Source organism: Schistocerca nitens, chromosome 1, assembly GCF_023898315.1.
Source record: "Schistocerca nitens isolate TAMUIC-IGC-003100 chromosome 1, iqSchNite1.1, whole genome shotgun sequence".
Lineage (NCBI taxonomy): Eukaryota > Metazoa > Arthropoda > Insecta > Orthoptera > Acrididae > Schistocerca > Schistocerca nitens.
This window is the reverse complement of record NC_064614.1, coordinates 162,486,167-162,608,062: the sequence shown is the minus strand read 5'-3', so window position 1 is coordinate 162,608,062 and position 121,896 is coordinate 162,486,167. Positions and strand designations below refer to the sequence as shown.

The 121,896-nt window shown below is 41.4% G+C and overlaps 1 protein-coding gene across 3 annotated transcripts; it reads right to left on the bottom strand.

Moving 5' to 3' along the window:
* Nucleotides 1-304: 304 nt before the first annotated feature.
* Nucleotides 305-78,765, bottom strand: LOC126244289 (carboxypeptidase Q-like). Of its 3 annotated transcripts, none has more exons than XM_049948224.1 (7): nt 78,025-78,765; nt 75,351-75,501; nt 65,339-65,588; nt 54,946-55,186; nt 46,127-46,309; nt 5,854-6,124; nt 634-768 (listed from the first exon to the last, which is right to left on the bottom strand). In XM_049948224.1, exons 1-6 carry the CDS (start codon nt 78,459-78,461, stop codon nt 5,872-5,874), a joined length of 1,515 nt encoding a protein of 504 aa, XP_049804181.1. In that variant the 5' UTR covers nt 78,462-78,765; the 3' UTR covers nt 634-768; nt 5,854-5,871. The 3 variants fall into 3 exon arrangements, 2 of the variants coding, with proteins under 2 accessions (XP_049804182.1, XP_049804181.1); XR_007545376.1 differs by lacking the exon at nt 5,854-6,124 and adding an exon at nt 15,076-15,378 and having other exon boundaries at nt 647-768; XM_049948225.1 differs by lacking the exon at nt 5,854-6,124 and having other exon boundaries at nt 305-768.
* Between the last annotated feature and the right edge of the window lie 43,131 nt (nt 78,766-121,896).

Here is a 121,896-nt window from a genome sequence, read left to right as displayed (position 1 = left end):
GAGAGAGAGAGAGAGAGAGAGAGAGAGACTAATGTCTAAAATAATCTTATTAATTCAGTTACTAACATTTTAAATTAACAAGTCAGAAACATGAAAATAACAATCAAAGATTACACTATACATGACAACAAAAACAGATAAACTAGTTGTACTCAACCAAGCAAATGGTTGTAATGCTGACACCATTTGAAATAACTGCATCTTGATTTTCTTGAATGACAAAGATCTTTCTTCAGAAAAAGTTAAACATGGTGACAGCATAGCTACACAAATTTGAAGGGAAGTAGGAATGAAAGAGAAAAAAAAATTTATAAAATGATTTTAAGAGAAGGTCAAGCTCACAGTCATGTTTACAGGTATTCTGTTTTCTTCTTCCAACCCTACAGCAAACACTTTTAGTAGGTACAGCCAATCCCTGTCTTCACACTATAACGACAAATAATTTAAATTTTGGAAAAGATAAAAGCATTGTACATTTCTCTGATTTCCATGGAGAAATACTACTTTGTACACAATGACTACCTTGGAAGATCTGTACTTATATTTGCAATTACATAAGCAGCAGCAGTCCAAACCGCAGTGCACAAGTCGAGAGCATGTGGGTCTTCCACAGTCATCATATCTGCTGCTGAATGGTGGAACCAGTAGTAATGTTCATTTGCATTGAGAAGGCTTGAACCAGGTACGCCAGCATCTGTCCATAGTTTTATGTCTGGTCCTCCGTCTTGTGGAGTAGTATACTTGCTAGCATTCAGTGGCCTAAGAAGTCTGAAACAATGATAAAACACCAGTTAGCAAACATAAAAGTTTCTCTAATATAATGCATGTTTGTAGCAGAAGTGAATGTCACTATTTAAACGACAGAAAGAAATGATAAAACTGTGTACGACAGTATGCAGCTGGTTTGTTAACATCCATTTTTTTGCTTTTCTCAATTCATCAACCAGTCTTCTAGAATCTCTCTCTCTCTCTCTCTCTCTTTCTCTCTCTCTCTCTCTCACACACACACACCTCCTACCTCCCCTTTCTCCTCTCTTCAACTGCATCAACAGCAATTATGGGTCTTGCACCCAGAGTCTAGATATAGGACACTGAGCAAGCATTTTTCTATATATTTTTCACATTTGCTATTCAGCCGTGCAGAAAGTTATATATAAATGGTAGCATGGCGGATGGAATTTTAAAACAGTTAAATTCTTTAATACCAAATACTTTTCCTGGAAATGATACTTCAAAGATCGATCTCTTGATCCAACCATTTGCACTCATCCATTGCAACTGCAAAAATGCAGGTCCAAATACCTTCTGAGTGCCCCATTGTCAGCAGTTAGAATGAAACAGCGCCAAGACTATTACCTGCCATTCTTGTAGTACTACCCCTCATTCTACATTCTATCCTTACTTAGGATTGGTTTGCTTATATAAGGTGTGTTTCTCTATAGTCCCTATCATTCTTCTTTCTTCCATATAAACTTCCAATTCCTTGAGGAAGAACATCATCCAATGTTTGTCAATATGTGTGATATTCTCCCTGTACAAAATACAAAGAAAATAACAAAATGGTGATAAAATATCGTATGGGATTAATAATGGCTGGGAGACCCTATCCAGGATTCTTCTGCCATCTGAAGCAAGACTTCTATTTGACACAACTTGCAGATGTGTGCATCTGATGAAAACACTGAGTCTGGAGTGAAGAAAATTTTCAACTCAGCTGTGAACCCAACCCGTGAAAATAACTTCATACCATGCTTCATACTACTTCTATATACAATGGTGTATGTTGTCAAAGACAAGAAGATAATGCACGATTTCTCAAGATCTCAAGTGAGGGTAATATATTTTAAGATGAGGTCTTCCTTTATGTGTAGAATGAACTATAACCTCTTCCTTATGGGAATACTTAAAAGTTAAAAAATTAAGTTCATAGTGGTAGTGATAGAGACAAATTTTGACATCAAAGGCTGACAAACCAATTAACTTGATACAACCAGAGTGGTGAGTGTGCCCACCTAAACATTTTTGCTTGTCAACAGTTCAAAATGTCTCTCAAAGGGTCACTATTTTCATAGTTAATTACGTTACTGATGTTTCACAAATATAGTACACTCTCGATTATCCACAGTACTTGAGGACTTGAAAACTGCAGACAATCTGCAATTCAAGCACACAGTGATGAATCAGAGTTGTTTGAAACAAAAAAGTTAATTGCAATATCATAATTAAAATCATTAACTAATGTTTACAATCATCATAGTACATGTGAAAATTCAGTACTTACAATGAATACAGTGCAATCCAATTTCACATTACCTTAGACTACTTTGAAACTAAATACAGTCCAGCTCTTGCAGTGTGAGCAGCACATGGTTTACTTCACTTGTGTTCTAACATGAAATTACTAAAGTGTGAGAAATAGGCTGTGGGTAATTGGCAAAGCAGATAATTCATGCAAAGCAGATAATTGAGAGTATACTGTATTACACGTATTGCATGAAATATTTTCTGATAAGCCTCCAGTTGGGAAGAAACGACCACAATGATATATATTTCAATTACAATTTATTGCTCATAACATGTAATTTTACATGCATGTGCATTTTCAACCAAGTATAAAGTTTTTAGAATTACAATTTTTTTGTTTACATTATTCCTTTTACATTATAAGTCATGATAAATTCAACATATAAAGGCATTTTCGGATAAGCCACTGCTTGACTCGCTTTTTAAAAGTATCCACTGTCAATATCTTAACTTTGTTTGATAACAATCTTTTCGCAGTTAGAGTTAATCTTCTGTCAACCATATGAAAGTCTTTTCTACGCCTTGTTTCATAGTTGTGAATATCCATGCTTCTTTTTGTGATCTTAGTGTCTTCTTCCACTAGCATTATAGTTTCTAGTATATACATGGCATAAACTGTCAGAATATTAATTTCCTTACACACTCGAGAAATTACGTCCTCTGCAGTAGTACAGAGTTGCAGTTTTTTGCTACTGTTTCAGGAACTTTATAATTGGCCACTTGCACTTCTTCAAATATAGTTGCTCTCAGTAACAAAGCTTTTCTGGTGATGAAATCAATCAGCTAAAATAGTCCTTATCTTTCCCAGATAAATGACTATATTTACTATTCAAATGTCTTTTCAATTTACCAAGTACCATGAATTCAATGCTTCGTTTTTCTCTGCACATCGCACACTCTGGTAATGGACAGTTTTCAGGTCCACAGAACATAAATCCAAAGTTTAAATCATTCTCTTGGTACTTAGAAGCTGTTCCAGTATGCTGTAATGCTTTCACAAAATTTACATTTGGAATTAGTTCATTTTCACTTTCAATATTGTTATTTGTTTCTGTCACTCAGTCATCATCCAACCCCCCCCTCCCTTTTTTTTTATCAAAAATTAATTTTGTTGATTACAAGCAAGTGAGGGCCTGCTAGGGTGGATGGCTGTATGGTATGATACTTGCAACCCCAATCTACAGTACCATACAGATGGTTTAAAAAGGTCGACCCATGCCTGGGGACCTCTCCTGAATCCAACCAAGGTTTTGGGAAGTCTTCCATGGTAATTAGGTAAATTTCAGTACTGGAAGTCTCCTCCAAAATATTCCCAATTGAGAACCCCTCTACCCAGACACAGCCTACTGGAATATTTGAATGAAAACAAAGTTCTACAAGAGCCCCGACTCCTATTTACATGAGTAATAGGAACTGAAAAAAATCAAAGGTGCATTAGTGCTTAATTGTTTTCCAACCTTGATGTGTCCTTATGCTGAAAGAAGTTTCATCGGAATTAATAACTCAGTGCCAGTACATGAGTAATCTACTTCTGCTTGAGTGCAAAATATTGTTGAGCTTTTGTGCAGTCTCTTGTACAGATGACATGCAGATAAGTGTTGATCAGGAGAAAATGCATGCAGATTTGTAGCCTCAAATGGAACCTACTTTGAAGGCAATTACTACTAACAGAACGTATTTGGTAAGGACGAAAATTTGCAACACTGGATTCTTTTCTTTGTTAATATATCATACACAACATTTTTCAATTGAGTAAAAGAACTTGTCTGCTCCTCCACTGCTACTGAAATGATACATTTTGGTGAAACTTGCCAAAGCAAAAAAAAAAAGAAAACAAAGTTCAAGGTTTCTAATAAGACATGAAAAATTGTTCTTAGTAATGTTACAGTCTATTCCTTTTGTATCACAGTAGAATTTACGAGCTTTCAGAATTTGTCATAGCGTGTAGGCTTTCAGAATTTGTGTTTGATCTTACAGTCAAAATTGGAAAAATATTGGTATAGATAAGACATCAGAAGAATTCAGTTTCAATAAGAAACCCAAATGTGTCATTGCTCTAGGAAGACACAGCAGGACATAATAAGAAGAAAATTAACAATGAGATGCCAGCAGTTGGCAAGATTAGAAAATCTGTGAAGTTAGATGTGGCACTACAGACAAGTAGGGAGACAAGCAGTAAAAGCCCAGCTAGAACAGTGGTGAACAAAAATGTTGACAACAGTGAGGCAAAACAAACATTGTAGGGCAACAACATATCCAAAATATGCTCCATGCCACTCCCAACTTTTTGTGTTTCAAATATCTTACTTTGCTGGAATCAGACTGTTGTCTCCCCACTGATCTCATCCAGTTTCTTCCTTCATCTAGAGATTTCACATGATTTTCCCATCATATTGTTGAAAAATTTCAATTTCCCAAATGCTTTCCTCTCAATTTTGTTCAACAAAGGTATCTCATTTTAGGCATAAATGTCCTGAGCAGTTAATCCTTTAGAGACAGAAATTTATTCATATAAATAAAACTTACAACTTACTAATTTTTGTATGAACGTTGCTGATTATCATTAGAATCAAAATTGTTACACGTGAGTAAAAAGTAAATTACATACGACAGACAGCTCACTATTTGGCATTACGATAAGTATATATAAGTTTATTCAAGTAAAACTTACCCTCCTTTCCTGAAATCTATCATTTTATACAACTTTTCTGACACTAGTAATACTGAGATTGTAGATTGTATTTTTTTGGTCCTGTTGTCTACATAGCAGCTTACGCATAAGACATTGGACAAGTCAAGTTATAAATATACAGGCTGAAAGTCATTTCAAGGCATACATATTTAAGCTTACAATAACACACTTTACACGTAAGTATTTATATAACACATTTCATAAATTTAAATATTCTTCAACGGAGTAAAAGCAGTGATGCTGTAAATATGACTTTAGAGATTTTCGAAATGTATTGACCTCAGTGATAGCTATTATGAGAGGACCAATTTTAGTCAAAAGCAACAACTGCCATGCAAAAATTAGAAATTTGGACAGTATTTGAATAAAATACTTTGTAAAACAGTCTCAGACTCTGGACATTTTAGAATCTCAGCATTTTTACACATGGGCCAGTCTGCTGTCACGTGCAAGTAAACATTTTTATCTTTACTTGGGTGCAGGTTCATTTATGGCTGTTTTATTCCTTTTAAATAATACAATTTATGTTCTGCAGCAATAGTGATATCATAATAGAAAACAGTTTGTTGACTAAACTTCAGACTATAAGCTCCATAGACATTCAATACTCCTTTTACACATATGAAAAAAGGCAGACAAATGTATAGGCTTTTACACCAGTGTAATAATGAAGAAAATACCTTTGAGTATCAGACTAAATCATACTGTAAAGTTAAATAAGAACTGTGAGACATATTGTTTTCAGCTCTTATGTCATTTTACAGTACAACATATGGTTTCATTTAAATTGAATCAAATTTAAAAGACAATGTTTGTAGAGCTATCTGCTGGTCTGTAAAAATAATATCTAGTCTTGCCTGTGACAGGAAGTTTCCTCAATCCCTGGGCATGTCTGCACTCAAATCTGCAACTATATAAGCAGCTGCTGTCCAGATTGCAGTGGAAAGGTCAAGAACATGTGGATCTTCTATAGTCACCATATCTGCTGCTGTATGGTGGAACCAGAAATAATGCTCATTCGCATTAATTAGGCTCGAACTAGGCACACCGACATCTGTCCACAAGGCTATGTCTGATCCTCCTACTTGTGGAGTACTATATCGGCTTGCACCAATTGGTTTAAAAAGTCTGAAATAATGGGTAGACACATCTAATACATCCTAATATACAAGTCATTAAACCACATTAATAGACTATAACTCACAGGGGTGTTACACAAAGTAATGATTGTGTTACAGTACAGATGCAACAGGATAATGCACATTCATGACAGTCTAAAACTTAGTGCTTGTTATTTGTTGTGGTGTTGATACTGTTTGTAATTCAATAGAAAACTGCAGCAGCAAAAAAATTAGAAAGCACTATTTGGAAGTACTGCATGAATTGCATGGAAGATGCTCATTCTGCAGTTACACTGGCACTTGTCACCAGCATGTAAGCAGCAGTATGACAGAAAAGAACAAATCAGTATGAGCAATAATGCCAAGTAGTAAATAATACGAGGGCCGTTCAGAAAGTAACCTCCGGTTGATTTAAAAAAATACACCAAGTTAAATAAAAATATTTTAATATATACATCTTACAACTACATCTTTGCACTATTTTTCTACATAGTCTCCATAGCGATTGAGGCACTTATCGTATCTCTTCACAAGCTTTGAAATTCCTTCTGTATAAAAATCACCCGCTTGTGCCTGGAGCCAGCCTGTGACCGCATCTTTGAGCTCTTCGTCGTCATCAAACCGCTGTGACCCGAGCCATTTCTTCAAATGCATGAAGAGGTGATAATCACTTGGCGCCAGGTCTGGGCTGTAAGGTGGATGGTTGATAACGTCCCACTTGAAGGACTCAAGAAGGGCCGTTGTTCTGCGAGCAGAGTGAGGACGGGCGTTATCGTGCAAAAAAACGATACCGGAAGTCAGCATACCACGGCGTTTGTTCTGTATAGCCCGTCGTAACTTTTTTATTGTTTCACAGTACACGTCTTGATTAATGGTCGTACAACGTTCCATGAATTCAACCAACAACACCCCTTTGGCATCCCAAAACACCGTTGCCATCAGTTTTCTGGCAGAAAAATCTTGTGAGGCTTTTCTTGGTTTGGTAGGCGAATTTGAATGTGCCCACATCTTTGATTGTTCTTTCGTCTCAGGGTTCACATACTTAATCCAGGTTTCGTCACCGGTCACGATTCTGTTTAACAATGGTTCTCCTTCGTCCTCATAACGTGACAGAAAGTCTAATGCAGAGGCCATTCTTTGAGTTTTGTGGTGGTCGGTAAGAATTTTGGGCACCCATCGTGCACAGAACTTATGGTAACCCAATCTTGCTGTCACTATCTCGTACAAGAGAGTCTTAGAAATCTGTGGAAAACCAGTAGACAACTCCGACATTGAGAAACGTCGATTTTCACGAACTTTTGCATCAACTGTCTGAACGAGTTCGTCAGTCACCAATGATGGTCTACCACTCCTCTCTTCATCATGAACGTTTTCTCGTCCACTTTTAAATAAACGTACCCATTCACGGACAACTCCTTCACTCATAACTCTTGGTCCGTACACGGCACAAAGCTCACGATGAATAGCTGCTGCAGAATATCCTTTGGCTGTAAAAAACCTTATGACAGCACGCACTTCACATTTGGCGGGGTTTTCTATTGCAGCACACATTTCAAACTGCCACAAAAACTAAACTAGTGCAGGTACAACGTTCACTCGACCACGGCTTGATGCCGACTGACCTGCTGAGTGCGTGAACGCACAGATGGCGTCGCTACTCCCCCCACAACCCGCACTGTGACCAATCGGAGGTTACTTTCTGAACCGCCCTCGTATTATTTTTGTACATTTGACTGTTAAAACTACAAAATTGTTTGAAGTTAATGCAACCCATAAAAATGGTATGTAGAAAGACTGCAATGTAGGAGAAATACATAAGATTTTACTAATGTAAAAATTTTCTATATAAGACATTACATAAATGATAAAAATGTGACAGGGAATGTAAAGACAGTTTAGATCTCTCAAAGCAGTTCCATCAGGATCAATTTCCTCATTTACACAGGTCTCCACATTGATTCCTCCATATTCCGTGTGAAGATGGAGGGGGTACAATACTCACTGCTTGCAAGCCTGCACTCAGTGTCTGCTTGTGGAGTACTTTTGCTGTGAAGCCATGCTCTGTAGCCAATCAAGAGCACAAAGAATGACTGCACAGTCAATTGTTACAAACACCAATAAGGAAGCCAAATGGAGCACAACATGGAGTTAAATAACAACCTCTAAATCTGATTCAATAAGTTGTCTTCTAAAAGAAAGGGAGAGCAAAAGGAATCTGAGTCAAATCACTCAGAGCCCCATAACATTACCAGTAATCTCTGACAGCAACGAAAACATTGGTTTTTTTATGCATCACTACACAATAAATACTGGACAATATATAGAAAACATGTCAGCCACACTACAGTAAGTGTGTTACAGTAATGATGAGTGTGATTCATAATATGAGAAAACACATTTTAGGAGAAAGAGAAGGCACACAATAGTATCCATTCAATTAGATGCATATTGTCACTTGCTTGCCCTGGGTAACAAATAGGATGAATACTTAATACAAATTGATCAGCTCCATACAGTCACCTCCTACTCATTTTACAGAACATGGTAAAGTATTTTACAAGCAAGCAAGCGTATGCAAAGTGTGGCAAATAAAAGTGGCTGCTGAGTGGATACGATTGTATATGAATGTATGCATATAATCACACCCCATAACGTGCACACCACATGTACACCCGCCATGTGATCCACACCGGTTCAGAGCATTGTGTGGACTGTGTCAGTGAGAGTGGAGCAGTGCAAAGGGGATGATGATACTGACAGTGGAGCAGCAGGTGTTTGTTGGAGAAAGTTACGTGAAATTACATGAAACCAAAGTCATGGAAATAGTGTGGTCAGTTGTTTGCTGAGAAGTTCAATGGTGTCAAAGTGCCAGCAAAGAGTGCCATGCAACAGTGAGTCTGAAAATGTTGTCAGACAGGATCTGTTCTGAAAAAGTCAAAAAACATTCCAAAATGTGCCCACACTGGTGTCAAGAGATGAATGGTGGTCACTATCAGCATCTGCTACAGGTCATAATCAGGTTACTACTGTACGGGACCGATGACCGTCACAGTCTGGTCCCTTTAGTCCCCCAAACCAACCAACCAGGTTACTACTGTACTTCCTTTCCTCTGCGATTCTTTGTACCCTAGAACTCTGTTCTCCAGGCCACTTTTATTTGCTCCACCCTGTAAAACATATTTTCTAATTCACTCACATTTTAGTTTTCACTATGTACAAACAATAGAGAAAAAAATGAATAAACAACAAAAAGGAAGAGAAACGAAGGTCCAATGCACACCCCCTAAAGAAAATTTGCATCTACCACCGCTGTAATCATCTGTTTAGCCAAGCAAACACAGAAATTCCAGAATAAACACATGTTCCCCCAAGAAACAATATTACTTGGTGCAGACAGACAATCCAACACAATGAACATACACCCACAGAAATAATACTCTCCAAATGAAATGTAGATCATGTTTTTCCATTCACAAGCAACCAAAAATTCTATTCAGTCCACATTGTACATTATCCCTCAGATTAAAAGAAATAACATTTCCTATTTTGAATTATGGAAGGATGATCATCACTGTAAAGGAATAGCCAAAGAGAAATTTTTCAGTGGATGGGAAAGAAAAAAATAAGAACATTACATCAATTTTACAGACAAATATGTGTGTGTGTGTGTGTTTTCCATACCTCCTCCTAAACCACTAAATCAATTTCAACCAAATTTGGTATGCATACGATTTATTATCTGATATGAACCACTGTTGTGATAAAAACCACCTAGCTCCAATGGGGGAGGGGTTTGGGGGGGGGGGGGGGGGGAAGCAGAGTGAAAGGGCTGATAACCTCTGACATCAAGGCTGCCAGGGTCTATACGTGTGGATGGTCACAACTGAGCAGTGGAGGGAGGAAGAGACAGCCAGAAAGAGGGGGGAGGAGATGGACAGAGAAAGAGGGGAAGAGGAGATGGACAGAGAGGGGGGGAGGAGGTGGACAGACAGAGAGGGGGCAGGAGGAGGTGGACAGACAAAGAGCAGGGAGGAGGATGGACAAGTGGAGAGGAGGGCGGAAGGGATGGACAAGCAGAGAAGAGGGATGACGTGGAGATGGACAGAGAGGAGGGGGGACAAGGAAATTGACAGAGAGAAGGGGAAGAGGAGATGAACAGAGGGGGAGAGGAGAAGGTGATGGGCATCCCAGTGGTTATGTGCAAGTGTAATACTTTTACTAATGAGTCCGAGGCATTTAACATCAAGGGCAAAAACTTTGTTCTTATCTAAGTAACAATGTATACCATTTTCAAAGACACGCTTGAAAAGGGATTCAATGTTCCTCTGGTGTTCCACACGCACCATTCCTGTGGTGATGATTTTGTCTAAACAGTTAACACAATGAGCAATACCCTAAACCAACTGACCCAAGTATATTTTCAGAAGATGGCAACCCTAAATGGTAAATGATTATAGTGTACAAGCCAAACAGGATATTTAAGATAATCAATTGTTTTGATTCACTGGTTAATGGAAGTTTTAGATAAACATCTTTTAAATCTATTTTTGAAAAATATTGGTCCCTTCATTAACAAATCCTTTGGGTAAGGCATAAAATCAATGTCGAACAGAGCATTAAGAGAACTTGCTTTGAAATTATCACAAATGTGTAATGAATCATTACATTTTTTAATGGCAACCATAGGTGTCCCTCGTACACTCCAATCTCTGCCTGAGCAGCAAATCTGGCAGCAAATATTAGTGGGCAAATTCCACAGAATTTTGGCACCAGTGACAGTTACATAGGGATGTGAGCCGTGAAATCTTCCGCACAACTTGGCAATGTCTTCTCTTTGCCTGTATGTATCACAAAGTGAATAGAGATCATAAAATGGTACAAAATTGATGTGGTCCACTATTTTGAAACATAATGTCATGAGGGCATCAAATCTGAAAATGTTAATAGCATTAGGTGACTTCACTACTTAGAATGTTAGTAAACACTCAACATCTTTGTGCTTAGCTGTAAGCAAACATAGACCAAGGAGAGAAACTGTCTGTTGACAATAAGACATGACCCGCTGCCAAGTCCTTTACAGCAAAGGTAAGCTGAGCCACTGATACATGTCCTCATTCACGACTGACAGGAAGGCTCCTGTGTCCACCTGGAACTCCACTGACTGTCCATAAATATGAAGAGCCAGTGTCAGCTTCTGGGCACTAATGGAACTGCTGGATCAGCTGCTGTGACTGCGATGTGTTACCACCAGACCATGATGAGACGGGCTGCTGACGAACCACTTGTTGACACTCAGCTGCCAGGGTTCCCAGTTTGCCACATGCCAAACATTGGGTGGTGTGGTGTGGGCAACAGTGGTGTGAATGACAGCTACTGCGCTCTGGGTATAACTGTATCATCCTCAGGTTGTGTGGTGAATGCTTCAACATTGAGGGGAAAAGGCATTTCTGAACCATCTGTTTAGTACTTAAAAAGGGTTTACTCAATGCTAAGAAAGAGGGTGGGGTGGGGGTTCATTTAAATCAACGTGCAAGTTTCTTCATCTCCCAGTACCTACTGCAACCTACATACTTCTGAATCTGCTTAGTGTATTCATCTCTTGGTCTCCCTCTACGATTTTTACCCTCCACGCTGCCCTCCAATACTAAATTGGTGATCCTCAGAACATGTCCTACCAATCGAGCCCGTCTTCTAGTCAAGTTGTGCCACAAACTTCTCTTCTCCCCAATCCTATTCAATACTTCCTCATTAGTTATGTGATCCACCCATCTAATCTTCAGCATTCTTCTGTAGCACCACATTTCGAAAGCTTCTATTCTCTTCTTCTCCAAAATATTTATCGCCCATGTTTCACTTCCATACATGGCTACACTCCATACAAATACTTTCAGAAATGACTTCCTGGCACTTAAATCTATACTCGGTGTTAACAAATTTCTCTTCTTGAGAAATGCTTTCCTTGCCATTGCCAGTCCACATTTTATATACTCTCTGCTTCGACCATCATCAATTATTTTGCTCCCCAAATAGCAAAACTCCTTTACTACTTTAAGTGTCTCATTTCCTACTCTAATTCCCTCAGCATCACCCGACTTAATTCGACTATATTCCATTATCCTCGTTTTGCTTTTGTTGATGTTCATCTTATATCCTCCTTTCAAGACACTATCAATTCCATTCAACTGCTCTTCCAAGTCCTTTGCTGTCTCTGACAGAATTACAATGTCATCAGCAAACCTTAAAGTTTTTATTTCTTCTCCATGGATTTTAATACCTACTCCGAATTTTTCTTTTGTTTCCTTCACTGCTTGCACAATATAGAGATTGAATAACATCGGTGAAAGGCTACAACCCTGTCTCACTCCCTTCCCAACCACTGCTTCCCTTTCATATGCCTCAACTCTTCAAATTGTAAATAGCTTTTCGCTCATTGTATTTTACCCCTGCCACCTTCAGAATTTGAAAGAGAGTATTCCAGTCAACATTGTCAAAAGCTTTCTCTAAGTCTACAAATGCTAGAAACATAGGTTTGCCTTTCCTTAATCTAGCTTCTAAGATAAGTCGTAGGGTCAGTATTGCCTCACGTGTTCCGATATTTCAACGGAATCCAAACTGATCTTCCCCGAGGTCGGCTTCTACTAGTTTTTCCATTCGTCTGTAAAGAATTTGTGTTAGTATTTTGCAGCTGTGACTTATTAAACTGATAGTTCGGTAATTTTCACTTCAGTCAACACCTGCTTTCTTTGGGATTGGAATTATTATATTCTTCTTGAAGTCTGAGGGTATTTCGCCTGTCTCATACATCTTGCTCACCAGATGGTAGAGTTTTGACAGGACTGGCTCTCCCAAGGCTGTCAGTAGCTCTAATGGAATGTTGTCTACTCCCGGGGCCTTGTTTTGACTGAGGTCTTTCAGTGCTCTGCCAAACTCTTCACACAGTATCATATCTCCCATTTCATCTTCATCTACATCCTCTTCCATTTCCATAATATTGTCCTCAAGTACATCGCCCTTGTATAGACCCTCTATATACTCATTCCATCTTTCTGCTTTCCCTTCTTTGCTTAGAACTGGGTTTCCATCTGAGCTCTTGATATTCATTCATACAAGTGGTTCTCTTTTCTCCAAAGGTCTCTTTAATTTTCCTGTACGCAGTATCTATCTTCCCCCTAGTGAGATAAGCCTCTACATCCTTACATTTGTCCTCTAGCCATCTCTGCTTAGCCATTTTGCACTTCCTGTCGATCTCATTTTTGAGACATTTGTATTCCTTTTTTCCTGCTTCATTTACTGCATTTTTATATTTTCTCCTTTCATCAATTAAATTCAATACTTCTTCTGTTACCCAAGGATTTCTACTAGCCCTTGTCTTTTTACCTACTTGATCCTCTGCTGCCTTCACTACTTCATCCCTCAAAGCTACCCATTCTTCTTCTACTCTATTTTTTCCCCCTTTCTTGTCAATTGTTCCCTTATGCTCTCTCTGAAACTCTGTACAACCTCTGGTTTAGTCAGTTTATCCAGGTCCCATCTCCTTATTTTCCCACCTTTTTGCAGTTTCTTCAGTTTTAATCTACATTTCATAACCATGCCCTCGGAAAAAATTACGGCTGTAGTTTCCCCTTGCTTTCAGCCGTTCGCAGTACCAGCACAGCAAGGCTGTTTTGGTTAGTGTTACAAGGCCAGATCAGTCAATCATCCAGACTGTTGCCCCTGCAACTACTGAAAAGGCTGCTGCCCCTCTTCAGGAACCACACGTTTGTCTGGCCTCTCAACAGATACCCCTCCGTTGTGGTTGTACCTACGGTACAGCCATCTGTATCGCTGAGGCACGCAAGCCTCCCCACCACAAACAACTCAGGTGAGACACATAGGGGTGTAAAAAGATGATTATGAATTATAATCTTCAGCTGCTGGCAGTTGCAATGGTGGCCTACTATTTTTGACACATGAATTTTGTCAGTAAAAACGTATTGAGCATCAGAAGAAATCGCAAAAGACTTAGCAATCTCAAGAATGACACTAACACTACAGTCAGATGTTGCCACTGCTCTAATCATGACTTCCCTGTCGCGGGCTACATGCACAACCACATCATGAATCAACGATTTTGCATAGGACTCTTTACATTCTAACGAGTGAAATTGCACTGGCATATGGACCCCTAAAAAGTGCAGCCAATGCTGTGTAAGACTGTCCACTTTGTTTGGGATTTATTAAAATGGAGCTTAGCTGCAACAAGATGCACTTGATGACACTAATATTTAATAAACAGAGCACACAGTTCACCGAGAAACAAGTCACTAGTGTTTGAGTGTGGTCACAACTGTTGCTACACGAGAAGAATAAAGTACTTTGCTGGTTACTAGAAACACTACAAGCAAGACAATGTATTTTAAAACATCAGAGATATACTTCCCATGTCTCTGGAGCCTTGTAAAAGTAGGTGAATGGTGGTGAGGGCATAGCAGTGGTCATCTTCACACATGGAACCTCATCCAGCATGTGCCCACTGACCCCTGTTTCTGGTACCTAAAGGATCCAGCACACTTGAAATGATCTATTATAATCAGTACATAAACATGTACACATCAGATGATTTTATGTAACATGGTTTCCTTCCCAGACAGCTTGATTTTATGATTCAAGTACTACACAATAAGTTCCACTCAACACTAACTGTGGGAAGATACAGCAAATAAACAACAATTCATGCAGAATAAGATGTTTGCTTGAAATACAAAAAAAGCTGTGAAACCCAAAACCCAAAGATTATACAAATTATTCATCCAAGAGGACATGCGCACGCCTGCCTGCCAGCGCGCGCATGCGCACGCGCACACGCACACACGCGCACACACACTTTCCAAATAACAAGACCAACAACAGTGACAAGCACAAATATTCAATACTTTATTTACACATTTGAACATAAAACAAAATACAACTTGCACCAACATTTGTTATGGAGTTTGCTAGTCTTGTCCTGTGTGTGACAGGACACTGGATTATTGTCGGGGAATGTCTGTGCTCAAATCTGCAATTACATAGGCAGCTGCAGCCCAAACTGCAGTGCACAAGTCAAGAACATGCGGATCTTCCACAGTCATCATATCTGCTGCTGAGTGATGGAACCAGAAATAATGGCCATTTGCATTAATTAAACTTGACCCAGGCACACCTGCATTTGTCCACAGGGCTATATCTGATCCAACATATGGCTGAGTACTAAACTGGGTGGCATTGACTGGCTTGAGAAGCCTGAAATTATGGGAAAAAAACACTTAATAACAGTAATTCAACAAAACATTATTAACTTTCAGTATGATGCAAAAGTGTCACACAGGCAGTTGAAGAAGTAATAGAAGGGTCGACTAAACAAAACACACACATCATGCAACAACAGTGCTTTGAAACCAGACACTATCCAAGTATAGTTAGTATGCATACTAGGGGAACTGGTAATATTATCCGAACATGTGCTTACTGATTTTAACTATAAAAATTTAAAACTTCATCACAGAACAAAATATGGAGATCACACTCAAATATCACAAGACAACACGTTTAAAGAACATGAACGGTGTGTTTCATAATATATTGTTACAAGGCCTTGCTCAATGAAGCATTTGTTCTCAAACATAGAATGATTTGGAAACTTGGTTAAGTGGAAGAATAAATCTCTCAAAACAATATCCAAATCAAAAAGAATAGAACAAATCCAAAACAAATCAGCCCCAGCGACTTTCCAAATTTCGTCTTTCTCTCCACCCCTCTTTCATAGTTTTTCCTGAAGAGTGATATTTTGGCCACAATAACAGAAAATTTCATCAATTTTGTTTTTAGTCATGGCTACCATGAAGGTTTTTTGTGAGATTGATGGATTTGCTAAAGCACAGATTTATGTGACCAATTATGTTTTCAGGCTTGTCACGTGTTTCCCCAAGTGAAATTTCCTGACATTTCCCTGCTTTCCAGACAAGTTTTAGCATTTTTCCCTGATAAATTTTGAGAGCTCAAGGATAAGTAAAGACAAAAGTTGACAAAAAATGTAAATACTTCTGTTTTTCTAAACATTTGACCAAAAATCTTAAGTACTAGAAGATCTTTTGTAATGAACTGCTTTTAGATGGAGAATGCAAACCAAGTGGTATATTTGTTTCATTAAGGCCACTGATGTTATTTTATTTCAATAAAACAAAACACATTTGGTGACAAAAATATGCATTTCATTGGAGTTGTAAGGCAGATTTAAAATACCTTCACTGATTTCAGAAATAGCCTCAAAAAAAGAAATGTAGAAGGCAGGGAAGAGTTATGTAAATCAACACTGTAGGTGACTGCCAATGAAATGTTGATTCTACTATGTTGGTTACTGCTGGTTATAGCCCACTGTGTTACATCTATTATTTTACAGGTATTGTGTGGTTTTTCTTTCAAAAAGTACATGAGTAGATAGTGTACAAACTTCCAGCAACTCCCACAATTTTCCTCTTCTTATTGTTCATACTTTCTAATTGATAAACTACTTTCAAAGTGCCAAAATGTACTAGAATAAATAAAATGTCTATAAAACACCACACTGTACAGTGTGCTTATGGTGAGACAGTCGCAATTCCTGAAATCCATCGCCCATGACCTCTGGCCTGCGGAGGAGTACCGCGGTCCTGGGTTCATAGATAAACCACAAAAATCAGCCACATTACGCTACACACAAACGGACCTGGCCTGTGGTCAGATTGGTGAGACTAGATCCGATGGGCAGGGCCTGCACATTATTGGGAAACGATGGGCTTCAGATTGGCAGGCCCGATCCATTACAGATATCCACAGAAATAGCCTACAGTTCTGGCCTGTCATAGAAGTCCAATCATGTGGCCAATTATTCAAATGTCACAGACACCATGTTGATGAAATGAGACCGTGGTGATCAATCCATGCAGTAGATAACTTGCACGAATACTCTGAGAATCAATACTAATGAAGATAGGTAGCAACTCACTGTAAAGATGATCGCCGAGCTGCAGGCAGGCACATAGAAAAGAGAATCAACCTCTCACAACAAAATTTTGGGCCATAGACTTTGTCAGAAAACGAGAGCACACACATTCACATAGTCACTCAGACACAACTCATGCACACATGAGCGCCATCTCTGGCTGTTGCATCAACAGACTCTGAGAATCAGATAAAAAAAACCACTCCTCACACCTCCCTGCCTCTCGTCAGCAGCTGCTAGGCTAGCAGCAAGAAGTGGTGGTGGCGGCACTGAGTGAAAGCTGAGGGGAGTGGTAGAAAGGGGAGAAGCAATAAGAAGGAGGGAGTAGGGAAGCGGCGCACGTACTCAGCTGCACCCAGCCAGCGATGATGCATGACATCTCCGTACACAAGCCATTTCATCTACTGAGACAAAAACAAGATTTTTAGTGTTTTTTTCCCCCCCTTCAAATTCCCCTGGTTTCCCTGACACATCTGAAGTTCATTGACATTCCCTGATTTCCAGAACTTGTGGCAACCCTGGTTTTTATACACCAACTGTAATATTCATTACAAGTAGCCATCGAAGATTTTGTATTAACTAACTGTATTAACAAATAACACCTCGTGTAGTCGTTGGATGCTCAGAATGCCAAGCGTCTATTCCTACACTCCAGCTGTGGACACAAGAAATGCACGGTATTCACGACAAACAAACAGCCCAACATAAATTACACATATATTTCCAGTACACGTGATTCCTTTTCTACTTGTTTAAGAATTTGATGTTAGAGACATGTGTTACAATGGTTCACATTCTCAAAACTGGCACTCAACAATTAGACCAAACAGCCATTCACCGTCATTATTACTCACCAAGTATGCAATAAAGACAATGCAAGCTCTCTACGAAAATCTCTGTGCATCATTGTGCCTTGGACCAAAGGCAAATTTGCTACCTCTTTCTTGCTGCATTAGTTGAATATATATATATATATATATATATATATATATATATATATATATATATATATATATATATATATACAAAGATGATGTGACTTACCAAATGAAAGTGCTGGCAGGTCGACAGACACACAAACAAACACAAACATACACACAAAATTCAAGCTTTCGCAACAAACTGTTGCCTCATCAGGAAAGAGGGAAGGAGAGGGAAAGACGAAAGGATGTGGGTTTTAAGGGAGAGGGTAAGGAGTCACTCCAATCCCGGGAGCGGAAAGACTTACCTTAGGGGGAAAAAAGGACGGGTATACACTCGCACACACACACATATCCATCCATACATATACAGACACAAGCAGACATATTTAAAGGCAAAGAGTTTGGGCAGAGATGTCAGTCGAGGCAGAAGTGCAGAGGCAAAGATGTTGTAGAATGACAGGTGAGGTATGAGTGGCGGCAACTTGAAATTAGCGGAGATTGAGGCCTGGTGGATAACGGGAAGAGAGGATATATTGAAGAACAAGTTCCCATCTCCGGAGTTTGGATAGGTTTGTGTTAGTGGGAAGTATCCAGATAACCCGGACGGTGTAACACTGTGCCAAGATGTGCTGGCCGTGCACCAAGGCATGTTTAGCCACAGGGTGATCCTCATTACCAACAAACACTGTCTGCCTGTGTCCATTCATGCGAATGGACAGTTTGTTGCTGGTCATTCCCACATAGAATGCGTCACAGTGTAGGCAGGTCAGTTGGTAGATCACGTGGGTGCTTTCACACGTGGATCTGCCTTTGATCGTGTACACCTTCCGGGTTACAGGACTGGAGTAGGTGGTGGTGGGAGGGTGCATGGGACAGGTTTTACACCGGGGGCGGTTACAAGGGTAGGAGCCAGAGGGTTGGGAAGGTGGTTTGGGGATTTCACAGGGATGAACTAAGAGGTTACGAAGATTAGGTGGACGGCGGAAAGACACTCTTGGTGGAGTGGGGAGGATTTCATGAAGGATGGATCTCATTTCAGGGCAGGATTTGAGGAAGTCGTATCCCTGCTGGAGAGCCACATTCAGAATCTGATCCAGTCCCGGTAAGTATCCTGTCACAAGTGGGGCACTTTTGTGGTTCTTCTGTGGGAGGTTCTGGGTTTGAGAGGATGAGGAAGTGGCTCTGGTTATTTGCTTCTGTACCAGGTTGGGAGGGTAGTTGCGGGATGCGAAAGCTGTTGTCAGGTTGTTGGTGTAATGCTTCAGGGATTCCGGACTGGAGCAGATTCGTTTGCCACGAAGACCTAGGCTGTAGGGAAGGGACCGTTTGATGTGGAATGGGTGGCAGCTGTCGTAATGGAGATACTGTTGCTTGTTGGTGGGTTTGATGTGGACGGACGTGTGAAGCTTGCCATTGGACAGGTGGAGGTCAACATCAAGGAAAGTGGCATGGGATTTGGAGTAGGACCAGGTGAATCTGATGGAACCAAAGGAGTTGAGGTTGGAGAGGAAATTCTGGAGTTCTTCTTCACTGTGAGTCCAGATCATGAATATGTCATCAATAAATCTGTACCAAACTTTGGGTTGGCAGGCCTGGGTAACCAAGAAGGCTTCCTCTAAGCGACCCATGAATAGGTTGGCGTACGAAGGGGCCATCCTGGTACCCATGGCTGTTCCCTTAAAATAAAAAAAAAAAAAAAATATATATATATATATATATATATATATATATATATATATATATATATATATATATATATAGGGAAACATTCCACGTGGGAAAAATATATCTAAAAACAAAGATGATGTGACTTACCAAACGAAAGCGCTGGCAGGTCGATAGACACACAAACAAACACAAACATACACACAAAATTCAAGCTTTCGCAACAAACTGTTGCCTCATCAGGAAAGAGGGAAGGAGAGGGAAAGACGAAAGGATGTGGGTTTTAAGGGAGAGGGTAAGGAGTCATTCCAATCCCGGGAGCGGAAAGACTTACCTTAGGGGGAAAAAAGGACGGGTATACAGTCGCGCACACACACACATATCCATCCACACATATACAGACACAAGCAGACATTATGATGATGTGACTTACCGAACGAAAGTGCTGGCAGGTCGATAGACACACAAACAAACACAAACATACACACGAAATTCAAGCTTTCGCAACAAACTGTTGCCTCATCAAGAAAGAGGGGAGGAGAGGGAAAGACGAAAGGATGTGGGTTTTAAGGGAGAGGGTAAGGAGTCATTCCAATCCCGGGAGCGGAAAGACTTACCATAGGGGGAAAAAGGACAGGTATACACTCGCACACACACACAATATCCATCCGCACAAGTCTTTCCGCTCCCGGGATTGGAATGACTCCTTACCCTCTCCCCTAAAACCTACATCCTTTCGTCTTCCCCTCTCCTTCCCTCTTTCCTGATGAAGCAACCGTGGGTTGCGAAAGCTTGAAATTTGTGTGTGTGTTTGTGTTTGTTATTGTCTCTATCAACGTACCAACACTTTCGTTTGGTAAGTTACAGAATCTTTATATATATATATATATATATATATATATATATATATATATATATAACAGAAGGAAACATTCCACGTGGAAAAAATATATCTAAAAAGAAAGATGATGAGACTTACCAAACAAAAGCGCTGGCAGGTCGATAGACACACAAACAAACACAAATATACACACAAAATCCAAGCTTTCGCAACAAACTGTTGCCTCATCAGGAAAGAGGGAAGGAGAGGGAAAGACGAAAGGATGTGGGTTTTAAGGGAGAGGGTAAGGAGTCATTCCAATCCCGGGAGCGGAAAGACTTACCTTAGGGGGAAAAAAGGACAGGTATACACTCGCGCTCACACACACATATCCCTTTTTTTGGGAGAGGAAAGATTTCTCCACCAGACAATTGTTAGCCTCATTTCCATAATCTGCCACCACCATACCACTACTTTTAATACATCCTCACGTAGTTTTTTCGAAATTTTCCCGAATTTCTCCACCCTTTAACGTGTTTTGGCGGCAACACAACCACCTAACCTTTATGCACATCGTTTCTACCTACACTATTTCACCACAGGATCAACATAACCCAGCTCCAACCAACCCCTTTTCGCCTCTTTTCACACCAGATCTCCATTTGCTTTCTACTTCACCTTTATCTCTCCCCACATATTTTTATATTCATTTTCATTTCAGCCTCACGTTACACTTTCGACCTTCTAGTACCATGTCACCCGCACAACACCCCCACAACGACCCCATTAAGTTTTATTTACATTCCCTCCGCAGACATGCCTTCGCCCTAGCCAGATTACGCTCCCATATTCTATTTTCTCAGGCTTGTCTGACATTTGGCATTACCCCCAAAGGCCTCACACTTAAAGTTCCCATCTCTGGCTGCAACCCTTCCTTCCATCAGTCCCTATACCAGTTCCAAACTGAACAATCCATTGCCCTCACCCACCTAATCCTTCACCTACACATCAACTCAGCCAATGAACACACCCGTCAACTCCTATCCTTAATAAAAATCTTTCCTCTCCCAAAAAAAGGGATATGTGTGTGTGTGCGCGAGTGTATACCTGTCCTTTTTTCCCCCTAAGGTAAGTCTTTCCGCTCCCGGGATTGGAATGACTCCTTACCCTCTCCCTTAAAACCCACATCCTTTCGTCTTTCCCTCTCCTTCCCTCTTTCCTGATGAGGCAACAGTTTGTTGCGAAAGCTTGAATTTTGTGTGTATATTTGTGTTTGTTTGTGTGTCTATCGACCTGCCAGCGCTTTTGTTTGGTAAGTCTCATCATATATATATATATATATATATATATATATATATATATATATATATATATATATATATATATATATGATGCAGGCCTTGGGCATATGCCTACTATAGATGCTAAGTACTGACATTTAGCAACATTACAGTACAGCTATCAATTATTTATTCAAATTCAAGCAAGTTTCTTAAGAACTACAAAAGGATAGGAACACACCAATTAGTCACAGTTCCAAAGGGTTTTTATTATACTTGCATAATCCATCATCAGAGCATTTGAGTCAATTACCTTCCAACAAACTCACAGCAGCATATCACCACATGACTACTGGTGTATAAGCAGTTGTTCTGCCTATACACCAGTAAAGTCATATGCCAACATGTACTGCTTGAGTTTGTTGGATGGTAACTCAAGTCAAATTCACTGAAGATGGCTATCTATAGCTGAAATCTGGATAAGCAATAATAATAAAAAAACAATATGATTCTGACCGATTCCTCTGTTCCTATCCTTCCTTAGTAAACCTACTACTGCAAAGAGATGGTGGAGATATTATACTGAATGAGGAACTATCAACAGAGTTCCTCGTTCAGGCAGGAAGAGACTGAGCACACTCCCGGAGTACACAGAGCTTGTTTCGATGGGAAACCAACTTCCTTAGTATCAGTGACACACTTCACTGAAAACTGGGGGAAGTTGTATAGCTCACACAAAGATCTACTGTGAAATGAGAACTAAGTGAGGAAAATGTTTTATACTGGGTGGTATTCACAGAGCTCCCATCTGAATAGGAGGTGGGAAAACATAAGTTTCACAGGTGAGGTGTTTTCCATTAGCAATGACAACCCAACAAAGGTTTACTGACTGCATGGGAAAAGAATATCTAGTGAAGAAGTGGGAAGCTCTAGGTTTCCTGCACAGGCTGCATTTCTGTGAGAGGAGCAGGGGCACTTCATAGAATTGAGGAAAATCTGACAACATGCAATATACTCATATAGTGAAAAATGTGATGTTGTCTTCAGTGTTAATGCTATACAGTGAAAGAGAATTCACATTACAGGAAGGTCATTCTTCTGTTCTTAGGTCCACATTTGTTTGGTAGCAACTGTCCATCATGGACTGGTCGCCCCAAGCTGCTGATCCAATGGGAAACATTTGGACTCGGGTAGCACAGTCACTGTCAGATATCTGGCCACGATACCAACCAGCTACAGCTGATGCACTTTGGGACTGCATTCTTGAAGGCTGCGACAAAGTTCCCTCTTTTGGCATTATATCTGATGCCTCACAGATTCCATTCCAAGATGCATGACTGAAGTTAGAAGTAAGGGGGAATTCTGGACAAGTTACAAGAGCTTTATTTTCACAAATTACAGTCTGTCAGTCAGAGCCAGCTTACTTTGACTTGTAAAATCCCCTCTGCATCATTCCCTTTTTACTTTTTCCCTCCTTCATTACTCCCAATACTTATGTAACAGTTCCTTTTTTAATCCCCAGTTTTATTACCCATTCTTCATTCTGAGAACATGCTTCCCTTATCCCTTTTTCTCTCGCCTAAGATAAAAAGGAACTAAGGAAGACTGACACTTTTCAATACTTTATTTCGCACATCTACCCCCCCCCCCCCCCAACTCCATCCCTTCTCTCTCTCTCTCTCTCTCCCTCTCTCTCTCTCACATACACACACACACACACACACACACACACACACACACACACACACACACACACACACACAGCATGTAGTCTTCATTCATTCATTCATTCCTTTTTATTTAACTTTATTTTATTTTTTGAAATATTGACAATATTCTGTGAATGGCAATATCCTGACTTAGAACACTAGGTTCACCCATGATGGATTAATGTAATAATTTTTAGTTGCACCTGAAGCAGAGGCTGCTGCTCAATTAAAACCAAGCTTTACCTGGTGTCAGTGGTGTCTTCACTCATTAATAGCATATCAGTTTCTCCAGACAGCTATTTGAGACTTGTGGAGATTGGACAAGCAACATTTTGAGTATGGAAGGGCTGAAAGAATTACATGTCATTTCCCTGTGCCTGGGCATGGATGTTCATCAGCAGTTTTCGACTTCGGAAGTTATGTTGTGAGTAAGTGCAGAAATACAAGACATTACTATAGTAGCTACCACCTGTGATGACTGCCAAACAAACAGTGCCACCTATCCAAAAACATAAATCTTAAAATATTACAGGGGTTGATAGGAACTCGTGGAATTGACAAATCAGTTTTTATCCCTCATTGGGGACAGAAGTGAGGTTCTAGCAGCCAAATGGATGCAGATTTTTTTCAGTAGTATATCTGTAATAACTTTAAGTTGAACAAATATATTTCAAGGAAGACGCAATACATGAAAGTCACAGATCAAGTAAACAGAGTAAGACGTGTGTACACTTTAACAGTCAAATCATAACTGAGTCCAAGTCTAGCGGCCACTGGCTGGCTGGCCACTTACGTGGCGCTGCTGCTGCATGGCTGGCAGACAGCGCCGCATGTAGAGGACACGTGTAACTGGCGGTGGCACTTTGAAAGATCGGCGAGTCACAACAATATAATTTTATAAAAAACTGACATTTGAGATTCTTAGCTACTGACCAAAGTCATTTCGGGTATTGAAAGACTACAAGAATAAGATCTGTTTCTATGTGAGGGTTTTGAGTTTCATCACCAGTATTGGGCCCCTGAAGGCAAGTGTAGTTATTTAGTTCACAAGCACTGGACTTGACAATGGGAGCTACTGGTGTTGATTTGTAATCAGAAGTTTTGTTTTTCAAGGCTACCGCACAACTGGAATACTGCATTCAAGACACGTACTGGAAACAATCAATCTGTCTCCTCGTACTATTGCTTATTGGCTCTCCCTTAACTGAGTAAATATCGGTTGCCTAACTTTAACATAAGAGAATGACAAATAGATAGAGAGACTAGCAGTCCCCTAGTTGGAATTGCCATGGAAGAACTTGAGAAAGCCATTAAGAAGTTGAAAAATGCTAAAGCAAAAATTTTAAATGATATGAGAATGGAACAGATTAACATTCAGGCACCACAGGAAGTTCATTTCACCTATTAGCTGATTTACCCTTAAGTGACAAACAAACATGCAACAGATATTTCCTACATTTGCATCTTCTGGTCCTGTGACAACCGTCAATGCCCACCCGGTGAGCCACAAGTCTACATAAGGCAATTACGCTATTACAAGAAAAATTTATCAGTATACCTGGAATAACTCCCAACACTTGAGTTTCCCAATCTCACCTTCACCCATCAAACAAGGATAAAAGAAATTACCACCTTCATACTACTATCAACTCTGTAATAACCTGCATACATTAATTTTCCAAATTACTACCACAGAACTGGAAATGCATTATACAGGTCTCAATTTCACTGTCTCTACTTAACTCCCAGCTAAAACACTAAAATGTCATAAAAAATGTGAGCAACGAAAAATTCTGAATACCAATGTTCAAAGCATGAAAGAGTCAAGAGTCACACGAAACCAAGCATAACAGATCTCATTTTCCTTTTGACCACTAGTTATTTTAATGAAGTGCTGCCTTCAGTTAACAACAAAAGCTGCTTCTACATACAATTTTCCACATCTCTATCTTGAACTACAAAATTGGCGACCACCCAGTCACTGCTGGACAGCTACCTGCACTCAACTTCAGAAGTCGGAAACTGCTGATAAACATCCATGTCCAGGCACAGGGAAATTATTTTTAATTCCTTTGTCCTTCTGTATTATTTTTAATTCCTTTGTCCTTCTGTACTTCAAATGCAACTTGGCCATTCAAATCCATGATATGGACAATTTTGTCTTGCATATGTGCTCGTCTACGTGTGTCCGTGAATAATCATTTTTGACATAGTTGTTAAGACACTTGCTTGAATTTGGACAAATAACTGATAGCCATAATGTAAAGTTGCTAACTGCCAGAAGTTAGTGTCAATAGCAGGCATGTATCCAAGACCAAAGTCTTTAAAATGCATATACTAAATAAAAAGAAGAAGTCTGGCTGACCACCCTTAGCAGATGGAACAAAGCTGGTATGACAATGGTAGCAGATTTGATTTTGGTCCAAGGCATGATTATTTTCAGACAGTGTATGTGTTGTCTTTTTCTCATACTCAGTGAGTGATAATGGCTACAATAAAACACAGTGAATGACTGTTTGGCCTAATAGTCGAATGCAAGTCCTGAGAATATGAACCACTGTAACATGTGTGTGTCTAACATCGAATTCCTTAAACAAATCATATGTACTGGAAATATCTACTGCAGACATATATGTAACGTATGTCAGGCTATTGTTGTTGGTCCTAAATACCTTGCATTTATTGGGTCCAGAGCACAAGTCTAGCAATATTCCCACTTAACTGCTGGCAAGTGGATAAAAGATACCAAAACTCATAAATGTGCCAGATATGTGGCTTGTGTGGACAGCATGTCACTTTATCAGCACAGCTAGGCTCACATTGGAGGACAGTCCATGTGGTTGACACCTCCGACACCGAAATATAAATCAATGTCAGATCAACATATGTCTGACATAAATCATAAACCCCTTTGAGAACACCTCAGTTACAGTCAGTCAGCACCACAAGCATATTACAGTTAACCATAGGTCAATGGTTCGAAATTAATCCACGGCATGAGCAACGACATTCCGTGATGTGCTAGTTTTTTTTGCCTATGTTTATCTGTTATGTTTGTTACCAGCAATTAGTGTCCCACTACTTTTAAAAGGTCTGTCAAGACTTCTTCCACAGCTCTGTGTCCTGTACTACTGATGTCGTAAAGGCTGACCACATAATTGCAGCTCACCTCATCTTCTCCTCCATCTTCTCCTTCTGGTTTTTTCTTCCATGAGCAGTGAATCTGTTGTCAATTCATTTGTAAATAGCCCAACATATCCACACGATATTTACTGTGATTCAGAATTCCCATCAAGATATAAATCGTGCAGGATCAAAACCTGAATAATATTATAAACCTCATGAAGAAATTGGAAACTTTTTTGCCACAGATGTTTTTGTCGAACACCATTTCACAGCATCAACATTTGCACTGGATCCTACACAAGCATTTTAATAACGGGACTGTAAAGTCTGTCATTTTGCAGTCTTTTTTTTTAGTTAACTCATCCAAAAGATAAAAAAAGGAAACATACAGCATTGAACCCTGTATCTTCAGATTATCAATCCACTCTTCTAACTATCATAAATAGACGGAATAATAATCTCCTTGAACACACAAGACCATACGCTCAGGAAAGGTAATTTTGTGGCTTTAATCTTGATCTCAAAATGTGCAAAGTTAGCATTTCAAGTTGCATATACCATTTCAAATTGCATAAGACTTAAGATATGTGATCTTAACAGGGAAGGGGGGGAGGGGTGGTAAAACTGGTGCCTCTTTCTTAGTTAAGCCTGAATGGTAGAGTGTGTGGTGTGCCCTTATTAGCATGGCCTTGAAACTTTTCCAGCCTTTGCGTCTCATATTTGTTGGATGTGTGTGTGTGTGGGGGGGGGGGGGGGCATCACACCCTGGCCTGTTTTTCCTGCTGTTATTGCCAAATAGTCCAATTTTTCTGCTGTTTTGTCTACAGTGGCCCAGTTTTTTTTTTATTTCTGTTGAGTGTACATAGGAAGTACAGATTTTTTAGGTTTTTAGGACCAGTGTCTTCTACACAGCAGGAATTTAAAACACAATTATACACATAAATATCTTATACTGGTACCCTGACATTTCCCACCTCATCAGTGCATTACCTTCTCCTCAAATCAGATAGCAAAAAATCAGTATAAATAAGATTAGTATCTGACATTCCACTGAATATGATGTCTTGGGAAGAGGAACATGACTTGGGTTGGAGAAGGATGGCAAGAGAAGTCAGCAGTGTGGCTACTTTTTTAAAACCATCCTGTAATTTGCATTAAACAATGCACGGGCACTACCACAAATCTAAATCTGGATGACCACCTTACTCACACCAAATATGAGTCCAGTGTCTTAATCACTGAGCCTCCTCTCTCTCTCTCTTTCTCTCTCTCTCTCTCTCTCTCTCTCTCTCCCCTCCCCCCCCCCTTTTCTCCCTTTTTTAAAAAGGAAAATTCTGAGATCAACATATGGTTGATGACATATTGAAGTTTGGGTCTGCCAGTGAGTCATGCACAGATAGCTAAATGGTAAGGCGACCGCTTTCGATATTCGGGAAATACCGGTTCGAACCCCAGTCTGGCTCAAGTTTTTATTGTCATCACTCCATTCTACAGCTGATTCCAGTCATTATTCACAATTGCGAATTCATCTGATGTGTTTATTAATTATTGTGGTTGCCACAGTGCATCGTCATCAGAATAACACTGGCACTGCAATATCGTAATTCTGGGGGTCTGTTAATGTAGCAATATAATGTTCAGTTTAGTTTTCCTGTATCAAAATGAAAATTTCATTTGAATAAACTGTAAAATTACAAGGACTTTTAAAAGCTAGCCAATACCTTCAAAAAACGAGAATCAAAGTATTGCTGAGAAGACACATGTGACAGTAAAACTAACCTAGCTTTCAGAACTGTTAAATCCATCCTCAGGAAGGAAAGAGTCTGACAGACTTGGCGCTCGTTTCTAATGTTACCCAAACTATCCTTGTACCTCCCCCAAAGGAGGAACTAACAATCCAAAAGCTATGATAGTTTCTTTTACTTTTATGTATGTCTAAATATGTCTAGCAGCCATGGAATTTTGCATCTTCAAGGTAAGAAATGCCCAGATATTATGTTTCCTTGTAATTATAAAGTTTTTAGATTTTTATATTTGTGCTATGATCACCATCTGAAAAATTAATAATATGACTGGTTTCCTCTGTAACAGAAAACTAGGGATCCCAAACATCACAGACAGCAACACAAAGCATCACAAAACAGAACAAGAACCTCAAGCACTTGTTGCTGTCAATAATATTGATATAATTAGCATTCTTTGCTGTAGAGGCCAGGATGTATCAACAGTTAAAACTGATCTATATTACTAAACATCTAACTCAATTCATGCTTCAGAGTGCATGGTCCCAGTTGAACATTTCCTATTTAACAGCTTCCAGGGTCAACAAATTTGGTTTTTCAGTATTTCATATAACTGGCTGGGGTACCGGCTTCACTAGAGAGTTGATATGAGATTGTGTGATAGTTGGAATAAAAGAATAAACTGTAAAGTATAAGAGGTAAACAAATTATTGAAAACATATTCTGTTTACAATACTTGTTTATAAACAACATTTTCATTTTGTTATCCGCAGTATATACATACAAATTTTTTGATTTTTCTTTTCAACACCAAGTTACGTATAGTTGACCATGAGAGAAACAGCAGTCTTTGAGGTTGATGCCGCAATATTTTAAAGTCTGTCATTGTGCTTCGTTAACTGTCAAATGGTAGGCTAATTTGATTGGAAATTCTGGGGACAAATAGCATGTGTCCTTTGCACTTTCCAGTTACAAGCTTGGCTTCGATGATGTTATTCGATAGCTGTTTGATGATCATCCTTGTTCCATTAGACAGTTTTGGTGAGTTGAGATTTCTGAGTAGCATGATCAGAGATCTAATTTTAAGTAGAAGTCAGTATAATGGCATTCTTGGTACTTGCAAAGAGTAGAAATTCTGTAGGGAAGCTCACACTTTCTTCAATGTTTAGCATTGTGTCGATCAATTTGGATAGTCTCTCTTCATCAGGAATTTTCTTTTGAATATTGAAGTTGATATCATCAACAAAGTTACTTTTGGTTGCCAAAACTGCTCTTTCAAATAGTCAGTCCAGATTGGTATAGTTAACTCTTATACTTTCACAAGTATTGTAAATAGTTAGAACATGTTTTTAATAAAAAAAATTTACCTCTTACACTTTAGAGTTTATCCTTTTATTCCAATGACCACACAATCTCATTTCAACTCCCTGAGCAAAGCTGGGTACCCCAAATATAAGACTGTGTCACAATTCTTGATTCTTCAATCCATTCATTTCATTGTTCTTCAGTTTCTCTGCTTAAAGTATTCATTTGTTCGTTGGAACTCAAACTGCTTTGTGCTATTCATCTGTTTTGTTTTCTTGCTGTTCTTTTTGTTATGGCCATTCTGTTTCAGAACTGGTGAGCTCTCCTCCTCTTATGTTTGGGCATTGTCTAAATTAAAAATGAAATCAATTTTTTATTGACAAATACACTAATACACTTTACACACTTTTCACGCTTTATATTGAGTCACTGTATTACTTTGACTATTCACGCTTCACTGTTTGTTTTTATTGACTCACTGCACTACTTTTTTGGTTCCTCCCTTCATCACTGATAAGAAACTGATGTTCAACCCCATGACCGATCTTGCTTTATATACTCCTACCAATGAGTAGCCCTACCAGTGGCAAATTGCAGAAGATACCAAAAAGGCTTCAAATGGTTCACAATGTTCCAGAACATTCCACAATCTTCAAGAGTATTCTGAAATGTTCCACAGTGTTCTGGGATGTTCCCAAACATTCTGGAATCTTCCTGAATGTTCCAGACTATTCCCAAACATTCCAGAAAATCCTGGAACATCCTGAAATGTTGTCAGATGCTCTCAAATGTTCTGATATGTTCTTGAATATTCTCAAATGTTCTGGAATGTTGTGGAATATTCTGGAATGTTCTTGAAATTTCTAGAGGGTGAAACTTCCTTGCCCTTACATTGTCAAAAGCACACCCATCATCATCATCATCATTATTTAAGACTGATTATGCCTTTCAGCGTTCAGTCTGGAGCATAGTCCCCCTTATAAAATTCCTCCATGATTCCATATTCAGTGCTAACATTGGTGCCTCTTCTGATGTTAAGCCTATTACTTCAAAGTCATTCTTAACCAAATCCAGGTACCTTCTCCTTGGTCTGCCCCGACTCCTCCTACCCTCTACTGCTGAACCCATGAGTCTCTTGGGTAACCTTGCTTCTCCCATGCGTGTAACATGACCCCACCATCTAAGCCTGTTCGCCCTGACTGCTACATCTATAGAGTTCATTCCCAGTTTTTCTTTGATTTCCTCATTGTGGACACCCTCCTGCCATTGTTCCCATCTACTAGTACCTGCTAGAGTTGTGGCGATTCGTGAATGAGTCGTTCATTTGAACGACTCTAAATAAAGAATCGCAAGAATCGAATCATGATACGGACGAATCGTCGTTCAAAGGAATCGTAAGAACGATTGGGTGTTTCCGAGTCGTGACAATTCCAAGTTCCAACGATTCATCGATTCTTACTACGCTATGCTTCGAAGGCAACTTCCGAATCACGCCGAGTCGTGCCGAATGATTACGACCGCCAGATGGCAGTCAAGTGGAGCATGCGTGTGAACAAAGGAAGCTCGGAACGAACAAATGAAGTTCGTGGGCGAAATATTACTCGTGAAAACCAAGCTGACACTTGGCGGTGGCTAACGGGAACGAGCGTAAAGGCATTTCCCATTTACTATCCCTATATAGTATATAGTGCACATGCGCGGATTCGTATCATCCTACGTTTTTCTGTGCTCTTTCCTATTCCACAGCACCTTATATTTCATAATAAAGCAACTGTCAGCCTTCCCACACTCCAAATTTAGCTTAACTTTTGTTTCGGCGAAATACAAAGCATAGGTATTTTGCTTTTGATTTGTCTGAGAACTTGCTTCTGCCACTACTATATATGTGAGAAGACGACATACTTCTAAAGTGTAGGATACAGTCGTATACAGCGACATTACTTCACTGCTAATTTGCTAATTCTGTTACTTCCACCAGTGGTGCCACAAAATGGCTGTCGCACTAGACCAATATTACAGAGCCTATGTAGAGAGAATATAAGCTCTCTAACCAATACCTTTCTTGGCGGATCGCCGTGTAATACCGTCTTTAAACAAAAGCTTTTTAATTAATAATTTCAAGTTCGAGTTTTCGAATGTTATCGTGTTCAGATTCATATTAAATTTTAGTGAAGTAATGTCGCTGTATACGATTGAATCCTACTGTTTAGAAGTACGTCGTCTTCTCACGTAAATAGTAGTGACAGCTGCAAGTTCTCAGACAAAGTAAAAGCAAAATACCTATGCTTTGTATTTGGAAGAAATGAAAGTTAAGCTAAATTTGCTGTGTGGGAGGGCTGTCAGCTGCGTTACGGTATGAATTACAAGGGTGACGTGTACTTGGAAAGACATCTTAGCACAGAAAAACTTAGGATGATATGAGCCAAACCATGTCTGCCTCACTGCTAGATTTTGTTATTATAAAACAGACGTCTGCAGTTAGACACGTTCAAGCCACACAACCAAACTGGCGTACCACGTAATTTTGCACCACCTTTCGCACAAATCGACTTCTCTTTCCTGGCATACTGAAATAAAACAATAGATGCAATCAAATCAAACGTGACCTTTCATCAATTAAGGCATTACACGTATAAATCGAGAATCACACTTGTAACGTCATATGCAAGTTTACTCATAAATAAACTATTTCTGGTATATCTTATCATGGCACAGTTCGATTCTAACCCCATTGACAATTTGAGACATATCCTGCCATCTGTGAGTAAGATGTAGAACTTTTTGCATTCCGTAAGAATCGTGCCATTGCAGACTAGAATGAATCGTCAACGAATCGATTCGCAATGTCAGATTGAATCGTAGGAATCGAATCGGGAAAAAGAATCGTGTTGCCCAACTCTAGTACCTGCAATCATCCTAGCTACTTTCATATCCGTAACCTCAACCTTATTGATAAGGTAACCTGAATCCACCCAGCTTTCGCTCCCATACAACAAAGTTGGTCAAAAGAGTGAACGGTGCACAGATAACTTAGTCTTGGTACTGACTTCCTTCTTGCAGAAGAGCGTAGATCATAGCTGAGCACTCACTGCATTAGCTTTGCTACACCTTTCTTCCAGTTCTATCACTATGTTGCCATCCTGTGAAAATACGCATCCTAAGTACTTAAAACTGTCCACCTGTTCTAACTTTGTTCCTCCTATTTGGCACTCAATCCGTTTATCTCTCTTTCCCACTGACATTATTTTCGTTTTGGAGATGCTAATCTTCATACCATAGTCCTTAAATTTCTGATCTAGCTCTGAAATTTTACTTTGCAAACTTTCAATCCGCATATGCAAGACTGCTTATTTTGTGTTCACATATCTTAATCTCACCCAGCCAGTCTATTGTTTTCAACATATGATCCATAAATAATATGAACAACAGTGGAGACAGGTTGCAGCCTTGTCTCACCCCTGAAACTACTCTGAACCATGAACTCAATTTACCATCAACTCTAACTGCTGCCTGACTATCCATGTAAAGACCTTTAATTGCTTGCAAAAGTTTGCCTCCTATTCCATAATCTTGTAGAACAGACAATAACTTCCTCCTAGGAACCCGGTCATATGCCTTTTCTAGATCTATAAAGCATAGATACAATTCCCTGTTTCACTCATAACACTTCTCCATTATTTGCCGTAAGCTAAAGATCTGGTCCTGACAACCTCTAAGAGGCCTAAACCCACACTGATTTTCATCCAATTGGTCCTCAACTAATACTCGCACTTTCCTTTCAACAATACCTGAGAAGATTTTACCCACAACGCTGATTAAAGAGATACCGCTGTAGTTGTTACAATCTTTTCTGTTTCCATGTTTAAAGATTGGTGTGATTACTGCTTTCGTCCAGTCTGATGGAACCTGTCCCGACTCCCACGCCATTTCAATTATCCTGTGTAGCCATTTAAGACCTGACATTCCACTGTATTTGATGAGTTCTGACTTAATTTCATCCACCCCAGCTGCTTTATTGCACTGCAATCTATTGACCATTTTCTCCACTTCCTCAAATGTGATCCTATTTCCATCATCATTCCTATCCCATTGTACATCGAAATCTGAAACATTACTGATCATATTTTCACCTACATTGAGCAACTCTTCAAAATATTCCCTCCATCTGCCCAAGGAATCCACAGGATTCACCAGCAGTTTTCCTGACCTGTTCAAAATACTTGTCATTTCCTTCTTACCCTTTTTTTTTTTTTTTTTTTTTTTTTTTTTTTTGGGTTTAAGGGCGCTCAACTACTGAGGTCATTAGCGCCCAGTCACTGTTGTTAGAGCACAGGGAATCTAGTAAAACTCAAGAGGAGGGGGGGGGACACCAGAAAGACCTAACAAAGATGTAGATAAAATAAGTAAAAAGGTTAGATGTCTTTGGACAAGCCAATCAAAGTTATAAAACGCAGAACACAAGCAGCTCCTCGAGCATCATCAGCTAAAATATCCGGTAAAGTAGATGGCAGGGACAGGACAACACCAGATTGACTAAAGTGGGGACACGACAATAAAACATGGCGCACTGTTAATGCCTGACCACAAGGGCACTGCGGGGCTGGGTCACCAGAGAGCAGGTAGCGGCGGCTAAACCGGCAATGCCCAATCCGCAACCTGGTCAGAAGGACCTCCTCTCGCCGAGATGGTCGGGAGGAGGTTGTCCAAGCAGTTGGGAGCGGTTTTACTGCCCGGAGCTTGTTTCCTTGGAGGGATGACCAAGCATCCCACCACAACGACACAAGCCTCTTACAAACAACCCCACGAACGTCAGATGACGGGACACAATGGGAGGCTGGCCGAGGCAGGAGGACTGCACCCTTGGTTGCAGCATCCGCAGCCTCATTCCCAGGCACTCCTACACGTCCGGGAACCCACAGAAAGCTGACAGGAGAACCATTATCAGCGAAAGAATGGAGGGACTGCTGTATCCGTTGAGCCAAGGGATGGACCGGATGGGGAGCTCCAAGGCTCTGAAGAGCACTGAGTGAGTCAGAGCAGAGTACATATGATGAATGGCGGTGGCGGCGGGCATACTGAATGGCCTGATGGAGAGCAAAAAGCTCGGCCGTAAAGCTGGAACATTGGTCGAGGAGCCGGTATTTAAAGGTGGCGGCCCCGACGACAAAGGCACAGCCAACACCATCGACAGTTTTGGAGTGAGCTGAGGTCGAGATAAATATGAACCGGAGCCTGGAGCCAAAGTGGTGTCGGGCTCTCACCCTCTCTGAAGGTGGTAGGGAGGGGCAAAATCCAATTGTCGAAGCAGGCGACAGAAGCGGACTCCGGGGGGCAGCAGGGCAGAGACATACAACCCGTACTGAAGGTCGAGAGAATCGGCGAAGCAGGACTGGTAAGAGGGGTGGTCGGGCATAGACAACAGCCGGCAGGCATACCGACACAGCAGTACGTCGCGCCGGTAGGTCAATGGTAATTCGGCAGCTTCAGCATAAAGACTCTCGACAGGACTAGTGTAGAAGGCTCCGGTCGCAAGACGTAACCCCCGATGGTGGATGGAGTTGAGACGGCGTAAGAGGGATGGCCGAGCAGACGAGTAGACGAAGCTCCCATAATCCGGCTTCGATCGGACTATGGACCGATACAAGCGAAGCAGGACAGTGCGATCCGCTCCCCAAGATGAACCACTAAGAACTCTGAGGACATTAAGGGAACGTGTACAATGGGCCGCCAAATAAGAGACATGCGGAGACCAACAAAGTTTCCTGTCCAACGTGAGCCCTAGAGACTTAGTTGTTTCCACGAATGGGAGAACAATGGGACCGAGATTTAAGGATGGCGGAAGGAACGCTTTGTATCGCCAAAAGTTGATACAAACCGTCTTCTCTTCAGAGAACCGGAAGCCATTTGCCACGCTCCATGAGTGTAGACTGTCTGGACAACGCTGAAGGCAGCGCTCCAGGAGGCATGTTCTCTGGGCACTGCAGTAGATCGCGAAGTCATGGACAAAGAGAGAGCCTGAGACATTAGGTGGAATGCAATCCACAATTGGATTGATCGCGATGGCAAAAAGGGCTATGCTCAAGACGGAGCCCTGAGGCACTCCGTTCTCCTGGAGGAAGACGTCAGACAATATGGAACCCACACGTACCCTAAACTTTCGATCCGTTAAAAAGGAACCAATAAAAAGAGGCAGGCGACCGCGTAGGCCCCACCTGTGCGTAGTGCGGAGGATACCTCCTCTCCAACAGGTATCATAAGCCTTCTCCAAATCGAAGAACACGGCTACCGTTTGGCGCCTTCGCAAAAAGTTGTTCATGATGAATGTCGACAAGGTCACAAGGTGGTCAACAGCGGAGCGGCGGCGACGAAAGCCGCATTGGACATTGGTAAGTAGCCGTCGAAATTCAAGAATCCAAACTAAGCGAGCATGAACCATGCGCTCCATCACCTTACAGACACAGCTTGTAAGAGAAATGGGGCGGTAACTAGAAGGAAGGTGTCTATCCTTCCCGGGTTTGGGTATAGGAACAACGACGGCATCACGCCAACGCATGGGGACCTGACCTTCGGTCCAGACGCGATTGTAGGTACGAAGAAGGAAGCTTTTGCCCACCGGAGAAAGATGTGCCAGCATCTGAACATGAATGGCATCTGGCCCCGGACCAGAGGACCGGGACAGTGCAAGCGCACGTTCGAGTTCCCGCATAGTAAAGGGGGCATTATAAGTTTCCAGATTCAGCGAGTGGAAGGAAGGTCGCCGAGCCTCTTCTGCCTCTTTCCTGGGAAGGAAGGCAGGGTGGTAATGGGCGGAGCTTGAAACCTCCGCGAAAAACCGGCCAAAGGCGTTGGAGACAGCCACAGGATCAACGAGGACCTCATTACCTGAGGTCAGGCCAGGTACCGAGGAGTGGGCCTTAATGCCCGACAGCCGGCGCAGGCCACCCTATACGACAGAAGAGGGAGTAAAACTGTTAAAGGAGCTGGTGAAAGAGGCCCAACAAGCTTTTTTGCTGTCTTTGATGACTCTACGGCATTGCGCTCGGAGTCATTTGTATCCAATACAATTCGCCAACGTAGGATGGCGGCGAAAGGTGCGTAAAGCACATCATCGAGCACGGATAGCGTCTCTACAAGCCTCGTTCCACCAGGGGACGGAAACACGACGTGAAGAAGAGGTAGCACGAGGAATGGAACGTTCGGCAGCATTGATGATAACAGCCGTGAGGTATTCGACCTGACTGTCACAACTGAGAAAATCGTGGTCCGGAAAGGTCGCCAGGGAGGAGTAAAGTCCCCAGTCAGCTTTCGGTATGTTCCAGCTCGAAGGACGTGGGGATGGGGTGTGGTGCAGGAGACGAACGACACAGGGGAAGTGGTCGCTCGAATAGGTGTCAGAAAGGACATACCACTCGAACCGACGGGCAAGAGTTCTAGAACAGATCGAGAGGTCCAAGTGGGAGTAGGTATGAGTAGAGTCCGAGAGGAAAGTCGGGGCGCCAGTATTGAGGCAGACAAGATTGAGATGGTTGAAGACATCCGCCAAGAGGGAGCCTCTTTGACAGGATGCGGGAGAGCCCCAAAGGGGATGATGGGCATTGAAGTCGCAAAACAATAAAAACGGCGGAGGAAGCTGAACAATCAGGTGCATCATGTCAACCCGACGAACTGCGGATGATGATGGAGTGTGGATGGTACAAACTGAAAAAGTAAAAGCAGAATGAGTAATACGGACAGCTATTGCTTGGAGTGGGGTGGTCAATGGGATGGGATGGTAATAGACATCGTCCCGAACGAGCAACATGACCCCACCATGAGCTGGGATACCGTCCACAGGGGTGAGGTCATACCGCTCCGAGGTATAGTGGGGAAAGGCTATACGGTCAGTTGGGCGCAACTTGGTTTCCTGGAGACCAAGGACGAGCAGACAGTGCAGGCGGAGGAGAAGTTGTAATTCCTCCCGATTAGATCGAATACCTCTTATGTTCCAATGTAACAAGGCCATCGCTAGTCAAAAGAAAAGGGGGGAACGAGACGGGGGAAGAGCTGGTCACCTTGACGGCCGCGGAGGGCCAGGTTTCGAGGGAACAACGCTACAACCAGCGGGAGGCGGATCCTGTTCCATCGAGTCGTCGCCAGCTGCGGCCGCTGTCCCTGGTGGTGTAGGAGGGGCAGCATCATTTGCCGACGAGAGGCCAGCTGAGCGCCTGGCAGCAGAGCTTCCCGGCGAAACTGAGGACGGCCGGGAGCAGCGACTCACGGATGGAGTGTCAGACGAAACGCGCTGGGGTGGAGAGGGGGATAGAGACTTCTTCTTGGGGGCCTTCTTGGAAGTCCGAGGAGGCACAGGGGTGGTGGGCTGGACCCGAAGAAGGTCCTCACGCGCGGGGTCCATTTTGGAACGTCGGACCTCAGAAGCTGGGGTCCGGAACGTTTCCCCGATGGACGCCTGAGAAGAGGATCGCTTCTCAGGTGGCGGGGGGCGGGGGGGGGGGGGGAGGAGGAGGAGGAAGGGTGGCCCCTGGGGCAGAGGGGGCGGGGGCCACAGGGGAGGAGGATTTGGAAGGGAGGGATTTGGGAGGCGGAGGCAGAGACCCCGGATGGGGAGAGGAGGCGGAGGGGGGACAGGATAGGGGTGAGGATACCGTGGAAGGAGGGAACACAACTGAGGCAAACGAAGTGGTCAACGGCACGGGATGGAGGCGGTCATACTTCTTCCTGGCCTCAGAATAAGAGAGACGATCCAAAGTTTTGAGTTCTTGTATCTTCTTCTCCTTCTGATATGCGGGGCAGTCTGAGGATCTAGGCGAGTGGATGCCAGGACAATTAACGCACCGAGGTGGTGGGGTGCATGTATGTTCCTCACGAAGAGGACGTCCACAATCGCCACAAAGGGGCTCAGCCTCACACCGTGACGACACGTGCCCAAAGCGCAAACACCGAAAACAGCGCATAGGAGGCGGGACGTAAGGTCGCACGTCGCACCGGTAGCACATCACCTTGACCTTCTCCGGGAGAACGTCCCCCTCGAAGGCGAGGATAAAGGCCCCGGTGTCGATGCGACGGTCTTTGGGGCCGCGCTGGACTCGCCGGACGAAATGCACGCCTCGGCGCTCCAGGTTGGCCCTGAGCTCCTCATCAGATTGCAGCAGGAGGTCCCGATGAAAAATAACCCCGTGTCCTATTTAGTGCCAGATGCGGGACAATGGACACTGGGATATCCCCTAGGCGGTCGCACGCCTGGAGCGCCGCCGACTGTGTGGCGGAGGTGGTCTTTATAAGAACGGACCCCGAACGCATCTTACTGAGAGCCTCGATTTCCCCGAAGATGTCCTTAATGTGCTGAACAAAGAACATGGGCTTGGAGATGGCGAACGTCCCCCCATCGGTTCGAGAACAGACCAAATAGCGGGGGAAGTACTTCGCCCCAAGCCGGCGGGCCTGTCCCTCCTCCCAAGGAGTGGCCAAGGGGGAAAGGGCAGGAGAACCAGAACTAGAGACAGTACCTTTCCGTTTGAAAGACTCGGCCGCAGAGCGACCTGATATGTGTTGACGTTTCATATGCGAAACGTCCACCCCAATACCACCCACTCCGACCAGGGGCTCTTCCCCACGGGCGCCACCCAGCCTCAGCAAGGGCCACCTGGCAGGATGACTGTTGCCGGGAGTCCTGATGCCCCAAGAAGATGGGCATCTACTCCTTGGCCGACGTGGGGAGGGTGCAGCTCAGGTATCGGCAGTACGATCCCTGTGTTGTCAGGGGGCTACAACCTAGAGGGTACATGACGACCCCACCACAACGGGCTGGCTACCGTGCTGGATTTCTGGTGCCATGGAAAGTCCATCATGATCGTAGGTGCAGATGGGGACGCACTATGGGCGTAACTTGTACAACCCATCAGGCGTTGAGGCCCAATTTGAGGAATAGTGGGTATGGTTACAACGCCGGTACAATGCTGAGTGCCAAGGTCTTAGTGCACTGAGGACCAGTGGTACACCACGTAAGGCGTCCTTCCCCAAAAGGCTCGTACTTCTGTAGAATTTCGAAAAATGGAGGTCAAACCTCAAGGGGGACCATCACATGGAAGCCCAAAACGGTTGAAACTCCTTTTAGTCGCCTCTTACGACAGGCAGGAATACCTCGGGCCTATTCTTACCCCGGACCCGCAGGGGGTACCTTCTTACTTCCCTTTCGAAGACTGCTAATTACACTCCAGAATGGTTTTCCAGCAGCTTGACCCAAAGTCTCCAACCTGTTTCCAAAGTCTTCCCAAGATTTCTTCTTGGATGCTGCAATTATCTGTTTGGCTTTGTTTCTTTCTTCAACATAACTTTCTCTGTCTACCTGAGTTCTAGTATGTAGCCATTTTTGATATGCCTTCTTTTTCCTTTTACAGGCTGCCCTGACTGTGTCATTCCACCAAGCTGTTTGCTTCATCCTACCTTTACACACTACTGTTCCAAGACATTCTTTGGCCACTTCTAGTACTGTGTCCCTGTACCTTGTCCATTCCTTTTCCAATGACTGTAATTGACTACATTCAACTAACTGGTACCTCCTGAGAGCACTGTTATGAACTGGTGCCTGATTTCCTTATCCTGAAGTTTCTCCACTCTTATCCTCCTACATAAAAGCACACCCTTCAGGTAAAAATGAGAACCTTCTTCATGGATGGGGGATAGAGGGCTACCAAATCGCATAACTCCCTTGATTGTACCGGGACTTGTTTCTGAGTTTTAGTGGCACACTCATTGTACACTTACTTTTATAATACAAAAAAATATACTGACGATTACTGAACAAATTTAACAATTTACAATGCTGACATAAGAGTTACAATCATATGTTGAGGGTTTGACACAATAAGACAAGTACTGCAGTCAGAAACTGTTTTTGTGTCTTGAGGCAACATAATTCATTGTGCACAAATTACCCAGCTATAGTCAGCCGGTATTCAGGAATGAGAGCTCTTAGCGACTGTAGACAAAGTTTACATATAATTTCAAACCTTTACAAAACTATTTCTAGCTCACACCCCCACAAAACAATGAAAGGCATGTAGTTTAACACTTACTACATTTTCACTGCTCATGCATTAAAACTTTAGCATCAGCATGACATTCTAATTTACTACTCATTTACTACTAAACCTATTTACAATACATTTTACAGACAGTATCCATATATATCACTGAAAATTATATCATTGTACAAAACGTAGTTCAGGAGACAAGATGCCATAAACATTGAGATGCATGAAGAACTAGCTTTTGTTTGAAACAGAGTGCAAATTGCCCAAACTATATTCATCCAGTGTTTCATAATGACAGCACCTGGTCACTTACAACAAACTTTAATGATGATTTCGAACCTTTTCTGAACTACTTCTCATTTAGATGCTTAACATTCAATATATAACATGTTAACTCATTCATAAAGTAATTAGACATTTAAAGCTGCTTCATACAAGGAGTTATGTAGGTTGGCAACAATAAAATATTTTTCGTGAAAAGATCTCGCCATAATGAAAAATGCCTTTGCTTAAATGATTGTCATCCCAACTTGCTTATCACATTCCGTGACACTCACCACCCCCCTGGTTTGTGATAATGCAAGAATGTTTTCCATGTCCTCCATTAATTCTATCTGGTAAGGAGCCCATACAGATCAGTAGTACTCCCACCTTACTCTATGAGAAGTCTCAAAAGCAGCAAACACTTCTCTGCAAAGTGGAAGATTCATTCTAGAAACAATGTGGCTGTGGCTAAGTCAGTTCTTTGTGATATTGTTTATATGGCACTGTAAGACACAAACAACAGCACAGGCACAATGAAGCAAAGTTTATTCTTTTTCCTAAACAAGTGAGCAACAGTTGAGAACATAAGACGCAAACACAGAAACAATCCAGGTACTGATACAAGCAGCTGCTGACAATAAGTAAGAACACCATACAACGATGAGTGCCTGCTCCACTGTGCTTATAAAGAGGATCACTGCAGTAGACAGCACAGTAGATGCAATGCCATGTGCACTAGTCATGTGGCCCACTGCAGACAGTCTGGCATAGATGCCATTGATGGAATATTCTAAGTGTGGCTAGCCAATCGTGCATTCCCCAAGTATTACGTACAGGGCTATAGCATCCTTCAGGGCTATAGCACCCTTCTCCCCTTGGGGAAATGGCGGTCCACTGATTCAGACATTGTGATGACTGTTGAAACATACATGGTCTCTGCAGCAGATGCCGCAGGCGATGATGGCAGTAGTGGGAGGAGATTCCAAGCTGGAACTGGTGAGTACAGATGAAAGTTGTGTGACTACTGACATGCACAATGGTCACTCCCCCACGATATAACATAACAATCGACCGGCGATAAGGCTGCTGATAGCATCTTAGCATCCAGTTCCACAACATAGAGGAACGGCACTGACACTGAAGGCACCACTCACTCAGTCAGAGCAATTGAGGATGTCGGTGTTGAAAGGCCCGAAGGCACTGGCTCAGCCCATGACAGTGAAGCATTGCAAAAAGGGCCAGCGGCAGGTACCTGGGGGCTGGACACCAGATCACAGGCAGGAGGCCACATCCATAAGGAGGACATGTCTGCCCCCCCCCCCTCTCTCCAGCAGGACTGCCCCACAAGCCCAGGATGGTGCAGTGCTGAAGGTGATGTACTGTTATGTCGAGAAACGAAGCGGAAGAATTAAACAATGAAACCGAGGGCTTGTGGACAGTAATGAGGTGGAAATTCTTCCTTTTCAACTTCTAAGTTGTGCTGCTGGGCAGCATTGAGCGATTCTGACACGTAAGCTATCAGACGTTCAGAACCATCCTCGTAGCGATGTGCAAGAGCAGCCCTAAGTCCATACTGAGAGGCGTCTGTAGCCTAATCCAGATGGCCAAGATGAAAAGCAGCCAAACAACAAGGAGAACATAATTTAGATTTCAAAAGCATGAATGTGAGCTCAAAGGCCAGTGTCCACTGTAAAGAAACATTCTTGTGGAGGGAATCGGCCAATGCAGTTACACCCAGAGTAAATTTGTGATAGTAAGTAATATTACCTAAAAATTCTTAGATTTCTTTGACATTTGTAACATGTGCCACAGCTGTAGCAGCAGTCACAAGGTGATGTAAATGCTTAAAACCATCCTGAGAAATCTCAAACCCCTGATACACAATGGATGGTTGAAAAAGTGTGCATTTCAACCCTGCAGTATTTAAGACCCATGAACAAGGTGTGTAAGTTATGTAAATGCTCTTCCGTGGATGCACCCATCATGATAATGTCATCAAGATAGTTAATGCACCCCAGTATGAACATGTCAACTATTCCAAAATATACTGCAAAGTCATGTGGGCACTAGCCACATGGAATGGGAGGCACTGATATTGGTACAACGTAAAGGATGTGTTAATCACAAGGAGCTGTTTAGAATCCTCATCCAGCAGAACATGTAAATGGGCTTCAAATAAATCAGTTTTGGCGAAAAAAGGTCCCTGGCAAGCTTAGCAAGTAACTCATTTGGAGGGGCAAAGGGAAGGTGTCAATGATAGATTGAGCATTAACTGAAACTTTAAAGTTTCACAGAAGCGAAGCTGACCAGTTCGTATTTTAACAATCACAAAGATCTGGGGTAGAGGCAGTGGGGACTGGGCGAGTTGGGGGGGGGGGGGGGGGGGGGGGAGGCAGTTACCAGTTACACCACTTACTCGATGTATTAGGCTTTATGAGCCCCGACAACATCAACCTATCAAGTTATGATTGCACTTAATCACACAAAGCCACCGGAATAGGGCATGCACAGGAAAAGTGCGGCCACACCATAGGTTTCAGGCTAATGTGGGCCGCAATATTAGTGCCACAATCTAAACCACCCAAGAAAAGAGACGAGAACTCAGAGCAAATAGAATCCAACTGCTCTTAAGGGACCTACTCGGAAACTATGTGCACCGTTTCCGAAATGGATAAACCAAAGCATCCAGACCAAACAAATTTGCAGTACCAGCATCATCCACTACTAAAAAGTCAAGGAACAAACCACAGATTTATATATGGTAGGAGCTGTAAATTTCCACTAAACTGGAATATGCTGCTTGTTGTAACTCACTAAACATCAAGTAACCGGAGACAATGCCAAATCCCAAATCCACCTAAGTTTGTGAGTTCAGTAAAGTCGCGTCTGCACTCATGTCCACTTGTAGGCTGAGCACTTTGTCCATCACTAGCATCTCAATAAACAGTTCATTATGATTCGTAAGCACTGGAGATACACAATTAACATCCACGTCCATATCTGGAGGAGGGGGCTGGGAATGACACATGGATGCTTTACGTCCTTTTCTACAGTTGTCGCAAGTAGCCCAGCCAGATTGCTCGAAACAGTATGGTCAAGATGTGAGCGCAGAGCACTGCTGTTGCTGTGGTTGTCACGGCTACTGCTTTGAATGTTGCAGTCCAGTATGGCATGGAAGCCGTTTTTGTATGGCTGCCACATCATCCTCCCACTGAGAAATGACCAACGCCTGATGACCCGGAACAGGCACTACCATGCTGATGTTGCACCAAGCCTCAATCTGATCACCAGCAGCTTGAGATGCCTAAAAAGACTGATCAATATTTAACGCTTCAGCCAAAGATGGATTCTTGCACTATAGCAGGCACTGATGCACCTCCTTGTCATGAGCCAACTGAATGATTTCATCATTGACCATAGAATCAGCATAGGAATCAAGATGAGCATCAGTAACAATCCAACATTTCCAACTGTGACCATGGAGTTCAGATGCCTGGACCCAGTAGGAATGGTGGACTGTTTATGACATTAGAATCTACATAAGCTGCAATGACATGCACGCATTTATGGTGATAAGTGGACAACTTACGTATTTAATTGAACAAAAGCAATGCAGATTGCTGGAGTAGGGATGGCGAAACAACTGTTAGATGCAAGGCGAAATTTAAGAAAGGAAAAGCCATTTCTTTTAAGCTTCCCAGTCCTTGGCCAAATCAATGTAAGGGGGAAAAGGTGGTGGTACACAGACGGTGTTGAAACCTGTATATCAATGTGACCGACAAGTTCATGATAGCAACCATTAGAGCCTTCTGCTGCTTGAGGAGAGATCAAAGCACAGCCTCTGTGAATAGAAGAACTGAAGGAACGACCAAAGAGACTGAGCACATATGAGTGAACACCACACTCATTGCCAATTGTGTCGTACTGTAAGGCACAAAAACGGCCACAATGAACCTAAGTTTTTTCTTCTTCCACATACAAACAAACTATAGTTGAGAACATAGACACAAACATAGAAACAATGCAGATAATGATACAATAAGTAAGAACACAATATGAGGACGAGTGCCTGCTGCATTGTGCTTATAAAGAGGAGGGCTCCGGTAGATGGCTTTGCGGGAGGCACAAGTACTGTGGCCCAATACAGGCAGACTCTGGTGGCATACCCGCCCAAATGCCATTGGCAAAATATTAGGAGTGTAGCATGCCAGTGGCCTGGTGCTGCGATGCGTATTCAAGTATTACATACAGGGTATTAGCATCCTTGCTCGCTGGAGTGCTAGTCTCACTTAAGAGTTTCATTTGATATTGCAAACCAGGAGGCAAGTACTGACAAAATTGACCATAGGGAGAGAATGGGTCCCAAATTGTGCCTGGATAGCTGAAACAGTGAGAGCATTATCCACGAAAGGTGAGGTTCCGGGCTCAAGTCATATTCTGCCACATGCCTTATCACGCAAAAAATTTCAAAATGTCACACACTCTGCTACAGAGTGATAGTTTCATTCCGGGTTTCTATCACATTTATGTGATTATCAGCTGCTAAAAGCCTCAGCTACATGGTAATAGATTGTCTTTACTCCTTCCATTAACTGTGAACAAAGATTTACATGTTGTGGAACACTATTTTTATTTTATGTTTTGCAAAGATGACAACATATATAAAGGTAACACAGCAGTAGTTCAAGGTCATCCAGTTCTTTTTGCCATGTGCTGCAACACTACATTTGAAGAATCATACTTCAGCTGAGCAAAATCAGTTTGAGAAAAGCAGCAGGGACAGCAACAGGAAAGTAACAGCAGAAGTAATGTACATGGAGAACATTGAGATCTGACCCTCATCCTCAGAGCACATCCCCTGGTCTGAGTATATCCTCCCTCAAGACAAAGACAAGGGTCACTACAGTGTATGAGCCAGGTTCAAATTGCAAACATCTTAGCTTCTGACTTCAAACTTCCTACTCCAAAGAAGCACTGGAGTTTGACAACCTAACATTTGTTTAATGTTCTATCTTTTCCCCGAACAAGTTGGGTACCAGCTTATCCTTTGAACCATGTATAATGTTTGTTAGTAACACAAAACAGAAACTCAATTAAAACATGCATAACCTACATTCTATTCCTACTTACAGTAAGAGACACTTACTTAAGTACTTCTTGAAGAATGCATCCAGCTTTTTCAGAACCAGAAAACGAAAGTCCCATTGGTAGGAATGTGCCTTCGTCTGATTCCATCACATAATCTAAGTTTCTAGTCTCATTTTTGTGGGCTTTAACATAAGCTTGTGCTCCTATCAGTCCCTCTTCTTCAGCAGTCCACAATATACACCTGGAGAAAATTCTTAACTAAAGCCATAGTAGTTATACACAGTAATACATTTTATGTAAGCCAAGTTTACTATGCAAATCAATGTGCAAAAATAATAGCATCTATAATTTTTCCCATGTTAATTGAATTAACTTCACCGGCATGAAATGAATAGAGGTAATGTAGAAAAAATCAACAAAGATGCGATAACAACAGCTACGTCCAGCTACTTTTGCACTTTGTATAATTGCTTATCTTGAGCAAATGTATCAACCTTCTGATAAATTTTGCACATTTCCACTCACTAATTCATACAGAATAATTTTCTTAGGTAACTCATCACTTAGAAAAAAAAGTACTGATTGCACAAAAGCAAGCAATAAGAATAATATGTGATGTTCATCCAAGAATGTCATGTAGGTACCTCTTAAAGGAACCAGGTATTTTAGCTGTGCTATTAAAATTTGTGCTTTCTGAGAAATTCGTAATAAATAATCAGTCACAACTTGAGAAGGACATTGATGTACATACCTACAATGCCAGAGGGGAAAATTACCTTTATTACCCATTGTTAAAGCTGTCAGCGGCAGTGGCAGAAATAAAAATTTTGATCATTTGCCCAATAATATAAAATGTCTGACAGGCAGCAAAGCAAGTTTTAAATCTAATTTAAAATCATTTCTCCTGGACATCTTCTATACCACTGACAAATTTCTACTTAAAAAATTAGCAGCCAGTAAAAAAAGGCACAGAGAGAACTAATATTTAAGTTTAGTTGCATGAATAGGAATAAAATGGTAATGTGTTCATTAATGTTAACACTAATCATGTGTACATATCCTGTAAACTGACTCATTCCACATAATTTCAATGAAAGAGTCATTCGACAATCAATGGTACATGTAACTAACTGACATGAAATGATAGCAAAGTAATCCTCAGAAATGTTGAACTCCAATGTAATGAATGCATTGTGACTAATGAATATTTGTGTCAGACCAGGAAATAAACCTGGATTTCCTGCTTTTTCACATGCAGGTTACAGAATATTATGCTCAAATGAATGAACAAATGAATGAATGAACTGAGAACATGAGAGTTCAGTTGTACGACCTATAACAAATGAAGTGACAAATGAGATATGCTGGGAAAACAAGTCACTTAGTCAAGAAAACAATGCCATTCATCATTCTTTAACCTACAACAGAAATCAGGGTGTGGCCAAAAATGAGACATACTGCATCTAAAAGCAATTAAAGCAGAGTAAAATACAGATGAAAGAGGCAGCTGACAAAGGAGGTAGAGTCAAGAGTCCCACACACCCAGTGTGCAGCAAGAGATGCCCAACTGTAACTATCCCACCATTTCCAGAGAGCAAATGAAGAATGAGTTCAATTGTCTGTGAAACAGTAGAGGCAAATAATTCAGAAGTTCATGCTTGGCATTGAGGGCTCGGAGAAGGTGGCATTCCATCAGAACACGGGCTACTGTCGGTAAGGTTCCATGATCACAATATCACGGTGGCTCTTTACATAAAATAAAACTATGATTTACTGTGGTATGACTGATGCAGAGGCAACATAGGGTAGTGGATTCCTTCCATGAAGAACAGGAGGAGTGCCATGCAGCAGTAGTCTCCTTGATAGTGTAGTGTTTATTAGAGGGGTCAGTAAGCTACCACATGTTGTTCCATCTGCAAGTGAGCAGAGGCCTTATTTGCACCCTCAAATCCATGCTTGGGATCATCAAAGTGAATGTGGGGGTAATAATCGCTTCTGTTGCCAAATGGTTAGCCAGTTCATTTGCTGGGATACTCACACTACCTGGGACCTAGAGAAAGATAACTGAGCAGACAGTATGACTAAGCTCAGAGAGAAGATCATGAATAGCAGTTATCTCAGGCTGATAAGAGTCACAGTGATCATTGATCTGGAGACTCCTCATTGAGTCATCTTCAATTAGAACTCTGTCAAGGAAGGCTTGTTTAATAAATTGTAGTGCAGCTCTGATGTAAGAACACTACATGTTCCCAACAACAAATTTTGTTTCTGACTAGCGGGAGGTGTAAAAACACATCCTGTACTATCCATGGTTTTAGAGTTGTCAGTGTAAACGGCAGTAGCACCAATTCTTGGAGAACTGGTGGAGAGTCGAGGGGGGGGGGGGGACACCATTAGGACCATGGAACATATCAACATATCAGTCCTAATTAAAGGCTGGTAATCCCAACAGAGGGCGGCCATCAGCAGCTTGATGCCCTTCATATGAAAAAGGATGTGAAAAGTTGCATGATGAGATTGAATGGTGACTGCCAAGTGAGGAAGAGTTGATACCGTCAGAGCTGAAGAGGGAAGTTTCCCACTTCAGCAAGGAGACTGTCTATGAGAATAGTCCAGAAGGCTCCAGTGACCAGTCAAACACCATGATGATTGCCTGGGATTAGCAATTTCGAAGCTGAAGTTGTTGCCAAATCACAAACCTGGCAACCATAGGCCAGTCAGGATGAGACTAGAAATATGGAGAAGAGTAACATGATCAGTACCACAAGGGGTGTCAGCAAGGAAGCAAAGAGCACTATGCTTCCACATGCAGTCAGTCTTTAGTTGACAAATACAGGCAGCCTAGTCAGCTTTTTATTAGAGAGGAGGCCCAAAAAAATGGGACTGCACAACAACGTCCAAGCAATGCAAACTCAAGTAGAGTTCTGGGTCAGGATGGAGCAAGGTACAATGGCAGAAATGCATGATCCACATTTTTGCTGGAGAAAATTGAAACCATAGAAAAGGGCCCAAGTTGAGGCCCTTCGGATGATGGAGCTGGCATTCAATGGACATCCTTAGCCCATTGATGGCGATATGATCCTGTGGAGAGCTGAGTGAAGAACCAACCCTAACCTGGGACAACCCATGGGATAAAAATTGATGAATAAAAAGCAGCAGGGAGCCATGAAAGCCCCAGTCATGGATGGTAAGTAAAATGTGAGGGTGCCAAGCAGTGTCGAATGCCTTATGTAGATCAAGAAAGACTGATAGGTGTTGACATTTAGGAAGTCTGTCAGTTTGCCATTTTCAACCTAACCATAGGGTTGATTGTGGATCATCCCTTGCAGAAACCACAAGGATAGGGGGACAAAACACCCTGTGATTCAAAAACCCAGCATAACCTGTGGTCAATGATTCTTTCAAGCAGTTTGCAGATCACGTTGGTGAGGTTAATCGGTCAATTGCTGACAACAGATGTGTTTTTACATGGCTGGATTGGAACAATGATATTATCTCACTTTTGTGAAGGGAATGCAGCTTCGAGCCAAATACAGCTGAAGACTCAGGGTAGATGTAGCCTTCGAGTAACATTCAGATGTTTGATCATCTGACTGGACAGAATCAGTGCCTGGGGCCACATTGTGAAATTAGGCAAGAGCCTAAAGCAGTTCCCAGTCAGTGAAAGGTTCATTATACACTGCCCAATTACATTAATGTGACCACCTGTCAGAAGCCTCAATAACCAACTTTTGCACTGCAGACCACTGCGAGATGTGCAAGAAGAGAGTCAATCATGTTCTGAAAGGTTCCGACAGGGTTGTGCAGCCATGCCAACTCCAGTGCCATGGCCAGCTGCACTAGGTTTCTTGATTGAGGATCCATGGTGAAAAGACCTGATCAAGGTGGTCCCACAGATTCTCGACTGGATTTGGTGGCCAGTGGAGTACGGTAAATTCATCCTGGTGCCCCTCAAACTACACACGTACATTGCGAGGTGGGTGACATGTTGCACTGTCCTGTTGGTATGTACCGTCATTCGAGGGGAAAACGAACTGCATGTGTCGGTGGACATGGTCCCCCAGGATACATGCATACCTGTGTTGATCCACTGTGCCTTCCAGAATGATGAAAACACCCAGGGAATGCCACGAAAACATTCCCCAGACCATAACATTCCATGCTCTGGCCTGTAACCGTTGCTTTCAGGCATTTTACATAGTAAACACCAATGGCCCGTCCGGTGGAGCATAAAATGTGATTCATTTGAAAAGGCCACCTGTCACCACTCAGTGGACATCCAGATGCAGTGTTAGAGTGCATATTCCAGCCTTCATTATCAATGAACAACAGTCAGCATGGGTGCATGAACTAGATGTCTAGTGCAGTGTCCATATGCAACAACATTCACTGAATGGTCGTTGAGGAGACACCGTTGGTAGCCCCTTGGTTCATGTGGGCAGTCTGTTGCTCAACAGTTGCACGCCCATTCACCCATACATGTATCTGCAGCTGACATTCACCCCTTCAACTATCATTTGTTGTGCACCACAGTTGCTTCGGCATCAGTTTTGGATAGTGCCATTTTGCCATGCACAGTATACTTTAACCATGGCAGCACACAAATAGTTTGCAAACTTAGCTGTCTTGATAACACTTCTACCCACAGCCCAAAGGCCAATGATAATGTCCTTTTGAATTTCACTCTGTTTCCACATTGCGACAATGACTGCACTGTTTTCCACGTGTCCCCCCCCCCCCTCCCAAATGTGCTTTATATATCTTCCAATGCTAGTGTTGCCACTTGCCATCTTTGAGTAGTTATTGCACGTTGATGCCGAACATAGGTGTTGGTCACTTTACTGTGAGTGGACAGTGTATAATTCAGCTTAGTAGGGGGTGAAACACAGACGGTTGTCTTCAACTTGTCTTTGAGCTGTAAGATGTTCACGTAAGAACTGATACATCAGTACAAAAGATCAGCCTGAAGGACAAAACCCGGAACAGTTGTTGATCTTTAGAGGCCCAGAAGACTATGGACTTGGCCCACATGGGGAGGAAGAGGCATAAATTCCCGAAGAGGAGACATAAGCGTTCCCAGCACTCATTCTTACCATGCTTAATAGGATAGCAGGCCTTAGCAAGAAGTCGTTTAAAAGTATAGAAGGCAGCCTGTGCAGGATACTGCTTAAGACATTGCAGGGTCCTACAACGATCCTAAATAGCTGTTGCAATGTCTTCCATCCGTCAGGGTAGTGCCCAGTCACAGAGTGTGTTTGCAGAAAGCGGAAAAGCAGTTCCAGCAGAGCGGGTGATTGCACTGGAGACATTGCCCACAATCTCGTTGATGCTATCTCACAGACCACGATTGAAAGTTACAGCAGATGTACGTAACTGGCAATCGGTTCTCGGACGAGCCCATTGTGGTGGTGACAGGAAAGTGATAGGATGACCGAGAAGTTTTCACTATCACAAACACCATCATGAAGCAACCAAGGTAGCAAAGCCGCAACATTTGCAAAAGAAATCGTAAGGTCGATAGATGGAAAGGTGCTATGAGTGGCACTGATGTGGGTAGGAGAGCACTGCAATGGAGGAGGCACAGATCAATATTGGAAAGAAGCTGGTCAATCACAAAGCCCCAATCACAGAAAATATTACCTCCTCACAGGGGGTGGTGCGCCTTGAAATCTGCTAGTAGGAGAAGAGGAGGGAGAGCTGTTGGATTATCTCAAGGGAAATAAGGGCCCCTTCCTAGAGACAGACAATTATTACAAATGTTGATGGGTGAAGTAGTTTGCAGTCACCCTGCAAATCCCTCCAGTTGCCCTACAGGGGCCAATATGATTCTGACATGCTCAGTAATCACAAAACATTGGGGAATGGTCATCAGTGATGCGAGTTTCTTGGAGGGCAATATAGACTGCAGAATAAGACAAATTAGCTGTTGCAGTTGCGGTACATTACAGTAGTATCAATTACAGTTCGATTGAATCATCACTTTGAGGGTGTCCTAGTTAGGGGTAAAGGGGGCAGGAGGGTCGCTCACATCCTACGACTACTGTCTGTCACCAGTTCAAGCGCGACATCAACAAATGTTAGTTCAGCATCCAAGGCATGGGGGGAGGGGTGGGGGGGGGGGGGGGGGATCTGGCAACTTTGGAGTCACCACAATAGCCTGGTTGTTGTTCTTCTATTTATGGTGGCCCAGATTCCTGCAAGTACTTACCTACTTTAGATCTGGTGGACAGATGAAGAGGGGGCAGCTCTGGGACTCACAAGCTGCAGCTCCCTCAGTCATTGGCTAATGCCAGGATTCTGATCTGTGAGTTTTTGGGGAGAGAGGTCCTGAGAAGGAGCCCCATCACCAGTATATGCAGAAGAGGTAGAGTGTGGGAGAAAATGATGTGGCAACCACAAGAGTGGAGAGCAGTTTTATATCTGGTTTGGAAAAAGTTGAGGTTGGTGGGGAGGGCGGGGTGTGGAAGGTAGTGAAAGCAATGACTTTTGCAGAATTGTTCAAGTTGACGGATGCAGGCATTCACTTTCATGGTGTTCGTAAGGACAACCTTCGTGGAGCGGTCATCCGTAGTTTCCACATTTTGGATTTGCTGTGGAGCAGGATGACATATGACCAAAGTGTAAACATTGGAGGCACCTAAACACCTCATGGGTGGGGACATTAAGTTTCATGTACACCATAACTTAAGCTTTTTCTGGAAGCACATTTACTTCAAAGGCTAAGATGAATGCGCCTATATATGTTCAGTTATCCTTGGGACCTTTCTGTAAGTGTCAGACAAAATGCACACTCACCATTTGAGATTGGCTTGCAGCTGCTTGTCTGCCTGGACTGCAAGGTCTCTGTCAAAGATAACTCATTGTACCATATTCAGATTTTATATAGGACTGGTAGATCACCCATCATTCATACGTCTCAAGAGCTTGAGATTGTGTAGCGGAGGAGGCCTTAATCAATAGTGCTCCATCATGCATTTTTCCCAATCAGTCAACTTCTTCAAATTTGTCTTCTACGTGTAACACAAAAATAATGGCTTTGTCACCATAGAAGTATCTCTACTGATTTAGTACACACCAGATACTAGTAAACTGTTAATTCCCAGTCATCTGGCTTGTTCCTCTTCCCATGGGATAGTCATGGTAGGGAAATCAGTAAGACTAACTTACCACAATGAAATATGCAGATCTGTCTGCTGAGATGGCCAAATGAGAATGGCCATTGTGTTGGTCCTGTTTGATATGATTCACGTGCAAAATGTCTGGCCTGATATCACACAATCTGATCAAGATTCTCCCATGCCACAGCATAGATCATTTGGCATGATGGTTACTGCTGGGAGTTCTGATGTCCCAGTATGACCGGCATTTTTCCTTGGCATGCATGGGGTGCTAGCAGAAGTGTGATCCCTGTGCCATCAGGAGGCTCTACCACAAGGGTCCGTAACGACCAGACCACTTTGGATTGGCTACTGTGTTTGCTTTTAATTGCATATATGAGTCTATAGAGTTATTGTGCAAAGAGGGTCATCAACACTGTAGGCACTATATGCTATTTAAGGCATTATTCTCAGTCAATAAATACTAAAGAAAATAATTTGAAAATGTCTGTCAAACCCAGGATGGGAGCAAACTTACTTTGACCAAAAAGTGGTGTGAGGGAAGTGAATGGGGATGTTGATGAAAGAAAGCAAAACCGAGGACATAGCCACGTCAACATCACACTTGAGAAAATGAGAAGTAAAGCTAGTTTGGGATAGGAGATTACACCACAAGAAAGAAAGTAGGTGCTGCAGTAACTACAGGGCATGTGCTTGCCACGCACTTACAAAAGAGTCTTGAGCAACCTGAGGGGCACCATATAATGAAATGCAAATATTTCACATAGCATTAGTGTCAGAAGCAATCTGTGTAATGAGAACTGTTGCATCTGATTAGTAGGAAATGCAATGTAGGGACGTCAAGCAAAATAAAAACATGGAGAAGTATTCTGATTAGTATAATGTAAGGTTATACCTATGTAGGAGAGCAATTTGGCCACATGGAGGTGATGTAAGGGGAAGTGAAATTGTTGTACAGCTGAATGCTAGCAAGCCCAGGGCTCAGGATTTAGCGGAAGCCACAGTAGGCCCGGCTAGGTGACCAGTATGTGCAAGTCCAGGTACAAAGACGAGCAGCGTCACCAGAAATAGGTAATTTCTTGATGCAATAATTTACCAACAGCCGTATGTATTGTAGAAATTTACTTTATGAAATAGGTAAATCCCAAAGCTGGGAATGTGGACAGCTGTTGCTCGCTTGGCCTTTCTGCAGAAGTTGCACCAAAAATGGCAGTGTGTCAGACAAGCTGAGACAGAACTTTTTCAGCTCTCTGAGAATCTATAATAATTTAGTCAAGTATTAAATCAAATCTGAATATATTTATATTAGCTGTGGGGCATGAAAGCAGATGTACGTGGCTCAAGCCTATGACTACCTTGAGCCATTCTTTTAAAACAGACCCTTGAGTAGCCCATGTACCTTAAGAACAAGTAACCACTGGTAAAGATGCCACTGGTTAGCTTGTATGGGATGCTGATAGAAAGAACAACTACACTAGCTTTAACTGTTAGGTACCATCACAATAATGAAATCATCCCATTCGCGATTGGTGGTACTGGCATAATCCCAGCTACAATTTTGAACATAGTTGCATAAGATAGTCCACTAAATGTGTTCTGTTAATGCACGAAAAAAAATTTATTCCAATATGACAATTACTTGAGTGTAACAACAAACATTTTCTTGGTGAAATGACTGAATTTTCAGTTCTGAAAATCCCTTGAATTAATTACCTGTTATGTCTTACATTTAAATTCATCAGTAATACCTCTTGCATACCTGATTGTCCTCCTTGGTCTCAGACCAAGCTTCTTTAGTATAACAAGAGTGTTCCATGAGATGAAGGCTCCACCTCCATCATCCATGGCACCCTGTCCTACATCCCAACTGTCAAGATGACCAGAGACGACAACTACTTTCTCCGGCTCTGAACTGCCAACTATTTCTGCAATTGTGTTTCGTGATGTAGCTGGCTTAAGAGTGTGTGCTTCCATCTTGAGATGTATCACCAATTTATCACCTAAAAGCAAAACATTATATAGAGAGACATCACTGTAACTTCTGGCAAGTAAACTATAGAAAGACAATATAATTGGATACATAAAAAATTATTCACCAAGTGGAAGCAGAACACACACATAAAAGAAGGTTATAATTACGCAACTTTTCGAAGCCAGTGGCTCCTTCTTCAGGCAGAAGGATTGAAGGAGAAGGAAGAGGGGTGAAGGAAAAGGACTGGAGAGGTTTAGGAAAGGGGACAGATGTTGGAAAAGTCACTCAATACTGTGGGTCAGGGAAGACTTACAAAACTTCCTTACCCTTCAATCATTCTGCCGGAAGATGGAGCCACTGGCTCTGAAAGCTTGCCTAATTATAGCCTTCTTTATTGTGTGTGTTCTGCCACCACTTGGTGAGTAGAATTTTTACCTGTCCATGACTTTGTTGTTAAATTATAGAAAGTTATTCTAGTTACAATACCCAAAAGGAAAGAAAGGACATAACATAAGTAAGCAGCCATTAAATGTTTTTGTCTGAAATTCACACAAACATAAAGGTAGAAATAATCGAGATATATTGAGTAATTTTTTCACAGATTTCTTGCCATGTCAAATTTGTTTACATATAAAGCAAGAAATCCCTGAAATGTTTATTCAAGAATATCACCACAGAAAATCATTTTTTAAATATACCTGGTGTAGTCATAATATTGGTAGACCTAGTACTATATTTTTGTGTGCAGAAATTATAGAAGAACAGCATCTCATATTCTCAATACTAATCTCAATCCTAAATTTTCCAAAATAAATTTCTTCATAAACAACACAGAGCGAAGTCATCAATGAAGACATTTAAGACAGAATGCTATGAAATGATTACCTTCACAACAATTCAGAGAGCAATAACATAAGTAACAAGTGACATGTATACTAATTCTTTATAGTACTATCATTTCTTGTAGAGTCACACAACCGACTTCCCACTTCAATATGAAAGGAAAGGGATATCGGTATTTAGTTACAAGTTTGTAAATTTTACAAAAAAAGTGCTTTTGGGAAATAATTAGTTAATCTGAGACTGTTGTTGTTGTGGTGATATTCAGTCTGAAGAATGGTTTGATGCAGCTCTCCACATTAGTCTATGCCGTGCAAATCTCTCCATGTATGCAACCTACATTCACTTGAACCTCCTTAATACTGTAGGAGTTGTCAAGCCTTGCTTGATCTCCCAAATTTTTACCTCCTACCTCGCCTTTCATTACCTAATTATTTCTTGACACCTCACAATGTGTTCCATTGAATTATACATTATTTGTAACGACAGGCAAGGCATCAGATTTTTAGTCCATTATTTAGTTTCCTTTCTTTGCGCGTAAGATTACCCAGGACTACTTGTAAGTGTACTGTCTGAGAGCAAATTATGGATAATCTCAAATGAGGTAGGGCATGGGGCGACTGATCAACTTATGTAACATCCCTTCTTTCCACACTGTATCATAAGTGGCAATCAAGTCAACAAAGACTATTTATATCTTCAGTTTTTTCTTAAGCCAAGCTTTAATGTGTACAGTTAGGCTTAGAACCTGGGTTGTACAGCTGCTGTTTGGTCGAAACCTGCTTGTTCTACAGGAATGTTTTCCAGGATTCTAGTGGCTGTCCTTTTTATCAGAAGTATCTCCAGAAGTTTATAGCAGCAGATGAGAAGTGCTTTTGGATGATAACTTTCTACTTTATCTGCAGGTTTCTTTGGTTTCAGAACAGCGATACATTTAGTAATTTTGAAAGCTTTTGGTGGACGTCCCAATTTTGGAATCAATGTAAAAATATTCGTGAGCCATACCCTACCTAGTCCTCTTACCACAGCTGTAGTAACCAAATAATACACAAGACTGATCCAATTAAATATGGCTTTACTCACAAACCTCTGAGCAATAATGGAAATAAGCCTCTCATGACTCCACACATAACAAGACAAAAGAATCATACAGAAGGTGCAACTAAGCAATACACAGAACAACTGATGTGAATGGTGGAAACTAAGATAACTTAATGAGAGTAAGTCAATGCTGCTCTGTGTTTGTATATGTGTGAGCGCTGGTAGAAGGCATGGTGGAGCAGCCTCTGGTGGGCAGCCTGCGCTGATACAGTTGATAGTTGATTTAAGTATACATGTATGGCGACATTGCGCGCGCGCGCGCCCACACACACACACACACACACACACACACGGTAGTAGCAGGATACAGCACACCTCTCCCTCATGCGAAGAGCGCACCAGACGATGGAGGAGACATCGATGGCCTGATGAGAGACACGTTCAACATGTCTTGAGTGGTGGCAGCTGGTGCCGATGGTGGAGGCAGGACAATGTGCTGGGCAGGCACCAGAGCATAGGGCCAGAACACGTGGAGATGGGGGTACGGCCAAAGGTGGTGAGCCTGTGCAGCGTCCAATGATAGCGCTGGGGAAAAAATTCCATCACCATCTCTGCATCGTCATCAGCAGGCCGGTACCAGTGCAGAATATAAGGGGTTGGATGCACCAGCGATGATGGCCGAGGCGATGGTGACGGGTGACCGGTGGAGGCGGCCCAACCAGAGCAGAAAACTGTGGCAGTGGACCTGAGGCCAGAGATGGATCAGATCCTGGCGCCGGGAAGTTGGAACCACAGTGCACCAAACATGGGGTGCCTCTACAGCACGTGACAGTGGTCTCAAGATGAAGGGCCACACCCGTGAACAGGTAATTTTTGGCAGTGAGTGGGAGAGCAACTGATCAAAGTGGTGAGCCACCAGCCCGTCGGCCTTATGGACATTGCGAAGACTGCATTCCCAGCGGTGGACAGCAGAGGCCGGTATCCACTTGGACCGATGACCAAGCCCTCGTGGCCACACTGGTGATCCTGGTTCAGAGCAGCTGGATGAACTCCACTGAGGCAGTTGTGATGCAGAAGATGGAGGAGCATGCATGCCTGTCAGCCTGTAAGCATCTCAGCTGGGCTCCACTCCCCCATAGCCTGAAGTGATATGTGCTCAGGAAATGGAGAAGGGTGTCATTCTGCACAGATCCACAACAAACTTTTTCATTTGAGGCTTGAATGTACACACTAGTTGTTCTGCTTCACCATTTGAATGATGTTGGAACAGCGGAGCCACAATATGACTATTGTCGTGACGGGAACAAAACAACTGGAAGGTGTGAAAAATGAACTGGGCTCCATTATCGGAAACTAAGGTAAAAGGCAACTCCTCAATAGAAAAAACTCTCAGAAGCATATGAATTGTGACCTCAACCGATGTTGACACACACCGGAGAATTTAAGGAAAGTGGGAAAATGCATCCACAACCAAGAGCATACTTTTAGAAGGGACTTACAAAGTCTACATGAATGTGTTTTCATTGATGGCATGTAGCGCCCACGGACTGGGGGACAGATATGGCCTGGAAGCTGCCTGTTGTCAGGCATACTGCTCACAAGCTGCAACAAAATTAACAATTTCACCACCAGTCCCTGGCCAAAAAAATGTCTCCTAGCTAACAATTTGGTGCGTGAAAGACCCCGATGGCCCTGGTGGAGAAGACGTAGAAGACGATGCTGTAATGTGATGGGAATGACTAATCTGGGAGAGAGGGCTTCTGTACACAACAGCAAAACACCATCAAAACCACGAGAGGTAATAACATAAGGAAAAATAGTTTTGCAGGGGGTCTGAAGGCTGACCTGGCAGTTTACCTAGCCAGCCTTGTCGAAGAAACAGAACCACCTGGCGGAAAACCAGGTTGGCAGCAGTGGCAGCTGCCATGTGCAAGCTTGTGATTGGGAAACCCTCAGTTGCAGCCTGCATCTCAGTATCAGGATGGAAGCAAAGCAATTCTTCATTGTCAGTATTAGTCCCTGTACTTTTCAACCGTTATATTTCTGACAAAGAAGTTTTGTTATGCTGCTATCTAGCACTTGCAGTTCAGCACAAAGAGTTCAGAAGTGCTGGAAACACACTAACTGATGATCTCAACAAACTAAATAAATATTTAAACATGTGGAAATTAACATCCAATCTTTCTAAAATCAAAGTCCGCAGTTTCCACTTAAACAATAGAGCAGTGGACCATATCTGGAGGTGCATACGAACGGCACAGTGCTTCCCAAGCAGTCATCAAAGTTATCTTGCTTCAAATGGCTCTGAGCACTATGGGACTTAACATCTGTGGTCATCAGTCCCCTAGAACTTAGAACTACTTAAACCTTACTAACCTAAGGGCATCACACACATCCATACCCGAGGCAGGATTCGAACCTGCGACCGTAGCAGTCGCGCGGTTCCGGACTGAGCGCTTAGAACCGCGAGACCACCGCGGCCGGCAAAGTTATCTTGGAAATACTCTAGATAGGATATTATCTTTCAGGAAGCACCATGAAAAAACATTTTGGAAATTAAGCACATGACTCACCCCCATTCCAGAAACTCTACAGTCTAACTGAGGAGCATCAGCGGAAACACTTCTAATCTCTACACTCTCTTCAGTTATGTCTATGGTAGAATATTGCCCTCCAGGGTGCTTGAACAGCCCTCATGTAAATAAGATAAGATACCCAGGTCAATACAACCATGATAATCATATTTACGTATGTAAGAACTAATTCACTACAATGGCTTCCAATACTCAGTCACATAGCTTCTCCTCTGTTAAGAAGGCAAGAAGCCCCTGTTGAAATAAGATTCCAAAATAATACATAATCTTCAACTTCCCATCCATATTCCCAGGCTGCCAACAAACCAACTTTGCTCCAGAAATCCACCTCTGTGACTGGCACAACAGCTTGCCAATAGGAGCTTCAACACTGTCAGCAAATGGCACGAAACGTGAACTACAAATACGCCAACTGAAATACTTCTTACAGACCCCCTACACGTGCCCATGAGCTTTAGGCTCCCACGCCATAAGTGAAAGACTATAAGCTCCATCTGAACATGACACAAAGTGTATGGGTACAAACTGCACAAATGGGCAGCCCAGCCCAAGCTGTGATTGTGGATCACTGAGCCAGACCATCCAGCGCATTGTTGATGACAGTACTTTGAAAGGATGATCCAAAATGACTTTTTGTGACTACGCCATCAAGCCTTGATTGGATAAGGAGGCTGGACATTAGCATATAATAACTGGTTTTTAATGTATCATTTATGTTTAACTCTTATTTATTTTTGTATTTTTTACATTTTCTTGAGCGTGTTTCACATGTAGTGCTATACACTAAATAAAACAAGAAATCCCTTCTTTTAATCAAGTTGTGTCATAAAGTTGTTTTATTCTTGATTTAATTCAGTACCTCCTCATTAGGCATTCAATCTACCTATTTAATCTACAGCATTCTTCTTCAGCACTAAATTTCAATAGCTTCTATTCTTTTCTTGTCTGAACTGTTTACATCAATATTTCACTTCTGTACATTTAAATTTATATTTGATGTGAACAAACTTATCTTTTTCAGAAATACTCTTCTTGTTATTGCAGTTCTGCATTTTACACTCTCGTTGCTTTGGCTATGAGCTGTATTTCTCCCCAAAAATACACCAGCATGTCTGACAAGTACAAATACAAGGTCTAGTTGAACTTGTATAAGACAGGAGACGTTGAATTCAACTGACGGAAAATGCGACAAATGAAGCAGGTGAAAGGGAATAGGGATGTCTAAAAATGAGGTTGTCATAAAGTGCTAAAGGCTATGCAAAAATGGCTAGAGGACAAATGCATGGCCATAGAAGAATGCATAACTAGGGAAAAGATAGATGCAACTCTAAGAAAATTAATAAGACCTTTGGGGAAAAGAGAAGCTGCTGCATAAATATCAAGAACTCAGATAAGCCAGTTCTAAGCAAATAAAGGAAAGCAGAAAGGTGGAAGGAACACAGACAGGCTGTACAAAGGATTAAACTTGAAGAGAATATTACAGAAATAGAAAAAAGTAGATGAAGATGAGGCAGGAGATATGATACTATGAAATGAATTTGACAGAGCACTGAAAGATGTAAGTGGAAATGAGCTCTTGGTGTAGATGACATTACCTCAGTTATTTAGATCTTGGGAGAGCCAGCCATAACAAAAACATTCCATCTGGAGCACAAAATATCAGACAGGCTTCAAGAAATTTAATAATTTCAATTCCAAAGATGAGAGGCACTGAAAGACGTGAATATTGCTGAATGTTCAGTTTAATACATCATAACTGCAAAATACTGACATGATTTGTTTACAGAATAATGGAAAAACTGATAAAAGCTGATCTCAGGAACAATTAGTTTGGATTCCAGAGAAATGTAGGAACACTTAAGGCAGCACTGACCATACGACTTATCTTAGAAGATCAGTTAAAGAAAGGCAAACCTACATCTTGTTCATGAGCCAATGTTTTTACTCGTGCCATCAGAAGGGAAGAAAATCGACACTAGTTGACGGATATTAAAATACATTTTCAGGTAACTATCGACACAGCAAAAACATATTGTAGGAAATAGGTAATGCATGACACAGTGCTGCATTGTAAATTCGTATTTACCCTTACCGGTTTACCATCATCCGTTCAGAATAAATATGAATTTACAATACAGCACTGTGTCAAGCATTTCCTACAATGAAAGATATTCATTTGTCCCTGAGCACTGCCAACATTAAGCTGGCCCTAGACACGAAGTATTACTGCACATTATGTTAAGGGTAATGGTGCCAGCACTGGGGAAAGCAGCTGACACTGCCTTTCCGTCACCATTCCTCTCCCATCAACAGTCCTAATGCAGTGGGAAGATACACCTCCTCCCTTTACCACCAACTGCCACGCCAGTCATCAACTTATAATGGACAAGTTGTATGTTCATAGCATTTGCAGATTGAGAGAAAGCTTTTGACAAAGTTGACTGGAAGACAATCTTTGAAATTAGGAAGGTATCAGGTACAAAATACAGGAAGCAAAAGATTATTTACATCTTGTACGGTTTCCAGACAGTAGTTATTAAAGTCGAAGGAGATTAAAGGATAGCAGTAGTTGAGAAGGGAAAGAGACCAGGTTGCAGCCTATCCCCCATGTTACTCTGTGTACCGAGCAAGCAGCAAAGGAAAGCAACAAAAAATTTGGAGAAAGAATTAAATTCCAGGGAAAAGCAAATACTTTGAGATTTGCCAATGACAAATGTTTCTCAAATTACATGCAATTTGTTTTACCTACATTTAATGTCAACCTATTTGCACAGAACCAAGAGTGTACACACTTGAGGACTATTAGTAGTCATATACAGCAATAGCTTCAGCACTCTTATTATACACTAGTATCAACTGCAAATAGTATGACATTTGATGCACTACTTGTGGTGTGAATGTCATATATATAAACAATAAATAGTATGACCTAGGCTACTGTCTTGTGGTACTCCTATTTCCATAAACTTTTTTTTTCCCTCTGATGCAAAATTAATTTTGTGATTGGAGTAAGGCGGTGTCAGTCCTACAGTCTGTGTTCAGTTCCGTAAATATTATTCAAACCTCTTTTTGCCTGTACCTTGAATACATGAGGATTCCAATATGATAAACAGCACCAAATACAATACAACAGATATAACCTAAATTAACTCAGCTGTTTCTATGTTTTTACCTACCTGCAAGACAGGCTGATTACTGTTCAGTAACTTATTATCAGTTATATATTTGTTGATTTTTTTAATATTTTGGAGTAAGGTGCAAGGAGTGAATTGGCTAACAGTTTTCTATCTTATATTGTCACTATTTTTAAATAATTGCTTCACTGTTGAGAATTTCAACCTTTCTGGAAACACCGATTCACTAAATAATATGTTGGCAATGTATGCCAAGAGCCTTGCAAATTGAGAAGCAGCCTTTATTATGACAGACACCAGTACCTCATCTACAAATGCCAATGTTTTATGTTTCAACCCTCTTAACACTTCATGTTCATTTACTGCATATATCCTCATGCTGCAAGCAGCTTTTGAGGATTCTGGCTTCCCTTGATTTGTGAATTTCAAATTTAATGAAGTTACTACATTTATGAAATAGTTGTTTATATAATTTTGCAAATCATCTTTTTTTAGTAGTGACTCTTCTGTATGTTTGATAACAATATCCTGTTTTTTTTATCTGTCTTCCCTGTTTTAGTACTCACAATTCCCCATATAGCTTTGACTTGTTATCAGACTGTCTTATTAATCAGAAATTTGGCCTTCACAATTAAGTTTCTTGAAGGACCCTCTTGAAATTCCTAACACATTCTCTAAATTGTGGATGTTTTCATTTTAGTAATTGGTCTTCTTAGAGTTCCACAAGAATTTTTAATGTTGGTTGTATCCAGGAACTATTGTGGTGCTAAAAGAGAATGCTAAAGATTAGATGGATAGGTTGAATAACTAATAAGAAGGTACTGAATTGAATTGAGAGAAAAGAAATCTACGGCAAAACTTGACTAACAGAAGGGATCGGTTGATAGGATACCACCTGAGGCATCTAAGAACTGGCAATTTTTTTAATGAAGGGAAGTGTGTGGGGAGGGGGTAAAATTTTTGAGGGAGACTAGGAGACTAAGGGATGAATACAGCATGTTCAAAATATGTAGGTTTCAATAGCTATTTGGAGTTAATGAGACTTGCATAGGATAGTGAAGTGTGGAGGAGATCAGCATCAAACCAAAGTAGGGCTGCATCATCCTAACATTCAGACTGAAGACAACAACTAAAACTATTTTGTACTTTGTACCACTGCTAATAGTCCTCTTTACTATACCACATGCATGTTGAATAAGGAAAAAAAAATGATTATTCATATGCCTCTGTACGTGCCTTAATCTCCTTTATTTTGTCCTGACAGTTTTGATGTGAGAGGAACATTAGAAGCAGTAACACCATTCTGCAGTTTATCACAAATATGGTGCTCTAAACTTCCTGAATATTGTTTTATGAAATGACTGTCTTTTTCCCTTCAAGGATTCACATTTAAGCTCATGGATTATTTCCATAACACTCTCAAATTGACTGAACTGACAGGCAACAAATCTAATGGTATGTCTCTGAATTACTTCGATATCTTTCTAAAAGCTGACATAATGGTAACCCCAAAAACTCATTCAGTATTCAAGAATGGATCACACCAGTGTTATGTATGCAGCATCCAGTGTACCACACTTTCACAAAACTTTGCCAATAAGTCAAAGCCATACTTCATCTTTCCTACACCTGACCTTATGCGTTTGTTGGATTTCATATCACTTCGTAATGTTACGCTTTGATATAGACACGATTAAGTCACAGTGTATACAATAAACACTGTATTCAAATATTACATGACTGCTTCTCCTACCCACAAACATTAAGTTACATTTATCTACATTTAAACCAAACACCACACATAAATTCTGTCCAAGTCAACTTGGCTCCCACTATAGGCAGTCAACAACATGTTCCCACACACAACGGTGTAACAGCAGTCTCAGATTGCTGCCCACGCTAACCTAAGGACCGTTTAGGTGTACAGAGAACAGGCATGGTTCTATCACGCCTCCCTGGGGCAGTCCTGGCATTGACTTTGTGTTTCATGAATGCCAGCCGTCCAGGCCAATATACTGAGTTCTGTTAATCAAAACCTCACCTTACAGAGTGACTCATCTTTTTCTGCCTGATTACCATACCCCCTAAATCATTCTACTTGTGATTCTGTTGCAAACTGCTTTTGTCTGCAGCTGGACAAGGGTCTTCCTCTCTTACCTCAGCTAGCAGGTGATATCCATTTTTTCAATCTGAAGTTGAAGGAGCTCTTACCACTTTCTGCCCATTCTTCTGTTACATTTCCCCAGCTCTCACTATATTAGCTGTCCTTAATTATCCTACTTCAGTTTTCTAGGTAAACAGACCCTGGGATTTGAGAATTAATGTATGTTTCAACTTTTCTGTGTGTCAATCTGCTGAAGGCTTGTGAACAGGTAATCAGATTTTTTATGTCTTCATCTGATCATTGTTTGTATTCTATAACATCATAGATCTAATTAAATTTATCTTTAATGCATTCAAATGGAGATGGGAAATACTTGTATCCTGCTGTATACAAATTTCAGTTTCATATTTGAAGATTACTGATAGCTACACGCAGACCTGGATTATATATGCATGTAATTAACTTACCCCTCTTGGCCATTCTGTGCAACATTTCAGCATCCTCAATAGTGATGCAAGCAGTTGGAATGTGTGTAACATTGTCAGCATAATCCTGTTGTCCAGTGTGAGGAGTAGCCAGTGAGAATGGAGTAACAGATCGAATCAATGTCGCAACAGCACCCAGGCGAGCAGCTTTGCTTGCACCCTGGGTACGATACTGAACCGTTTCACCATAAGATTTAAAGGGCTCATTAAATACAACAATTTTTCCTGGAACCTGCAATGCGTATGATTATAAATCAACAAAGAAGTGGAGCAGGAGGGAGGAGCACGATCTCTCTCTCTCTCTCTCTCTCTCTCACACACACACACACACACACACACACACACACACAAAGGCACAAAAGAAATAATTGTTTTAATGAGACATTGCTTCATTTGTAAACAGAAAATAAAAGGCTGGAGAAAACAAAACTAACAAGAAATTATCTCAGAAAGTTGCAATCAAGTCTAGCTTATTTACAATTTTACATGTGGTAAATTAAAAAAGATACAAATCAGATCTAAACTACATTCAACAATTTGTCGTTAAGGTTGCCATCTTCCTCCTGACTGTCCTGATAACAAAATACTGTACTTTAGTTTTTCCACTGGATGATTTTTACTTTTAATTTATTACAGAATGTTTGGCACTGCTTTCCTATATAGATTTAATTAGCAGTATTTACTCTTCCTTTCACCTGCTGTCACCTGCTTTAAGTTATGACTCCCAGATTCTTATTAACCTTCAGCAGTTTTCTTTTAAATATGCACTACGTATGAAAATTAAACTACAAAGTTCTAAAACACACATGTGAAAGCACAAACAGAACAAGGGTCATCCAAAAATTAAGTTTCACTATTTAAAAAAAAAACTAGTGAACTTATTTAGCCAGAAATACAGTGTATGCCCAACAGAGTAACAACAAATAATTATATGTAGGCTGATCATGACTTGACTGTTGTCGGTAGCACTGCAGCAGTGGCCGCAAATCGCATTTTTTATCCTCTCTTCTGCCAACTGAGAAGTTCAGTCAAAATTCATTATCAACCATGTAAAGTTCCAGGGGCAAGGGCCATGAGAAAAACAGATGAGAATTCGCTGGCCAAGGGAATGTTCTGAACGTTGCTGAACTTTTAACATTGAAGACGGCTATGGACACCCTCATCAATGACAATGTTGTTGCAGCAACACATTATGGAGAATCGCCACTCCACAATTATGGATCTCAGCAGCCATTCTCCACAGATATTGTGACCCTTGTTGCATGAAACTGTCACCACGCACCTGCTTATAAAGAGAGGCCATCAGGTGTGCGTCATAAACTCTGACCCTAAACACTTTGGAGCAGGACTGACATTTCTGCAGCAGTATCATAATGACTGTAACAAGAGCCTTGACAGGATCATCATGGGCAAAGAGACGTAGGTTGCTGACCTCAGCCCAAGAACCAAGCAGAAGTCAATGCACTGGCTTCAGAACGCGTCAGTGCGGAAAGTGATGTGTGTGGTTCTCTGATGCAGGAAGGGCATTCTGCTCACTGACTTCCTCCCCAGAGGTGATACAGTGAAAGCTGGCCATTACTGTAAACCATTCCACAAATTGTGGCAGGTCATTCAAAACGAGACGAGTGGAAGGATCAGCATAGGTATTATGCTGTTCCATAACAATGCTCAGCCATGTACAGTTCAGTGTACAACTGTTCTGAAGGATCATAGCGTGTAGACTCACCTCAGATGATGTTGCCCGCAGCTGGCAACGAAACGTCAGGGAGAAGTATTTCTACTATTGGACCACGGCCTCTTAGCCCGGAAGTTTTAATTACTGTTCTGAAGGAGTTTGGCTGGGAGCTGTTTGATCATCTACTATGAACAGTCTCGAGTTTGCTCTCTCAAGAAATTCCTGTCCTCCATCAGCACCTTCACAATGATGAAGAGCTGAAGATGGCAGCCACAAGCTGGTTTCATTCCCAGGTAGCAGACTTCTATGACACAAGAATATGAAAGCTGCTCTCACAATATGACAAATCTCTGTTCTAGTGGAGATGATGTCAAAAAATAGTTCAAATATTGCTGTATCTATTGTGTAATTATGATTTCATTAAAAAATAAAAATTAAAAAATGGGAAATTTAATTTCTGAATTACATTCATATATGCTTAAATTGGCTAGGCTTCCGCAGTCTGGTAAATAATTCAAAAACTGCATTTTCAAATTTTTGTAATGGTCTCGATTATCTTCCAATAAAAATTTGCAACTGGAAGCTAACTAAAGGCAGCAAACAACTGTTTTATGGAATGCTCTCTCACACTGATAAAAAAAATAGAACATACTAACATTAAATAACTATGTAAAAACTAAAGACATCAACATAAAAATAAAATCACACTAAGTTTGCTTGAAAAAGCCACATAATTTTCAGACTTCGAGGAAGAACTTGATAACTTTCACTGGAATTAATCAAAAAATTTAAGTGAAAATTGGTGTCAAATGAATTAAATGCAATAGAAAATAAATTACATAAGATATTGATTCACATAATCCAGAAGTAAAGTGAAGTTTCCTGATATTTCCCTGATTTCCAGACAAGTTTAGCATTTTTTGCTGACAAATTTTAAGATCTCAAGGATAAGTACACATAAGTTGACAAAAAATGTAAGGAATTCTGTATTCCAAAATGTGTGAGCGAAAATCTTAAGTACTAGCATCAACATCTTTTGTAATGAACTGTTTTTAGATGGAGAAAGCAAACCAAATGATATAAATGTTTCATTAAGACCACTGATGTTAATTTTCAATAAAGCAAAATACATTTGGTGACAAAAATTCACATTTCATTGGAGTCTGCAAGACAGATTTAAAATACCTTCACTGCTTTCACAAATAACCTCAGAAAAAAGTTGACCTCTTGAAAGAAATGGATAGGTGGGGAAGAGATGTGTAAACCAGCACTATAGGTGACGACCAATAAAATGTTGGTTCCACTATGTTCGTTATTGTCAGTTATTACCCACTGTGTAATGTCTATTATTCTACAGGTATTGTGTGACTTTTAAAAGGCCTGATTCGTTAGAGATACCTGCAGAAATGGCCTGTGGTTGTGGCCCATTGTGAAAGTCCACTTATGTGGCCAACTATTCACGTGTCACAGACACCATGTTGATGAAATGAGACTGCGGTGATCTCCCATGCAACAAGTAACTTGCACAAATACTCTGAGAATCAATACTAATGAGCATAGGAACCAACTCACCACAAAAATTATCTCTTAGCCACAGACAGGCACTTAGAAAAGACAATCACACTCTCACAACTAAATTTTTGGCCATAGCCTTTGTCAGAAAATGAGAGTGCACACACATTCACACAATCACTCAAACACAACTCCTGCACACATGACCATTATCTCCAGCCGCTGTGTCAACAAGCTCTGTGAATAAGATCAAAACAAACCACTCCTCACGGCCCCGTCTCTCAACGGCAGCTGCCAGTCTAGCAGCAAATAGTGGTGGAAGCACTGACTGCAAGCTGAGGTGAGGGGTGGAAAGGGGAGAAGCAGTAAGAATGAGAGAGTAGGGAAGTGGTGCATGTACTCAGATGCGCCCAGCCAGTAACATTGCACGACATCTCAGTCAACAAACAATTTCATATTAGTGAGACAAAAAATTAGATGTTTCCAGTTCTTTTTTTTTTTCAAATTTCCCTGATATTTTCCTGATACATTTGAAATTCCCTGATATTCCCTGATTTCCAGAACTTATGGCAATCCCGAAAACAGATAGGAGACAAAATGACAGCTATGTTGTCTGCTAATGGTGTGGGAGGGGAACAATGAAGAGGAAGTCCACATACTAGACTGAGATGAGTGAGAGAGTGTAGACCACCCACAAAAGGATGTAGCTTGCAAAATCGTCAACTGACCAATACTTGAATACTGATCATCAGACTGTGATCTATACCACATAGGACTGACAGAGAAAATGGAGAAGATACAAAGAAGAGCAGCATGTTCCATCACAGAGATGCTCAGCCAACTCCAGTGGCAGACACCGCAAGACAGGAGTTCTGCATCACAGTATGGTTTACTGTTAAAATTCTGAGTGTATGTCAGCCAATATATTGCTTCTTTCTATGTCTACCTCGCAAGAAGATCATGACAGTAAAATTAGAGAGATTTTAGCTCACACAGAGGCTTACCAACAATTGCTCTTTCTGCAGACAATTCACAACTGGAACAGGAAGAGGATGAGGTGACAGTGGTGCCGCAAGGTGGCTTGTAGAGCACAGATGTATATTTAGGTGAAACAATCAAATTTTTGTTAACAAGCTGTACAAAATTTAATGCAAAGAAGTGTGAGCTCATGGTCATAACAAACAAAAAGAACAGACCTGTAATGAACATGATAATGGATGGATAACAGTTGAAAATAGGAAATCTACAGTAGTGGGGATATAGTAAAGGAAAATGGAAGCAATGCCAAAGAGATAAGTGAATATACAAGACCAGTTGATAACTTCATAAGAAGTGTAAGAGGAATGACTTGGACAAGTAAGAATGTGACATAACAACCATTCATCTATCATTTCCATAATACTCTGCAGGAAGCTGGGTCATGAAAAGGGGAATGAAAATAAGGTGCAAGCAAGTGAAATAAAGTTTTTGAGATGTTGGGTAAGTGTAATAAAAAGGGAAAAGATGAAAACTGAAAATGTTTGGGATGTGACACATGGGAAATCAATATAAATAAGAAAAGAAGGAAACAAATTCACTGCCATTCTGGCCAGATATGGGCCAATTGGGCCCAACCTTTCATCATATTATTCTCAGCCATAGGCATAAATGATATGCGGGATGGAAGAGCACAGTCAACTCATTACTCTCCCGGCCATTGCTGGCGTAGCAGACCTGGTGCCACTACTGCTCGGTTAAGTAGCTCCTCAATTGCCATCATAAGGCTGACTGCACCCCATTCCAGTCCTCCTACCGAGAAAAAACTCTGGCAGTACCAGGAACCAAACTTGCATCTCCCACATTTCAGTGAGCTGTGCTGACCACTCATCTGTGGAGGGGGACAACACTGAACAAAAAAAAGGTTAAAATGATTTGGGCATGTGAAGAGAATGGATGAGAAGAGTTTTCTGTCCATGGCTGAAGGTTACGACAAGCAGCAACTGAAATGTAGATACATTTTCTAGGGACAGTGGTCCACACAGTTTCATTACAAACTAAAAAGGTAGTCTTTAACGTTGCCTCAAAGATGCTCACTGTAAAAATGTCCATGAAAGCCTTAATTGGTGATGAGCCTTAGAATGCCAAGGATGATTAGCAATAGGGTCCAGCGAGTTTGTGGGCTCATGCACGGTTGAGACACATGTTCAGCAAAGCATATACTTAGGAGCAGCTAGCGGAAGTCCAGTGTGCATCACTCAGCCGGCGGTCAAAGCAAGGGCAAGATGACTCCAATGGATGGGTTGCAGATGCTGCCTGCATCAAGCTCAGAGAGTGCACTAGCTGCAGAGTGGTCGAGTGACAACGTAATCACCCATATGCAGATGGAATATTGCTGTGGCATTATATGGACATGTGACCTCAGAGAAGCAAAAAGATGCCTGCAACTGGTTCGGAGGAGAGCTTCTGTAAAGTTTGGAATGTAGGAGACGAGATACTGGCAGAAGTAAAGCTGTGAGTACCAGGCGTGAGTCGTGCTTCGGTAGCTCAGTTGGTAGAGCACTTGCCCGCGAAAGGCAAAGGTCCCGAGTTCGAGTCTCGGTCGGGCACACAGTTTTAATCTGCCAAGAAGTTTCATATCAGCGCACACTCCGCTGCAGAGTGAAAATCTCATTCTGGGAACTGAGTCACTGTTTACCAAGATATGCACGCTGCATATTAGTGGCACCTGCTGCCCCTGATGCCATGGTGGTTGCATGGGGTTTGAAGGAAAATAGCCTAGTAAGCTGTGTTGATGTCTACTGTTTTCATGCAATCTCCTGAAGTAGAATACCTAGCAGTAGTGTCCACTGCTTACCTGCAGTACGTCTGTAAGAGCAGTGGCCACATCACAAGGGAGGAGCTCGGCATATACAATAAAGAAAGTACCTCAAAAGAGACATGTTAAGTGAGAATGGAGGGTAAGAAATAAAGGGGAAGGCCAAGACACAATTGGGTTAAAGGAGTGCCTGAAAGCATTTGAGGGAGAGGAGAAGACTACACCAGAGTAGTAACAGACAGGTGATGGGAAGTGCAGAGAAAATGGAGAGATTTGTGTTCCATGCAGACCCTGACACTGGCAGGAAACTATGCAATATGCTGATGATGACTGTGTCACTGGAAGCTAAAAGAAAAAATGGAAAGATGTCTCAAGCACAAATGGTAGTGAAGGTCTCTGGACAGTGTAAAGGGACACCATCCTCTAGCATTACCTTTCTTTAACAGAAGTAGTCAATACAAGTAATATTTTCGACTCTTATATAAGCAAACATTAACTCAACTGTTTAACTAAATGAATTTCTTATGATTATGTATACAATGTGTTAAATTTCGGGCTAAAATGTATAAAAAGAAATTACCTCATTACAATCGATATGTATTAATTCTGTATATACAGTTAAAATTACTCTTCTTTTAGAAACATTTGAAATTACGAAACACCTGGCACACTTAAAATTCCTATTATTAATTGCACAATCTGACACTAATTATTACATTTATTTCTGGATTCATTTACAAAATAAGGATATAACTTGGTGCAGATTCTTCTTTTGTCAAGAAAGTTTGTAAACTCTTTCTGTTTTGTAAACTCTTTGGAATGTTGTTAGTATCGCAGAATGAGGAAGTAGTAGGCTTTCCTGTGATGGAATCAGATGTGTTTTTATGTTTGGCAATAACAACATAATTTTTGGTTTCATGGGAGTGGAAATCATAAAGACAGTGTGATACAGAAGAATGTGACATAATAAAAAAAGAAACAAAACATAAATTACACAGCAGACTTACTTAACAGTTGTCAAATCATCTGGAACCCTCAAAGTGAAAAATTTCAGCCTCTGAATCTACCCCTAGATGTGACGAACTGCAGCCAACAACAAGAAAATGAAACTAAGTAAAAAAGTTTATTTGTAAATCTTACTCTTCTCAAAACTTATTAAAAGAAATTAATTATTATGAAGAGACTGAAAATCTACTGGGAATGTGTGGAAGGTTAAGATTCCAATAGATAATTTATATCATTTTAATAAAGAATCCCAACAGTTGACGAGAAAAAACATCAAAGTAAATAACAGCTAGTATGAACATAAGCTCAGAAACAACAGAAAACAAGCAACTGGAAAAGACATCTGAACTGAGATGACAGACAAAAAAATATTAATTAATGTGAAGAAAGGTGACATTCTGTAACCAAATTAAACTTCAAGTGACAAAATATTAAAAAGAATAATGCTGATAATACTGTAATATTTTTTTCAACCCAATCTATAGTAAAAATACCACATTAATTACAGATAACGATTTCAAAGAAAAAAGGTGTTATTTTGCAATGCTGAATATAATAAAAATCAACTTTAGAAGTTCAAAGTCAAACATATTTAAGACTCTTATCATACTTCTCATAACACATGCTTGTAAGATTTAAACATCAACAAAATCAGAAGAGGTGAAATTAAAAATCTTTGAAATTTCTAGAAATATATTTGGAGGAACCCACGACAACCACAACAGAATGGAAAACATTAAAAACACAGAAGTATACAATTTATATGGAGAGTAAAACATCATACAAAAAAAATTAATTAAAAAACTAGGACACTTCACTGGATTTGAAACGCATTTCATGCTCCAAAAAGTGAGGAAAGTCCACCAAGTGTGTATGGAACACATTCAAGGATTAAGAGGTCCTGACTACCTAGACTACATGTCTCTGTCAACAATCAGAGAAGATATGAAAATCCTGTAAGTGAGGAACTGGGAACACCTATCTTGGTACTAATTAACATTTTTTTGTCTGAGAACTCAGCTCATATGTGTTTTATCAGTTGATTGTTCTCTGTTGTATCTCATCTCATGTTCACTACTAGCGGTTATTTTCTCTGATTTTTTTTCTTATAAATTGTTGTTATTCTTTATAAACTTAATCTAAGACAGAACTACTAGGCAAAACAGTGTGATATCAGCAGCAAAGAGTTTTCGTGGTTTGTGAAGCTTCTTATAACAATATAGTAAGAAAGGGATTTTATGGGCCCACTAGTGAGCACAACAATAGAGCAAGAGGTTGGAGAGAAGTATGAATGTCACCGAGTGTTCAACTTAACAGGACAGTCAAGAAGACAGGACAAGAGAAGACAGAGTACCAGTAAGCCAGATTACCCTGAACACGGGACTTCTGGTGGGGAAATATGGAAAACAACGGCGGAAAAGGAAAAAAAGCCATAGGGCAGAGTGGAAGCCTACAATAAATATACCATAGAAGCTGGCTGTGGTATTGTCAAGAAATCACAGTGCAACACCAAAGTTGGCAACGTGGATCGATATCACAGACATTAGCAAGGGCTCGCTGCAATACACAACAATCAGTGGGAGATCTCCCTCTACCCCAAAACACATGCCCTCTCTCTCAGTATAGTGGCACCCTCAGCCCACTTCATGACCTCAGCTACACTGATCAACATCATAGTCTAAGACCAACACATTGCTAAAGTTTCAGATCAACTTGTACTGTTGTAAATGTCGAACACTGTACCTCAAGACAGTATGTTACTTAGTCCATCAAGTGATGCTTTCATAGTCAAAGACAGTTGTGAATTATAAAGCAATACTGTAGCAAAGAACTGTGTCAAAGTTAAGTAAATCTTTTGCTCATTTATGTAATAAAATGAATTAATGTTTCAAGTATTCAAATTTGATGTGCCTCATATACGAGATACTACCATCATCTGTATATGTGCATATTGCTACCAAGAGTTTTGTCACCTCAGTGCAGTGTGTAACTGCCCTTTGAAAATGAACCTGCAAGGCCTGAGACCAAATCAGTTGAGTCTTGAATCAACAGAGTAAATCTATGCACATGTATTTGATAAACTACCCACGCATATCAAATGTCATGTGAAAAACATAAAAGGTTTTAAGAGTGAATTAAAGAACTTTGGTAGGCCATATCCACTGTCATTGAACCACACCTCTATGAAGATCCTTAAAACATATATAACTAAGTCATTTTGGCATATTGCACTTGTAAAAAAAGTACTTGTACGTATCTCACTTCATTCCATAGCCCCGATACTATTCATCATATCCTCTTTTCTTCAGAATATAATTCATTACTCACAATGTAATTCATGGAAAATAAATATCGTGGCGAAAAGATAGGATAAAGTAAAACTGGCAGAAATCAAACAATGGCAAGAGTTATTAGCATAAAGTATGCCTAGTGAGTGGTACAAACAATTGTAGGCTGTATGGCAGGTTTCCCTCACTAAAGTCCTGAGGTATGGGTGCTAAAAGAATTCAAATTGCTTTTAACATGAAGAAGTTGTAGAGCTTTTTATGTGGCATGGTATTATGCATCACAACTTTAGATACTTTTTCTATGTCTGTTCATACTAAATGTTCAATTATGCAGAAAACAGGACAACAGTAGCATATCATCTGCAGTATAACACAGATTCTTTCACAAGTGATTTAGTTCTTACCACTAAATGTCTTAAATAAGAAGCCTAGAGCCAAGAAAGCCCATAGCATAAGCATTGCCCTGAGTCTTAAACACTCAGACGAGCCAACCCCAGCAGGAAAGGATGGAACTGATAATTTTCTTCAAATGAGATACCACATCAGAGACTTAAGATACTTGCAAAGGAACTAAAGTACCTTTAGATACTGACCTGCATTAAAGCTTCCACCAGACAGTACTTCACACCCTACATCTATTTGAATAAAATCATACAGAAGTGTTTCATGAATATCTGCCCTGGGATAAATTTTTAAAAAATTAAGATATATGGTACTTACCAGAGCAGCTTTCTCTCGAAGTTCATCAAAACTTGTCACAACAAGAACCTCTGCTTTAATTCCTTCTGGTGGTGTCCCAACACTTGAACCAAGACCGAGCATAGGCAGTTTCTGAATTCTTGGAGATACCAAGACAGCAGATTCATTGCCCCTATTAAACACGACACACACTTCAGAAATTCAAAAATAACTGGAGACAGGATTGAAAAAACTAACTCTTCAGTGTAATATAAAAAAACTGTTAGATATCTTTTTAATGATACAAAAGTTTACAGTGATTTTCTCATCACTTTCAGGCCATGCAATTAAACATCTGGTTCACTTTCAGATGCACTATAAACTTGAAATTTGATTTGTATAACAGTTCAGATGAACAAGTAAAGCAAAACAGCCATTTTTTGTGTTTACTCACTTCATGTGTGCAGATGCAACAAATTATATCGAACAACGTACAGTAAACCTAGGTTTATATATATTGATCTGAGCTGCTGGAGATGGCGACCATGCATGTGAGAGGTGTGTTTGCTTGTATGAATGATGAGAGAGAGAGAGAGAGAGAGAGAGAGAGAGAGAGAGAGAGAGAGAGTGTGTGTGTGTGTGTGTGTGTGTGTGTGTGTGTGTGTGTTTTTCCCTATCTGATGAAGGCTTTGGGCGAAAGCTAATGTATTAGCATATTTTTGTTGTGCCTGTCTGCAACTTAATGTGTCATCTTTACAGTAAGTAGCAATCTACCTTTACCTTATATTGCAGAGATGCAATTTTATAATTTGGACTGTGTGTTAGCCAATGTTATATACAATTAAAAATTAAACAGTATTTTTCAAATATTTCCCTCTTAGTTGAAGTTTTCAGAGCTATACATAACCAGTCTTACACTCGGGAACACATATATACATGAGACAAGTAGTTAGAAGTTCTTGGTGTGTTGGTACAAAAGTGCTTGTCTTGGGAAACTAATGTAGATAATAGATGTCCAAAAATTAGCTTGAACTTATTCCTATATATCTAACACAGTAAATGGAGACTCAATGCTACAGGTATGCTACGGTCTCATACATCTGCTGTATAACAAGGTCCCTGTACAAGAACAGAGAATTTTTTTTACAGTTAGCTCCCAGAATGCATGAAGAGTATTAAAGTACTGTCATTATTTGAAGAAAAAACAAAACTGTTACATGACTACAGCATGTCGACAACAACTTGACAATTTGTGCGGTGGATGTCAGGAATGGCAGGAGGAGTACCTTACCCCGCATTGGGAATGCCGAAGGGAAAAGACTGGTGAGATAAAAACAGCATCAGCTGTTTTGTGCAGTACTGGCACCATTATCCTAACAATATGTACAGTAATACTTCGCATCTAGGGGCAGCTTAATGTTGGCAGGGCTCTGACATATATGAAAATCCTTTAACTAGTGCCAGCTTCCTTCACTTTAGGTAGCACCAGTAAAAACACCAAGTTATCATGGATAAGCTGTACCTTCATAGGACTGACCAGTAAATATGTGGGACTACACTAAAACCTAGCAAGAGAGTGCAAACTTATCTCATGTAGTTATAATATAACATTTGCTATGTGTGTTTTTCTTTACTGGGTATTTGAATGTTGTGCTTGTTAGCAAACAATATTGAAATAGCACTAGACATCATGTGAAATAAGTTAGAATACATCCAACACAAGGAATTAACACTTGTGTTGATGAATCACTTACATGAATATTTAACCACATAATATGTGTGTGTGAAAAGGTATATATGTTTCTACTGTTATTATACCTTGCCTATTATAAACTGTTATGTCTGATATCATGTAAAACAACCTAAGGAAAAATAAATAAATATTCTACTGTAAGTGCCAAAAACTTTCTACTTGAGTAAACAGATTATGGTATAATCTAAAATGCCTGTTATTTAAAAATAATCACCAGTTTAAAACTCTACCCAGTTCACAACTATTTCCTCTATTTTACATTTGTTTCCTTCAGCACACTGATTTCAGTTAAATAACGTACTAACTTAACAAAAAACTTGACACTGCACAGTATAAACACTTGTGAGAAAGAAGACGACTAATGCGCACTAAATGCTAAAAACTGGACTCGGTCAACCAACAGATACATAAAATGACAATAAAAGAATCTGTAGCTTTTGGAATTATTCAGTTCTTCCCACTGCAAAACTTGCTGACAGGAAATAAATACACCATACACAGTACCAGTACAAGTATCACACAGAAGCAAGGCTACTCAAAAAATATACAACATACTGTTTAGTTAGTTACTTTCATGTTCCATGGAACATTTTGCACGATAAATCGTCATGATGTGGAACACGTAATTTTACATTCATATTGCAAATTAATGTGTACATCTATTTGTACTCTAAACATCACCATAAATTATTTTCCCCCAAGAGTTAGCAATTGCAACTCACTACTTTTTACACAATACAAATATAGAAATTCTTCTACTGTACATTTATCTATTACAAACTGTGTGACGAAACATTCAAGCTTGGTCCACTGTGCTAACAATTCCTTGTTTTCTACCACTGTAGTATAGAACAGTATATACTGGTTAAAGTAATACAAAAAAAATTCATAGAGGTAACTCATAAAAAAGGATCTAAAACACATTGTATATACTGTAACTTTAGGTAATACTTCTGTACTCACCTGACCCAGTGAGGAACAACAGCTTCTTCACCATGTACATTTTCTAAACCAAAGTGTGAGGACTGGTTTAGCATGAAGTCAATTGCATTTTCTAGATTTTCAGAACCAGCTATTCTACTTCCAAATTTGTCAACGAAATACGCCAGTGTTCTCCACGTTCTACCCCGAAATCTTCCATACACGATACTATCAATTATTTTATTCACAACAGGTTCATAGTTCTTTATCTCCTGTCGCAGTGTTTCTGGGACAGCACATGTTACGTCGTTGGTATCATGCACTTCATTATCTAGCACTGAACAGTCGACAGCGCAAGAAACTGCAATAATGAAGAAAAATAAAATATACATCATCTTGCGCGTAACATCTACCGCCAGTACGTGCTTCGGACTAAATCGGTTACACGGCGTAGACATGATTATATGAACAGCGCACATGCAAACACCCTGAGACTAATATTAAGTTAGTCCATGATAGTATCTGACCCCTAAACTTTCGATACTTTAAACAAATTGTGGGGTTATGTACAATCACGCAGCGGAAAAACACTTCCGTCTTTAGTCAGTGGAAGTCATGGTACTATGCTGGTAGTTTTATCTACGTATACCGAAGCACTGTCAAATATTATGCGTAATCTCATTCAGTGTCTCCTCGTTATCTACGCACAAGCGCTGAAACACAGCTTAATATTCCCGCGTCCGAATTTGGAACATACTGCTCCAATCACAAGCGTCGCAGAACCGCGGCACTCGAATTTTTTAGTAGTATCGATAAGTCAAATGAAACGGGAAACAGGATTGAAAACCTGAAATTCAGAATACTAATAATCACCTGTTTGCTTTAAAATCTTAAACAGCCTGCACAATAAACTGTCCCCTTTGTCACCAGATGTTGCGAATATTGCAGATAAAGGAAGCATTACAAGAAACAGCGTTATTTCTGTTCTTTCCTCTTGAATATTATGTTAATATTGTGTCCGTAAACGGAAAAATTGTCTGTACCTTTGTAATTTACGAAGCATGTGTACAAGTACTCCTTGCTAAATTAGACAGTCTACAATTCAGAGCTACGCGCTCGACTCCAATAAATCTGCATCTACATCTACACTCTGCAAAACCACTGAGAAGTGCTTGGTGTAGGGTATGTCCCATTGTAACAGTTATTAGAGTTTCTTCCCGTTCCATTCACGTATGGACTGCGGGAAGAATGGTTGTTTGAATGCCTTTGTGAGTGCTGCAAATCTTCTAATCTTGTCCTCAAGATCTCTATGAGAGATCGATCCGTAGGTAGTTGTAGTATATTCCTAGAGTCATCATTTAAAGCCGGTTTTTGAAACTTAGAATTTCTCGGGATACTTTACGTTTCTCTGCAAGAGTCTACCAGTTCAGTTTTTTCAGCATCTCCGTGGCGCTCTCCCATGGGTCAAGCAAACCTGTGGCTATTCATGCTGCCCTTCTTTGTATACGTTCAAACCCCTGTTAGTCCTATTTGGTACGGTCCTACACAGTTAGCAGTATTCTAGTATTGGTCGCACAAGTGATTTGTAAGCAATCTCCTTTGTAGACTGATTGCACTTCATCAGTATCATACCAGTGAACCACAATCTACCACCAGCTTTACCCATGACTAAGCCTATGTGATCAGTCCATTTCATAGCCCTACAAAGTGTGACACACAGGTATTTGTATGAGTTGGCTAAGTCCAACTCTGTCTCATTGATATTATAGTCACAGAATACTATGTTTCTTCTTTTTAGGAAGAGCACAGGTTTACATTTCTGAACATTTTAAGCAATTTTCCAATCTTTGCACCACTTTGAAATCTTATCAACACCAGCTTCTTTCAGACAGTACTCATTATAGATAACTGCATCATCTCTAAAAGGCCTGAGGTTACTATTAATATTGTCCACAAGGTCATTAATATACATTAAGGGTCCCAATACACTTCCCTGAGGCACACTCGAAGTTACTTCTACATCTGTCTATGATTCTTCATCCAATATAACATGCTGCGTCCTCCCTACCACAAAGTTCTCAGCCCACTCACAATTTCACTTGCTATATGATCGTGCTTTTGACAATAAATGTAGGTGTACTGTTGATTCAAATGCATTTCGGAAATCAAGAAATACAGCATCTACCTGATTGCCTCGATCCAAGGCTTTCATTATGCCGTGTGAGAAAAGTGTGAGTTGGGTTTCACAGCCCGATGTTTTCGGAATCCGAGCTGTGTGGCATGAAGGAGGCCATTCCGTTCGAGATACCTCATTACGTTTGATGTCAGAATAAGTCCTAAGGTTCTACAACAAACTGATGTCAAGGATATTGGACAATAGTTTTGTGGATCATTTTTACCATCCTTCTTGTATAAGGGTGTAACATGTGCTTTCTTCCAAGTTCTGGGTACGGTTTTGTTCGAGGGATCTATGAAGTATTTAGAAGAGGGGTTAACTCAGCCGCAAATTCATTACAGAATCTGATAGGGATTCCATCAAGTCCTGGAGGTTTGTTCAGTTTTAACGATTTTAGCGCTATTAGTGGAGGCAGGGAGATGTCCCTTGACAAATAAGACAAATGCTTGCTGACAAATTTTATGTTCAGGGCATGGCATTTAAGAAAAGCTCAGTCTATAAAACCAAAGACAGCATTAAATGTATCAGGATGGCTTCTAACAGAAGAACTAAAAATCCAGCCATCTACTCTAGTTTCAACACACTGTATTCTACCACCTCAGTCTATTACCAATGTTGAGTACGATACAGAAATACTCAGCTTTTAACTACCATCATACTTTTCTAAATGAGTTGCTTGGGATACACATTTAATAAAATCAGCTTTCACCCGTGCATTACGGAAAATGGACAGATTTCACTTATCTTTATACTGATAGATCAAAAGTTCACAAGAAGTATGTACTAGATGCACTTATATTTGTTCCCAGCTTCCAAGTCCTGAAGATAAACTGATTACCCAAGAGAGCTTCTATCTTCATGGCAGAGGCAGTGCAATTTTAAACGCCTTAAATTCATATTTCCAGCTTCATTATCTAGGACCATAATCATATCAGATTCCCAGACCATCCTCAAAAACAACAAATATCAGCATTGGGATAAATCAACTAATTGATATACCCTGGTTGTGATTAAGGAAATTCTGTCATAAGAAAAAACAAATTATTAATCTTCTATGGGCACTTTCTCTTGTGGGTATAAAATTTAATCAAGACGTGCACATCTTAACTAACCAAGCGATATCAACAGGCAATATATTTCACTACAAAACACCGTATACGGATTATATGCATGGCGTCAAGGATCTTGCTCTAATCCACTGGCAAGAGAAGAGCGATGAACCTAAACAACAGTAATGTAATTATTATGCAATGCTGCAACCTCAAGTCATCTTCAAACTGTGGTTCAAGAGGCCTCAATTGAACCATTTCCTAACATCAACCACAATTCGATTCTGATTCAACCATGCATCCTTCCCACTTCGTTTATCTCGAATAAACATTTTACAGTTCTGCCGTATGTGAGTGTAACTCTGATACAGTCGCTGATGTAAATTACATCCTCTTTTCTTGTTCCAAATATGACGACGAGCAGAAGGATTTTATTTAATTGATACAGTGACTGGGTTATCAGCTTCCTCTAGGAGCTACTGACCTAAAGAAAGTAATTGGTAATTTCATTATGAAGATTGGTGTAAATATATAGCACTGATATTACTAATATGATCCTTTATATTTTATACTGTACGTTATATTGTTATATTCTTTCATAAAAATTGTATATTTGATGTCTAAATAGAGAAAATCCTCTAAAGGTCAAATAAATAAATAAAAATATGTACAGATTTTAGATTAATAGCAGATGTAACATAGTATTGTTACCATTTATACAGACTGGTATTAAGAAAAACACATTAACCTTGCCAAAAGCGGAGAAGTGATTCTTGTTGGTGTTGTAGATCTCTGGGCTGCCCTGGGACAGTCACCGACCTTGGGCGACTCAGTAACGACGCACGGGTCATCTGCGTGATTGTGCAACACGGAGCTGCTGTGATATAACATGGCCAGTGAAGACTATTAGTCATGATGTTGAATGTGGCCCAGCTTCGCCAGCCCATAATAATTTACGATTTTCTTTTTCAAGAGGACGCTTTGTGAACTATAAGTGCATCCATTTTGTTTCTTTATATCAGATCCCTAGAAACTTTCTAATCATTTTATTTTACATCTAAATGATATTTTGTCCTGCACCCAACCAGTGTGATGATCCCACTCATTTTTAAATGGAATCTTCAACACAGATGCTAAGTCAATATTATAGTTATATATTTATGAGACTCGAAAAACTACAAGTACGTACCAAAATTACACGCAGAAATGCTCACAGATCGCTGAATCAGTGGCTGTAGGTGTGGCATCTATACAGACAAAATCAGTAAAATTAAAAATACCATTATGTGTACAGTCATGGTCGTTGTACAGTGGTACAAAGGAAGTGCAAATAGTTCACACAGCTTCAAGATTATACCTAAAACTTTATAGGCAATCCAATATAATTTTCAGTTATTTATTTAAGAAATATCAACTTTCTACAAAGATGAGGATGGATAAAGAAGACATTGCAATAGCAGTATTACGTCTTTTGCATTACATTTGTTGTTTTCCGTGTGTTCCATAGAGAGTGGTCTCTGAAATGTGGAAAGAACTGAAAGATACAATTTAAAGTAAATGTAAAACAGTGAAATGATGTTACACTATTACATTAAAGTACTGGCTTGAACTCAGCTTCGTACCTAGATTAGTTCTCGGTACCTGGCGGTAGGTACACGACTAGAGACAGCTCGCTGATTGTTTTCGACCGCGACGTCGACCCCCAAGTTCAGAAACACACAATGAAATAAATATCCGCCGTCGCAGTATGCCACTTTAGTATGCTTAGTACACGCCAACTTCAGTCAAATTACGAAACATGAAGCCAGACTAACAGGCCGATTTCGAGATAACGGCAACTGAATATCGCAGAAAATACGTGATGGTCGCTAATTTCGGATGTCAGTAACTAAATAAATATCTGACATCGCAATAAGCCAGTTGTATTACACATAGAGAAAGCCTACTTCAGTTTAATAACAAAACTTGAAGCCCAATTAACTGTCCTATTAAGGGATACGGGCGGCTACATTGGCAGAAAACACGCGGTGGCGCCCACGGCTAATAAATTTGGATGTAAGTAACTCAACAAATACTCGCTGTCTCAATTCATCGCTCACAGCAACGAGGGAACACTCCTTCATTTCAATAACGCAACATGAAGCCAGATTACGTTCCGACTAGGAGATATTGGCAGCTGAATTTGACAGAAAATATGCGCTTGGCGCCCTACGCATCGGGTGTCAACAACTCAGTAAATCTTAGCCGTCAGAACACACCACTTGGAGCATACAGATAACACCCCTTATTTAGTTTAATAACGACAAATAAAGCTAGATTACGGGCCGACTAGCGGACATGAGCAAGAAATATGGCGGAAAATTACGCCAATGCGGTCTCGACTTTGGATGTGAATAACCCAATCAATAAATATTCTTCGCCGTCGCTATGTCCCTCTTTTAAAAAAAAAAAAAAAGTTTCAAATGGCTCTGAGCACTATGAGCCTTAACATCTGAGGTCATCAGTCCCCTAGAACTTAGAACTACTTAAACCTAACTAACCTAAGGACATCACACACATCCATGCCCGAGGCAGGATTCGAACCTGCGACCGTAGCAGTCTAGCTGTTCCGGACTGAAGCGCCTACAACCGCACGGTGTCCCTATTGCAGCATCCAGGAACACTTCTTCTTTAGTTCAATAACGAAACATGAAGCCAGATTAACGGTTCGACTAGGAGATATTGGGCAGTTGAATATGGCAGAAAATACGCGTTGGGCGCCCTCGACTATTAAATTTGGATATCAATTACTCAGTAAATATTCGCCCTCGCAACTTCTTTCTTACATTTACCAGAGAACACTCCTTCATTAATTTAATAACGAAACATGAAACCAGATTAACGGTCCGACCATGAGATATGGCCATATTCATATGGCAGAAATCCGTTTAGGATATCAGTAACTCAAACATTCGCCATCACAACATCCCACTTGCTGCATCTAGAGAACACACATTCTCTAGTTCAATAACGAAACATGAAGCCAGATTAACGCTCCGACTAGCAAATATGGTCAGCTGAATATAGAGAAAATCCGCTCTTGACACCCTCGGCTCGTAAATTTGGATGTTAGTAACTCAATAAATATTCGCCATCGCAATTCCTTCCCTACGCCAACTGGAGAACTCACCTTTATTTCAATTACAAAATATGAAGACATATTAAATGGCCGACTAGGATATAGGGGCAATTGAATATGCCAGAAAACACAACTCAATAAATCTTCGTTATCGCAATATCCCACCTGCAGCATTCAGTGGAGACCCTTTCTTAAGTTCAAAAACGAAAAATGAAGCCGGAATAAAGGTCCGACTAGGGGATACGGGCAGCTGAATATGGCAGAAAATACGCTTTGGCACCCTAGACGTCGGATGCCAAAAACTCAATAAATATACGCCGAAGCAATATCCCACTTGAAGCATCCACAGGATACTCTTTAGTCGATAACAAATAATGTAGCCGTACTAACGGGCCGATTACAAAAAGCGGCCAGCTGAATATGGAAGAAAATAAGCGCTTCGCGCCCTAGTCTGCTAACTTTGGATGTCAGCAACTAAATAAAATTTCGCTGTGTGCGGGACAATACGTTGAGAATGTGGGTTTCGCGGGAGGCGTGCCAGAGATAAGTCCCTGCAGTCGCGCTATCCTCTGTGTCCTCGGTGGCTCAGATGGATAGAGCGTCTGCCATGTAAGCAGGAGATCCCGGGTTCGAGTCCCGGTCGGGGCACACATTTTCATCTGTCCCCGTTGGCGTGTGTCAACGCCTGTAAGCAGCTAAGGGTGTTCATTTCATTGTAATTTCATTCTCACGAGCTGCTTTCGTCTTCTTTAGTTCAGCGACGAAACATGAAACGAGATTACCTGTAAGACTAGGAGCTATGGGCAACTAAATATGGCAGAAAATAAGCGCTTAGTGCCCTCGGCTTAGGTTGTGAATAACTCAATAAATATTCGTCGTCGTGATTTCCCACTTGCAGCATCTAGAGAAGACTCATTCTCTAGTTCAATAACGAACCATGAAGCCAGATTTACTCTCCAGTTTGGAGACATGGGTAGCTAAATATGGCACATTAACGGCCCGATTAGCAGCGAACGTTTACTGAGTTATTGATATCGGAAGTTGCAGACGGGGGCGCGTATTTTGTGCCATGTTCAGCTGCCCATATCTCCTAATCGAACCTTCAGTTGTGTTATTGAACTAAAGACTGAGTGTACTGTGCATACAGGATGTGGCGTATTGTGACGGCTGATATTTACGTAGTTATTGGCATATGAAATTTGCGACCAAGGGCGCCCTTCACGTATTTTCCGTAATATTAATTTGCTGTTAAAAACATTGAACCTTTAATCTGGCTTCATGTTGTGTTATTGAACTAAAGAAAGAGTGCACTACACACATTGCAAGTGGCATATTATGACGGCGGATATTTAATTATGGGTTTCTGAAACATAGAGCCGAAGATGCTGTCAAAAGCAATCCGTGAATAGACTCGATTCGCGTACATTGGCACCCCTGCTTCCATGCCGCGAAAACAAATCTGGAAACGAAGCAGCCGGTTGTTATAGTGCAGTGCTAATTCTAATTATACGTTAACCTAAAGCATGAAATTTGGGAGTTTCTTTGGAGATACTCTTAAGTGGAGGAGAATGATTTTCCGACAGAAAGTTTCTGAATTCAATCTTAACTCCACAACATTCAGGACCAGTTTATCGACCAAGTGACACACACGCGGCCATTCGAGATATCAGTTTGAGGGGGGGGGCGCTTATCGGCGTCCCTGGTGTGCAGTTGGTACACAACATGTATCGTAATCAGCAGCGGAAGAAAACCATTTCCACATTCACTAGATTTAGGTTTATTTCTGTAAATTATACTATAATCCCAAGGAGTCGCAACTAATGTATGTGTGAGGTGAACGAAAGGGGAGTGGGGGAGGGGGAAGGCACCAATGTTACTCGTGTGGAAAAATGTTCTCAGCCCTACCCTGAGTGCATTGTGTTCATGACATTTACTGTGCTACCAAGGTAAGTTACTGAATATATGTGTACCCATGTGTCTAACTTTTCTATACTAATAAGGTCTTTGTATAGGTTGTTTTTTGTCTTGATGTTATATAGCATGATCAGGAAGAATGGTCAGTATTCAGGGGTAAGACAAGAACGCTCGTTTGACACAGAAAACTTCATACTGACACATGCACTATTTCGAATGGTTTCCGAGGTAGAACACATTTACTGTACCTTTATTTTTGGGCTGGTGGTACCTCTTTTATGTTTTATTCCAATCCAAGTATGTTGTGCCTTGTGCATTTCTTGCTTTTAAGTTTCTTCAAAGGCAAAGAGAAAATGCGAATCGGTAGCCCAGCATAGAGTCTGCGCCTAACTACATGTATTTTGATTTTCAAATGTTAAAAGAAACAGAAGACGTTTTTCCTGTTCCTTGGTAAAAGGAAGGACTCGCTCTCTGTTAATGAACGAAGGTAGACGCACGTTATTTTAGAGCGTAATCGACGGTAGCCAATTTGGTTGTGAGAATAAGTAAAAAAGTCTGTATTTTTTATGTGCATCGAAGCAAGAATGTAGTATTATTTTACGAACTGAAAGGTTGTATGAGTCATTACTCCAAGTAGTACTGTAATACTGTGCCCACAATGGTTGTTCTGAAAGACCAAAAGCTAATTTAGTTTTAATGCTAAAACATACGTTATTAAGGGTATGCAACTGCCCATCCTGGTCAGTCAGATCATTCAGAATTTGACTTATAGTATCACGAACTACAACTAAACATAATAAAGAAATCGTCAATAAGGCTTACACTGGATTCTGTCACTCAGGTTGGAAATTCAACTGCTGGAGTTAAATTAAAGGTTTGTAACAAATGTTCCAGTTCTCTTCTGTTGCTGTTGACTGTACGAAAGTTTACATTAAAGTCATCCACAATGACTAACTGCTTAGCCTTTGAATATATTTTTACCAAAACTGATTCAAGCTGTTTTAAGAAAACAAATTTTCTGTTTCCTTAATCGAAATCTCGTTCTGTGTATTGTCTTTAATTCTAATAGGGATTTAGTAATTTTTTTTTTTTAGCTCAACAGATAAAAGATAGTCAGCAGGCTTAGTTTAAAGTCGCCCTGATTACTGTTAACCAATTGGCAGCTGCTGCATATCGGTGCTCCCAAGAGTCATGTACCTGTGGTACCAAACATATTTCAAGTACTATCCTCTCCTGTGGATCCTGTCGTCTCTGCAGGACGTATGGGACCTGGCATTACTCGTCCACTTGACTGTGAGTGGTGTGTCAATGGTCAATCTTAGCGTCTGTGCAAGGACCATGGAGGACTCAGGGTTTACACTGATACCCCTAACCATCAAGTTTGAGCTGCTGTCTTTCACTGAAACTGAAACTGAGCCAGTGGGAATAACTTCACTTGCTTTGGAGAAACCTGCTTCGTCCCATGTCAAGAGGAGGCAAGCACAAATTAGAAAGGATCTATTAATCTTTGGCAGTAAAAAGATACGGCGAATAACGGCGGCAAGGGACAGAAAGGAACACCATGAAACATCCCCTTTGAAAAATTCATGAATTACTGCGCTAATAAACCCCTTACGTTACTTGATTTTCAAACAGCTGAGCAGAATTGAACGTACTCAGACATTTCTCTCTTTACTTATTCTGATCAACACTAAACTCACACACAATATTTTTGGCGCAACGCAATCTGACTTTCAAAAATCCCTACAAAAGAATGGCCCTGGCTAACAATAACCTATACCTTTCATGAATCAGTTACCTCACAAAAGTCTTCGTTACTCGAACTACTACAATACAGCGAGCGCCACTACTGCCAGCTAAATAAAAGACTAACTACACCGGCTGACTCAGCGTGTACGGTCAGAGGGTTAGCTGCCCTCTGTAATAAAAAAAACTGAGTTAATGGATCACCGACGAACTCAAACGGATGTCTTGCGACGTCCGCACCGAGCAGATGAAACGAACGAAAACGAACAAAATGAGATAAAAAAAACAACTGCAGAAGGCACTAACTACTGATAGGCATAGGTAGCAAATGAAAGATTTTGATAGAGAACAAATAATGTATTTACCTTAATAATGTTCAAAAGTCATCATATATATATATATATATATATATATATATATATATATATATATATCAGTTCATGATATCCAATATTACAAATTTACTCTTTCTGATGTACACACGTCCAGATCGTCCGCTCTCAAAATTCTGCCATCTCTATCCCAACATCCACCACTGCTGGCGGCTCACCAACTGCGCAATAGAGTTGTGGTGATTCGTGAATGAGTCGTTCATTTGAACGACTCTAAATAAAGAATCGTAAGAATCGAATCGTGATACGGACGAATCGTCGTTCAAAAGAACCGTAAGAACGATTGCGTGTTTCCGAGTCGTGACGATTCCAAGTTCCAAAGATTCATCGATTCCTTGTACGCTATGCTTCGAAGGCAACTTCCGAATCATGTTGAATGATTACGACCACCAGATGGCAGTCAAGTGGAGGATGCATGTGAACAAAGGAAGCTCGGAACGAACAAACGAAGTTCGTGGGCTGTAATATTACTCGTGAAAACCAAGCTGACACTTGGCAGTGGCTGACGGGAACGAGCTTAAAGGCATTTCCCATTTACTATCGCTACCATCAGCCACCGCGCCGACGTCAGCTTAGTTTGCGCGAGTAATACACGAACTAGTGATGACAAGCGACATACCGCGAGTACACAGCTCCCAATACACACGATTAAAATCAAGGAATCCAAGTATGATGAATAAATACGTACCTCTTATTTGTTGCAGATGCAATGCAAAACACACACACACATCTTCTTTACACATGAGCAATAGCACTTGAATTATGTATTATATTTAGCGTATCTCGAAAACGGCCCCAACGATTTGAATGAAATTTTGTATTTACACTGGTTTTTGCTTCTTGAGTTCACCTACATAGTTCCATTCTTTCGTAAAAAGTCAGTTTTACAATATATATATATATATATATATATATATATATATCATAGTTCCATTCGTAAAAACGCAATTTTATATTATAAAAACGCTATTTCACATTTTTTATAACGCCGTCTCGTAAAACTGTTTCTGGCATATCTTATCATGACACTGTTCGATTCTAACCCATTGACAATTTCAGACATGTCCTGCCATCTGTGAGTAAGATGTAGAACTTTTTGCATTCCGTAAGAATCGTGCCATCGCAGACTAGAATGAATCGTGAAAGAATCATGAACGAATCGTAGGAATCGATTTGCAATGTGAGACTGAATCGTAGGAATCGAATCGGGAAAAAGAATCAAGTTGCCCAACTTTACTGCGCAACGCTACGCGCTGTTCAAATCCAACTGCCCAACACTACAATGGTAAATATTCCAACAATGCAAACCAGCCACAGACTGCACACAGCACAGGCAGTGATTTTCATACAGAGCGCTACGTGACGTTACCAACATAACAACCTAAACAGCTTACTTACAACCAGGTTCCTTCAGTGTGCATGCCTTGGGGCATCAAGCAACATGTTGAAGAAGCTACTATGCAGCCATTGAAGGAAAAGAGTGCAACCAAACGCAGATTGTGGCGCTTGTTCGAACAAGATGGGCTCAGATGTCACACGTGGATCATACCAGCGACTGGCGAAGAAGGTGGAGAAGACCAGCCTTGCACATGCAGTTTCAACAAAGCTCCCAATTTGCAGCTCTTTCACCAGAACACATCGTAACACCATGGTTCTGAGTCGAGAGGAAGGACGGAACCAGAGACTTCAAGGGTTCTGTTACAAGCTAGGCTGCGACTTCCTGGACACAGCTGAGAACTGGAGGGGCCCCCTAAAGGCGTTACGTGTGCACTACACATCAGAGGCTGGTAAACACAAAGGTTTTTTAGATTGTGTGACTCCATCCAGTCCATATAACAACAGCTGTAGGAGGCCCAGAAGTATAAGTGGAAGGTCAAAACGAATGCCTTCTGCAGACAAGAGTATTAAAGTCCTAGTAATTAACTGCTGAATCATTCGCAACAAAGTGTCAGAACTTGATGAGCTTCTGAAAAGCAATGGAGCTCACATAATGCTAGGTACAGAATGCTGGCTGAAAACTGAAAACTATAGCATTGAGATTTTTGGGGAAAATTTAAGTGTTTATCGAAAAGAGAGGCTAATGGGAAAAGGAGGTGGTGTATTTTTCGCTGTAGACAAGAAATTCAAATCCACCGAGATAGAAATTGAAGGTGCATGCAAGACTGTATGAGCAAGAATCTGTATCAGAGAGTGGGCATAAAACGGTAACTGAGTCCATCTGTCGACTACCAGACCAACCCCCTGATCCTGATGTAATCCAAAACGTTAGAAAAAATCTCAGTTCACTTGTACATAAATTCTCCAGTCATATAGTAATCATAATTGGAGACATTATTCATCCAACAATAAACTGGGAAAATTACAGTTTTGTTAGTGGTGGTCGTGACAAGGCATCCTGTGAAACATTATTAAACGCCTTCTCTGAAAAGTACCGAGCACATATTAGGATCCCCACTCATGAGGGAAATGTATTAGATCTAATAGCAACAAACAGACCGGACCTCTTTGAGGATGTGCACATTGATACTAATCTGAATGACAATGGCACAGTTGTGGCAACAACGATTACCAAAGTACAAACGACAACTATATAAAACTAGTACGAAATATATATTAGGTCTACAACTTTGCTTCCGAGGTTTGGCAGTAGACGGCATTAGTGGAAAGTAGTGGTGCAAGTCGTAGGTCGTAAGTGTCATACAGTAAGCTTAGGCATTTGAAAATATAACGCCATCAGAATATTAGTCGATTTTTGATTGCATCTTAAAGTTATTCTCGGCTGAATATGTCAAGTTACGAGCTCAATTGTCGTCATCTGCGGGAGGTTTTAATGTTCTGCTTTGATATGAAGAAATCTGCGGCTGAGGCTCATAAAAAGCTGAGTAAGACCTATGATGAGACGCCTGATAGTGACAGAACTTTGCGTAAAATTATTTCCATGCTTCAACGACGGTGATTTTGACGTTGAACACCGGCATGGTTGTGAAAGAGAAAGCTTTCGAAGGTACTGCAACCGACGAGAACAATCATAGGAGATTGTTATCGAAAGTAACTGGTGCGTTTGAGCCGAGCACTGAAAGACAAACGGCCACAGCACAACGATATACACTCCTGGAAATGGAAAAAAGAACACATTGACACCGGTGTGTCAGACCCACCATACTTGCTCCGGACACTGCGAGAGGGCTGTACAAGCAATGATCACACGCACGGCACAGCGGACACACCAGGAACCGCGGTGTTGGCCGTCGAATGGCGCTAGCTGCGCAGCATTTGTGCACCGCCGCCGTCAGTGTCAGCCAGTTTGCCGTGGCATACGGAGCTCCATCGCAGTCTTTAACACTGGTAGCATGCCGCGACAGCGTGGACGTGAACCGTATGTGCAGTTGACGGACTTTGAGCGAGGGCGTATAGTGGGTATGCGGGAGGCCGGGTGGACATACCGCCGAATTGCTCAACACGTGGGGCGTGAGGTCTCCACAGTACATCGATGCTGTCACCAGTGGTCGGCGGAAGGTGCACGTGCCCGTCGACCTGGGACCGGACCGCAGCGACGCACGGATGCACGCCAAGACCGTAGGATCCTACGCAGTGCCGTAGGGGACCGCACCGCCACTTCCCAGCAAATTAGGGACACTGTTGCTCCTGGGGTATCGGCGAGGACCATTCGCAACCGTCTCCATGAAGCTGGGCTACGGTCCCGCACACCGTTAGGCCGTCTTCCGCTCACGCCCCAACATCGTGCAGCCCGCCTCCAGTGCTGTCGCGACAGACGTGAGTGGAGGGACGAATGGAGACGTGTCGTCTTCAGCGATGAGAGTCGCTTCTGCCTTGGTGCCAATGATGGTCGTATGCGTGTTTGGCGCCGTGCAGGTGAGCGCCACAATCAGGACTGCATACGACCGAGGCACACAGGGCCAACACCCGGCATCATGGTGTGGGGAGCGATCTCCTACACTGGCCGTACACCACTGGTGATCGTCGAGGGGACACTGAATAGTGCACGGTACATCCAAACCGTCATCGAACCCATCGTTCTACCATTCCTAGACCGGCAAGGGAACTTGCTGTTCCAACAGGACAATGCACGTCCGCATGTATCCCGTGCCACCCAACGTGCTCTAGAAGGTGTAAGTCAACTACCCTGGCCAGCAAGATCTCCGGATCTGTCCCCCATTGAGCATGTTTGGGACTGGATGAAGCGTCGTCTCACGCGGTCTGCACGTCCAGCACGAACGCTGGTCCAACTGAGGCGCCAGGTGGAAATGGCATGGCAAGCCGTTCCACAGGACTACATCCAGCATATCTACGATCGTCTCCATGGGAGAATAGCAGCCTGCATTGCTGCGAAAGGTGGATATACACTGTACTAGTGCCGACATTGTGCATGCTCTGTTGCCTGTGTCTATGTGCCTGTGGTTCTGTCAGTGTGATCATGTGATGTATCTGACCCCAGGAATGTGTCAATAAAGTTTCCCCTTCCTGGAACAATGAATTCACGGTGTTCTTATTTCAATTTCCAGGAGTGTAACTGATGATGGTCGAAGTAGAGAGGATATAAAATGTAGACTGGCAATGGCAAGGAAAGCCTTTCTGAAGAAGAGAAATTTGTTAACATCCAGTATAGATTTAAGTGTCAGGAAGTCGTTTCTGAAAGTATTTGTATGGAGTGTAGCCATGTATGGAAGTGAAACATGGATGATAAATAGTTTGGACAAGAAGAGAATAGAAGCTTTTGAAATGTGGTGCTACAGAAGAATGCTGAAGATTTGATTGGTAGATCACATAACTAATGAGGAGGTATAGAATAGAATTGGGGAGAAGAGGAGTTTGTGGCACAACTTGTCAACAAGAAGGGATCGATTGGTAGGGCATGTTCTGAGGCATCAAGGGATCACCAATTTACTATTGGATGGCAGCGTGGAGGGTAAAAATCGTAGAGGGAGACCAAGAGATGAATACACTAAGAAGATTCAGAAGGATGTAAGCTGCAGTAAGTACTGGGAAATGAAGAAGCTTGTGCAGGATAGAGTAGCACGGAGAGCTGCATCAAACCAGTCTCAGGACTGAAGACAACAAAAACAACATCAACTAGCTGCACATATGAGTAGAGAGAATAAGGTAAGAGGAGTAGTTGCCATATATGTCAAAAGTTATCACTGTGTAAAAAGCTTAGATACAAAAAAGTTTTTTCTAGAGCAACATATAGAAGCATGTGCCTGTCAACTTAAACTGAAGGAGGGCTCTTTTATAATTGTAACAATATATAGGTCCCCTTCAGGAAACTTTCATCTATTCCTGGAAAACTTGGATGTCTTGTTGTGCTATCTGTCAGATAGGGGAAAGCAAATTATTATTTGTGGGGACTTCAATGTTGATTTAGTGAAAGAGTGTAATAGGGAGAATGACCTGGAAGTCTTGCTCAGTTCTTTCAATGTGACATCTGTCATTAATTTTCCTCCTCGGGTAGTAAAGGACAGCAGCACGTTGATAGATAACACTTTTATAGACCAAGATAAGTTTAAAAACATAAATTCTTGTCCTGTTGAGAATGGGCTTTCTGATCATGGTGCTCAGCTAGTTACAGTATATGACATAGCTCCATTCAGTAATTCAAAACTACCCTCCAATATTGTGTTTTCAATTAATGACTCAACAATTAGAAATTTCAGAGAAAATCTTCAGCAGTTAGACTAGTATGAGGTGTACAAGGAACCCGACGCTAATTTAAAATATAACTTATTTCATGATACACTTGTAAGAGAATTTGAAAACTGTTTCCCCAAGAAAGTAGTTAAATCTAATTATAAGAAACCATGCAAAAAACATTTGCTTACTATAGGCATAAAAATATCTTGTAACCACCAAAGGGAACTGTATCTAACAACAAGAAAGAATAATGACCCAGAAACAGCCAAATATTATAAAAACTACTGTGCTACATTAAGAAGGGTTATTAAAAAGTCCAGAAGCATGTGCATCATGTCTGAGATTAATACCTCTGATAACAAAATCAAAACAATTTGGAATATTATTACAAGGGAGACAGGTCAACCAAGAGTACAGGATGACGGCATTACCATCAAAGTGAATGGAAACTTGACAAAGCCAGGACTCGAAAACATTTTGAATAATCATTTTTTAAATGTTGTAGAGAAAATAAAGATCTAAACGTTCGTTAGAAGAAGCAAGGTAGTTAATGGAAGAGGCCTTACCCATACCATTTGATACAATTGAAATTCCACCCACCTCTCCTTCTGAAATTAGGAAGATAATAAACTCTCCCAAGAATAAAAGCTCACATGGAATTGATGGCATTTCCAGGAGGATAATAAAAGCTTGTTCCCAAGAGATAAGTGGGATTCTTAGCCACATATGTAATAGCTCTCTGAAGCAGGGTATACGTCTGATGTCAACAACTACCGCCCAATCTCTCTTCTGCTTGCCTTATCCAAAATTCTTGAAAAATTAATGTATTGTAGAATAGTTTTAACAAAATGTCAGTTTGGTCTGCAGAAAGGTTTTTCAACGGAAAATGCTAGATATACTTTCACTAATGAAATATTAATGCTCTGAGTAACCAGAAGTCACCTGTTGGGATTTTTTGTGATCTCTCAAATGCTTTTGATTGTGTAAATTATGGAATACTTCTAGATAAGCTCAAGTACTGTGGTATGAATGGGACAGCGCTCAAATAGTTTTTAATCATACCTAACTAGAAGAATGCAGAAAGTTGAAATAAGCAGTTCATCTAATATGCAAAAAATTGGTGATATCTCTCAAAGGCTTTTGATTGTGTTAATTATGGAATACTTCTAGATACGCTCAAGTACTGTGGTATGAATGGGACAGCGCTCAAATAGTTTTTAATCATACCTAACTAGAAGAATGCAGAAAGTTGAAATAAGCAGTTCATCTAATATGCAAAAAATTGGTGATTTCTCAAACTGGGAAACAATCAAGAATGGGGTGCCGCAAGGTTCGGTTTTGGGTCCTCTGCTGTTCTTAATATATATTAATGACTTGCCATTCTATATTCACGAAGATGCGAAGCTGATACTTTTTGCCGATGATACAAGTATAGCCGTCACACCCAACAGACATGAATTAACTGGTGATATTGTAAATGATGTTTTTCAGAAAATCATTAAGTGGTTCTCTGCAAATGGGCTCTCATTAAACTTTGACAAAACACAGTACATGCAGTTCCACACCGTACATGGAATGTCACCATTGATAAATATAGACTTCGATCAGAAATCAGTAGCTAAGGTAGAATATTCAAAATTTCTAGGTGTATGCATTGATGAGGGGTTGAACTGGAAAAAACACACTGAAGATCTGCTGAAACGTTTGAGTTCAGCTACTTATACTATCAGGGTCATTGCAAATTTTGGCGATATGCATCTCAGTAAATTAGCTTACCATGCCTGTTTTCATTCTCTGCTTTCATATGGCATCATATTCTGGAGTAACTCATCATTGAGTAAAAGAGTGTTCACTGCACGAAAGCGTGTAATCAGAATAATTGCTTGATCTCATCCAAGATCATCCTGCAGACACTTATTTAAAGAGCTAGAGATCTTCACTGTAGCCTCACAATATATATATATTCACTTATGAAATTTGTTATTAACAATTCGAACGAATTCAAAAGTAATAGCAGTGTACATGGCTACAACACTAGGAGAAAGGTTGATCTTCACTACTCAAAGGTTAAATCTAAATTTGGCTCGGAAGGGAGTAAATTATGCTGCCACAAAAGTCTTTGGTCACTTACCTAATAGCATCAAAAGTCTGACAGGTAGTCATATAGCATTTAAAACGAAAGTAAAAGAATTTCTTAACGGCAACTCCTTCTACTCATTAGATGAATTTTTGGATATAGTAAGTGGGTAATTTCCCCAACCCCCACCATAAAAATTAAAAATATTAAGTGTCATGTAATATTTTGTGTAATGTAATACCTTGCATGGACACCCTTTATTAACCTGACACGTTCCACATCATTACGAAGTATCGTATTCATGATATATGGTACAAGTACTAATCTAATCTAATCTAATCTAATCTAAGGCAGCACACAATGGCAGCGGGGTTGTGGTGCCGAATAGTGTGGTCGCGTGGTTGCAGGCGAGCCAGAATGAACGACACATTCTTTGCTGTCGGCGCACTGACTGGCGACGCGCTACACTGACAAATCGGCGCGAACGTCATGCAATTTTTCTCAAACGATTTTAAAGAAACTATTCGCTAAATAAAATTATTTTTACTTTACTTGTACTTTATAAGTCAATTTCGTGGTGAAATGCCCATGATGACCCTGATGATTATACCTATTGTCACAGTCACATTTAAACAGTACACTGCGCCAAACCCGAAAAGTTTGTAATGAAAAACGTGGGTCGCTATGATTTTGGATTTCATGCACATTACACCATATGTTGCTACGTATGAAATTTAGTTAACACATGGAATTTTCCTTTATATTCGGGAGGAGGTCTCTATGTGTCTCGCAAAATGGATTGTACGTGGGTAGTTTGAAAAGTTCTAGGAACGGAATAGAAAAAAAGTACTTACATCACTGAAACTTTTTATTTTTTCAATTCAGCCTCCTTGTAGATTGATGCAATTGGTCCAACGATATTCCAGTGCCTTGATCCTATCTCGAAAATAAGTTTCCTACAGACCTGCAAAATAGTTGTCAACTCCGGTATCAGTTCTTCGTTTTAGGTGAATCTTCGTACACCAAGAAAAATTTTCAGTTTTGGGAAGAGATGGAAGTCTGACAGAGCCATATCAGGTGAATAAGGTGTGTGTGGCAACAATTCATATCTTAGGCTAGGCGCAAATTGAGACGCGTATAGCACGTGCGGCGCGACGCAGCGCAGCGCGCATTTTTGTAACTTCACAGGTTCACATGGGACCGCGCAAGTTGCGACGCGAGGCGACTGGGACGCGACACGCGCCTGCGCCAGGTCGCGCGGCGTTGTGGTTGTGGCAGAGTTTCTCGCGCCGCGCGTCGCACGTGCCTCGCTAGCACCGTGGGAAATTTGAGGCGAGGAGCGGAGAAGTAGCCCGGCCATATGCCCACATCGGAACGGCGCATATGAGCAGTGGTAGTATTGCCCATACGATAAATTTTGCCTTACTGTATACTAAATTTTATTGCCTCTGGGTAGTGTTTCGTTTTTCGTCTTTTAAGCGCTCCAGATTTCTTCGTTAGTCCATTATAATTTTCTGTTATTTATATCTGTATAGTTTTGTTTTTCTTCTGCCAAGAAAAATGCATACTTCAATAACTGGTGAGCCATTGGCCACTGGAATTGTATCATACGCCTCCGCGATGTTTTCAGATCGCAAGAAGGGACAGAGGTTAGTGAATAAGGAAGCAATGAATATTATAAAATCATGTGATTAAGAAGCAAGGCAGGAAAGTAAAGGAAGGTTATCTTCTCGATGTCTAGTATGCTGGCGTATCTGTACGATCTGTTATATATATAGCCGGCCGCGGTGGTCTCGCGGTTCTAGGCGCGCAGTCCGGAACCGTGGGACTGCTACGGTCGCAGGTTCGAATCCTGCCTCGGGCATGGATGTGTGTGATGTCCTTAGGTTAGTTAGGTTTAAGTAGTTCTAAGTTCTAGGGGACTGATAACCACAGCAGTTGAGTCTCATAGTGCTCAGAGCCATTTGTTATATATATATGCCGGCCGGAGTGCCGAGCGGTTCTACAGTCTGGAACCGCGCGACCGCTACGGTCGCAGGTTCGAGCCCTGCCTCGAACATGGATGTGTGTGATGTCCTTAGGTTAGTTAGGTTTAAGTAGTTCTAAGTTCTAGGGGACTGATGACCTCAGAAGTTAAGTCCCATAGTGCTCAGTGCCATTTCAACGACCTGTTATAAAAATTTATAAGGGGATAATCTCCACAGGTGTGATCCCTTTGTGCTCTGGGAAAAAGCATCCAAGTTCTGAAGTATAAAAGTCTCGTATAGTTTTGTTTTGTTTTTCTTCTCTCAAGAAAAATGCATACTTCAGTAACTGGTGAGTCATTGGCTGCTGGAATTGGCAAAACACTCTCCTCCTTGTGTGCTATCATTCACCAAACTTTCTCGAACAGTTTAGGATATATGAGAGATGTTGCGGGCGTGAGGTCAGAAGTGAGCGCGCTACATAGGATCCATTTTCTCGAGATCGGAGGCAGATAGAGACCTCCTCCCAAGTCTAAACAACAAAATTCAACTTGTTAGCTAAATTCCATACGCACCAAACGCAAAATCACAGCGACCCCTAAGTTTCGTTGCAAACTTTTTGAGTTTTGCGTAGTGTCTTACTAAAACGTGTACATCAGGATAAGAATGGTCATTAGTGAGATGATGGGCACTTCGCCACGAAGCTGACACATAACGCTACACGTAACGCAAAAATCAAATATTTTCAGAGAATAGTTTCTGTAAAATCGTTTGGGAAAGATAACAGGTCGCGCGCGTTTCGGCTGTCTGCGCAGAGCGTCGCTAGTCGCCGTACGCGTCGCAATATGCGCTGCACCCGCGCGACTCGTGAGGCACGTACGTGTCGCGCTGTAGGCTGGCCGCAAGATGAGACGCAGGTCCGTGAGGTGACGCAGGGTGAGTTTTTGCGAACCACACAACTGAATAATGGTCCCGCGCACGATGATACAAGCCATCAAGATTACATGAAAACGAAGCTGAAAGCTGAGAAGTGGGAGGAAGTGGCCAAGGAAACGGACATACGAAATGGTAAGTTGCATTGTAATTCGTTGTTAACATTCTACATTGGCATTATTAAAACTCTGTAGCAAATTTTCGTGATGTGCTCTGTCCTGGTTAAATTTTTATCAAAAAGATGCCTAGGTTCGTTACAATATCATTCCTTACTAGCGTTCAAAATGATTCAAATGGCTCTGAGCACTATGGGACTCAACTGCTGTGGTCATTAGTCCCCTAGAACTTAGAACTACTTAAACCTAACTAACCTAAGGACATCACACACATCCATGCTTGAGGCAGGATTCGAACCTGCGACCGTAGCAGTCGCACGGTTCCTGACTGCCTTACTAGCGTGTAGCCCTCTATATCTACCAGTGAAAACGGAATAGATGGATTTGACGACGTCTTTGATATCAATATGGCAACGGCCTTGCCACAGTGGATACACCGGTTCCCATGAGATCAACGAAGTTAAGGGTATACGGAATGAGTTTTTCGATGAAAAAATCGATTTTTGGGAAAATACATTTTCGATAAATTTAGACTCTCCCGTTTAATACCATGTATAAAATATTTGGATGACGTGAATAGAACTATTTTAAATAATTTTTTAAAATAATTTCGACATACGATGTTCCGCACCTTGTATATGAGACGCGAAATATACCTGATATAGACAGCCTTGCCAGAGATATAATTGAGCACAAGAGAGTTAGCTTTTCTGTTCGCTACACTGCTAGACAGTTGACAATAGATTCTGCACCATTTGTATTGTTTCCTTTCTGAGTACATCCATGTCATTGTTGTGAAAGTCGTATGTGGAGAAGTCATTGAGTTTTCTTTAGCCGGCCGCAGTGGTCACGCGGTTCTAGGCGCGCAGTCCGGAACCGCGCGACTGCTACGGTCGCAGGTTCGAATCCTGCCTCGGGCATGGATGTATGTGATATCCTTAGGTTAGTTAGGTTTAAGTAGTTCTAAGTTCTAGGGGACTGATGACCACAGCTGTTAAGTCCCATAGTGCTCAGAGCCATTAAAAAAAAAAAAAAAAAAAAAAAAAAAAAAATTCTTTCCTTCAACATGCCAAGACCTAGTCTGAAGGTATTTAGAAAGCGTGTTCATTGGCGCAAGAAAGTAATGTGTACTAAAAGTTCGTCTGATTCATCTTCATCAGTATCTGATGTCCCAGTAGCGACTAACCTCAACACTGGTCGCAATATGCAATACATTGAGTGATGCTGCTGCCACTACACCGGAAAGTGCTTCAAGAAGAAAACTAGCTGGAATTGAAGAAGAATACAAGAAACTAAATGCTGGGACTACAAAATATGAGGTAATTAACGTCTCTTTATTATCAGACGTTCTGGAGAACAATGTGTGCTGCAAACAATGTGGAAAATGTGGTGTTTCATTGAAAACAAACTTACATGTAGGGCTTGCTTGTGAATTAGAGTTGATGTGCAGTTATTGCAAACACAGTGTTACGTTCTTCTATTCCTCACATGTTACTGCAGATACAGGTAAACTATACGATATAAACATTAGACTGGTTTATGGAGTACGGAGTATAGGAAAGGGCAGGGCTGCAGGTGCCATGTTGTGTGGTGTGATGAACCTCCCTCCTCCACCTTCAAAATTTAACAAACACATAATTGCAACAGGCTCTGCTGTAGAAGATGTGGCACAGGAAAACATGAAAGGTGCTGTTGAGGAAGCAGTTGTTGAAAATAATAATAGCAGAGACTTGTCCATAGCTTTTGATGGAAGCTGGCAGAAGAGAGGCCACACATCTCTGAATGGTGTAGTAACAGCTACAAGTGTGGACACTGTAAGGTAGTTGATGTGGCAATACTTTCCAAGCTTTGCAGATGCAAGGAGAAAATGAAAACTAAACATGAAGAGGAGTGCATGGCAAATTACTATGGGTCAAGTGATGGTATGGAAGTTGCTGGTGTAAGAAGTATTCATCAACGCTCAGTAAAATGGTACAACGTTAGATATATAAATTATCTTGGAGATGGTGACTCAAAGGCTTTCAAAGAAATTGAGGAACTGAGACCCTATGGTAACGATGTGAAAATTTCCAAACTGGAGTGTGTTGGCCATGTTCAGAAAAGGATGAGATCAAGACTTAGACGGCTCAAGGCTAGCATGAAAGGCAAGAAATTGAGCGATGGAAAAACTTTAGATGGGAAAAATAGACTGACAGATGCTACAATAGATCATATTCAGAAGTGCTATGGTCTAGCAATAAGACAGTATACAGCAGATGCAGAATTAATGAGAAGAGCAGTCTGGGCTCTGTTTTTTCATACAGCTTCAACCAATGAGAATCCCCAACATGGGCTATGTCCAAAAGGAGACGATAGTTGGTGCAAGTACAACAGAGGCAAGGTAACTAAGAAACAATACAATCACCGTCATCACCTGCCACCTGCCATAATGGATGAAATAAAATCAATATTCCGAGACCTCGCAGATATTAGTCTACTAAAGAAATGTCTTCATGGCCGGACTCAAAATCCAAATGAATGTGTGAACCATGTGATATGGAATAGACTACCTAAAACTGTGTTTGTGGGTATAAACACACTTCACTTTGGCGTTTATGATGCTGTTTCATCATTCAATCAGGGCAATATAACAAAGTGCAAAGTTCTGCAGAAGTTGGGGCTCTGTGTAGGACTACGAACTGCCGCAGCTATGCTTTGTTTGGACAAGGAACAGCTCAGGTCTTCAGATAATGCCATAAAAGTATATTCAAAGATGGCTAGACAGCATAGCAGAGCCATCAAGAGGAAGCTGTTGGACGATTCTGATGATACAAGCAATGGAGCAGGCTTGTACTGAAGTAAAAACTTTGAAGATAATTTCCCGTAACTTTAGTTTTTTTGTGTATAAGGTACATTTTCTCAGGGCCTATTTATAGTAGAAAGATGAAATCTTCTGTAGTTGTTCCTTAAGACCTTCCAATATATCTGAATTAAAAGATATGTGGAATTATTTTGTATTAATGGATGTAAATTTTACAATACTTGTTAAAATATATAACTTTTTTTAACATTTACAAAAAATAAAATATCTGAAAAACTATACATTATTTTTTCAAAATTAATAATTCAGCATAAAAGCAGAACATATCCCTGCGTTCTGTGAAAAAATCAAGAGTATCGTCTAAATAACAAATGAGAAAATGTTCCTAACTTTTAGCTCAATTTAACATTGTAAGCATAGGGCGTTCCGTATACCCTTAAGCGCTGTCGGGCGTGGCCGGCACTTGGATGGGTGACCATCCAGCCGCCATGCGTTGTTGCCATTTTTCGAGGTCCACTCAGCCTCGTGATGCCAATAGAGGAGCTACTCGACCGAATAGTAGCGGCTCCGGTCGAAGAAAACCATCATAACGACCTTGAGAGCGGTGTTCTGACCACACGCCCCTCCTATCCGCATCCTCAATGAGGATGACACGGCGGTCGGATGGTCCCGATGGGGCACTTGTGGCCTGAAGACGGAGTGCCTCTTGATATCAATATAGAATCAAAACTGTCGTCTGAGTACATTTCCGATATATATATATATATATATATAGAGAGAGAGAGAGAGAGAGAGAGCTGTAATATATGAATGTATACAAATTTTATAACAGGGAAACATTGTTACGAAAAATCGTGAAAAATTACATGTATATAGGTTATATATATATATATAATATATTAAAGAAATAGGTACCTAAAAACCATCCTGTATTAGAATGCAACTTTGTGTCAAAATTTCAAAGCAATCGGTTAAGAGCTTTCGGAGGTTAGTGGCTATACACAAACCAACAGAACATTTTTATATATAGACATATATGTTCATCATAATAGCTTACCTTAAAAACACAGCTAGTTTCTCCATGGTTCCAATCGGCCGTGTAGCGTTGCATCCCTGTCTGTCAATTTCATTCTTGATGAGACCATGCACTTCTTAGAATTGGCCATGGTTTAATCTAAAATAGTTCGTGAATGTTTCATCATCAAATTCCTTAGTTAAAACGAATTCCCAATGACCTAGTCTTCTTTTCACGTACGCATTTTTTTCTCCTTTTTGTTTCATCAAAGCAATGTAACACACCGTTTCGAACTCAAACTCAGAATCGGAAAATAGCAGAAGTAGTCGCCATCCCTGCCAGAGCCAAAGTTCCTCAGCAAACTGCGTACTGAAACTGCGATCCAACTTGGCGATGATTGTCGCCGTGACTCACGCCGCCGTGAGGAATTCGGCGTGAGCCCCCCTGCGTCACCTCACGGGCCTGCGTCTCATCTTGCGGCCCTTCTAGTATCGTGTCACGTCACACGTGCTATACGCGTCTCAATTTGCGCCTAGCCTTAGTTCGTGTAACTTTGCATGGCGACCGCACGTGTGCGGGCGCGAAGAGTCGCGGCACCCATCTTGCAAATATTTTTTTCCTTTTCTAATTCTTCAGTTAAAATGCGATGTACTCTTTTAGATGACATCTGGTAACAGTGAGCAGTTTCACGCACTTACAATCGGCGATCCTCCGTTACCATTTTGTGCATTTTTGCGATGATTTCTGGAGTACTGACACATCTTGGCCGACCACTGCGCGCATCGTCATCTAAGCTCTCCCCACCACACTTAAATTTATTTGTCCACATGGCAACAGTTGAATATGAAGGAGAAGAGTCCCCCAGTGTATTCTGGAAATCGGCATGAATGTCCTTTGCTTTCATATCTTTCTTTACGAAGTACTTAATCACAGCTCGAATCTAGATTTTTTTCCAAATTCGCAAATCACTACGCGGGAACAACAACAGAGCCACATCAGCGCCACAGCTGTCTTCCAAGAGCACTGACGTGGCATGTGTTTACAGGCAACATTCCAATGAACATCAAGTAAACAGCTCGTTGCTCTAGCGCTGATCTCTCATGTTGATTCCGAGAACTTTTCAAACAAACCTCGTATGTAGCACGCTCACTTTCGACTACAAGCATTTGAGTGAGATATTCATAACATACGTCATATCTCCTAAATCGTTCAAGATATATAACACGCATAGAGGAGAGTACTTTGCCATAGGGTTAACACATGATACTTTTTTTATCTATGTTGTTACAGCTGACGCTACAGTTTTTATTTGACTTTCTTTTTCAACCTATTACTGTGGTTACTGAAAAGGGAATTTGATTAGTATGAAAACATACATGAAATTTTTTCTCCTATGTTACAGCAAACCGACACAATGTTTTCTGTAAGGCCTCTCTGGTCGCCTGTTGTTTCTTAATAATGAAATGTTCCACATCCTGGAGGACCTCCTCACTATGGATCAATTGGAATGAGAGTAAATCTAATCTAATCTAAGACACGCTGTTTCAAGATTATGTCGCAGTAGCTACTGCCAAATGAGTTTGTGCAACTTATTCCGTGTTTTGGCAAAGGAAGCAAAATTAAACCTATCAACAAGAGAAATGTAGCTGTTACTCATAACTGATTATGCTTCTTCAAATGAGAAATGGTTGACAATTCATAAAAAAATAAATCGCCATTTCTATTGCAATTTTGGCAGAATCTTATAACCCATCGTAGTTTTAATAATGAACGACTGGAATGTTAATTTACCAGAGGATTTTCTCCCTGTTCTTCATCTGAGAAACTGAAAAATCAAACTGATTCACAGCAACTAGCGCACCATATTTTCGTTTCATCCCCATTCAGTGTGAACTGGTGAACTTCTTCACTGTAGTAATATTTAATACGTTGTACATTTAATAGTAATTTTTAATACATTGAAGATAAGTTATATATATGTATCTATTTCATTTCAACCTTAATACGAAGTCTGAACCATTTCATAACGTAGCCTAATGACTAAACTTGATTATCCAATATAAAGAGGCATCAAATTTGTTTTTTTCTACTAAAATAATGCTGCCGTTTTGCTGCAGAGTGGAACTGACCCTATTTCGTAACTCCAAAGCAGTGAACTTACAGAGCTTTGCCAACTATTCGTTAAAATTAACATCACTGATGAATCAAAAGATTTTGTAGTAAAAAGATTCATTCGCTCACTCTTTATATGAATAGGAATGGAAAGATGGTACGCTATTTGCTGTACTTTTAGTATGTAAAAGGTAACTGAAGTGGAGAAAGATAATCGTTTGGTGAGTTTCATTCCGAGCTGATCACTGTTAAAGATGCGCTAGGTTATAGGATTCCCCTAGAATTGCAACAGAATTGCCGATTTATTTTCATCTGACATAGTAAATTTTTTCTTCAGATGTGTTATCAATAACAACTTTTGAATAATGCATATGGTATATTTATTGAGATGGCACGTTACATTTTGCTTCTTTTGCCAAAACACAACAGAAACTGAACATAGACATGGCTGTCAAAACAAAGGCGCCAACCCACTGCCGTCGCAGCAGAAGTACCCTGGCAGGGCCGGATTATTGTTCGAATGACAAGTACGTGACTAAGAACTACCGAACTTGAGACTTTAAAGAAACAATTTGGTTAAAATATTTTGTACCCTCGTTGTGTAGCTCGGTAATGACCTACCTTTCCATTTACACCTATTTTCTTTAATAAGGAACAGCTGGGAATGAAACACACCAAAGGATTTCCTTTTTAACTTCCGTTTCCTTTGACGCATGAAAAAATAAAGCAAATAGTGTACCATCTTTCCGTTCCTATCTCTTTACAAGTATAGAGTGAGCGAGTGAATCTGCTTACTACAAATATCTTTTAATTCATCAGTGATATTGGCTTTGACGAAATGTTGGGAAGGTTCTGTAAGTCGTCAGTGTGTTCATAGCTTCAAAGTTACGAAAGACTGTTTTGCTCAGTTCTACTCTGTAGCAAAAATGAAGCATTGCTGTGTTTGAAAAAGAATGATGTCTATTTATCAGTGGACAACAAGATTACGAATACATGATAGTCATTACTTTATGAATTGCTTGGGACTACTGATTAAGATTAAAACTGACTATAAATATGTATAATTTATCTTTATTACATTGAAAGATAAATATGGTGAAGAATGGGGACAGGAACAGAAATATGGCACAAATTTGGTGTGAATTATTTTCAAAGTTCTCAAATAAAGAACAAGGAGAAAATCCTTTAAGAAGTTTCCAATCCAGCTGTACACCATTAAGAAGACGATGGGTTATAAGATTCTGCCAATACTGCAACAGAATTGGGGCTTTATTTTTGTCTGTTTCTCAATTGAAGAAGCATCATCAGTTATCAGTAACATCTCTCTTGTTGACAGATTTAACTTTGCTTCTTTCGCCAAAACACAGTTAAACTGCACAAACTCGCCATGCAATAGCTAGTGCGACAGAATTTTGAAACAGTATCCTATTAACAAATAATAGGCAACTAGAGAGGTCAATAACTTACAGAAAACCTTACCGGTTTGCAGTTAACATAAAAGAAGAGATTAACCTTTATTTTCATACTAGCTAATTATCTTTCCAATAGCTATCGATGACTTTTTAACAATTACAGAACTGGTTAACCATATGGCAAAATATTCTTCTCTTTGCATGCTGCCCTTTACCAAAAGCTCGTTTCGGTATCTCGAAAGGTTTAGGAGATGTGAGATATATTATGAATATTTCATTATCACGTTAGGGCGGTCGCAGATGAACATGCCACATAAAATCCATTTTCTTGAGATTGGAGGGAAATAGAGACCATCTCCCAAATCTAAAGAAAAATTCAATATGTTAGCTAAATTTCATACACAGCAACAAATCATAATGACCGATATTTTTCTCTGCAAACTTTAAGAATTTCTGGATTACATAAATGCATATATCACATAAAGTATGATATTAGTGAGATGATGGGCATTTCACCATAAAGCTGGCATATAAAGCTATATATAATGTAAAAATCAGTTTTTTACAAAATAGTTTCTGCAAAACAGTGTGAGAAAGATTGCAGTGCTAATGGAGCACACGTGACTTGCTAGCCATAACAGCACTGCAGCACATTAACTTGCAGGCGTTCTTCGTGTGCACCCGACGAGTCTGCATGCAGACTACGTTCCCTTTCTGTTCTTACACTAAATCACCAATATTTCATAAACACCATGAAGGCAGTACGATTTTCAATACATTTTATTAACCTTATACGTGGACTTATCAGTAAAAAGTTACAAGTGTTATGATCAGTGGCTATTCGACTGAAGAAATTAAAAGCTCTGTGGGACAGGATTGTTTACGTCAGTTGCTCTATTTGCCATCGCTATTGAACTGCTGCTTATCACACTGACCCATCATTTATGAAGATTAACCATAAATGGCAATAAAACTGTCTGCTTTGCGTATGCAAATGACTTACGCTTTATAGTCTGACTTAGGCTTTATAGTCACAGGCGATCAGGATCTACAAATTGTTAGTAAATATGAACTTGCCTCACGAGCAAAGCTGAGCTCGAGGAAGTCTGAAATTATGAATAAAGGATGTGGGATTTCTAAGCAGCATCAAGGCTAGCTAATAATACCCACGAAAACGAAATGGTTGGGCACTGAATACAGAAGTAACATCGGTCACGCGGTTGCTCTTAACTAAATGAATATTCTTGCCTACGTGCATACAGAAACACTGTGTTAGGAAGCTTAATGAAATACATACAAAAAGTAACCTTTGTCATATTGTCAGTACATATGTAACGTCAAAGGCTAACAATGTTGCACAAATGCGGCTGATGCCACAAGAGACGGTAACACATATCATGTCAGTCTCTGAGCATTTTGTTACTCGAAGGTATATTTTTGAACTTGAGTTTGATACGCTAACACTCATCACAGGAGATGTAGGATTACTTCTCCACCCAACATTGTGCAACTTATTCCGAACGAACTGTTTCACCTGAAAAGCTTTTTCATTGAATAAAGTTACATCCAGTCCAACGTCCTGGCAAAGGAACTCAAGATGGTGTGATGGTGAAGACAGGTTTACAAGAAGCTGATGGAATACAAGAACAGGAACAATATAAAACAAAACTATCCCAGTTACAGATGGCCAGTAATCTGCCGCGATTTGTCACCGATCGTGAAAGCGATAAAGTATCGAGCAGTCAATCGGAAAGTACACACCAGTTCTAAACTTCAGCCATACGCTTGGCGGTTCGCTCCTAACGCGACGTGTAAGTTAACAGACCATGAACAGCAACAGTTTGCGTATGACAATGTCAAAGATGTATGGACAGATATCAAGCAAAAGCTGACAATCATTACTATCACTTTCCCAAATGCCACTACACCTGGTGACTTCCTGCATTCGGATACAATTCTGTAGCCTAACATCAAGATAAACTCTGTCAACTGGCTAATGAACATTCAGTGTATTACGGTATCTAATATCGGAAGGAACCAAAAGTAAGGAGGAGCTCTGAATGTATATTGCAAAACAACTCACTGTACATTAAAGATTAAAAATTATAAGAAAAACATTGCCAAATTTCTAGAAGTAATTTTAAGACTGAAAATTACATTTGATCATGAACTAAGTGAATTTTAAAACAAGAAAACATTTTTTTTTTCAATCTAATACAAAAAAATATCTTTGGACTTACTCAGAGAACAAGCCTTTTTATTCATCTTTTCTTATTATGTGTTTTTAATTCACGTAATACTGTGTTAATTTTGAATGTCAGGAATTAGCCTAGATTTATTGTACCATGTATGAAAGGAATAGCCTTAATTTGGGAAGGCACTAGAACTGCTACAGTTGCCTAATATCGTGTAGGGCTCCCACGAGCATGCAGAAGTGCCTCAACACGACGTGGAGTGGACTCGACTAATGTCTGAAGTAGAGCTGGAGGGAACTGACACCATGAATCCTGCAGGGTTGTCCATAAATCCGCAAGAGTACGAAGGGATGGAGATCTCTTCTGAACAGCACATTGCAAAGCATCTCAAAATGTTCATGTGGGAGTGTTTAAACTCAGAAGAGTGTTCCTGGAGCCACTCTATAGCAATTCTGGATGTGTGTGGTGTTTCATTGTCCTGCTCGAATTGCCCAAGTCCTTCGGAATGCGTAATGGACGTCAATAGATGCAGGTGATCAGACAGAATGCTTACGTATGCGTCACCTTCAGAGACGTATCTAGACGTATCAGGAGTCCCATATCACTCGAACTGCACATTTCCCATATCATGGATTCATGAGGTTGTCTCCATATCCTTTCATGCCCATCCACTCGATACAATTTGAAACGAGATTCGTCCGATCAGGCAATGTTTCCAGTCATCACAGTCCAATGTCTGTGTTGACGGACCCTGACGAGGCATAAAGCTCTGTGTCGTGCAGTCATAAGAGGGCCTTCGTATCCGAAAGCCCATATCGATAAAGTTCCATTGAATGGTTCGCAGGCTGACACTTATTGATTTCCCAGCATTGAAATATGCAGCAGTTTGCGGAAGAGTTGCACCTCTGTCACGCTGCACCATTCTCTTCATTCGTCGTTGGTCCCGTTCTTGCAGGATCTTTCTCCGGCCGCAGCGATGTCAGAGGTTCAAAGTTTCACCGGATTTCTGATATTCACGGTGCACACGTGAATTGGTCTTACGGGAAAATCCCTACTTCAGTGCTACTTCGGAGATGCTGCGTCCCGTCGCTCGTGCGCCGACAATAACATCACGTTCACACTCACTAATATTTTGACAACCTGCCATAGTACCAGCAGTGGAACTGACAGGACTTGTCTGCTCCAGTTTTACAGGGCGTTTGTGCGATCTCGGCTCGATTATGGGTGCACAGTGTATGGGTCTGCGAGACCTTCTTACTTAAAGATGCTGGATGTTGTGCACCATGAAGGGCTTCGGTTGGCCACTGGGGCATTCCGAACTAGCCCCATACCAAGCCTTTGTGCAGAGGCTGGTGAACCGCCACTTCATATGCGGCGACGGCTACAATTTGGTTAAAATATTTTGTACCCTCGTTGTGTAGCTCGGTAATGACCTACCTTTCCATTTACACCTATTTTCTTTAATAAAGAACAGCTGGGAATGAAACACACCAAAGGATTTCCTTTTTAACTTCCGTTTCCTTTGACGCATGAAAAAATAAAGCAAATAGTGTACCACCTTTCCGTTCCTATCTCTTTACAAGTATAGAGTGAGCGAGGCCTACAAAACTTTGCCCACACCATACACCAGTGGCGGATCCAGGATCTCGGTCAGGGGGGGGGGGGGGCAAATTTTTTGGTATCTGCCTTCCAAAAAATTAATTCCAAATAAAACCATTAATACTGTACACGCGAGAGCGCGAGCGCGCGCGCGCACACACACACACACACACACACACACACACACACACACACACATATTATATATACAGGGTGTTTCAAAAATGACCGGTATATTTGAAACGGCAATAAAAACTAAACGAGCAGCGATAGAAATACACCGTTTGTTGCAATATGCTTGGGACAACAGTACATTTTCTGGCGGACAAACTTTCGAAATTACAGTAGTTACAATTTTCAACAACAGATGGCGCTGCAAGTGATGTGAAAGATATAGACGACAACGCAGTCTGTGGGTGCGCCATTCTGTACGTCGTCTTTCTGCTGTAAGCATGTGCTGTTCACAACGTGCAAGTGTGCTGTGGACAACATGGTTTATTCCTTAGAACAGAGGATTTTTCTGGTGTTGGAATTCCACCGCCTATAACACAGTGTTGTTGCAACAAGGCGAAGTTTTCAACGGAGGTTTAATGTAACCAAAGGACCGAAAAGCGATACAATAAAGGATCTGTTTGAAAAATTTCAACGGACTGGGAACGTGACGGATGAACGTGCTGGAAAGGTAGGGCGACCGCGTACGGCAACCACAGAGGGCAACGCGCAGCTAGTGCAGCAGGTGACCCAACAGCGGCCTCGGGTTTCCGTTCGCCGTGTTGCAGCTGCGGTCCAAATGACGCCAACGTCCACGTATCGTCTCATGCGCCAGAGTTTACACCTCTATCCCTACAAAATTCAAACGCGGCAACCCCTCAGCGCCGCTACCATTGCTGCACGAAAGACATTCGCTAACGATATAGTGCACAGGACTGATGACGGCGATATGCATGTGGGCAGCATTTGGTTTACTGACGAAGCTTATTTTTACCTGGACGGCTTCGTCAATAAACAGAACGGGCGCATATGGGGAACCGAAAAGCCCCATGTTGCAGTCCCATCGTCCCTGCATCCTCCAAAAGTACTGGTCTGGGCCGCCATTTCTTCCAAAGGAATCATTGGCCCATTTTTCAGTTCCGAAACGATTACTGCATCACGCTATCTGGACATTCTTCGTAAATTTGTGGCGGTACAAACTGCCTTAGACGACACTGCGAACACCTCGTGGTTTATGCAAGATGGTGCCCGGCCACATCGCACGGCCGACGTCTTTCATTTACTGAATGAATATTTCGATGATCGTGTGATTGCTTTGGGCTATCCGAAATATACAGGAGGCGGCGTGGATTGGCCTCCCTATTCGCCAGACATGAACCCCTGTGACTTCTTTCTGTGGGGACACTTGAAAGACCAGGTGTACCGCCAGAATCCAGAAACAATTGAACAGCTGAAGCAGTACATCTCATTTGCATGTGAAGCCATTCCGCCAGACACGTTGTCAAAGGTTTCGGGTAATTTCATTCAGAGACTACGCCATATTATTGCTACGCATGGTGGATATGTGGAAAATATCGTACTATAGAGTTTCCCAGACCGCAGCGCCATCTGTTGTTGACAATTGTAACTACTGTAATTTCGAAAGTTTGTCTGCCTGAAAATGTACTGTTGTCCCAAGCATATTGCAACAAACGGTGTATTTCTATCGCTGCTCGTTAAGTTTGTATTGCCGTTTCAAATATACCGGTCATTTTTGAAACACCCTGTATATATATATTATATGCACTACTGGCCATTAAAATTGCGACACCAAGGAGAAATGCAGATGATAAACGAGTATTCATTGGACTAATATACTATACTAGAACTGACATGTGATTATATTTTCACGCAATTTGGGTGCATAGATCCTGAGAAAACAGTATCCAGAACAACCACCTCTGGCCGTAATAACGGCCTTGATACGCCTGGGTATTGAGTCAAACAGAGCTTCGCTGCGCTGTACAGGTAAAGCTGCCCATGCAGCTTCAACACAATACCACACTTCATCAAGAGTAGTGACTGGCGTATTGTGACGAGCCAGTTCTCGGCCACCATTGACCAGACGTTTTCAGTTGGTGGGAGATCTCGAGAATGTGCTGGCCAGGGCAGCAGTCGAACATTTTCTGTACCCAGATAGGCCCGTACAGGACCTGCAACATGCAGCCGTGCATTATCCTGCTGAAATGTAGGGTTTCGCAGGGATCGAATGAAGGGTAGAGCCGCGGGTCGTAACACATCTGAAATGTAACGTCCACTGTTCAAAATGCCGTCAATGTGAACAAGAAGTGACCGACACATGTAACCAATGGCACCCCATACCATCACGCCAGGTGATACGCCAGTATGGCGATGACGAATACACGCTTCCAACGTGCGTTCACCGCGATGTCGCCAAACACGGATGCAGCCATCTTGATGCTGTAAACAGAACCTGGATTCATCCGAAAAAAATGACGTTTTGTCATTCGAGCATCCAGGTTCGTCGTTGAGTACACCATCGCAGGCGCTCCTGTCGTTGATGCAGCGTCAAGGGTAACCGTAGCCATGGTCTCCGAGCAGATAGTCCATGCTGCTGCAAACGCCGTCAAACTGTTCGTGCAGATGATTGTCGTCTTGCAAACTCCCCATCTGTTGACTCAGGGATCGTGACATGGCTGCACGATCCGTTACAGCCATGCGGATAAGATGCATGGCATCTCGACTGCTAGTGATACGAGGCCATTGGGATCCAGCACGGAGTTCCGTATTACGCTCCTGAACCCACCGATTCCAAATTCTGCTAACAGTCATTGGATCTCGACCAACGCGAGCAGCAATGTCGCGATACGATAAACCGCTATCGCGATAGGCTACAATCCGACCGTTATGAAAGTCGGAAACGTGATGGTACGCATCTCTCCTCCTTACACGAGGCATCACAACAACGTATCACCAGGCGACGCCGGTCAACTGCTGTTTGTGTATGAGAAATCGGTTGGAAACTTTCCTCATGTCTGCACGTTGTAGGTGTCACCACCGGCGCCAACCCTGTGTGAATACTCTGAAACGGTGCCAACCTTGTGGGAATGCTCTGAGTAGCTAATCATTTGCATGTCACAGCATCTTCTTCCTGTCGGTTAAATTTCGCGTCTGTAGCACATCTTCGTGGTGTAGCAGTTTTAATGGCCAGTAGTATATATATTCTGTTTTTAGTTTAATTGTGTATCGCTATGTGTTAAGTGTGTTTAATGAAATAACTTACTGCATTACCTAAAAAATATTCTTCAAATACGACACGTGCACTTAAAAAACTGTGTGTTTGTCTGCTAATGTAAAATAATCTATAAAAATGCTTATGTTCATTTGTTTCCATTCTTAAATCTTCGAAATTATTTCACCAATTGCTTTCATTTGACAGAATGTTGCCATCGAATTCGCGCATCTGTTTATATGCAGCAATGACGATACGACTGCGAAAAGTTATAATAGGGCATTTGACTGTGTTCAGGAAATCATCTTAATTACTTCATTTTATGCTCATAATAAGCTGTTTTTCCTCATGAATGTAAATATTAACAATAATAAATTCCTTTCTTTCTTTCTTGTAAAAAAAATAAGAAATAAAATAAAAATGCAAAAGTATAAATAAAATGAAATTTAATATTACATATGTATATTCACAATACTGCTCTTAAATATTAAATTCTAATCTCTTTCTACGCCCACTTTTTGAAAATCTTGTAATTACTTTTTCTACGTCTAAAGGAGTCTGGTAATGAATACGCATAAGTGCAAGACCAAGAAGGCGGTTTTCATTCATCGATGTTCTTAAATAAGTTTTCAGGCGCCGCAGCGACGAAAACGACCTTCCAGCAGATGCAGTAGTCACTGGAAGTGTTGCCAGGACCAATAAAAGCTTATGTATTATAGGATACGCATCCTTATCACATCTAGCCAACATGTCAAGGGCGATGGTTGGAAGCTCTTTTTGTCGTTCCTTTTCTTGATTCCATTTCTCTCGCCACAACAACATTTCATCCCGTAACATAAGAGAAGCAATGCCTTTGTCCACGTCAAGCAACGGACGGAAGCAGTTGGTGAGGGACTCGGCATTTTGCCGGCCGAAGTGGCCGCGCGGTTCTGGCGCTGCAGTCTGGAACCGCGAGACCGCTACGGTCGCAGGTTCGAATCCTGCCTCCGGCATGGATGTGTGTGATGTCCTTAGGTTAGTTAGGTTTAACTAGTTCTAAGTTCTAGGGGACTAATGACCTCAGCAGTTGAGTCCCATAGTGCTCAGAGCCATTTGAACCATTTTTGACTCGGCATTTTTTTCAGTTTCACCTGCAGAGATCTTCACAATACTTTCTGAACTGAAAACAGAAAGGTTGAACACATCCAAAGTTTCAGCAGAGAATCTTTCTCGTAAATCAGTTATAATGAAGTCCAGTAGGGGAGCATAGACTGTTACTCTGTATATTCTTCTGCCGAATTTGTTTGAGGGTTGTCGCAATAAACTTGGCGTCGACCGAAGCGTTCATCCAGATCGAAAACGTGCAATTGCAGAATAAAAGGGACTGTCGTAAGGTTCTCACTATTTCCAACTAATGAGAATATTTTCAAGTATTCCTTCGGTGTTCATCGCTTAATTATCAACACCATCTATTTGCAAATTGCCCCTAGAAACAAAATCTTACATACGCACTGCAGGGAAAGTGCTCAAAAAGGGACACAGATCGCTCATGCCTCAGCGAATATTATCATTTTCTTCGTAAGTATAGTTGTTTGTTCTGTAGTTTATTCGCTAAATGGCAGAGCCTTCAAGGTCTCTTTTTGAATTGTGCCATTGTTTACATCTTCGACTTCAAGTAAAACATAATAGATAGGCCGACGTAATCAGCCCCTAAAGCAGTCAGAAAAAAAAAGATCGGTCACGCACCGGGGGCTAGGGGCGGGGGGGGGGGCAATTGCCCCCATGCCCCCCCCCCCCTTGGATCCGCCCCTGCCATACACACCTGCATGTCATACCGTTGCTCAGCCTCCTCTGGCACGGCTATTTCATAACCGGCAACGTGCGATGCAGCCCTATGGGATTCGCGCACGGGATTGCCTCTCTGCGATTTCTATGTCTGGTCTTCATGTTTTACGTCGCTGTTGGAGCAGATTTCCACCTTGGCTCCTCCGGAGACCCAAACTTATTTTATATTTGACTAATTTTAAGAAAGATAGCACACAGGATTTTAAATTCCAATCTCTGTTTTTTAACATTTTCGATGTGCATCACGGTTTCACCGTCGTTTACACTGATGGCTCCAAACAGGAGAATTTCCTTGGCTGTTCTGTGGTGTACCCTGATCATGTTACCCGGCTTCGCATCCATGATAAATATACCGTTTTCGTAGCAGAGCTCCACGCGATACCGAAGGCACTGGAGCAGATGAATCGTGTTCGGGGCGATCGATTTCTTCTCTGCTCCGATTCTCTTAGTGCCTTACAATCACTGCAGAATCTGTACCCAACTGGGGAGATGGTCCAGCTGATATATCACCAACTGTACTTGCTTCAACGGCGGGGTAAGGAGGTATCCTGCTGGGTGCCTGGTCATATAGTAATATGGGGCAATGAATAGGCCGATCGGGCTGCCAAGGAGGCCTGCAGAGAGCAGGATGTGGTCCAGTGTCCTATTCCCTTGCAGTCTGTCATCTCTGCACTCCACAGGAAGTGCATGGGTTTGTGGGAGGAAGAATGGCTGGCGGTGACGGCCAATAAACTGCGGTTGGTGAAGTCAACAACTCGGCCGTGGCGTTCCTCCTGCCGGTTGCTCAGGCGGGAAGAAGTGGCCCTCACGCGTTTTCGGATCGGGCACTGTCCTCTCACACATAGCTTTTTATTACGGCGGGAGGATCCTCCGTTTTGTGATGCTTGTCGTGTGCACATCTCTGTCCGGCACATTTTAACAGACTGCATTTTATACCGTGATGCAAGGGCAGAAGCACGAATTGATGGGGATCTGCCTTGTGTTTTAGCTAACGATGAGGCGTGTGTGTCTAGGGTTTTAAAGTTATGTGATGTGTCTGGACTCTGGCGTAAACTCTTAGGCTGGAGGTTTTAGTGTATTGCAGAGTGGCTGACTCCTCCCTTTTTTTCCTTGCGGTCAGCCAGCCACTTCATCTGCTACATTGTTTTAGCTCCCTCTACCACTTTCTTCCTGTGTTGTCCATGTTTTACTGCTGACGACATGCTTCGTCCCACGCTTTGGTGTGATTCGGCACATATTTTTCAAAGCTTGTTACCTGTGTTTTATGTTCTGGTTCAAATGGCTCTGAGCACTATGGGACTCAACATCTTAGGTCATAAGTCCCCTAGAACTTAGAACTACTTAAACCTAACTAACCTAAGGACATCACACACACCCATGCCCGAGGCAGGATTCGAACCTGCGACCGTAGCAGTCCCGCGGTTCCGGACTGCAGCGCCAGAACCGCTAGACCACCGCGGCCGGCTTTATGTTCTGTTTTATCTTACTGTTCTGAGCATTTTCTTGACACCCGTCTCACTATGTTACTGAGCGGGCGCTGAAGACCTTGCTGTCGTGTGCCCAAAAAACCCTCTACTACTTTTGTACCAGCAGTAACCGATCTAACAACTGCGCCAGACGCTTGTTGCGTTATATAGGCCTTGCGACCACAGAGCCGTATTCTGCCTGTTTACGTGTTTCCATATTTGAATACGCATAACTATGCCAGTTTCTTTGGCGCTTCAGTGTTTGTGTGTCTGGATGTACACGGTGATTATAGTTAAACTTTCAAAACACTAGAAATAACACCACTGGTCAGAATGACGTCAAATTGCAATGGGATATTATCGGAGGAAGTGGAAACATATGGCAGTGAAACGGAACTGGTTGTCCCGTTCCATATTTTTCTCAATATATTCCGGTACTGGAGAATTATAGGGAAAGTTTTTTGTACCCTGCAGAAGTAAGTCTATGGGTACAAGCAGAAGAGATTGGACCAAGCGGTGTTTATTTATTTATTCATTGATTTTTTATTTCATGTGTGCCACGTTTCCCTGTATCCTTTCCCTTATGCAACCTTGGACTGTACGAATGAGATATTATGTGAAGTAGCAAAAAGTTTTGGACAGAGGTCGTAGTACTGCATGAGTAGAGTAGATCTGTGGTAGGATAGTACCAACCCCCTAAACGTGAACAAGTTTGGCAGAGATAGTGTGCAAGTCAGGTCAGAGAGGTCGCGAAGGCACGAGTATTGGCTCTGTCAGGTTGGCGAACCATCCCCTCCATCACCTTTTGAACGAACAACGGTTACGCGAGGTGTCCGCAAGCCCACTGGCCACTTGTTCCTCAGTAGCGACGATGGACAGATTTTCGTATGTTAACAACGTATCAGAATGTCTCAAATCTGTCCGTTAATATCGTCCAGATGTTGAAATCAGGTGTGATATTGCCACGAAACCACCATAAGGTAGCTTATTTTCAGAATTTAGTTGAATTTCAGTAGAACCTTGCGGTTTTGCCTTGCTCAGGCCACGTACCACGGGTCTTAAGCACACGGTCGCATTATTGCTATGTCTTTAACGGAAGTTCACTAATTTAATGTATTTTAATCTGGTCTTTCTTTTACAGTAATATTTTGCGGATTTTTTTTATTATCATATGTTTCCTTTGTGTACCTGTTTTCCCGCCACGAGGTCGGTTGGAGCAACCACCTCATTGGTAAACTGCAGTTTCGGTCTGAAAATGTATAGCAGTCGAGTGAACAATCATAATGAGTCAGTGTAAGATAGAGAAGGAATAATCTTGCGTGTCCGTATTTTTTGCGTTTCTGTTGGCTACCACTACTCGTCCACCAATGGGGAATAGTATTGATGTGATTGTTAATGTTTCTCCCCCCCCCCCCCCCACCAATAACTATTTGATTCGCCTCCAATGAAGGGCATTACATAAAATACGCGGTTTAAACTCTTGTATCTAGGATTTTAATGTCCATTGATAGAATAAAGACCTGCAAAATTTTCCCATCATATGATAGTAAATGTTCTTCCCCACAGCTCAGTAACGTGGTGTTGTTTCTGAAAGCAAGATTAAACCAAAATTGGCAGTCATAGTGTACCACTTGCTTCACTTTCTTCAGCGTACGTTTTAGCTAAAATTTAAATATATAGGTAAATACTCTTTCGCCCTGACCGAGTTCACTTGTAGTGTCTTTGCTGAACTTGTTCTGCGTGGCCTATAGTAATTGATTGTAATAAGTATGGGCTTAGGTATAATTGTTTGAGTGCATAGAATTACATTGAAGCCAGGTCTGCACTCCCCTGTTCCTTTCTATAATTACGTGGCGAAAGTAAATCATAAGGGACCAGTTGTGACGATGTATATTTCTACAGACACAAGGCTAATTATCGAAATGCCGTCGGTATTGAATAAATATCAATTAACCTATACATTCGACTGATTATTTCATTCCTTCATTATAAAGAATAGGCGACAGTCAGTACCATAGTTGAATGCTGGGTCATGAAAGTAAATAGTGGGTCTACACTTCCTATTAAGCCCTGCATAGGTGCCTTCTATAGTGGTTCTAAAAAAATATTGCATTATCCATTGCATTCAAATTTTTACTGATTGCCTAAAATGTTCCTCTAGAAATTATTAATACCCATCAATAACTCGCAGGGGCCTATAATCTCGTGAACCATACGAATTTGTTAAAACATTACTACAGAGGGTAGCTTGCAAGAGCTGTAGGACATGACAAGCGACGGTAATCTTCATACCAGGTCGAGTTATAACTTTAACTATACCATCGCCAGTATGAAGGTTACATTGCAGCAGAAGAAAAAAATATTGTGAAAATTGATCAATAGATGGCGCTGTATGGGTCAGAATACGTAAATGAAAACATTTGTCGTGCGCACAACTCATTGAAGTTGATATGAACACGCCAGGTACACAGATTTTCTCCTTTCGCGACTGCGACGTTCGCCATGACTGTCTCAATTAAGGATAACGCTCTGCTTGTAAAGCTGTACTACAAGAATGATGCCTGTTTACACGTCGCTCTGCAGAAGTTCCGGACACTGAAGCGTTTGAAAAAAAGCGTTGGTCTGATGACTGTTGTGGGTCTGGAGAAAATGATTCAGAAATTCGAAAAGATGGGTTCTTTTGGTGTAGAGGGAGAAAACGAATTGATTCGACCTCATTGGAAGCAGTGGCCACAGCAGTTCAGAAGGAGATGAGTCGTGGTGTACAAAGGTGTAGTACACGGAGAATTGCCCAATCATTGGACATACGTGTAAGCACTGACGCGTGGCACCTTATATTGCTCCTGTCTAGGGCCTGTGTATCAGGAGAATGACTCATGCATGCAACGGGGTGGTTCTGTCGAGTACATAGTTCAAGGTATGGGGGTTCCTCTGATGGTGATCTGTGGAAGGTTGGACAGGATGTGCTTCTTCGTGATGAGGAGGGCTTGTGTCTTAGCTCCACTGACATAGTGTGTCAGCCACTGTCTGTATACGTCTGTGGAGCAGTGCTGCATTCATGCTTCTGGTGAAGAGCGCTATGTCATCAGCCTTTAGGGCGAGGTGGACTCTGTCCACCCAAGCCATATCTGAAGTGTAGAGAACGTATAATACGGGGCCAAGGATGGGGCCTTGGGGAACTCTGGCCAAGACAGCGTCATCATCAAGCCAGCATGCACAAACCTATACAAGGTGACCCTCATAACGGCGGAAGACTACCGAAAGGTCACAGCCACTTTTGGGGAACAACAGAAGCCTTTCCACACATATCTGTCAGTGACACGTTTTTTGTGGGCTTCCTCGGAACTACAGTCTGGAACACATCAGACAGAAATTAGAGGATATGGGCTACTGATTTGGCCTCAGATTGGTAACCTGTTTACCTTCCTGTCGAACCAAGAAGGAGACACCGCTGGTCCTGGTGGTTACCTGCGATATTTCTCACAACTGTGGGCTGTGACAAGTCACGAAAATCGCGGCAACACCCGTCTCCACGGAAAAAACTCCAATCCATGAGAGATGCACTTCAGTCCTACAACTGTCAAGCTATTAGCCATGTAGCATGGTTCTGCACACAACCCCCACGCTGTGTTAAATGTGCAGGGGAACACACCAGTCGTGACTGCACCCGGAAGAAGGCTGATGGACAATCCAAATACGCCGACTGGGGTGGGGAATATGTTGCTTCTTACTGCGGCTGTCCCAGCTTCCAACGGGCTGCGGCACGGAGCTGTGGCCAACGACCTGGCTCTGTCAAATGAACTGCACCAGTCAGACCTAGAGTCAGTTCTACTGATGCTGCTGCCTCTGGCCCCCATACCTGCAGCAGTGCCTGTCGCTGCCACTGCAGCTACAGGTACCAGGAAGGACTGTCGTCCACAGAACCCAGTGCTTCTGCCAGCATGACACTCCTCTGATCAGCAGCAGGGTCAAGACCAGGGACACCACGACTGCACCAAACAGGGACATCAGGCCGAAGTCGTGGCTACTCCTGCTCAATACTCATGTGGTGCCACTGCACCCTCCTAGGTGGCCGATACAAGTCTGGATGAAATGAGGCACCTCCTACAGGAACTTCGGAAGCTTCTTAAGAATATCTCCTGGCAACTCATCGCCACTGTCACTGCAGCCATTAAGACGTTCTCCACTGGACCTCTGACCCCCCAGCAGGGCCCATAGTCAAAGAGGAGTTACTGTATGTGTGTGGAATGCCCAGGGCATCCGCACCCAAGATGGTGAATTTCGGCAGCTGCTACAGGATGAAGCCGTCGATGTTTGCCTCGTATCTGAGACATTCCTCAAGCCTGGAGTACCATGTTCGAGCTACAAACTACATGTGACTGACAGACCCACCCATGGCAGTGGTACAGCAGTCTATGTCCAGACTTCGCTGGTGCTCCATCAAGTTTCACTCCCATCACTGCAAGTGCTGGAGGACATAGGTGTCGCCGTTGAAACTTTGCATGGGTGCATCACGTTTATGGTGGTCTACCACCCACCCCACTGACTGTTACTCCTGAAGGACGTTGAGGCACTCTTAGCTTTACCTGGGAAGGTCTTAGCTGGAGGTGACTTTAACGCCAAGCATGCTGAGTGGCATTTCCTTATCATCAACAACCATGAGAGAAAACTTTTCCAAGCAGCCCAATGGTGGAACACTCTTATTCTCGGCCCCCACGACCTCACTCACTTTCTCAACAATGGTGGGCCTCCGGATGTGCATGACATCATGGTGATCAAGGGGGTGCCCTACGTTATCTCTGCCAGCACTCACAATGCATTGTCTTTGGACCATGTTCCAGTTATTTTTGACATCGACGTTGATGCCCAGCCAGTGGCGCGAAGAGGCATCCCAACCAGGAACAACGAGTGGACCTGATATCAGGAGCTAATAGAGAAGAGTCTCCATAATGCACCTGTAGCAGATGACGTCGACGTCGATGGCTGTGACCGATTCCTCCAGGACTGTGCCCTACAGGCAGTGAGCCGGGCCACACCGCAGCTGCGGTCTGAACCACCTGATCAATCCCATCAGTTACCACCTCATCTCTTGGAAACTAAAACGGCCAAAAACCGCTTGTTTCGCGAATTGCAG

Excerpts from the sequence above, each read along its gene's own strand:
- LOC126244289 (XM_049948224.1), bottom strand. The coding sequence starts at position 78,461 with ATGTGCGCTGTTCATATAATCATGTCTACGCCGTGTAACCGATTTAGT. Across the intron at positions 65,589-75,350 it reads TTCGAGAGAAAGCTGCTCTG|GTTCCAGGAAAAATTGTTGT; the intron begins GTAAGTACCATA and ends TACGCATTGCAG. Across the intron at positions 55,187-65,338 it reads GCACAGAATGGCCAAGAGGG|GTGATAAATTGGTGATACAT; the intron begins GTAAGTTAATTA and ends TTTTGCTTTTAG.